Source organism: Ambystoma mexicanum, chromosome 5p (genome assembly GCF_040938575.1).
Source record: "Ambystoma mexicanum isolate Mex_15411 chromosome 5p, UKY_AmexF1_1, whole genome shotgun sequence".
Classification (NCBI taxonomy): domain Eukaryota; kingdom Metazoa; phylum Chordata; class Amphibia; order Caudata; family Ambystomatidae; genus Ambystoma; species Ambystoma mexicanum.
In genome coordinates, this window is record NC_090930.1 from 639,545,715 (window position 1) to 639,689,893 (window position 144,179).

The following is a 144,179-nucleotide window of genomic DNA, read 5'->3' on the forward strand; positions in this document are numbered from 1 at the left end:
ATGTACTGGGGCAGCTGGGAAATGTACTTACTGCTCGACTCTGCTAGCCTTATGCAGCGCGATAGTAATGAAGGCTTCTTCAAAAGCAAGTACTAACATGCATGCAGCACGAAATAAAATTAGTCTTGTTCACATCCAACAAACAACATTAATGGCAACACAGCGTATTAGCCACAATAAATAAAGCAAGCAAACTCCACTCTGCATACTCAGATTAATAAATCAATGAAATAGCAAGAACAGCCGTATATCTACCGGCAAAGACTGGGCTTGTCCCAGGTGCGCCAGTGCGCCTGGTAACCTGATATGTGGTGTGATGGGGCAGCTGGGAAATGTAGTTCCCATTTGACGCTGCTAGCCTAATGCCTAGCCTAATGCAGCGCGATAGTAATGAAAGCTGCTTCAAAAGCATGTACTAACTTGCATGCAGCATGAAAGAAATGCAGTATTGTTCAGATTCAACAGCAATAATGGCAAAACAGCATATTAGCTGCAATGAGTAATTGATGCAAGTACACTTCACTCTGCACATCAGATCAATCAATAAATGATAAGTGCTTATATTGTAGCAACTTCCATGCAATCTATTTCTCTTTACTTGTTCTTTTGTCCTCTTTTTAACCTTAACTGCAGAGCTATTATACATTCCTATGCAAAAGGACAAACATACTCACCCTAAGCACTTAACGGGTTAATGATACCAGGAATGAATGGTTACAGGCACCCCTGAAAACAGCACAGGTAAGGCCCTTAAAGGAGTCTTTGCTGATTTTCAAGCAAACATTTCCAATTTCTGTAACCTTTGCAATTTCCAGTTATTTGCACAAGGCATTGATGATAAGGGAAACATTTTAAATATTATCATTTGAGTTTACTTGTTATTACAGATATTAGGCCTTTTCTTTGATGAACATGTTTCAAAACAATTGTAGTAGATGTCCTTTAATGTTTTTAGCTTATGGAAAGGAATTGCATTTGCATTTATAATATTTTTTAATTATTAATGAACTTTCATTATTAGGAAATGACGCTGTGTACTGAAATGATTGACAACGTGTATATCAAGACATAAGGCCTCATTACGGGTCCAGCAGTAACCGTGATGGTAAAACCGGCAGGTAGCCGGCAAACCCGTAAACAGTTACCAGTGCCTGACTTGCCGATAACACAGGGGTATTACAACTCCAGCGGCCTGAAAGTCAGGTGCCGGTAAAATGTTGTTCCCCATTCCCATAGAGTCTGGTAGGACTCTATGGGAATGGGCACCATGGAAACACCGGCACCGGTAATAACGCTGCCAGTGCTTCTGTGAACCTCTGTGGGCGGGTGCTGGTCCGCCCGCAAGGTCAGACCAGCTGGGCAGGAGAGCACCCGCCCAGCAGAGTTGTACTTTGCCAGTCTGGAAAAAATGGTGCCGGTAAGCTTACCAGCACTGTTGTTTCCAGACCGACAAGGTTATAATGAGGCCCATAGTGTTTGGTTTTATATCTTGTGATGTAAGAAGTTGTTTCATAAAATATCTATAGTGTTCTTCACATTTAGTCTCCTGCATCTAAATTGACATGCACAGTTCCAGACCCTGTCATTGATCTAGGATACTTCTTTGGATCATAATCTACATCCGCTTAAATTAATATTCAAAGTTCTGAAGACTTTGCCTGTGGTCAAGAGACATATGAGGTCTGAAGAATTGCGGATATATGTTTCCCAGATTCAAACTCTGCCTCAGCAGATCTACTGGTTAACAGCAATTTCTCTTTCCTGTCTAGTTATAAGGTGATCGCTAGGTGATCAGGTTACAGGAGTGTGTGCCATCACTTCTGAAGTCCCCATGGAGTCTAGTCAGAGGCGTTTCAGTTAAGGGCGGAAAAGTGAACAGTGAAGAACAGCCATTAACCAGACTCTTTGCATCTTGACCTATGAGCCTTTGCTTTTACCTTCCTCTCTGATGCAACTTTGAGTCCCCCTAGCTTGTGAATTAGGGTACTGTCTCTCCTCTCTGTGGTAGACAGCTATTATGCATTCACTAATGCTGCTCTTCCTTTTCATCTCTCTCTACACTTTCTCCAATAATCTACATCATCCTCCTTTCCTATCCCAATCAGAAGGCTCACATCTCACCACTACTCCATCTTTCTTACACCTACAACTTCTGACAAACAAAATTTACGAGCTAACCATACCTTCCACAACACCTATCCACCTCATCTCTCTTCCCTTGGGACTCAACTTCTCTATTCTTCCTTGCTGCATTACTGGACATTGTACTCTAGAATTCCAAGTCTGTATGCAAAAAAACTTCCTTTATTACTGACTACTTTCACTCCAGCTCTCCTCCCCTAGACCTCCTTGTTATCACTGAAACCTGGCTATCTCCATCTACATGACTCCAAATTATCTTTCATACACTCTACTCGTCTGACTGGCAGAGGTGGAGGTGTTGGAAACCTACTCTCTTCCTACCTCAATGCATCACAAATCTCGAATGTTATGTCCTCTCTACCACTCTCTACTATTACTCTGCCCCATCTAGCTCACATCATCTCGAGCTATCACCTTCCTGGCCCCACTCGATCATTCTTTGATATTTTCTTACACTAAAAATCAGTGCATTCTCTTAGGTGACTTTAACATTCTCTCTCCAATCACTTCACAGAAATCTGAACTTCAGTTTTTTCTTAGTGATTAGGTTGTCCACTCAATCCATAACCTACCCACACCGGGAGTAAATCTTTTGATATCTTATTCATCTCCCCCCGTCTCTCAGCTAGTAATACTACTGTCACACCATCCCTATCTGACCACTCTATTGTTTCCACCACCATCTCCTTTCCACCCTTACCTCACCTGTTAAAGGAAATGTAAACCATCTGCCATTTCTCCCTTTCTCTCTGACCTACAGTTCTCACTCTCCTCCTTGAAACCTATTGTCCCGTTCACTATGACAGCCTTCTCTAGCTTGCAATCCCTTGGATATGACTCATTTCCCTCTCACTTTCCACTGCTAACTTTCCCCCATATGCCTCAACATCCTCAACCATGGATCATCTGATTCATGCGTTGTTCCTGCACAGACATGTGTCAGTTGCTGCACAAATAGAGGAATACCCACTTGCATAAGGACCTGCAACTATGCCTCTCTGTCCTGATCTCTCGAATGCCCTCTATTGATATGTCAGTTGCTGCACAAAGAGAGGAATACCCACTTGCATAAGGACCTGCAACTATGCCTCTCTGTCCTGAACTCTCGAAAGCCCTCTAGCATAAAAACTGAATTTTGCCTCACCCTCATTGACCTACATGCCAACTGGCTACAGGGCTCTAAACTCGCTCCTCCCTCTTCCTAAACCTATGACTATCAAATCCACTGTCAAAGCTAATGACCTAGCTGAAACTATACAGCAAACATTTCCAACATGAGAGACTCTCTCCTGACTCCTAACTGAAGGGGCCCCTAGGCAAACCCTCACATTTGGAAACAAGGCACAATCACCACACACAAACTGATACGCAGACACAAGGTTGTATCCCCAAAATCTAGGGTTTATTGCAAAGCAAATAGTCTCAGTTGGCCAACTGGGTCCCACGCCCCGCGACGTGTGCCTACCAGACCTCAGGGGACGGAAGAGAGACGTGAATCGTACAACAGTTACATATATACAAAGCAAGCATCTTACAATCAATAATGACACATCCAATACTGCCCCTAATACATTTCCTTTGAATTGGGCACTATGATTGACAATGGTGACGAGTATGACATCTTCAAGCATTCATTTAGCAACAGTTTGCAATTTCGCGAACCTACAGACATAAGTCTTTGTTTAAAGAACACAATGCTTCTGTTTCTACAAGCAAACTGTGCAAAAGGGAGAGACACATTCCAGGCCTTGCTATCTCCTGGTTTCTATTTATGTGCTGGCGGTCAACTTGCTCCCCAGAGTTCTATAGGGCTCAGGAAAGGTGGGGGGGGCGCAAAGAAGAGCAAAGAAGAGAATAATTCAAATCATTTAAGTTTCGCTTCTACCATTTCTACTGTGTTTCCAAGACTAGCTGGCACCTGCTGTACTGATTAGAATGCCTCGCTGCTTACTTCCCAAGGATATGTGAGGGAGCAGACTGGGCATTTCTGTCTGGGTTACTGCGTTATGTTTCAACATGTCTCTCGCGGCCTTGCGTTATGCACCAGTGGAGCAGAATACTATTTCAGCGAAGCAGTTTTGACATGAAGCAAAAGGCAAACGTTAGAGAAAACAAAATGGCGATTTCAGTCACCTCAAAAAGGCCACACTTCAGTGAAGCCTATGGCTACATTTTTCTAATACTAAACACATGAGGTGGTTGGCCTTCGGCCAACAAAGTACATTGCCTTCCGATCGAGGGGTGTCTATTTTTCTGGACTGACCTAACATTCATCACACTCTCTCCTCCTACATTCTACAATCTGCCTACTCGACCATGAGCCTCTGCCTCCACTGAGGAAGGCTATTCCCTCTTCTGCTCCATTAGACCCCCTTGCTCCTCAGGTAGTCATGACTATTGCAACTTAAGTGGCCTCTCACCTTGCTGAACTCTTCAACCTGTTCTTCGGCTCTCCTTGCTTTCGTCAATTTTCAAAATGCCCATGATCACTCCTCTCAAAAAAAAAAGCAAATGGCGAACCAGACATACCGGCTAACTTTCTGCCTGTGTCTCTACATCTGCATTACTCTAAAGTACTAAAGGGGTTGACTACAACCGTTTTACACATTTCTTAGACATCTACAACCTTCAAGGCCCCAAGCAAAAAGGTTTCTGCTCCTGTCACTCGATAGAAACTGCTCTCATGAATGTCTCAACCTTCATCACTCTTGCTAAGCACTCCAACATATCCTCTGTCCTAATTTTCATTGACCTGTCCCCTGCCTTTGATACTGTATATCACTCTGATCTCCTTAATACTCTCTCTTTTCTTGAGATTCTCGATCGATCCCTTGCCGGGATTGAATCCAGCCTAGCACCTTGCCAATTCTCTTTTCCCTGTAACAACAACACCTCTCAACTTACTCCCCTAACTGTTGGTGTTCCACAAGGATTTGTCTTGGGTACCCTCCTTTACACACTACACCCCTGTTCTTTGGCACTAACCTCCTCATTCAGGTTCTTGCACAAGCTCTTTGCAGATGAAACCCAAATCTCTTTTAATTTCCTGAACTTCCCTCTGATCTCTCTATACAAATGTAGAACTGTCTCTCTGACATTAAATATGTGATGGCTTCACACTCTCTGTTGTTAAATGCTACCTAAACAGATGAGCTCTTCTCTCCCTGCCTAATATTCTCTCTCTTCACTTCCATTGCCTATCCAGTTCCCACCTGACACTCTGCCCTACTTTTCTTAAGTTAGAAACCTCAGTGTCCTCTATGGCCCCTTTCACAAATTCTCTACTTTCATCTCCAAAACTACAAAGGTGGTTTGCCTCAACCTCTTAAATATTAGGAACATCAGGCACCTCCTTCCTTTCAACACTGCCAAGCATCTCTTAACCACTCTTGTCTTCTCTAAACTGGGCTTCTGTGCCAGCACCCTCTCTAGTCTCTCCAACAATGCTTTCTCTCTGCTCGACAAGATCATTATCTTCGCTTCTAGGGCTCTCTTTGAAATCCTTCACTTTACACTTACTTCCTGGTAACCATCACCAGGCTTGATGGCTGAGATTGCAAAACAGGGCCAGATTTAAATACCGTTTTGGTAACTCGCCCTACCAGTGCTGCCTTTCACTTCCACTCTTTCTCTCTTCTTGCTCCACTTGCATGGACCTCTCTTCCCACTGACATCTGAGAAAAAGTCCCCTCCGATTTGTTCAAAAGCACCTCCTCACTTCTGTATTACCTTCTTAACCTACCTGTCATATTCCCTCTAGAATACCTTTTTCCCTTGCTTTTTTTCTGTGACTCTAACCTGCTTCTGCCCCTCACTGTCTCTGTCTCCTCCACTCTAGCACTTCATTCACCATGGTCACATGCCTAACACAGCTGGTCCTCTGCCTATCTGCACTTAACATTTCTAATGCTCTTTTTCTTTAATCTTTGTAAGTCCACCCATGTTTTGCCCAGTGACTAATACATTTACTCCACTCCACAACCTGGTCAGAATGTCACTCGACTTCACCCCATTGTAAGAAGCTCATTGCTTCCCGTCAGATCTTATTTCTTATGCATTGTTTGTTCTTTGTGATGAAAAGAGCACTGTTTCTTCTTTATAGAAATAAATAAATGCATAAATAAATAGTTATTGTCATTACCATTGTCAATGTGCAGGAATTGTGTCCAGTGCAAGGTCTGCTTCAGGATTTATTAATACACAAAAATTGGTCAGGAAAAAGCACATTTCCCTGGAGAGTTAAGTTATAATAGCCACTGCTAATAATAGTGACGCTATGAGAATCACTTTATTCGAAAATAAGAAAAGTGATATTAAGGGCTTCATTCTGAAAGCATTTTTGTATGGAGTAAATATATTGAAAAACGCTTTGAGATTCAAGACCAAAACCTCCATGGGGCCTCATAAAAGAAACTTTGAATCAGTCCAAGTGCATTAGCACGAGGTAAACAATTGTCCTAGTGAAAACAATTATATATTTCTCTTACTTTTTGCTCAAGAGGAATTACTGCTTAGTGGCAGGAATAGGACAAATGCTATCGTGGTTGAACAATGTATTGAAATAATGTGTTTTTAGCACTAGGGAATTGTATACCTTAGTGGTAATTTCACATGCACGAATTCAAAGTTTCTGTAATATGGTCCCAGTACTGTACAATCGTAATATTAAGATGCCAATACAACTTTAACTTCCTTTGAAAAATTAATCGTATCACTATACATGGGCAATACATCCAAAATATTTGGAAGCATGCCTAACTATATACAGCTTGCACAATTTCACTACAAATAGAGGTAATATATGTATTGCAAGTTGTATTTTATGTTGGTTTCAAATTAGCAGATATATTTATGTTATTTTAGTTAGATTTGGCACTCTCATTCAAAATGTTTTTTCCTCAATGGCACTTCCTACGTCCTGCTCCCGCTTTCAGGACTGCAATTAAAAGCAACCTGGAGTTGACACCGGCGGACACGCCCATCAGGCGCGCCTAGAGATTGCTGAAGGCATGCGAAAGGCATGCTAGTCTGTGCTCTTCAGGGTGCAGGACGGGCCATGGACCCTCACCCTATGTCAAAATTTGGGACTACGAGGGACTCTGGCGATAACAGTGCAAGAAAAGATCCAGCTAAATTACACCTGTACCGAGGTGCTGGAACTGGCTCCACTCAGCACCTGCCGTCCTGCAGGAGCTCTGCGTGGAGACAAGGCTGGATCTAGGAAACATTGTTCAACGAAATTCAAGGAGACAATATGGCCAGCAGAGAAGAGAAGAAGGGACCGGGCGAAATTACTGGCCCTAAAAAAGATCTCAAGGGCTTACTGAATAATGCTAGATCAGCAGGGGCACACCAAAAAGAAATGTATAATATACTTAAGGAACTCTCCCCTGACATTCTGTGTCTAATTGAAACTTGGTTTCCTGCCAGCTCTGGGCCTGAGGTCTGTCAAATGTTGCCTGACAATTATGCTATTCTGCGTCAGGAGAGGCCCCCTCCTGGAAGGAGTGGGGGCCTGGCTGTAATACATCATACATCTCTAAACTGTCAAGCTATCTCTGTTGAGCACTCACTTCATTGTGAACTTCTTATTGCTAGAATACAGGCTTCACCCAATGTGGCAATTCACTTTTTAATAATTTACAGAGCTCAATCATTTAACCGTATCAATTTTGACTTGGAATTTGTGCAGTTGGTCACTGACTTATCCCTTAACAACTCCAATCTTGTGTTTCTGGGAGACTTCATTCTAAATCCCAATGACCCTAGTGACACTCATGCAAAAAATGTGGTTACCAGTTTAGCTGACCTCTCTTTCATCTTGTGTAACCCTCTGCCTACTCATCACACTGGCATACCCTTGACCTTATTTTTGAAGAAGCCAATCTTGCTATTACTTCTGGTCCCTCTTCCTGTACTTTGGTCTGATCACTTCCTGGTACCTTTTTGGGTCACCATACCTTATTATGTGCAAGGACCTCTCATGGCCAGCAGATTCACCGGTTCTGGAGTAGGATTGATCACATTAGGGTGGCAGATCTACTGACCCAGATACATTGTAAACTGTTGGCCAGGGGGCAATACCCATGTACCTCTCTTTTAAACTCCCTGACCGAGGTCACTGACCTGGTAGCACCAGTGGGGTCCCGGCTTGGACACCTAAAACCACCTGCACCATCTCAGGGCTCAAAAGCTAATTTTCCGGTGCATTGAATGAAAATGGCGGCTTACTTAATGTCAAATTGGTGAAAGAGTTCTCTTCCTTCACTAATGTAACCACCAGCTGCTCGTTCAATTTAAAACCTCAAACTCACTTTGATGCAATTGGTGCCTTTTTCTCAGAGTGTGGAAACAGAAAAATTGATATGAGGCCGGGAAGCCCAAAGGAAACACACCAACACAGGTTACAAAGGACATACAAAGCGCTTTATTCAAAGATACAACAATTACCAAAAGTCAATTGACATACGGATAGCTATTCGGCCCTCAGAGTAACAGAACAAACCATCAACGGTAGTTCGCCGTGTTAGTGTGAGAGAGCGAACATTGGGATACTCAGGTTTTTATACTTTTTTATCCAGCTCTGGCCAACCCCCTCGCAAGTTAACCATTCTCAGAACCAGACCTAGGGTTAGTTGCCATGTCAATCCCATAATGTATGCATTTTGATCAGTTCCGTTGATACAGTTGTTCATTTACACATAGGTCAGGGATAGGACAAGGTCTCAGTTCGCGACCCTAACAAGTGGCCTGCGGGCATATTACTTATTCATGTGTGCGGAGGTCAAAACGGCCAGAATCCCACTCGAAATGTCATTCGGCCTCCATTTTGTTGTTCAGGGTGACTTCCACACTGCAAGAGAACCTAAAATGGTGGCTAAATCCAAGATAGCGATTTGCACAATACATTAAGGTCAAGGCCTTGCCGCGGAATCTATGTACACAATATTTTTAGACAACTTGGCGTAGGCCAACATACATTCAAACAATGTGATAGGAGGTACAATATTATTTCGATTTCCACAGACCCTCCTTTTGGCCTATGCCAAGTGCTAAACATCATCCCTAATACTTTCGGAAATAACTCCATGTATTATCATCCATAGGTTCCGCATCATTGTCTGTAATGTCTATAGCCATAAGGTCATTCATAAGAACCTCTTGTAACATGAATTCTTTAGATGCTGTATCTGGGGTATATATTTTATGCCCTATTGCGCTCACTGCTTGAGCACAACACCCCCCTATCATTCCACACATACTTGGGAGGCATTGAAAACAACAACAAAGGAATAACAGAATCCTTAAAGTAACCAGAATAACGGAAAGCACCTTCCAACCCCAAGATCGCAAAGAATCCCAAAACCAAGTACTAAGGTTCCAGTCTCCTACAGGGATATGGACTTCAGAACTGAGAGTATGCAGGTTCTGAATTGCTTTAAAAATTGTTGGTGAGGAGTCTGGTACGAAAACACAACAAGCGGACCCCACTAATTTGCATACTCCACCTCGTTCCGCCAAGATGACATCTAATGCCATCCGATTTTGAAGTGCTACCAATCTTATCGCCTTTTGCTCTAAGGTCATATTGTAGAGTATGTCCGTGGTCCGGTTGATCGTTCTCTCCAATACCCTTGCTAATCCCCTAATGTTCTGTGAGTTTTCTATTTGTCCCCAAAAGGGCACAACCGATTTAGCTATGTCCCCCAATACTTGCCCAGGGGTATCTCCATTGTTGTCTCGCCGTGGGCGAGCCTTAGAAACCTCCAATTTACTAGCTACAAATACCCAGGGTAACAATATTCCTAGATAACAGGTTCCCTGCCAATCCCTGGGCAACCAGGGAAATGCGAAACTACCACAAACAAAATAAACAGGCCCTCCTACATACAGAGGCCTGTTTTCCCCAGTCAAATTTACAATATTTGTACAATTTTCAAAATCTCCCATTGGCCTAGTGCCATTTCTCTGTACACAGAAGGGAACTAGTCGGGACTATGATTTATAGAATAAGAAGGAGGTACAGCGTCCTTATTGCCTATAAGAGCCATTTTAAAGGAAATCAGAGTTTGAAAAGGAAGAGATAGTTTGTCAGACGGCCTAATAGAAGCGACGTTAGGTTTACTTCTATTTGCGAAAAGCGAGCATCTCAGGAGAGTCAATTCACGTTTCTCGAAATCATTTAAATTAGTTCCATCAAAGTTCCCTGAGATGCTATCATTCCATCGGCCAAAGAATAGTGCTCTAAGAGAGGCATAGCAAGAAGTCGTTAAAGGTAGAGGATGTATATACCATCCCAGTCCCTTGTTCCCATGTTGCGGTAAGTGAGTACAAATCCAACAATTACTCTTATTAAAAATGGCATGGGTAGCATTCATTACTATCATCAGAGTGTTATTATGATACTTCTCTCTATGTTAGGAGTCTCTAGGGGACAGAGTGTGAAGGTGTACAGAAGGAGTCAAAACAGTTGGTACGATCTTGGTCGGTAATAAAGGTTTCAAAGGATAGATTTCTTCGAAATACCAAAGTCCTACAGCAGCAGTTGCAAAAATAACAATAATCAAAATCAAAACACAACAGTACGTTTTCGGGGCCCAGGCACATTGTTCATTGTTCGATTTGGTCACCCCCTTATCTAAAAGTCCAGTGCGTGGAGCAGCGGTGAAGGTGGCAGGCATCGTAGTTTCTCGATCGACGGCCCCAATGTTCATTGCTGGCGACACTACGGTCGCGTGATTTCTTAGTCCTTCCCAACCCTAGCCAGCAGAATCCCTTTTTGTTCAACAAAACTTTCTCATAACAAGACAATTTTCCAAACACTTCCTTTTTTCCCAGATGCACGAAACTCGTGCCGTAGTTCTATTTCCTTGTACCTAATGGTACCCGAAATTGTCTGGTCCAGAAGCAAAGTATCGTCACTTCCTGAGGGAAGCGACGTGTCGGTGGCGACGGAAGTCGCGGAGCTCGAAACAGTGTTTTCCAGAAGTGATTTTTCAAGAGAGTGCAGAGACAAAATGGACTGTTCCCCAAGCTCCTCAGGCTCAGAGAACTTCTCCGACGCACTCACAGCGCTGTTTGCTACTCCAGGATCAGGGACTGTAGCATCAGCGAGGGGTTCTGCTTCTTCTGTAGTGTGTGGCGTCGGGTGAGGAAGTTTCTTGACGTGCTTCGCGTGAATCCAGTTCTTCTTTCCAGCCACCCGCACTGCTGTCCTGGTGACCAATAATACCTGATGGGGTCCCTGCCAGCGAGGCGCGAGACAGGAAGACCTCTCGTAGGCCTTCACGAGGACCCAACTTCCAGGCTGTATATCGTGTCCTGGGCTCGTGAACCGTACAGGTAAAGCAGAATTCACCGGGTGGTAAATGAAATACAGATTTTCAGTTAACTGTTTACAGTAGTCTACAAGCAATACATTCTCCACCTCCCTCAGAGCTTTAGGTTTCGGGAGACCCCAAATGTTAGCAGGTCTCCCCATTACTATTTGAAATGGAGAAAGCCCAGTTCTAGTCTGAGGTGTGGTACGCATAGCTAATAACACAATAGGCAAAGCATCTGGCCATTTCAGTTTGGTATCACCACATGTTTTTGCAAGTTTATTCTTTAAAATACCGTTGCGTCTTTCTACCAACCCAGCACTTTGAGGATGTCTAGCTGAATGAAATTGTTTCTCAATACATAGGGCTGCACATATTTGCAAAATTACTGCTGCGATAAAGTGAGGACCATTGTCCAACCAGATTATCCTCGGTAGCCCAAATCGAGGAAAGAATTCTTTTACCATAATCTTTGCGGTGGTCATGGCGGTAGCATCTTTGACGGGGAAAGCCTCGACCCACTTACTGAATGCACAAATAATGACAAGAACATATTTCAGATTATTACATCGTTCCATCTCAATAAAATCAAAGTGGATGACCTCAAAGGGGACAGAGGGGGGCCCGAAACTTCCCCTTGGAGTCACTGTCCCTTTTCCCACATTGTGCTGTAGGCAGATCATACAGTTCTGGACGTGCCTCTTTGCAGTTTCCAGAATTTTGTCATTTACCCAAACCTGCTCTAACATTCTCGTGATCTGCTGGCACACACATGCGTAGGACCGTGTGCCATTGTAACCATTGCCAATACATAAGAATCAGGAAGCAACCATTTCCCTTCGGATGTATCCACCCAACACCCTTCGTCATCCAGTTTCCCCATTCCTTCAGCCCACTTTCTAGATTCTTCCATCGTGGCATCAGTCTGAATATCTCGCACAGACCCAATACCTTCATCCATTATACAAGCATCTCTCATTTCCCTCGAAGCATACATGTCCGTGCTAAGGTCTGTGGCCGTTTGTCTGGCTATCAAATCCGCAAAGGCGTTCCCTTTTCGTACATCATCTATAACCTTGCCATGTGCTGCACATTTCATGATCGCTAACTGTTAGGGAGTGAGAGTGCCGAAAGTAGTTGCACTATCAAGGGGCCATGCTGAATCTTGGTCCCATGTGAGGTCAGGAACCCTCTTTCCGACCAAAGCTTTCCGAAGTTGTGAGCCACCCAAAGTGCGTACTGGCTATCAGTATATATATTCACTCTTCGCCCTTGGGAAAGTTCACAAGCTCCGGTCAACGCTATAATCTCGGCGGCCTGCGCGGCGTTATGCGAAATTCTCTTAGTTTCGACAATTTTGCTCAATGTAGTAACTGCATAAGCAGCTGTAGATGTACCATTCGAAAGTTTGAAGCAGGAGCCATCGCAAAACAGCTCCCCTTCTGCATTATCCAAAGGAGTATCTATGAGATCTATCCTGCCCTTCGTTTCTTGTTCGGTGGTATACAGGCAGTCATGTGATTCTTCGTCACCGCAAACAGTGTTTTGCGGGAAAGGTAAGAGTTTACCCGGATTAAGAACACAACACCTCTTAATTTGAATATGAGGGGCAAACAGAATTAGTTCATACCTTGTTAACCGTGCAGAGGTGAGGTGTTGCGTTTGGGTTTTTGTTCAATAAAATATCAACAGAGTGAGGTACCATCAAAATCAAATCATGGCCTAGGACCATTCCCTCACTCTGTTTTACAGACGCGGCAGCAGCAGCAACAGCCCGCAAACATCTTGGCAAAGCGCATGCGACAGGATCAAGGGCGGAGGAGTAGTAGCCGCACGGCCTATTCTTCCCTCCGTGTTCCTGGGTTAACACAGCCAAAGCACATCCATCACATTCATACACAAACAACACAAAGGCCTTGTCATAATTTGGAGTACCCAGAACCGGTGCCGAACATAGCGCAGTTTTGAGAAGCTCAAATGATCGTTGATGTTCCGATTCCCATGGCAGTGGCAGAGAAATGCCCTTCTTCGTCAAAGCCAACATCGGTTTTACCACTAGTGCGAAATTCGGGATCCACAAACTACAGTAGGAAGCCATCCCTATCAGGGCTCTGACTTCCTTCTGTGTATTTGGAACAGACATGCCAGAAATGTGTTTTATTCTTTCAGGTGTCAATCTTCTCCCCTCCTTTGACAGGAGGTAGCCTAGATAGGCAACCTCCTGACAACAATATTGACATTTTTTAAGCGAAGCTTTGTGACCATTTTTAGCTAGATGAACAAGCAACAGTATAGTGCCTTCTTTACAGGCATTCTCAGAATCTGCAGCCAAAAGCAAATCGTCAACATATTGAAGCAGCGTGCAAGTAGATGGCAATTCAAGGGTGTTGAGCTGCTCTTTCAAGGCTCTACTATAAATACTAGGACTTTCAGTATACTCTTGAGGTGCCCTTGTAAATGTAAATGAGCGTCCCCCCAAGGTGAACGCAAACAGATATATGCTTTCTTTATGTATCGGGATAATAAGGAAGGCGTTTTTCAGATCCACAACGCTGAAGTGCGTAGCCGTAGCAGGGATCATTGTTAATATCGTCGTCACATCAGGCACAATTGGAAATTGTGTGGCGACCACTCGGTTAACAGCACGAAGATCAATTATAAACCGGTATGGAATTGCATTGTCGCCTTTCTTATATTCGGGTAAGATCGGTAAGATCGGACTGTTAGACAAACTACCTGTAATCTCCTCGATCACCCCACGATGTACAAAATCGGAGACAATGCATTTCAAAGCACGTTCACCTTCGACTGATATTTTATACTGCGGGATGCGTGGCAGTTTCACCCCATGTTTCAGGACTATTTTAACGGGCTCAATCTGTAACACTCCGACATCATTGTCGTCTACCGCCTACAAGCATTCCGGGACGATGCTGAACTCGGGAGGTAAAGGTCGAATCAAGAACTGAGAATTAGGAAGTTGCTGTGGTGAAACCGTTAGCCGTACTCCATCCGAAGAACAATTAATTACTGCGTTCAATTTCTTTAACAAATTCAACCCCAGCAAATTCTCTCCACAATTTGAAGTGAGAAGAAAAGGGCAATGGTCCGTGAAGGGACCCAAAGAAACGGATACCGGCGCAGAAACCGGACAGACAGTTGGTACACCAGAAAACCCTATGGAAACATTTGCTTGCCCTGACAGTGGGATGTTTGGAACCCTAGAATGATCAATGGAGCACTTCTGTGCTCCAGTGTCAATCAAAAACTGGTGTTTCCTATTCCCCACTAATAATTCAACGTAGGGGCCTTTTTGATTAACGGGAATAGGCAAAGGTTCCAAACCCTGCTTCGGGCAATCCTAATAAAACGGAGCCTCATCAGAAGGAAGCTCTTCAGAAAGGTAAGCAGCAGAAGGGTGATCAAATATGTTTCTCGAGTCCATACTCGAGGTCTGATTTTCCCGTGAAAAAGGTTGCTGAGAATCTTGTAAAAGCTGACCTCTGTCAGGGCCCCCTACTCCAGGGCGGCCCCTAGGTCGTCTACCCATACCCCCAAACGCACTGCTTGACCTCTGGCGAAGGACAGGGCACTGTGCTCGCCAATGACCTTCCTGGCGGCAATAAGCACATTGATTAATATTTACAGGACCCAGAGGAGCATTCCCTTTTGGAACGTACTGACCTCTAGTTTGTGTCATACCTCCTCTGGGGTTTCTAACAATTTGCTGCAATAATACTTTGGTTTTCAAATCTCCCTTTCTCTTTTCAATTTTCTCCTTTTCATTATTAACACGGTTCTTATAATACTGAGCCATGTGCAAAACCTCAGATTGAGATTTTGCCTGCCAAGCGCTCTCTGAGGACATAATTTGTGACTGGATGTCTGGTAACAATACACGTACAAATTTGTCCACGAACAACCTCTTTCCCGACTCTGTACCTAAATCCTGTCCACTGAAGTCAGAAAATACCTGCTCGAATCTATTAAAAAATGTGGTGGCGCCTTCAGTTTTTCCTTGGACACAAGCCGTAAGTTTGTCCCAAATAATCCTTTTCTCTGGAATTATAGTTTTTAGTTTAGCGAGAATCCTATCAGGTAAAGTAAGTATTACCTGTGGCGGTTTCTCACCAGCTGGTCTTTCTCCATCAATTCTAATCATATTTGCCCACGTATCTCCCAACCCCGGCACATCATCTATTGTCCGAACCTGTTTCCATACATCTACGGGTAGGAGTACAGGAAATAACAAGTCAATGTCACTCAAGGTGAACACAGAGGACTGTAAAACGGACTCTATTTCTTTGTAAAACCCTGTCGGGTTTTTCCTAATATCGGAACTGATTGTCTAATTGTGTTCACTTCCTGTCGTGAAAACAGGACGTGAACAAATTGCGATACATAATGTGCAGGGATATCCACAGCGGGGGCACCAGTCGCCGCGTTGGCGGGGATCTCAACTTTTGGGACAAAGGTCGGAGGAACCTCTCTCATAGGCAACTGAGATATAGGTACCTCCGGCCGCTCACTAAGCAATAGAGCCAGGTCGAGCGCTAAGGCAGCTGTAGAAGTGTCGGGTGAAAAAGCCCTTTTACAAATCCCCAATAATTCTATGGGGCAACTAACCCTCTTCCTTACACATTCCTCTTGCAGGTGCTGTACCATCACCTGAATTGCCTTTCTTTGCATTTCTACTGAATACTGACTATACGTGTCATACACTTCGTCTGGCGGTATCGATGAATCCGAGATCCATCGAACCGCATCTTTGGTACAAATTCGTACTTCCTCAGGTACCGCTCTACGGCATGGAAGGAACCGTTTCTGTACATATATTCTATCGTCTTCATCATCCTCATCTCGTCATTTCAAAGTCTTTCCTAACCTCAAACAATCTTTCAACATGTCCATATACTTTCTGCTCTGTGTCCGTCAAAAGTGCCAAAGCATTCAGATCTCTCACCCCTTGTGGAAGATCCGAATTTTGTAATATACCCCACATCACACACAAATAAGTCCACAAACCTTCGATAAAAACATTTTTCTCGGGAAAACTATTCAAATTAGATAATGTAGAAAAAACATTAGCTTGATCACCTTTCTTCATGCAATGCTTAGCCCATGCAAACAATTCCTGTTTCCTATTGCAGAAACAGTACTACGAGTCACAATCTTTGACCCTGCACCTGGGTCGACTCCAATCAATATGGGGCCACTCGGGAGCGGAGGTATAGGTAAATTTGACAAAGGTGCAACTATCGGTGCAGGGGGAAGGAGTGGTGCAATAGGCGGAGGGACAATAACCAAAGGACTAGGAACAATAGGTTGTACAGGGGGAACAGGAATAGCAACAGGAACAACAGCAGGAACGGGCAGAGCGCCCAAAACAGGAGCATACGGAGGTGGCGCTGAGGCATCGGGCCTGCGTTCATTTAATAATTTCTCAATAAATTCCTCAGAAACATGGAAATCTTTAGAGCGATAGATTTTCTGGATCCCGAGTGAAAAGGCTCTAACCATATTTTTAACTGATTCTGACCGCTTTTCTTTATCATATAATAATGCTTTTTCAGCTTTTGTTTTATGACGACGTGCATGTTTATCCCTACTTTTAAGCTGCTGTAATGCTTCTTTCTTCCAATTCTGTAACACATCAAAGGCTGCTGGTCTAGCCTTTTTCTTTAACAAGATTGATTCTAAGTATTCAATACGGGGGATCTCAAAACTACCGTTGATTGGCCACTGAAATTCAGAGGCATGTTTGGTCTGTCTGTGCCAAATATCATTAAATACGATACTTCCAATGCCATACTTACAGTACATAGTACACGCCGGCGACCCCTCCTGTGGTGCCGGGTGGCTAAATTCCAAGGATTGTCAATCGCTGCGGAACAGAGCCCTAAAGCAGCTAGACAATTTCCCAGGCATTTCACAAAAAATTGGTGTTACCTGGTTCAATAATTGTGTCGGCAGATACAATACGCCAAATTCAAATTGTCAGGGTTAAATTAAGAGCTGGGTCACGACTGCACCTGACCAAACCTAAGGAGGACCGTACAGTTTACCAAAGAACTTACTTAAAGAATTTTACCTCGTGTTTGGTGGTTTCGGCAAATCTGCCCGCCTCAAAATTGGACCCTCGTCAAGATGCCGTGTAAAACCACACGACTATCGTCCAAGGATCGGATCGTGCAGCGCTGCTGAGGTATCGCGTCTCGATCGGTCGGGCCCGCAGAATCACACCGTCCGATCCCGGTTCGATAGTCTGCGTCAATCTTCAATGATCCGGCATCAATCTTGAGGGTCCCTATTCGGGCGCCAACTGTGGAAACAGAAAAATTGATATGAGGCCGGGAAGCCCAAAGGAAACACACCAACACAGGTTACAAAGGACATACAAAGCAGAGAAGAGAAGAAGGGACCGGGCGAAATTACTGGCCCTAAAAAAGATCTCAAGGGCTTACTGAATAATGCTAGATCAGCAGGGGCACACCAAAACGAAATGTATAATATACTTAAGGAACTCTCCCCTGACATTCTGTGTCTAATTGAAACTTGGTTTCCTGCCAGTTCTGGGCCTGAGGTCTGTCCAATGTTGCCTGACAATTATGCTATTCTGCGTCAGGAGAGGCCCCCTCCTGGAAGGAGTGGGGGTCTGGCTGTAATACATCATACATCTTTAAACTGTCAAGCTATCTCTGTTGAGCACTCACTTCATTGTGAACTTCTTCTTGCTAGAATACAGGCTTCAATCATTTAACTGTATCAATTTTGACTTGGATTTGGGCAGTTTGTCATTGACTTATCCCTTAACAACTCCAATCGTGTGTTTCTTTGAGACTTCATTCTAAATCCCAATGTCCCTAGTGACACTCATGCAAAAAATGTGGTTACCAGTTTAGCTGACCTCTCTTTCATCTTGTGTAACCCTCTGCCTACTCATCACACTGGCAATACCCTTGACCTTATTTTTGCAGAAGCCAATCTTGCTATTACTTCTGGTCCCTCTTCCTGTACTTTGGTCTGATCACTTCCTGGTACCTTTTTGGGTCACCACACCTTATTATGTGCAAGGACCTCTCATGGCCAGCAGATTCACCGGTTCTCGAGTAGGATTGATCACAATAGGGTGGCAGATCTACTGACCCAGATACATTGTAAACTGTTAGCCAGGGGGCAATACTCATGTACCTCTCTTTTAAACTCCCTGACCGAGGTCACTGACCTGGTAGCACCAGTGGGGTCCCGGCTTGGACACCTAAAACCACCTGCACCATGGTTTACCCCAATCTCAGGGCTCAAAAGCTAATTTTCCGGTGCATTGAATGAAAATGGCGGCTTACTTACTGTCAAATTGGTGAAAGAGTTCTCTTCCTTCACCAATGTAACCACCAGCTGCTCGTTAAATTTAAAACCTCAAACTCACTTTGATGCAATTGGTGCCTTTTTCTCAGAGTGTGGAAACAGAAAAATTGATATGAGGCCGGGAAGCCCAAAGGAAACACACCAACACAGGTTACAAAGGACATACAAAGCGCTTTATTCAAAGATACAACAATTACCAAAAGTCAATTGACATACGGATAGCTATTCGGCCCTCAGAGTAACAGAACGAACCATCAACGGTAGTTTGTCGTGTTAGTGTGAGAGAGCGAACATTGGGATACTCAGGTTTTTATACTTTTTTATCCAGCTCTGGCCAACCCCCTCGCAAGTTAACCATTCTCAGAACCAGACCTAGGGTTAGTTGCCAGGTCAATCCCATAATGTATGCATTTTGATCAGTTCCGCGGATACAGTTGTTCATTTACACATAGGTCAGGGATAGGACAAGGTCTCAGTTCGCGACCCTAACAAGTGGCCTGCGGGCATATTACTTATTCATGTGTGCGGAGGTCACAAGGGCCACAATCCCACTCGAAATGTCATTCGGCCTCCATTTTGTTTTTCAGGGTGACTTCCACACTGCAAGAGAACCTAAAATGGCGGCTAAATCCAAGATGGCGATTTGCACAATACATTAAGGTCAAGACCTTGCCGCGGTATCTATGTACACAATGTTTTTAGACAACTTGGCGTAGGCCAACATACATTCAAACAATGCGATAGGATGTACAATATTATTTCGATTTCCACAAGAGAAGATTGATGCGATTTGACTGGCAATTGAGGAAACAACCAAATTACTCAGAAATATATGCTACTGCTGAGTTACTTGAGAGAAGCCAGACCCTCTGCCCCTACGTGTGTATTTCAACTAGGATTGATTGATGATACAATCACAGCTAATGCTCTCAACTCCCTTAAATAAGCGCTGCCTGCTGACCCAATACCCCTTCATCTCTTGAAAGCACTTCCTCCTAATGCTAATATTCTGTTCTCGGAACATTTACAATAGTCTTTTTCTTCATGTGAAATCCCCGCTCAGTTGAAGCATGCCTTGGTCTCCCCACTTCTGAAAAAACCTAATCTCAACCCTAGTGTGGCGGAAAACTATTCCTGTAGACTAATAACTGCAATGGACACAGAATCTGTGATGGTCTCTCTCCTGGTTGGCCTGGCTCTTCTCCAGGATCACTGAGATGCCGAGGTGTTGATTCTCCTCGATCTCTCTGCAGAATTCAACACAATAGATCATGATGTTTCGATGTCTCGTCTGGAACAGAGTGGGGTCAGGGGTTCTCTACTGACATGGTTTAAGTCCTTTCTCACAGGTTGCACACAATCAGTGTCATTTCAGACCCCCCACACCCCTCCTCATACTGTCCCCTTTGGGGTCCCTCAGAGATTGGCTTTGTCACCCCTACTGTTCAATCTCTATGTGCGGCCTATGGAAGATATTATTGTGAAGTTTGGTGTTCTTTTCTACACCTATGCTGATGATACCCAGTTGGTGTTTCGGCTTGACTCTCCATCTACCAATACTCCTGCTAAGCTCAGAAACTGCTTCTCTGCCATTGGTAAATTGATGGCGGCAAATTGTCTTAAACTGAATGGGGAAAAAAGCAAAGTAATGGTAGTCGGTCCGCAGAATGAGGCGAGTGCCTGGGGCTCACACATTTGTCCTGACTCCTTTGGGCCCTGTCCTTCACCAAAATAATGGTAAGGGGTCTTACCTTTACTCGGTCCATTTGTGTCGACCTCTGCACATCTTTGAAAACAGTGACCTCCCCAACTTTGACAGCGAGAAACAGCAAACATGACAGAAGATAAGACACATGGGTATGGTGATGACTATGCAACAGCCCTCATGAACGTTATTTCAATAATCAATAATAGCGAATGAGGAACGAAAAAGATCCGAATACGAAATGGGACGAGATTATTCAGCTTAGAAAAAGATTAATCAGAACTGAACTACATGGGGCAATAATGCTAGAATATCTAAAAAACAAAGCGTTACACCAAGGCCTAACAGTCCACAACGAGCCTTGTCTTTTTTTAGACAATACTAAATTTAAGCTCCAATCAAGCTATGTAGCCAATTGCTGTGAACGCGACTGGCTTATCTTTATAATCGATACTGCGAAAGAAGTGTCAGAGAAAATTGAGATTGAGTTACAAACACTAGAGGAAGATATACAAAAAAAATATCTCTAGACAACGTGAAAAAATGCCTAGAAGAAATAGAAAAGGAAATGAAGGATTTCAAACAGACCAATACCCTGGAACACATCCAACGGCTCAAAAAAGACTTAGCACGATATAGCCATGACAAAGCATATCCCTATACCCAAGAAGGCTATAAAACCCCTACAATACGACCTAGCGGTCCACAAAACAGAAACAGAAGAGTTAGATTCCGAGCAACATCTTATAGCTCGAGTAACGATAGTAGCAACCCCAACAACACCCGTACGGGCAGCTCAACTCCAACTCCCACAAGAGGTAGAGGCCAGCAATACAATAAAAGAAGCTGAGGGAACCAGGGGAATGCATCAAGGATTTTGTTTTATTCCAAGGCCCGAACAGGGAAACTGCAACGCCAATCAATGCTATCTCAGGAGCGGCAATTGCTTCTAGTCAATCTCTAAATTTTAGACCATACTTATTGAAAAACAAGTGTTAAATAAAGGCATGGGCTATGTAATGTCCCAAAAACATGACACATTCCACAAAAATTTCAAAAATGAATGCGTAAGATCCATTTAAAAGAATCCTTCGCAGACAAAACACTACTAAGGGAAGATACATTGATTGCCAACTACACAGGTTTAAAATAAAACCTCTACATTTACTGCAACCACACATACTAACTCTCCTGAATCAGAGATCTTTGAAAAAAGAGTATTAGCAGAAGTTGAAAAACTAGAAAAGAAAAACATCTACATGTTCCAAAATCTTAGTAAAAACGAAATGGAAGCCTTAAATACACTGGCTAACAATGATTCCATTATCATAAAAAGAGCAAACAAAGGAGGAGGTATAGTGATATAAGCTAAAATCTCCTATATCAATGAATGCCTAAACCACCTTAATAATAGGTTGTACTACAAAAAACGTACTGAAGACCCTAGTAAGAGGCTCCTTAGTATGGTCGAACAAAAAGCACCCAAAGCCAAAGATAGAGGATGGCTAAGCAGACAAGAATGTCAGTTTCTTATTAACACTGAATCCTTGACTCCAACATTCTATTGTCTCCCAAAGATCCATAAATCACTCCTCAATTCCCCTGGAAGACCTATAGTAGCGGGGATAAACTCTATACTCGAACCCCTCTCTACGTTTGCTGATCATTACCTTAAAAATTACATAGTACGTATGAAATCATATCTTAAAGATACCAAAGATGCTATTAGACAATTCGAGAACCTCCCCTATGATAAGGAAACTCAATATCTGATCAGCTTTGATCAGTTTCCCTCTACACTAATATCCCACAGAGAGAAACCATTGACACCATCAAAGAGATCCTATTGACTCGCATTGATCAAGAGCCAGTGCCCACTTCGTTCATACTCTGGTGCATAGAGATCGCACTCACACAAAATTTCTTTGAATTTCAAGGTAGTTATTACCAACAAACAGAGGGTACTGCTATGGGGGCCACTATGGCCCTCAGTGTGGCCAATCTATATGTAGAATTCTTCAAAAAGCAATACATCTAACCTCACATCCATTTGAACAACCTCTCCTAAGTTGGTCACGTTATATTGATGATATTATTGCAATCTGGAAAGGGACCAAAGAACAATGAAATGTTTTTTTTTAATTTAAATCGCTTAATGAACAGAATCGCCATTTGCAATTGTATGACTATTGAACACGAAGCCTACCATAAAAGCACTGGCAGGGATAGTTTATTACATTATCACAGCCATCATGTAAGACATCTGAAAAATAATTTACCAAACGGCAGTTTTTACGGCTTAAACGGAAGACCAGCACCAAAGAAGCTTACGAAAGGGAAGCTCTATTTCTGAAAGAAATGCTAAAAGAACGTGAAAACCCTCGGCAACTTATTAAAAAGGCTGCTAAAAGTGCCTTTAACAATAATTGTGAGGTGCTCCAGGAAGACAAAATTAATAAACCTCCAGATGATAAGATAGTTTCAGTAAACACCTTTACCAACTTGAGCTTAACGATCTAAAACATAGTTAAAAAACAGTGGAACATTTTTGACCAAACATCCACCAAACTTCAATGCCCGATATTTGCCTACAAAAAGTCAACCACGATAGGGAACAAAGTGAGCAGTAGCAAACTTAAACAACCCAAGACAGTCACTGAAAGTCTCACTAAACTCGGGGGAATGGAAGAGATCTCAGGCTACTATCCTTGCCGCCTATGTTCAGTTTGTAAACTGACATGGATGTCCAATACGATAGAAATAGGTCTTACTAAACCTTGGAGTCAGAAATCTTTCATTAATTGCAATACCGATCATGCCATTTATATGATAACATGCCCATGTCATCTTAAATATATACGCATGACGACTCGGGAGATCAAAATGCGAATATCTGAACATAGAAGCTGTATAAAAAATAAAACATTACTGGCCCCTATGGTTAATCATTTCATAGAGAAAAAACATGGGCATGAATACTTCTAATGGACGATTTTACTGGCTATAAAAGGGAAAAAATAGCTCCCTCATGAAGAAAATTCATCATGAAAAAGAACAAAGGCTTTTCTTCCTAACACAAAGTGATAAAAAAGGCCTCAACGAGGCGGTTAAATGGTATAAAAATTAAATTACCTCCTTTATCCCTACTATAGTCCTCCAAGCACTATGATAATGACTCATCCTTAGGAGCTTTATATATATATATATAGTTAAATACCCAGAGATAGTAATGTATCCATTCTTTATATATATTAATAAACTGGACCCCAGCACTACAATAGATATACTAATAAGGTAAATCTCACGTGGAACACATGAACCTGATGCGTGTTTGCATTGGATCATCTTTGCAAAATATCATACCGAAATACGCCTTCAAATGCAGTTTATGCTACAGCAAATTAGCTTCTGCTTACAAATACCAGAATACATCAGAGCTCGAGAGAATACGATACTAAACATGAAGGTAGGACTTGCGACCTCGCTATTTCAGAAGAACTTCTATTACAAACATAGAAGCATTATTCATTAGAGCCCCCGTAAATGTAATACATAGTATGGATTGAATGTTCAACTATAGGGAACCCTATTGTAAGCCCCTTATATCGAGCCATGGTAAAAAGCAATCATACTAAAAATAAAGAAAGGACTAATTCCTTTAAAAGCAACCCCCAAGATGGCGTCCAACGCCATTTTTCACTAAGTAAAATAATTGGAGCGCTGTGGATGTGTTTGTTTTGGAACATCCAGGAATACTTACTATCCGTGAATATACAACTAAAGGTAGGCTTGCAGCACCATTTTTCGTTATGCATTACCGCCAGCAACTTAGAACGCCTGTGGAGAACTACTATATGGGTTTATTCAGTATAAGAGTCCTAAACGAGGCGTACTTTCTTTCTTCCCTTTCTTGATAACGCAACCAGGACTTTAATGCCCACTGCGTACTAAGGAAGCAGAACAGGCCCACCTGATTGAATTCCACTGAAAAAGAAAAACAAGTTACTTTATAAGAAGGTAAAATGTGTCCCTGTTTGAGGTGTAAAACTCAAATGAGGTTACATTACACTGCTGACCCAGAGAATTATAGACAGACTGACGGGGGCGATGACATCTATCCCCTTTTCTATATAGGTTATGTCAAGCCTCAAGAGGTACCACGGAAGACCCAGGATCTAGAGATTTATATCTCCCAGATTCAATCTCTCACCTGAAAGCCAAACACTAAACGGTAATACCAAGGTTATATATCACCTTTCGTGAGAGATAATACAAAAGTCTAACCTTCTAGACTGGACCTTCTTTAAATATCTTTTTATGTTTATTTCCTGACTCTTTTAGAGATCACAAACTAGACTAATCTTGACGTTCACAGACTAATATTATCTAACATCCCTGAATACACTCAAGGGATTCTACAAGACCACTAATTAACCAGGTATGCAAAGTTTCTATTAAATTGGTTATCAGATGCAAACAGTTCTAAAGAAGCGCACGAGTAAGAACAAGTGGAATCAAGTGAAATAAAGACTAGTCTCTGTTATTATTTTCCCTAGGTCGATATTCCGGCATAAAAGGCTGCCTTTGACCATAGATGAATAGTTCCAATATATAAAAGGACAGCATCCCCCAGAGACTAACCTTACGCTCAAACAGGTAATTTGCAAACCTTTCTGAGCCTCATTATAATGATAATAATTTAGACACGAAAACTAGCATCTAAAGCTTTTCTCTTTGTCTCCTTTTGTCTGTTTTTCAACAGTTACAGCATATAAAGAAAACCACCCAACTTTCGCCATTTGTCAAGTGTGTAAAATAGGCAAGTTGTTTGTTTTTAAAGTCATCACAACTAATGTGACTATCCTCCTGACAAATGTGTATATACCACCCTATGAGAATAGAAACATGTTGAGTCCAAATCTTTAGTATATTCAATAGCTAGACCAAGAAATGACTCATCTTTAGAGTATGTCACCAGGAAATTAACAAAGCTGTTGAATGTTGTCTAAATATTTGCTGTGTTTATTAATTCAACACTTGTCTCAATTTAAGAAGACACATTGGGCCTCATTACACGGACGGCGGTGGACCAAGGTGCTATAAGCACCTTGGTCCATGCCGGTAAAATACCGGCACCGCCTTGGTGGAAAGGTGAATTACCGCCCTATTCCAAGGTTGGTGGTGGGGTAATTCCCCCTTCCCCCACTGCCCATCCCCATTCCCATTTTTGCCCCATAGGCATAATGGGAATGGGGAAGGTGCTAATTACGGCACCGCAAATTGCGGTACCATAATTAGCTCCCTGGTCCCTTTGCGGGTTGGTTTTTAACGCCTGCAAAAAGCAGGCGTTAAATTCTCCAACCCGCAAAAGGACCTCGTAGTAAGGAAGTAAGGGTTTACTGGTACCGGTAAAAAACTGGTACCGGTAAACCCTTACCGCCTACCGTGTAATGAGGCCCATTGTCACTATTAGGATTGTGTTTTAGTATATTTGTATTATCATACTGACAATCGGATTTGTCTTTTAAGCCAATTAACTGTTTTTCAAATAAATGAATATTTTGTATTTTGATCTAAATTAGACTAATTGAATGATTTCGTCTAACTGTTGCAAAATTAGCTAACTACCTTTGGTTATATATAGTCTTATTCCCCCAGAATAAGGTAGAGCACTCACTGATAGTGAGTAAATTTGGGGTTCCCCATTATAAACAAAGGTTCTCTGTTTCTCCCCTCGTTCCCCATTAACTCCTACTGGAGTTTAGCGCCTAGATGCCCTTGGGCCTTAGTACACGCTCCATAAGTCCTGCTACAATACAATACAATACAATGTTTAACCCTAGGCTTAGTTGAAAGAAATGTTTTGAGGTGCTTCTGAAGGTCAGAACATTAGGCGATTGGACTCCCTATGCAACACAAGAGGAATCATGTTCTACAGTTTTGCTGTTTGGACTGTAAATGAATTCCCCCCACACGCTGTGTATTTCGGTACAACTGTCCTTCTGTCTTGGTTGGATCTCAGGGAGTGGGTTGATGCACAGAGTTTCCATTTCTTGAAATGAGGATTCAGATTTTAATGTTGTAGACTTTTGAAGACCAAACAATCTTAAATCTAATTTGTTAATCTACCGGGAACCAATGGAAAGAGGCAGTGAAGGTGTGATATGATTGTATTTATTTTCTTTCAATAGCATTCTGGGTGCCACATCTTTGACTCTGCAGCCGTAGGATAAGAGGTTGTGGAAGACGTAGGAAGATACTGTTTTTGAAGACCAAATGGGAGGATAGAAGTCAATTCATCACTAGCACCTGATGTCAGAATGACAAACAGAATGGGCCTCATTATGAGGCTGGCGGCCGCGAAATGAACTGTCCTGGTAAGGTACCGGCACCGTTCATTCCGGGCCGCCACATTAGGAGTTTGCTTGCGGGTTGCAGAATGCACATCCCTCAATGTCCTGTATAGCAGTGTGGGTGGTGGTTGGTGGGTTACGTGGTGATACTTCAGGCAATATGGGGCTGTGCAATGTCAGAGACCACTCTCCATGGCTGCCCTGTTCTGATGAATCCGGGTGAGGGGTGTCCTGTGGGGTGACCTATGGGCTTGGGGTTTGACCTACTGGCTCTGAGTGGAGAAGTCCTTTATTGGCGTAATCATCAGGGCCAGCTTCCTCGTCGCCACTATGCTGTGCCAATGCAGCCATCGCCCAAATTGCGCTTGCAGCAGCAGACTGTGTGCCACCATTGTCCATGCCAGATGCGTCCTCGGCCTGTGTACATTATCTGTGCAGGGGCAGGTGTCTGCTGGTACTGTGTGGGTGGTAGTGTGGCTGGTTGGGCACTTGTTGGTGTCTTGCATGCCACTTGGCCCATCCTTGGTCCCCTCGAAGTAGATGGCCCACTGCCATCAGCTTGGCCCCTTGCCCTTTTGGCTGGCATTGTGCATTGTCCACTTCCCTCTCCTTCTTCTATGTCTGCATCCGTACCTGTGGTGGACAGAGAGTGGCAGGGCATCAGTGATGGTGGTGCTTGCATCATGCATGTTTTTGTCTTTGTGCAGTTGGCGCCATGTGATCAGTTGCATGCCTGGCTTTGCAGCTGACTGGGTACATGCGAGGTTGGGGGGTGCTGTTTGCAATCATGCAGGTGTTCACATGTACACCATGGTGGCTGCTGTGGGTCCTTGATGTGTGTTGTGACTTGCGTGCTGTGTGGCACGTGCAGGTCATCTGTGTGACAGGTGTGTATTCGTGTATGGGCGCAGCATGCATTGGGATGTGATAGTGGTGGGCCCAGCATGTGTATATGGATATGTGTGCGTGTGTATGATGCACCATGTATTGGCTGTCGTTGCTATCGCATTTGTAGGTCATCGGTGATGATTGGTTGTCGTATGTTTGTAGGGACACTCACCTTCAACTGCCGATGTTGGCATGCCAAACTCAGCCCCACCGAGTCCTTCAATGGACTCCACATCTATCACTGAGCTGCAAGTCTCCTCCCATCTGGCCGATTTGATTGGTGAGTGGGGTCCTCCACCTGTTGCCAGCCCCGGGCTCCTATGGGCCAACAAGATGTTCCGCACTCTCAGCCTGAGGTCGTCCCAGCACTTTTTACAATCACGCACTGTGCGTGCGGTGGTGCAGACTGCACTTACTTTCCCAGCAACTTCTTCCAAGATTGCCTTCTTCCTTGGCTGGGCTTGACACCTGAGGTCGGTGCAGAACACCACATCAGCATTCTCCACTAGGGTGTCGGTTAACATGTTCAGCTCCTCATCCTTAAATTGTGATTTACGCAGGCAGGCAGTGCCTTTCTGGGTAGCCTTTGACATTTTGTCCGTTGTGTAGATGGAGTTCTGGTGGTGAAGGTCCAGTATGTGGAGGATGGCAATGGATTGTGTTTTTGAAGACGGCTGCCAAAGCATTTCCCGTTCCGGCATGATGACGTTACTTCCGGGTCCGGTATTAACAGACCCGTTCTTAGCACTATGTTAATACCAGTCCCCCTATTTAGGGGTTGCCTAGGGCAGAATTGTTATGTGCGCATTTGTTGATGCCGCTATCTGGGGGTTTGAGGGTAATTACCGGCATGCCAGTACGGCTGTTACCAGTGTGCAGGGGTGCGCATGCTCACGCACTCGTAATCACCCGCTGTTTGTGGAATCAAGCCAAGACGGACATGTTATTACCGGCATGCCGTTAAGGGCAGATTTTTAGCGCAAACCTCGTAATGAGGCCCATTGTGTTATATAATGTTATGTTGTATAATGCTATCATAGGGGTCTTGCCAGATGTTATGAACTATGACCACTATGACGTAACAGCATCTTTGGCTATGCTGGCTAGGGCTGATGAGAGCTATGCTCTGAAACATCTGGGAAATCATATGTTGTAGACCTCATGCTGTCTGATATTTTAATAAGTCCTAATTGTCATTATCATGGTCTTAATGAGGTTTGGGATGTCTAGGAGTTCAGCAGGCCAGGGTCTAAATAACCATGATAAACAGCAGCACAATTAAATGGTAATAAACAATACAGATTATTGACTCTTTTGGCTGAAGTCACTAGTACTTTATTAAAATACTTATTATTTGTATATGTTGGGCCTCATTACGACTCAGGCGGTAAGTTACCGCCTGGGCCGTGACTTTACCACCATGGCGTAAACTACGTTTACGCCATGGTGGTTGGCGGACTTACCGCCCCATTCCGACCTTGGCGGGGCGGTAAATCCCCAATCCCCATTTACCCTTCCCCATTCCCATTTTTGCCCCATAGGGCATAATGGGAGTGGGGAAGGCGTTAATTACGCCACCGTAAATTACGGTGGCGTAATTAACTCCATGATCCCTTAGCGCCATGGATTTTAACACAGGCGGTAAGGGTCGGCGTTGTTTACGCTGCCGTAAACCCCTTACCGCCTGGGTCGTAATGAGGCCCGTTGTGTGTTGGGGGGTGCCATGTGATGTTGTGTTTCAATGAATGTGTGTGCTTTATTTGGATGAATTTTGCCGAGGATAATCTTCCATAAATCAGGACTCATGACCTTGTGATGGTTAATTGATTAATTGTTATTTATTATGCACGTATACACAAGTGTTTCAAAGCGCAAAATGGGGCAGAAGTTACCTCAGGTCCTGCAAGTATGAGATCGATCCCCATTGGCAATCCAAGTGACCCCAGGGTGTAGATATGCCCTTCCTTACGCTGGAGGAGAGGCAGCGGGCTGTTCACTCAAATACTGTGAGCAATCAAAATTCACCATTGTATAGCACAGCGGACAGCGTCCTAAGGGCCAAGAGGGCCCTTGCACTGTTATGGACAATGGACACTGGGTGGTCGAAGACCGCCTACTGTTAAATTGAATGAATGTACCTTATTTACTTATAAGTCTTTAGTAGGCATACAATCCACTGTATTTAACAAGTTGAATTTTTTGATAATTTTGTGTTGGATCGGGTGGAGTTTCATTTTAAATCAAATTTAGTATGTCAACTACTTTAGGCTGAAGCGGAAAAATAATGACCTTTTGGTTATGAGTTATCAGAAGTGACCCCTGCCCTGTTGTTTAAGGAACAGTATACTGGGGAGAGGGGGATGCAAGTGGATACAAGGATGCAGGGGAAAAAGCCGGCTCTTACAATTACTTGTGCACCAGGAGGGTGTGCAGTAGTGATGTGAATACCATGATGGGGGTAGGTGTGGAAGATTGATTGTGGGTAGCAGGAGTGCTTGTTGTTGATAAGAAATAGCAAAACATAGCTAAAGAAGAGAACTGATTGAAGTTAGCTTCGTCAAATACTCCTGGGTTTGTACATGTTTTCCAAGAAGGGGATTTGGCACTTGATGGGTGTGATATGTTTTTTATTTCAGGAATCATGGTTGCTTTAAGGCCCTTTTTCAGATGGTTATTTAATCTACTTGAATCCAACTATTAAAGGCTTAAGGGGCCTCCCTTCTGTAGGGCTATTAGTCAGCTTACATAATAACATGGAGTTTACGGGGGTTGTTTGGAGTAACCCTGACACTTACATACAAGCCGTGGAACTAACATGGGACCAAATAATATATTGCTGCTTTTCTCACACCCATTCAGTGAATGTCTACTGGAATCCAGCAGGGATAAGCCAAAGTAAATTATTGGATGATAAGGAGGAACTGATGGATAAGTGGTCCTCCCATTGTAACATCTGTAGCATTTTGATCTGTGGGGATTTGAATATAGAGTGTATTAGAACAACTGAAAACTGATAGATATACCCTTCAGTTAAAAACCCCAAGATGTGCAGGGTCTCCAAAGACTAAATGGATGTATTGAAGGAGACCTGGGGACTAACTTTACCTGGAGTAGAGGGGACAGTAGAGCTATGTTAGATTATATTTGTGCCTCTGATGAGATATTTAAAAAATGCCTAAAAAGGCAAATACTAACTATTTTTTTTTTTATTTGATTACTAACTATTGAAAAAAGTGATCATGCAACCTGCTTGTTAACCTGGGGAATTGTCTCTAGAGTCCTGTCAGAAAATACCTATGTCGTGAACCTGGAGGTGAACAGGAGAGGCAATAGGATCTGCTGCAATGGTGTAACAGTCTCAAAACTGAATGGTCTCATGGCAGAGGCTATAAACCAAAAAGGTCTATTGAATTCCCTTTGACCGGAACAATTATGGTTCAGTGTTAGTGCAATTTTATGCCGAGCTAAGTATATGGGTGTATTATTGCATAGACAGTAAGATGTATTTGACAGGAATCACCAGTTTCAAAAGGGACTTCTAACAGCTATTTTAAGAAACCTAGGGAAAATGTATACAGATGAGAAATGGAAGGCTGTAAGAAAGTGTAAGCAAAAGCTTAAAAAAAACTGGTTGAGAGGTTATAGATGTAAATTGTATCAACAAGACTCTGAAAATATTCTAACATTTCTTGCCTCACAGTACAGTAAGCCTGCGGGCTTTTGTCCAGTTAAATCCAATTGCTGAAAAAATGGGTTGATCACTTTGCAAAGATCTATGAAAGGGCCCAATTAGTGGAGCATAGTGGGGAGTTCTACTATGTTGTACCATGGTCTCTGGAGGTAGATATCGAAAATATACACAAAATATGTAAGCTACGAAAGTCAGGGGCTCCAGGTCCCAATGGTCTAGCAAATGATATGTTGAAACCAGCCCCTATGTTTTTGTAAAATATGTTATGAGTGATTTATGATAAGATCATTTGGGACAGAAGATTGCCTGTTTCCGTGAAAACCTCTATTTTAGTTCCGTTGTTTAAAAAAAGTGGAGACACTTGATCCACTTGACACTTGATCCACTGAATTACAGGCCCATCATGTTATTGGATGTGCCCAGTAAAACTTTGCCAAAATAGTACAAGTGCAATTAGACTAATGGGTAGCTAAAAGTGGAAGGCTGTATATATTCCAAAATCGGTTTATTAAGGAAACGAGTACTGCAGTTAATGAGTAAATTTGCTGAAAAGTAAAGCCTTGGCGAAGGGTTTTACCATTGAGTTTGCATTTGGGGACTTCGCCCTCGCTTTTGATAGCGTGAACAGTTATGGTCGAGGCTGTTGTAGGGGGGATGTCCAGAGTTTTTAGTTGATATTTTAATGGCACTGCACTCCAACACTTTAGTACAGGTTAGATGATGTAAAACTATCAGAATGCATCTCTACTGAACCTGGCCTAAACAAGAGTGCATTTTGACCTCATCACTTTTATTAATTTCCGATAGTGGTGATTTTTTAAATAATACCACAGCCTTTCCTCCACATGTTGGATTCCTGAATTGTGTGAAGTTACTCTATGCAAATGATTTCATCCTAATTGTTCAGGTGCTTTAGGGCATCAAAGTCAAGTGGGGGGTCTACAAAGGTGTGAAACTATCAACGATTTGATGATTAATGAGGATGCAACTAAAATCATGATGATTGGTGCAGTTAAGAAAAAGAATTACAGTAATCTAAGCTGGTATTTGGGCACTAGTAAGCTTGAGCGTGCGCCCATGTTTACATCCACCCGCCCCCTGCACCACTGGTTGAGGCATTTCAATGTTACACTTTACCTACTTGCGCCTGCATACTAGATGTAGCCCCCTACACTATGAGGTGAGGCTTTCCCACATTGTGCGCTCGCTCCAATTGTTTCTTCATTTCCAGTTGTGTGCTGCGTTTGAACCTGTTCACTTTATATTTAATGTACCATTCTCCTCACTCCCTCCTTCGCATTGCTCCTTCCTCCCTGACCGGCACTTCCCCTCCTTCCTCTCTGCCCTGCATTTCATGTTACAGCACTTGCACGATTTAAATGTCTCAATGCCTAGTAGGAACGTTTTTGTTGTGTTTTTCTTCATCCCTGCCCCCCCCCCCCCTCTCCCTTTGTCTTGATGCTCCTTGTAACACCATCTGATTTACAGGTACATTATAAATATCCAATACATAAATAAAAATACATATCTAGGTGTTAGAATTTTGCTGGGTTCTAGCAATGTGCCTATAACTGGTATTCTAAAACAAAGCGTAGTGGTGCTAGTTACACAGGCCAAGGTTGATGACAGGAAATTTGGTAGATTTTCAGTCATTCCAATAATCAGATTTTATAAGTGCAAGGTTTTACCATGTTTAATATATGGTGCAGAGATTTCATTAAATCCCAATTTGATTCCCTGGAGGGTCTGTTCTGGAGAGGGGTCCTAGCCAATGGGAGTTCCCATTTCCGTAATTCTATATGAGCTGGGGCTCATGTCCTTAATTGCCATGGTGAATTGGAAAATCCTGTCCCCTTACAGAAAGATCCTGCTGGCGAAACCAAAGTCCTTGTATCAGCAGATTTATTATGAAATCACAAGCAATGAAATTAACAATGTAAAGATATGGTTCACGAGGTGTACAAACCTCCTGGCAAACATTAATGTGATCTTGGAACTTCTGATACATAACCCGCAGGGGGAGTGATCAAGCTTTGGAATTCTGACTGGAACAACACCATTGAGGAGTGCAAGAGTTATACATTACATCACCAGGTGTATTGCGATGTGAAACCATGGAATGCAATCCCAGCCTACATTTGTAAGTTCCCAAGTGCAGTGCTTTGAACCCAGTTTTTATGGTTTAGACTAAATTTGGTCTTGGCCAATTAGATTAATGGTACACGTATTTGGGTTCCTCGTAATTTCAGAACTTGCTGCTTCTGTAAGATGTGTAATCAAATTAAAACATGTGACAGTAGAATGTAGTGAATTAACTGTGCTTAGATAATTGATAAATGATTAAATGAATATATGGTAATGAACTGTGATGAATGGTGGAACAAATTACTGATGGTTAGTCATACTTCACTGATTCTAGCAGTATTGAAACATTTGGAGACTGGCTGGTTTTCTACAATTATGCAGATGGGGGCTACACTGTCCGATGAAGGCACCTAAGAGGGATTCATGGCTGTTTTATGGTTGTGGCATGTGCAACGTTTACTGAAATGGGATTATTAACTAAAATGGTCATTCTAGTTTGGCTTTAAAGTAATTATTTTGTAATTATTAGAATATAGGGGTTCTGAAATGTTATCCGTGATTTTTAAGAATTGTAACACTAAAACTGTAATGTTCATGTGCAATATTGTCTGAAATATGAACTGTATTAATGTTTTCATTTAACTGTTATTAGGACGAATAATCTTAATGGTGTTATAATTGTATGTGAACGGTTCTTGGAACCAAAGCACATTAATACAACATTTAAAAAAAAGGAAATGTGTCATGGGACTCAGTCTGCTAATGTGGGCTGCAAATGACGCCAGTAAAAGGTAAATCAACCACAATGTATATATTCTCAACTATCTATCCCTAAATCAATTGATTACAGTTTGTGGCTCTGCAACATCTTTCTTCATAACAGCTTTGTAGCTTCCATATTCTACAAACACCACTTTAGCTATCACAGGAAACTGGGAAAGTGGTCAACATTTCATTATATCCTCTTGCTTGAGACACAGTTCTCAAAAGAGGAGCACTCCATAGCCCTGCCAACAATGAAGACACTCCATTTTAGCACATCGTGGTGATAAATACCTGAGCATAGAAAAGCACCAGGAAAACCTTCAGTTTGTGTTAACCAGGCATCCTGAGTCACTGCCACAACAAAAGATGGCAAACAATGGCTACTGACAAGCAGCAACACATCATTCTTTTCTGCTGACAGACTGAAACTAACTATAGTCCTACTCCTGCCACAATTATATAAATCATCCCCCCATGAGCAATATTCTGAGGAGAAGTAAGTAATTGTGTCTTGAGGGAAAAATCTGCCATCAAAGTTTGTACCTGTCAGACATATGGAAATAGAACCACTTGTGCATTCTTGGTGTAGGAGGCTCTAAAGAGGCCTGTATGAAGGGGTAGGTGTGTCAGAGAGGTAAGGAGCTGTTACAAAGACTGGTGGGTGAGGATCATCAAAGAGCAAGCCGCATCTCGGAGGTGAGAAGCAGATCTACAACATACCTTGTTCAAACACATGCTTTCATACCAGATGCTTCAGACTACATCCGCATGCTGCAGGCCACTTTCAAATCCCAACCCCCCCCCTGAGCTCCCGCAATGCCTGGCTATGCTCACGCACCTTGCCGCCCTCTCCACTTGTGATCACGGCTAGACTCTTCCACCCAATTCCAAAGCCTACAGCTACCACAAATACGGACAATATAGTGACTAATAAAGTACTCTACCACACCCACAATTGTGCCACCCCCAAACAAAATGTGTTACCACTTGTGTTCACCACCACTGAAAATGAGCCCCCAGTGTAAAATCTGTGGTTTGCAATTCTTCTACCACCATCTTGAATGCTACTGTGCCACATGTGTTACCACTTGTGTCCACCACCACCGGAAATGAGCCCCCTAGTGTAAAATCTGTGGTTTGCAATTCTTCTACCACCATTTTGAATGCCACTGTGCCAAATATGTTACCACTTGTGTCCACCACCACCGAAAATGAGCCCCCAGTGTAAAATCTGTGGTTTGCAATTCTTCTACCACCATTTTGAATGCTACTGTGCCAAATGTGTTACCACTTGTGTCCACCACCACCGAAAATGAGCCCCACAGTGTAAAATCTGTGGTTTGCAATTCTCTACCACCATTTTGAATGCTACTGTGCCAAATGTGTTACCACTTGTGTCCACCACCACCGAAAATGAGCTCCCAGTGTAAAATCTGTGGTTTGCAATTCTTCTACCACCATTTTGAATGCTACTGTGCCAAATGTCTTACCACTTGTGTCCACCACCACTGAAAATGAGCCCCCCCAGTGTAGAATCTGTGGTTTGCAATTCTTCTACCACCATTTTGAATGCTACTGTGCCAAATGTGTTACCATTTGTGTCCACCACCACTGAAAATGAGCCCCCCTGTGTAAAAACTGTGGTTTGCGATTCCTCCAACTCCCATAGCACAACCATGCACAGCACCCCACCTACGCTCCCCACAACCCCCCCAGCCACTATTGAACCCCATCCTAAATGCGCCATGATTAACGCTAGGTCCATCAATGCCCACACTTTAGACATCCACGACCTCCTAACCACCCATGACCTCAATCTGCTCATGATCTCAGAAACATGGCTACACAATGCCTCCGGCCTGACGCTCGCCCTCGCAATTCCACCTGGATATTCCATCACTAGACAAGATCGTCTATCCAAAGGTGGAGGTGTAGCAATTATTGCCAAAGACTGCTTTTTTATCAGGAAAGTTGAGAAATCCTTGCACAACAACAGTGACTACCTTCAAGTCAAAATTAACCTATCTCCCCAATGTACCATTGCTGTCCACATTGCCTACCACCCCCCAGACCCAACAGGTGACTTCCAAGCCTCTCTCATCCACCTCCTCTCTGACAACCTCAAAAAATAATCAAAAGCCATTCTCCTTGGGATGTTAACCTAGGTCTCCTGAACAGTAAGGACCCAGCAGCCAAATCCCTTGACTCAGCCCTCAAGGCTCTGGGCTACAATAACACCATCTTTAGATCAACCCACACCCAGGGCAGAACTCTTGACTGGATCGCGCAACATAACTGCTCACTCATCATCACTGGAAACCCTCCCAGCCCATGGTCAGACCACCACATCATCACCTTCAGCATCCTCACCACCTGCTCCACCGCCCCCCACCCCAACCACTGCCACCCTGCCTCGCCAGAAGCTCCCGCTGCTACTGCCCTTCCTCCAAGGCCCAGCCTTCAGACCCCCTTTTTCCACAGACCCAGAAACACTTGCAACAGACTACGAAGTTGCCATCAAAGCAGCTATTAATTCCATTGCCCCCCTTAAGCCCCGTAAGTCCAAACCCACCACCCATTCCAACTCCTGGTTCACCCCGGACCTCCTCGCACTCCGCAACGAAAAAAACTTGGCTGCTCTTACTCAGTGGCAAATGTCTCACTGACAAAGACAAGATGACCTTTAAATCCTGCTCCACTATATGCAAAAAAGCAATCATCCAAGGTAAGGCCAAAGGGTTATAGTTATAATATCGAAAAAATAATGCTGAAATACAAAAATGTCCAAATTGTTTTTCGAAAACAAATAAATCAAAAACATATACATATAACAGAAAAAGTCAATTTAAAAATAAAAGTCGACCAACAATGTTAATATACCAATGTAAAGTGTCATCAATAGTACCATTTAAATGGGGGGGTTCTCCCCCCAACCCCCCCTCACCCGACACCCCGCAGTCACCCCCCCCTCGTACGCAACACATACCCATGACTAACGAAAACCCCACAGAAGGAAGGGTAGAAAGGGTTAAGCAAATAGGTGACAACCACGAGTAAAGAATCTTGACTAAGTACAGAGGAACAGATGACGGTTGTGAAAAACCGTCATTACCTGACAGAACGAAACATCGGAGCGGACTACAGGGAATTGAATACAGTTACTTCAGGCTAAAACAGGTGATATTAACATAACTAACATGTAACTAGATATTGAAATATCTCACTATATATAAATGTGTGACAGGAATAGTAAAACAGTTTCTTTTCTCCGTTGTTTTAGACTAAAAAATGGCAGACAAGGTGGAGTATATAACTTCACAAAAGGGAGGAAAACAGATGGTTTACAATGGATATATTTACTATAAAGAAGCAGAAAAAAAAAATGCGCATATTGGAAGTGCGCTGAATATGGCAAAACAAAATGTATCGCACAAGCAATAACTGAGGCTTCTAATATAAAGACAAAAAATGAGCACAACCATCTCCCGGATCAAACAAATATTATAAATTTAAAAACACTTCTCGAGCTCAAACGGAAGGCAGTGGAAAATCAAGGTGAAGCAAGTGGTTCAGTGATATCAAATGTATGTGATAAGTTACCGTTGCACATATCGGCACAAATGCCTGGTGAAAAACTAATGCAGCATACGGTAAACAGAAAAAAACAACAAAAAGAAAATCTGCCACCGGCACCAATGATATATACTGATTTGACAATACCAGAAGTTTTTAAATTAACCACAAAAGGAGACAATTTCCATCATGCAACCATAGAAATAAACAGCGAAAAAATAATAATATTTTCAACTGCTACAAACTTCCAGCAACTGAGTCAAAGTCAACAATGGCAAAGTGACGCCACATTTAAGGTGTGCCCCCAACCGTTTCAGCAATTTTTTACCATTCATGGAACAATAAATAACAGACTAATACTGCTTGTTTATGTTTTGATGCCAAATAAAAGCGAGGAAACTTATAAAATCGTCGCTGTACCAGATTCACAACCCACAAATATAATCATGGATTACGAAATAGCACAGATTAGAGCATTTTCTACAGTATATAAAGATACAAAGAAACAAGGGTGTTTTTTTCATTTTACTCAAAGCATTTGGAGAAAATTACAGAAACTGGGACTAAGCACAAAATATACAGTAGACAGTACTTATCAATATAACATAAAAAAACTTTTCACTTTGGCATTTGTTAGAGAGGATCAAGTTATACATTTTTAGCATTCCTCTCCACACCCATGCAGGCAACACTTAGGAACTCACGCCTAGGTTCATGCACTCGCGCTAAGACCTGCCACCCGCCATACACTATTACCCACAAGCACCTAAACAGGGCTCCGACGCTCGCTCCTCCCAGACATCACATGACTAATAAGCCTACTCACACTACCAAAAAGCTCATTCCAATTACCGACCTCAAGCCACCACAATCAAAAAAGCTCAAACACCTTAAATGTGCTCTATTAAATGTTCGCTCACTCAATGCCCACGCTATAGAAGTCAATGATATTATTACCAGCCAAGACATAGATATGTTAGCCATAACAGAAACATGGTTGCATTCTGCCTCTGGCCCTATTATCAGCCTAGCTGTACCGTCAGGTTACTCGATCTTAAGACAGGACAGATTAGCTAAAACGGGAGGTGGGGTCGCACTAATTTTTAAAGACACCCTAGCCTTAAAACAGACTCCCACCACCCGGGAAGACTGCACTGACATCCTTTCAGCCAAACTCACCCTCTCCCCTAAAGATACAGTAAACATTCATGTCATATATAAACCTCCAGGCCCTGTCAATAACTTCACAGGCATAGTCAACCATCTCCTTGGAAAAAATATCAAACAAACTTCCAAAACACTGCTTCTAGGAGACCTAAACCTTGGATACAATGATAAACTCGACAAAGCAGCTACCACCCTCACCAGACACCTCACAGATCTAGGATTCACTCAGATAGTTACTGCCCCGACCCATAATAAAGGCCGTATCTTAGATTGGGTGGCAGATCACAACTGTGGCTCCACCCTCAACTCCAACACAGCCCTTCCATGGTCTGATCACAACTGCCTTCAATTCTGCATCCCCATATCCTTATACACCAAACCACCTATACCCGCACCGGCCAAGCTAGCCAGAAGTGCCAAAAAACTTACAGCAGACAATATACGTCCCTTTCTCAACAACCCCTGCCTAGCACCTCCCTTCTCCTCTGACCCCAACATTCTAGCAGAGATCTTCAAAGACACCCTCACCCATGCCATCAATGCCGCAGCTCCTCTTGAAAACAAAAAAGAAAAAAAATCGTTTCACTCCAACTCATGGTTCACGGAGGACTTATTAAATCTACGCCAATACAAGCGCCAAGCCCTCAAAACATGGCAGGCCAATCCCTGTGATGCCACCAAAGTAGACTTTCTTTGTATTTCCAAAAAATACAAAAGTGCCATATTTAAGGCGAAGTCAGAAACCTACAATAAACGTATCTTGGAAGCCAACTCCCACTCAAAAGAGCTTTTCACCATCTTTAAAGAGCTCACCGTCCCCCCAATCTGTACAGATGAGATTGTTAAGGATGAAGCCTGGTGCAATAGCATCCAAACAGCGATGCTAAACAAAATAGACCTTCTTCAAAATAAAATAGCAGAACACTTCAAGGCTCTGCACCCCCAACAGACCCTCTCCGTCAATACCGCTAAAGATAAGCACACCTCCAAATTCAATTTTTCTCCAATCACCGAATCAGATGCTCTCCACATCCTCAAACAGCTCAAACCATCTCAATGTAAAGGCGATATATGCCCCCCCAACATCATTAAAGAGTGTGCGGCACCCCTCACACCGATCATCACAGCATTCATCAACGCCTCATTCAAGACGGGCAAAGTCCCTGACAGCCTTAAAGAGGCGTGGGTACGCCCGCTCTTAAAGAAACCAACCCTGGACCCCGCCCAACCCAACAACTACCATCCCATTAAAACGGTTCCATTTCTTCTAAAAATCTTAGATAAAGCTACACACATGCAGATACAGTCCTACCTGGAAAACAACGCTGTCCTGGGTAAAAGGCAGTCCGGATTCCGCAAAGGTCATGGCACTGAAACCGCTTTACTAGATCTGAAGAACCAAATTACCCTAATTTTAGATAAAGGCAAGCCGGCCCTTCTGCTCCTCCTAGACCTCTCGGCGGCATTTGATTTAGTCGATCATGCCATCCTCACGAACCATCTCACTCAGGCCGCACATTTCTCCAAACAAGCCACAAACTGGATCACCTCCTTCCTCGAAGGAAGAGTGATGAAAGTGTTTTCCAATATAGGTAACGCAGAGCCGACTACCATCAGGCATGGAGTCCCTCAGGGCTCATGTACAGCTCCTACCCTCTATAAGCTTTTTACCAAACCTCTCTTTGATAAACTGGACGCACTTGGGATCACATACACCAACTACGCTGATGATACCCAAGTACTCCTCCCGCTCACAGGACTCTACCACCAGGACGCAGCCACCCTCCAGAATATATACGCCACCATCCAAGCATGGATGGCCATGAACGGCCTATGTCTTAACAGAGATAAGACCGACATTCTCATCCTTGGTCAAAAATCCACTCTCATGAACCTCGACCCACTCTACACCAACTTCTGCATAGACAACTGTTTCATCCCAGTTCTACCTTCTGTTAAAACACTAGGAGTCCACATTGACGCCTCACTCTCCATGGACAAGCAAGTGAACTCCACTAAGCTCATTAATTCCATCAAACCTTTCCTAACCAAAGATAATTGCCTTTCTATTGCCAGAGCCACCATTGGAGCCAAACTAGATTATTGTAATGTGCTATTGGCTGGCACCTCCAACTCCAATCTCAATAAACTCCAAATAACACAGAATAATGCACTAAGAGCAGCTCTCAATATACCAAAAAGGGACCACATCGTGCAAGCCAGAAAGGCAGCACACTGGCTACCTGTCAAAGAGCGCATTACATTCAAAATACTTACCACCGCTCACAAATGTATCAACCTGTCTGCACCCTCATACCTGTCTGATACGCTAGCGAGATCTCACTCCACCAGACCAACTAGGCAATGCCGCACCAACCAACTTAGGGTCCCACGCATCAAACGAGCTAGAGCAGGTGGAATAAGCTTCCCCTACATTGCCCCTAAGCTATGGAACGCACTACCTAGCACGCTCAGAGCAGAAACCTCTCTCACTGCCTTCCGAAAAAAACTGAAAACCACCTTGTTTAACTAATTCCTTTTCCTTCGTGTCATTTACTCTCTCCTCCTCCTCTCCACTCTTCTCCTCCTCTCCTGTAACTACTATTCTTCTCTTGCAACTAAGTAATGACTTCACTGTATGTACAACAAGTCATTTTCATATCTGTAACTAGCGCCACGATGCCCTCTGGGCTGTCTGTCCGCTAAACAAATGTGAATAAATAAATAAATAAATACATACATTTTTACGAACATTTAATTTACAGTGAATATTATAACAATCATGGGGAGGAAAATTCAGACTTGTTAGATTATATGGAGAACACTTGGCTAGGACAATTAACAAGTAGTGGGACAAGACGCAGACCAAAATTTAATGTAAAATTGTGAAATTGCTACCAAACAACATTAGAGGGGAAACCAAGAACAAACAATACATTGGAAGGATGGCATAGCCGAATAAATAAACATTTCAATACAAAAAACCCAAACTTGTGGCATTTTTTAAAGAAGTTGCAAAATGAACAAACACACCAGGAATTTCGACTATCGCAAACAATTTCATTGGCAAACGCAGAAACAAAAAGAAAGAAATATAGAGACTACGAGCAAAAACTTGGACAACTGGTACACGATTTTGACAAACAAAATAAAGAAAACTACCTGGATTCTGTAGCATTTCATTTAAAATGTTCAAAAAATACTTACATTTTCGTAGAATCGACGTTCCAATGTGGCAAAACAGAAGCATATCCAAATACACCAACCTGAAAACTCCATAAATCCAAATCTGCAGTTAAAACATTTAAATCCAGCACAGATGAATAGGTGCAAATCCAAAAAAAAAACAAAACAAAAATCCACAATCCACCATGAAAAGTGCATAGAACCAAAAAAAACATAACATCCACGTAATCCGAAGGAAAAAAAAGCCATTGGGTCCAAAAAAAGTCCAAGAAAAAAAACAAAATCCACAAAATCCATGAAAGGAGAAACAGAGACCCGAACGCAACGGAAACGGTTTCGGAATGAACTTTAAAAATGGCACCCACGCATACGTACGCTCATGTAACGTACGTACAAAACAATAACAAATAACAAATACCAGCAATATGTACATTTCTTATGCAATAGCGCCATCTAATGGAAAATAATTATCATGAATGTTCAACATCAAGAAAGCTACCTATTTATTATTTCATATTTATTAATACAATTATAGTTAAAATAAAAAGAGTTTTTAAAATTAAATAATTATGAAAATTTTATATAGTACATTATATTGTAATATTAAATTAAACATGCTTAATAAAATATACATGAATGCTTACCTTGCACTAAACATGCTTAATGAAATATACATGAATGCTTACCTTGTACATTCTTTATACCTTGCATGTATTATTATTTTTTTTTAAAAAGTAGAAAAAAATTTGATATTTTGTATTTTCAACATTTATTTTTCGAATAAATATTTTCGACATTATGACTTTCGAAAATATTGCATTCGAAGAAATGACTGCACACCAAGGCCAAATCCTTTGAATCCAGAATCTCTAAAGCCCAATCCAGCACTAAAGAAATCTTTGTCATTATTAGGGAGTCAGAGACACCCCCGCCCCCCAGAACTTCACCAAAGACCTTGTGTGATGATATACAAACAGCCATGAAAAATAAATTGAGCCTGCTCCAAAATAAAATATTAGCCACTAAGCAAGCCCTACCCAACACGCACACCCCTGTCCTACCACCAGCCCCGGTCCCCCCCAACCTTTTTCATTCAAACCCATTCTAGAAAAAGACATCATCAACATAATGAGGAACATCAAACCCTCCAACTGCAAAGGTGATACATGCCCAGCCACCGTTATCAAAGACTGCTTTGAAGCGCTAGCTCCCATCCTTACAGCCTTTGTAAATGCCTCCTTTGCTACAGGGAAAGGCCCCACCTCCCTCAAGGAAGCCTGGGTCCGCCGTCTCTTAAAAAAAACAACTCTCGACCCCACCTCCCCCAACAACTATAGACCCATCACCACTGTCCCGTTCCTCCTCGAAATACTGGACAAAGCAGCCTACTTGCAGGTTCAACACTTCATTGAAGAGAACAAACTCCTAGGACTCTGCCAATCTGGCTTCCGCCCCAGACACAGGACTGAAACCACCCTACTTGACCTGAAAAACCAAATGGATGATGCCAGAGACATGGGCAAACCAAAACTTCTCTTACTTCTTGACCTATCCGCGGCTTTCGACCTCGTGGATCACGACGTCCTATGCCACCACCTCTCCTCTACTGCCAAATTCTCCCCTGAAGCCACAGCATGGATCACCTCCTTCCTACAAGACAGAACCATGCAAGCATTCTCGGACCTAGCATCCGCCTCACCAACTATCGTACTCTGTGGTGTGCCCCAAGGCTTCTGCCTCTCACCCACCCTCTACAACATCTTCACATGACCCCTTTTTCTCATCCTCGATGCCATGGGCATTTCATATACTAACTACACAGATGACACACAGATCCTCCTCACCCTCACTGGCAACTATGGCACTGACTATATGACCCTCAACAACCTCTACAACACCATCCAAGCCTGGATGGCAGACAATGGACTATGCCTCAACTCCGACAAGACTGAACTCCTCCTGGTAGGCTCACCCGACATGCTGAAAAATCTAGACTCCCAATTCAGTCATTTCACCATAGACTCCATCAAAATACCTGTCTCAGAATCACTCAAAACCCTTGGAGTCTGCTTGGATTCCAACCTATCCATGGATAGACAAGTCAACGCTATAGCCTCTGCAGCTGCATATCATGCCAAACTAATCAACGCAGTCCGGCCCTTTCTCTCCAAAGAGAACTGCACAAACATAGCCAGAGCCATCACTGGATCTAGGCTTGACTATTGTAATGTACACTTTCTATGCACCTCCAACAAAAATCTAGAGAGGTTACAAATCATACAGACTAGTGCTCTCCGGGCAGCCCAAGGCATTGCCAAAAGAGAACACACTTCGGAGGCCAGAAAACTAGCCCACTGGCTCCCAATAAAAGAAAGGATCATCTTCAAGGCTCTGACACTGACCCACAAGTGCATTCACCTTACTGGCCCTGACTACCTCGCCCAAAGGATCCACCCCGTCTCCTCTACGAGGCCTACCAGATCACCATATACTAACATGCTCTCTGTGCCATTAGTAAAAAAAAGCCAGAGCAGGCGGATCCAGCTTCCCATATCTCGCACCCACTCACTGGAACGCCCTACCTCCCACAATCCAAAGTGAGGCCTCCCTCATCGCCTTCCGCAAAACCATGAAAACCATCCTATTCACATACATGCGTCGCACCAGTTGAATACATAGCATATGTTCCGAATGCATAAGCTGTACTGTAATGACTAACTGTACCAACCAAAATATCAACTCTATGCCTTGTGGAATTCATAATGTACCACTGAATGCCACTATTCCTGTAACTAAGCTCTTGCAAGTAACAGCGCCTCAATGCCTATGGGCGGCTTGTGTGCTATATAAAATAAATAAATAAAGAAAGAAAGAAATGGTCTGATGATGGCCTTTAATTTGAATTGAGTCATTCAAACCGCTCCAGGCTAGACACTGGGCCTCATTAAGAGTATGTGGGTAAGGCAACACCGGCACCGGTATCGCTACCGGCACCGTAGCTACCGTACCACCATACTAGGACTTCTGCTCGCGGGTGCCCTAGCAGCCACCTGGTCTGACCAGGTGGCCATACCGGCACCCGCGAGCAGAACATGATGGTAGCAATGGTACCGTTATGAACGGTATTGCTGCTACCATCCTCCCCTTTCCCATTGACCCAATGGGGGCTCAAATGGCAATGGGGAGTTACCGGCTCCGACACCAGTGCAAGGGGAATTACCGGGTCCACTGAGGTCAGAATGGCCGGTGATTCCCCTTTCACGGGTGCCGGAGCTGAGTTTGGGGGTAGCCATGCCGTTAAAACCGGCAAGGCTATTTCCAACCTCGGAATGAGGCCCAATGTAACAAACAGCCTTAAATCACCAAGGCACACACATCTGAGCTTCACTATTCCAGTTATTTCATGTACAATCTCCAAATGAGATGAATAATTCAAGCTATTGTAACTTCCATTGTTTGTAAAGCTTGACATTTATTTTGAGCAGGTTCGTCCACTTATAATTTGCATTATTATTAGTCAGTAACTAACTAGTTAAAGTCCTTAATACGTTTCCATTAACAAGTTGCATGTCAAGAGATAGCAGTGACTAATTATAAACAGATTTGTAGTAGGAATTACTTTAAACAGCATGCAGGGCATTTCGTTAAAAAAAAAACTTGCATCTTTCAACATTACAGACGAAAAAAGGTATTTATAGTGCAATACATTTACAATGTCTTGCTTTGATAATGGAAACTATCCCTTAAGGCATACTTGGCACTGTTGTGTCACTATAGTCCATTTCTTTTACAGGCAGGGTTCTTTAATTAGTCATATTAATCAAATTACATTCGATTATTGAAAAAACATGTTATAAACATAATTGCTCTTTTCTTTAACAAGAGCAAACCAACGTAGGAGTCACTGGAGATGTGTTGCTTGCATTTGAGTTGCTGCTTTTTTCAATTAGTTTTCAGGCAATTAATTTCAGAGAAGTTTGTTTTTGTAAATAAGCAATGTTATTTTAAAAACAAATATGCTTTGTTTTTAAAGCAGTAACACTGACATTGAATATCATTTTTATGTGAATCAGCAGTAATCGCATCTTATAGACATTATTGGGCCTCATTACGAGTATGGAGGTAGCCATGCCCTTAATAAGGGCATGGCTGCCACCATACCGGGTTCCAGTACCGGGTTCCTCCAATGAGGACTTACTGGGCTATTCCAACCATGGAGGACCCGGTAAGTCCTCATTGGAAAAACCCATCCCCATTCCCATTTGAGCCCCTATAGGGCTCAATGGGAATGGGGAGGGAGCTAATAACGGGCCCGTTAATAACGGGCCCATTATTAGCTCGCTGGTCCCCTCGCGGGACCCACTAAGGATGCCTGGTTTTACCAAGCGTACTTACCGGGTCCCGCAAGGGAACCTCGTAATAGGGCGTCCCGTAATGAAGGGTGCCGGTCCCGTACCGGAACCCTTCATTACAGGAGCGCCGTGGCCGTAATGAGGCCCATTGTATTTGTCTTATTTTAAAGTCCTACCTGTCTCTTTCTGTACACTCTTTAGCACTCTAGGACCAATGGGGCTGGATCTAGGACCAACGGCACCGTAGCACTTTAAAAGAGACAATTAACATATCATAACATACCATGGCTCACATATTTCTGTTGGAATTTCTTTAATTGAATGGATAGCTATGCTTGCAAAATAAAACACAGAAAGGTTGAAAGTAATGTGGAAGCCGGGTCTGTGCTTCTCAGAATACGGTCAAAGCATTCTTCTAACTGGTTCTTCTGGCTGTTGGAAGCAGCTGCTAGCCCAGGCAGCATGGCATGACTGATTGACGTACTATGGACGACAGACTGCAGGACCTCTCCCCAAAGAGTGCCTACGCTTCCAGGAGTGGAGTTGCAAAATGGTGCCAGAGCGTACCATTTCTTTTGGGACCTTTCCTCTGCTCCACCTGTGTAGGTGGCAGATTACCTGTGGGAACCAGCACTGAGCAGTAGCAGCTATTCTGATAGATCATCCTCCCGCCTACCTGGCATGAATGTCTTTGTGCCTGGTAAGTCTGCCAAGCCTGTTGAGCTTGTAAAGCTTTGTAAAGAGTGTTTGCAAGAACTGTGGGTGCTGGTAATCAGATGTCTCCTTGTTGTGGCCCCACTCATTGCCCCTTGCCCCCTCCTAGCTGGCAACGTCCAGTGGAAAAGGGCAGAGTCCTGGGGGGAAGGGTGCCCCAGGGGTGATGTGATAGTGGCTGATGTTGGCTAGCAGCCTCTTCCTGCATAAAGGCATACCTCACATATTGTGCTTTGGTAGTTCTAGCTAGCTAGCTAGCTAGCTAGCCATCTAGCTGCCATCTGCCTGCCCACGAGCCTGTGCATCAGCCTGTGCTATTGCATCCTCTAACATCACGACATCACCCAGCATTCCCCGGTATTCGCAAGTATCCAACAATGGCCCAACGCTAAAATCAAAGAAAGTAGGGCCAGCAAAAGCAGTAGAGTGAAACCACCACCTTCTGTGGAGCTGACACACATGCTCATTCAACAATTAAATGTGCTCTGAGAAGCCAGAGATTGATGGAGCAAATCAGTAATCCACATGGAATTAACCTACATTTCACAAAGAGTCCAGAGAGCTCAGTCATCATTAAAGAGGCCACATCCGCAACATTAAAATCAGGCTCATCCGGGCCAGATGAGGTCACACAGCAGTTATCACAGTTTAACCCCATCACAGAAGTGAGCCCAAGCAAGATTATAACACACACTAAGGAAACAGAAACAGAGATGGAAATTAGGGATAGAGGAGAGATAGCTGAGAGCTCTCACCCACCTTTTGCAGGCAGACAGCGTGACAGCAGGGAAACCATTGGGAAGTGTAACCAGACATGCCACCACCATTCCATCTTAGAGGCATTGGAGCATTCAATTGATCGTCTATGTGCAGAATGCAGCTGATTCGGAATTTACTGAGTTTGTCAGTAATGATGCAGATATATCCACTGATAATAGAGGCCATAATCTCACGGTGAGCACCTGCTGTGCTCATACACAAATACTCAGAGATCCCAGCATATGACATAATAAATAGAGAGCATCACCAATCAAGGTTGTGTGAGGATCTCTTCACTCCAAGTGCTCATACAACAGGTCCCAGATGAAGGACAAGCCCCAACTTACTGGCCCCACTGAGCCCGATAGGTGACATCAGCTTTCTCCAACCACAACTGGAAGCAGGGATTATGCTACTCCTTCCCCTTGCCCAGTGAATGCTGATTCACCCCTAAGGAGCTTGGAATGGCTAGGAGGGCACAAAACATGGTAAGAAACAAAGATCTTGCACATTTGGACTAATGTATTGAAATCATCGAATGGCTTCTGAAAACCTCATGATATGCGGGAATCACCTCAATGGCCAAAATGGTGTAAGTAGAATGATGGATAAAGCCTCCCAGACTTCCTTTGAATTATCCAAAACATCTGCAGATGTAGCGGTTGTGGGTGTGATAACATCACGGAACCCAGCACGGACAGTAATGAAGAAACTTACCTTGGTCCAGGCTAAACTGTAAAGTGGTCACCAGCGCACAGCCATAGCATGGTTGCGACCAATTACTGCTGCCTCAAGGCCCTGTAACACACCTCACTTGCCCATGGCTGGACATTGTTATGGCCCATTGAAGCCACTTATAAGTGAAACGAAAGTTGTGGCAGCTTCACAGAGGGAAGTAATGTGGGAGAAAGATTTGGAAGAGAACCGATCCCACTAATAGCATTGAGTTAACCGTTGCCATATCTGCGGTAGGAAGATACAAACACATATATGAGGAATAAAAGGCAGAGAGCTTTGACACAAACAGACCCTCTAGAAGGCTGGTAATGCGGGAACTTGATCTGTACATTCAAAGGACGGACCCATGGAAATAAAAATAATCCTACAATCAAGCATTTCTGAAAGCCTTGTCAGAGCGCTAAATGACAACTCATGTAGAATATTGACCACGTGTCGAAGGTATCCGGTAATATTACCCCCACACAAATGGTCGCCATACATATAGTCGCCGGGAAAAAGCTGTGGCGGCATTATGTATGCTGACCATTTGTGAGTGGAGCAGGGCTGTCCCCTGCTTTTTGGGGGGGAAGTAAAACATTTAAAAACAGGGGTTGTGGGGGTGTTCCCCACAGGTTCACAGTCATAATGTCACCACAAAACACAGCCTTTTTGCAGTGACGTTATCACATGGAACCCTATCAATTTCTCCCTCTGCATGTTTTGTGGGGGCTGTTAAAGATGTTTTGTGATAGTAAAAACGTAAAGCAGGTGTTTTAGCGGCAAAAGGAATAAAAGTGTTCCCAGACTCAAATTTAAAAATCTGCCATTTACATGATTGAAAACAATCTCTGACACATCTCTCTCCCTCAGGTCACCTCCCGGCCCACTCTGCAAAACTACCAATTAATTCTCGACTGGCCCACTAGTGACCTGGAATGCACTTTAAGAGCAGCAACGTGCTAGTCACATGGGGCCTCATTACGAGTCAGGCGTTAAGGGGTTAACGGCGCCGTAAACTGTGCCGACCCTTTACGCCTGATTACAAGGTCCCTTTTTTCAGGCGTTAAAATCCATGGCGCTAAGGGACCATGGTGCTAATTACGCCACCGTAATTTACGGTGGCGTAATTAGCGCCTTCCCCACTCCCATTATGCCCTATGGGGCAAAAATGGGAATGGGGAAGGGTAAAATGGGAAATGGGGATTTACCGCCCCACTCACCTTGGAATGGGGCGGTAAATCCGCCATCCACCATGGTGTAAACGTAGTTTACACCATGGTGGTAAGGGTACGACCCAGACGGTAACTTACCGCCTGGGTCGTAATGAGGCCCATAGAGTCATCTCCAGTAGTGCAAAAGAGAGTGATTAGCACTGCATGTATTTTGCCCCTCCATTGAATGCAAAAGTGCAGCGGGATGGCGCCCACACAGGCAGTCAATGAAGGGCCCTTATTAGGAATTGTGAGTTGGAACATTGCAGGCATTAAAAACAAACAGTTTGATGAGGATTGGATTCAATGGCTTGACCTCTTCGACATAATCTGCTTGCAGTGCACGTGGCTAGCTGATGAGGCCTGCTAGTCTGACAGGTTCAAGAATTATAATATTTTCTTGGTAAAGGCACAGAGATCAAAAATGGGCCACTGGAGAAAGGGCCTTGCGACAATTTTGAGGAAGTCATACGCTGCACAGGTGATCGGGCGGAATCTCCATAATCCTGTAATCCTGTTGTTCTAACTGTCTAAAGGGGTGTTTCATCGGATCGCCGAGATTTACTCGAATCTGAAATGTTCGAAGTAGAAAAAATCAAAAGTTATTTTACCACAAATAATCGTTTTGTTTTGTTTTCACCCAGACATTTCGGACTACCCTTTTGCCCCCTACGCCCTTACTTACCTGTGGGTGCCACACCTCCTTTTGTGCCGCCGTCTCCTTTGCAATGCAGGTTCCCGTCACTTGCGTGGATAGGAACCGGCGCCACAGGGTTCCCTTTTCTTTTTTTCTAATTTTATTGCGACAGGTGCGTGGGAAACCCACGCAACCCCCGCTGACATTACAGTGAACAAAAGTGTGGCAGACAATCCTTTGGCCCCTTCTGCCCTTGTTCACTGTAATGCCACCAAATGGGGGACATGGTTTAAATTTTCGTCCGTACATAATTTTCATAAGGACGCAATGTGATCAAATCTCCCATTCAGTTTTGTTTTCATTCGTTGTTACGTACGGAGACTGTTTCCGCCAGCCCAAAAATTGGCGGTGGTAAACATCTAAATCCCACCCAAAATGAAGCAAGTCAACAGCATTAAGGAGGAGATGTTCCTTCCAGCGGAGATGCTTGGTGTCGGGGTTGAGAGCACTACATTTATTGGTGACATTAATGCAAAACTGGGGAGGACCTTGTGATGCTCTGAAGAGCAAACGTGGATGGAGAATCCTGCGGAATCCCTAAGAGGAATCTCACATAGGGCCACAGTGCTATGGGCCATTTAATGGATTCCTTTAGGTCCAAATATGTAATTGTTGCATTAAATGGAAGATGTATGGAGGATGTCCCACCATGCCTCACATTTAAGGCAGGTTAGGGGAAACCCTACATGGATTGCTGCCTAGTGGACTGTTTCTCCATTCACAAAGCCAAATGCTTTGAAGTCCAAAACCACAGGGAGAGTGAACACAATCCCATGGTGCTAGAGCTTAATGTGAGTATAAATAAGGATCAGTCCTCTCAGGACAAGGAATCCATGACTGTGGCCCACCCAATGAAAAGAGTTGACAGAGATGAGTTCTCAAGAATGCTCCAAGATGGCAACGTTCTGGGCAGACAGGACAACTATTTGGACCCCAGGGTTCACACAGGGTAGTGTGTCAGTTTGAACTCCTAATGAGTCTATTTTACAAAAATGCATCAGTTAAACCAAGAGCAATAGGGAGCGAAAAAACAGCATGAAGAAACAATGCCCCCGGGTTTGATGCTGAATGTAAGCTTGAAAAAAGAATCCCACACTTGGCCACACAGGTGAGATCTGTAAATGCAGGGCAACTATATGACATAAAACAAGTCTACAGAAATCACCTCAAAACAAAGAAGGGGCAATACATCGACTTACAATGGGATATGTTTGATAAGGCAGTCAGGAAAAAAAACTCAAGTCATTTTTGAATCTGATCACAAGGGGGTTTGATGAAGCAGAGAAGGGTTGATGTGGGTCAATCCACCTTGAACTCTGGTTAGCCCATTTTCATGGAGTGCTCTTTGATTTAGGGATTAACATCACCTAGCCCCTCAAAGTCCTTGAAGGCTTCAGTGGGGAGGAAATTGTTATCCAGCTGAAGAGCCTGAAAAGGGGCAAAGCCGCCGGCCTGGATGGCCTAAGACCCAAGGTGTTCATATGGTCACACGATTAGTGATTACCAGTTCTGAGCTAGGTTTTTTATTCAATTGTGCATGACTCAACCCCTCAGCCCTCCTGGAAAAGAAGCCTGCATATCCCACTGTTTAAAACAGGTGTTGTGGCTGATCCTCACTGCTGTCACCCAGTCGGTAGCCGAACACCATTGTCGAGAAATACACTAGAAGGAGAAACAACCATGTCTTTATCCCCTTCTTAGACCTGCCAAAAGCTCCCAATTCCGTAAATCGAAACATATTATGGTAAAAGCTTGATTGGATCGGGGTCCCAGTTGGTCTCCTTCAACTAATACAGCTGATGTATGAGGATACCGCAGCTGCGGTCAGTTGCTCAAGGGCACATGATTATTTAAGGGATTTTAGCACAAACAGGGGGGTAAAGCACGGGTGCCCCTTAGCCCCACTTTTATTTTCTTTCTTTCTATATGATTTTAATCCACATAATGCTACATGAAGGCTAATCGCCCCACTCCTAAATGGAACCAAATACAGAACACTGCTTTCCTGCTTTAAGCTGACAATACAGCAGAGTTTAAGATACACTTATTCATTTTGTAATGATCATGGCTGAAACTGAACCTGTCTGACACAAAGGTTCTTGGTTGGCATGGTAATTGTGAAAGCAAGCTAGTTTCCCATTAATGAAAAATAGAGGTGGTCAATGCTTACAAATGGCTAGCCTTGACCTTTTCCAAAAGAGAACGCTGGCAGAGGCATATACACATTGTGGCCGAACAAGCTGCCTTAGGTTTTACAGTGCTGCTTCACCTTTACTACTGATATGTTGGTAAAATGGTTGACAAATGTCTGGAGGCTAAAATCCAAGTTCCGGATTTACACAGTGGTGAGATCTGGGTGGCTACAGTCTGTGGGTGTCTGGATGTAATTTAGAATTCCTTCCTATGGAAGGTTACTGGGCTCCCACGCAGATCCCTGGGAAAAGGCATGAATTGTGAATTCTTATCATGACCTGCCAGGCCCAAAGAAGGTTTTGGGAGTTTTTTTCTAAGGGTTCAGCTTAACTCTTCAAGGAATCATAATCTAGGTAAAGATATGGCAGAGCTAACACAGATCCCTCTTAAGGATTCTTTAAACTGAGGAAAAGCTGGAGGCTGGGGGATGTAGATGCCATGAGGAAACCTTCGACAGTTCAGCTTAAGTCCCTTTTCAAGCAAAAGAGTTCTGCTCAGACAAGGACAGAATCTGGGTATCCAGTGATTATACCTTTGCATGAAAGCAGACTGGGGAGTAGAATTTGAACGATGACAGTTTGCAGATTCTGGCTACATGTGATTTTAACTAACACAAAGCAAAGAATGAATTTTTAATGAATAGAAAAAATACTGAATTAAAAATATATGTATATCTGGGATAAGGGGTTACATCTGGTGGGGAGGGGCTCATAGTGGGGTTTTAAAGATGTGTAAACGGGTGGCTGGGGAGGGTTGTTGATTTGGGTTTGGTAAAAAATAATTATGTATTCATTTCTTAGTTAAAATCCCATATAGCCAGAATCTGCACACTGTCATCGTGTACATTCTACTCCCCAGTCTGCTTGCATGCAAGGGTTCCAGTTTTCACAGATACAATCAAATCTCTGGAATGCCGTAGGACAATACTTATGGTCAGGCAAAATGTCCTCATCAAATTGAATGCATTCATGTGAAACCACAGGACAAAATGCACTGCCTACTCTAGAATGTGTTCACACCCACCTCCACCCTTTGTGAAAACTCTAGGCAGTTATAGGATGCATAGATGCAGTGGTGAAGAAATCTTGCAAAGTGAATTCAGCGTGCATCGTGTGTATGATGGATCTACAGGTCAACATTTGCTGTGCATCTCATTGTATCTACTACACTCAGACAGTTTGCAGGTGCCTCTGGATGTGCATGATTGTTGTTGTTGATATCATCTATTTGTTTACAACATACATCTAAGAAAATCTAGTATTACAGAACGATCATTTGTACGTACAACATTTTTAATGAGGAATTCAATACATTGTGGTGAGATTCTTTTGTTTGTAGCACCAGTAGGTACACTCCCATACTGCTCACATAAAGTGTTTACCATTGTTAGGATATTCTGCATGCTGCACAATGTGGCAATGACAAATTGGGTGCCCACACTACCACAGATGAATGTGATAATAAGACGATGATGTTGATGCCCATCATCCACTTGACCAGCCTGATAATCTTGATTTTAGACTAAGAATACCATAATTCAATGTCAATTTCATTTGAGTACATGCTTACCATTTTCCCCAAAACACTACAAGGCAGAATATCAACATATGGTGTATTTGCAAGTAAATCTAGCATTACAAACATGATACTTTATTGAACAGTTCAATTCCACCAATGACACACCAAACCATCCCCCAAGTACCTCACACCCATGATACCAACCTCTCAGTCTCCCCTAGTTCCATTCTAACCCAACACAAACCCTTCACCAACTCAGATAGTCATCTCTCCTACAACTACCCTATAAAACCACAACCACAATAACAAACCAGATACCAGTCTTTGAAAACCTCTTCCTAAGAATACACACCCCTTTGTGAACATATCCAACTATCCACCTCCCAAAGTCATACCCTAAACCAACCCAGAAGAACAAACCAAATCCACATCACATTTGCCTGTACCCTATGCAAAGCACCAGAAGAATACTGATGATACCATCACTCCTATTCCAACCAGCCCATCATCTGTGCACCTACCTTAACCAAGGACACCCTCCAAACACATCTCAGATACCCATCTTATAACACTCAACCTAAAATAGTAAATCTCCCTTGTGCAGTTTTATGGTCTTCCTGGGTCTTAGACTTCATGGTTATGCCTTATGATAGAACATTTGTCCCGGGAGGATAGCTCAGTGGCAACGTGCTTGCCTTGGAAGCAAGACGACACGGAGCGACACAGGTTTGATCCCCGGGTCCGCGCTTAGAAACCTCTGGGTATTAAGCGTGTTATAAATAACCTATCATCTCATCTCATATCATATCATATGTCTCCTATTACATGGTTGCTTTTTAAATACCTCATTTTGGTCCCCTGGTGCTTCTACCACTCTACAAGTGTGTTGTGAAGAAGGCTGGTGGCCACTGTTATTTTGTTTATGATTCCAGGGGTGCCATTATTTTGACCCCATTGGCAGCCCAATATCCAGTATGTTAGCCAATGGGAGACTAATGCACTTTTTGAGCCATACTCCAAGACCTTTGTGTTTTGGGCCTTCTTTTTCTGCAGGAACCATTAAGCTGGTTCAAAAAGGTCATTGTGCGGGTGTTGGCTAACTTTGAGCCCAGGACAGCCCACTCTACAATGGCGTAAACTGGTCTAGCCTTGTTTTCTGCCCAGGAAAACCCCAATGAGTCTCCTGAGTGGTAAGACCTAAGTGGTTGACAGTTTTGTTAGGCTTGCCTGATTGGTTGGATACCAAAATCCATTGTGTGTCTGCATGGTGTTTGGTTGGAAGGCTGGCTTAGCTCAGACCCTGAGTGAGTGTGCATACCCTTGCGAGTCATTGCTGATGTTTCAGAGTTTTTGGAGGATTGACATTAAGGTGGGATGTTCATTACTACAGAACAGGTTTTGCCATACTGGCTTGGCCCTGCTTCCATTGACTTAGCCCTGGTTACTTTGAAACACTGTCATCCTCCCTGATCTTTTAATCTTCCAACTTCGGTCCTCCTTGCTGGCTGGAATGGTTGTTTCATGTTGTGGTAAATTCTGGGTTGTTGCAGTGGGTTTGCCACATGATCCTCTTGAAATCTAGCCTCAATTTTGGAATGCCTTTGACATATAAACCATGGGCTTTCCAGGTGAGGGAAGGAATTAGGTGATCCTAAAAATTGCCTATTCCCAGGAAATTGTACACATAACATTTGATTTGAAATGAACAAGCTACCATAAAGAGCTTAAACATCAACTTAAAGTAAAAGAATAATGTAAAAAGTACAAAATAAATAAATCAAGGTTGTTGCTGTTGTTTTGCAATTTCTGTCAATTCCTGAAGATGTTTTTCCTTGAGCACCGAAGTCCAGACAGCATACCATGTGTACATATGTGCATTCTTTAATTCCACATTTGAAGGCTGTCTTTCTTTGTGTTTCCCTCTGATATTGGATTCCAACATAGTCTTCTTTCTTTCTCTATGTAGAAGTCCAGTCCACTTGGTCCTTTTGGCCTTTCCTCTCCATAACAGGTGGGCGCGGTTTCCATGGCAGATTGCTATGGCACGCACTTGAATAGACATGTGGGAGAAAGCACTTATGTGAACGGTTGTGCCACTGATGTTGCAATGTGCTGAGCGTCAGTGGCCTGCTTGACTCGCTACCTCTAGCCCATGTCTCTACAGTCCATAACACGTGGTGAATGAGTGAGGGCAAACTGAGCCAGCAGGTGAGCTCAGGGTAAGATCTTCACTACAAATGTGGAACACCAAGCTTCAGTAAATTCCAATATTTGTAATGGGAAACACCACAGCACTACTATTGTTTCATTTTCAAGAAGGGTACATTTAGAATAAGTTCACCGTCAGGGTAGAAATAATACTAGTCTGCCGCAGAGCATTCACCGCTGAGATGTGCACATGGGCAGCAATTTTACTAGACAATTACGTATATTCTCAAAGAAAGTGAATGTGGTAAGGCATGGGTAGTCATCTGAAGTGGGCATGAGAGACTCACCAACTCATGATATGTTGTATATTGCCTCCCCAGTTATGTAGTGCTCACCTTAAGGATCAAGCCGGAGCTAGAGTCTCCACACGGAATGTTTATTTTAGATGGCCATAGAAATTCACACAGTTCAATCGGACCCAAGCACAGCTTGCATCCTCCTCCACCATTCAATCCAAGGGCTTACCCTGGAATCTTCAGTGGAGACTTGCAATTACTGCACCTAAGTGTTCTAGGATCGCCTGGTGATAACAAGCAGGGTGGAAAAAGAAGGCAATAGGTTAACCACATAATACCCTTGTTTACTTACCTTGTGTAGGTCATCGTGACTACTGGATAGCTGACTACTACCTTTGTAAAGACAGAAGCATTTACCAGTGAGGCCCTGAACAATGCAGACAGATTGAAACCTAACCAGAAAAGCTAATCTGAAAATGCTGCTTCTTAGTTTGGAGGGAGAATCTCTTTTCCTCCCAATAATGTACCTGTTTCTGTAGAACCCATGGCCCTCACAGACTCTAAGATGGACTCCCATTGTTTAAGTGCTAGGCAACTGGATTTGGAAAAGAGCAAATGGTATCCAGTAATATTAATGTTTATAAAATAACGAATAACTTTTTTAACAAATAGAAAATACAGAATAACAACTGAATTTCTATTTAGAATCTATATGGGGTGTGGGGAGGGGTTTTGGGTGGGGTATAATCATCGAGAAACAGGAGGATTGGGGGAATTTTCTATTCGTTAAAAAGGTTTTAATTATTACATTTTTTATTAATAACACATAGATCCGGCCAAATTAGCTAAAGGGAACTACAGGTTCAACTTTGAACTTAGGCAGTAAAATCTGTAGCAGAAAATGGTTTAGGCAGACAGAGAAAAAGAGAGGAACGGGGTCTATCAATTACAACATAAAAAGCTGGATTTCACGATTGTCAGAGGATCAATACTATAAGTTTTAGGTATGATAATGAGGTTGGTCCTGGGTCTAACTCTCCCCCCGTGCTCACTATGAATTGTGACTGTAGACTCTCAAGAACAGTAGCCATGCAGAAGCCAACAACAGTTGTTTAGCGGGCAGGCGCCCAAAAGAACGACTGTGTCATATTTTGGAAGTCAAGTCTTCCAAGGGAAGTACAATGGTACCACACCACTTGGGTAAAGACTTATAGTATCTGGTGAATTGTCTACATGGTGAAAATGCCCTAATCCTTCATGGCTTGCATCTTTACCTGGAGAGGTCTGTTTTGGATTGCCACCCATGGGTGTCCAATGTACTTTATGGTATCTGGCACTTGGAGACTTGGGCTGGATAGTCAAGTTATCTTTCTGCATGGCTCTAAGCATCTTTATTAACAGCAATAGATGGTCTTCCCAGTTAAGGCTGAAGCCAGCAACATCATTCAAGTAGGCAATGCTGAACTTTTCTAATCCAGACAGAAACTGATTCATTGTCTTCTGAAAAGTGTCAGGGTCATTATATTTAACACAGAAGTATGACAGTAAACTGGAAGTGCCTCTTTGGCAATTAAAATGCTGACCTCTCCTTTGCTCTGATGTTTGGGCCAACCTGATAGTAGCCTGCAGTTAGGTCAAAGGTATTTGGCAGCATCTAACACCAATCAGTTCATCTGAATGAGACATAGAGTGAGCATCTATCTTGAGATATGTTTCAGTGTTCCCATTGCTGGACCATTGTAGCTGCCCAATGGACTTTAATTAAGCAATGTGTCCTGAGCGCCGGGGGCATTACCGAGTCAGGTAATGCCCTGGGGCCCATAGTTATAGGCCCAAGTGACGCATATAGGGACATATTGCTATTAGTACCCCGGGCCACACGATCTGCAAGACCGGAGTACTAAAAGCAGTTTTTTCTGTCCTGAAACGCTGCAGTGTTTAGGAACAGAAAAAAAAAAGTCTGAGGAAATGGCCCCTCTGCTAATGAGGAGGTTCGAAGCGGGGCCATCCCCGCTCCGAGCCTCCACGCGGCTGGAGGCTGCCATCGTTCCCCTCTGGGGATTCAGGTACATTTTCTTTTTTGTTTGTTGCTTTTACCTGCCTCCCTCCCTCCCTCCATCCCTCCATCCCTCCTTCCATCCCTCCTTCCCTCCATCCCTCCTTCCTCCCCTACAACCCCACTTTCCTTCTTTTTCTGTCATCTTTTGGGAGCGAACACGCTGGCCACCATGGAAAGGGAAAACAGACTCCGTTTTCCCTTCCCGGTGGCCATTTTCTGAGTCATTTTCTTTTTTTAAAAGTCCTGAAATGCTGCAGTGTTTCGGGACAGAAAAACAGCTTTCAGTACCCGAGTCTTGGGCCGGGGTACTAATAGAAATATGCTCCTCATGGTGGGGATATTACCAAGTCTGGTAATGCCCCGGGCTTTCGTTAACTATGGGCACACGGCGGGCATATTGCAAATCTTTTCTAGAACCACATGAGACCCAGTCCACATATCACAAGGGTTCCTGGTCTTGACAGGTTCTATAATAGAAATAATCTGTGTGGAATGTACTCTGTCATTGTGGCTTTCTGGTCAAGCCAGTGCTTTGCCACTGTCTATCTAAATGTAAGGTTTTGGATTCTCTGTTCATTGTACTTGGTTACTTTTTATATTTTTGCCGAAGGATGTATCCAACTATGCCCTGAGGGATTGTCTTTTGGGGTTGCCCACCCATCCTTCTCGTGCCAGACTGAGGGGAACCCTAAAAGGATGACTAGACAGAAACTGAAAATGGCTGGGCCCTACTCTGCTCTCTAGCACATCCCAGTAGGCAAACAAGAGACATGGCAGGAGAACATTCAATTTTTTTTCCCAAGGGGCTCTTCCGATTCACCCATTATGTCATTCATGGTTGTGTTAAATCTTTCACTAGCCCATTGGATGGGGCTGGTATGAAGAATTGACTCCTGCCCTGCAGAATTGAAAGGAGGATTATAGGCTAAAACACCCACTCAGACCTCACATGCCTACAAATCAAGAGCAAACACAATCCTAAAGGTAAAATAGGCATAGTTAAGAGATATATCTCCTTGGCCTTGTGTGGTAACATGCGCCGAGGGAAGGCTGTATACTTGAGAGGGGTATGAATGTGGTTCAATAGCAACCCAAATAGCAAAGTATAACAGTCCAACATAAAGGAATGTCCAATCAAGGATCTATTAAAATATATAGTTAAATCAAACACACAATGTATCATAATAACTAACTAGGAAATACTGTAAACACCCACCCCCATAGAAGGACACAGGATATGAAAAGATATCATAGGTACACCAATCTGCGTAATGAGACAGGGGGTAAAGGCCATAAACTATCACAATGTTAAAAGGATATGTTCTCGAGATTACAACAATGTCTATCCAGTCACTAGAGCTGAAAGATATACCAAGGGGCAGTTCACAGTAAATTGTACCCGTTTGCACTTCTTGGTGGTCCCACAGCACCAAATCAGACTTCTTGGCGCTTATGCAAAGATGGGACAGTACAGAAGGCAGCAACAGAGGGCACTTGCGGTTCAAATGTATTGATCAGTTCTACACGGCTCCAAGCAGTTCAATGGTGAAAAACACTAGGATTATGACTGTTTCAGCTTGCAGGGTGCTGTGAGTCCAAAATCCAGAAGTGCAGGGACAAGATGAATCATTTTCTTGTGCTCCCTAACATGGGTGAGACTTGCACAGAATTGTAGGGATCCTTCAACACAGTGAGGTCCTGGGTACTGCTGTAGCTGGCAAAGGGACATGTCTTGCTTCAGCAGGAGGTCACTTCTCAGGCTGCTGTGAGTCCCAGTCCAGGGATTCACGGAAGAGATGTTTCCTTGCACTATAGCTCCCAAACACGGGGGAGGGTGGCAAACAACCGCAGGGCTCCTCCACATGATGAGGTCCTGATTACCGCTGTGGTTGGCAGAGAGGCAGGTCTTGATTGTCAGCAGCAGGTTCTCCCTCAAGGGTCACTGAGGATGTTTGGTGGACAGAGCTTGCCTCTGCCTCTGCCTTGGAACACCTAACTTCACCTCAAAACTAGAGTACTCTGGAAAGGACTGCTCTCCCAGCAGGGTCAAATTAAATATTTTTTCAGGATTGGAGTCCAAGGATGATTCAAAAAGTGGTGTGAGACCTCTTCTTTTAGAGGTAAAACTATGCAGGTGATTGTACTAAAGCAAGTCTGCTTTAGGGTTCCAATCCCTGCTTGTTAGGGAGAATTCTCTGTTTAGGCTGAATTTCCTAACCTAGTGAGTCCCCCAGCAGCTTTGCTGGATTTTTGGGGTTTATTTTTTTCTCCTGCCAAGAGTGAGACTCTTTTACCCTCACTCTTGGGCATGATTTGAGTGTGTTTCTTTGAATCTAGATGTGGTTAATGGGTTATGGGGTCTTTTACTCCATAGGGCTTCATGTGTTTTTGTGATGTGTGTTACACAGCACCCTCCGTGCAGTAACACAGGGGTGTCATAGTGACCCCCAGTATAGACTCCATACCCTGGGACTGACTACTGTCTCCCAGGGCATGTAAAGTAACCATTGAATTTACTAGTCTTAAATTCTGAACAGAACCAGTACAAAACATCATATTGTGGACGTACTGGCTGGGGCAATTCAATTGCCCCGGGGTCTGTTAGTCGAGGGGGCACGTCTCCGTCCCCCCTGATCGAGTTTTGGCTGGTGGCAGTGGATACTACTTTTTATATTCAACCGCGAATATTTTCCTATGGGATTTCCCATTGTTTTAGGCTACTAACTTTATTTAATTATTTACGGTAGCCTCTAACATACCGCCGGTTATTTAATTAATATTAATTCTCCGGTTGGTATTTTTTGCCAAAACTTGATTCTAAAATGGCGTTTGTGTTCTCTTCTGTGACTCCAACCCAAGTCGAGCCCTTTGTTCCACTTTTTGGCGGGCTTCTCCACAGAAGCCCTCCAAAGTGGTGCCACTATGTCTGGGGTACTTAGGAGGGGTGGAGGGGAATTTAGGCACCCTGAACTGAGTTGCCTAGGCAACTCAAGTCGCACTCCGTCCTGATTGGCCCAAGTGGTGAGCCGGCCGGCTCACCACTTAGCATGTTTGAGTGACAGCTAGGCTGAGTGAATGGGGGTTTGCTGCATAAAAGCAGGGCTTTGGGGACTGGAACTTCAGAAGTCGCCACAGGACCTAAGAATCCGACGAGGGAGAAGCTGAGCCGACCTGCCACGACACCACTAACGGTGGAGCCCTGCTGGACCGTCTCACCACTTTTTCCCAACGACAGAGGAGATCTCCCGCCGGAGAGTCTTCTTCCTTTAACTGGTGGGGATAACCAGTTTCACCGTCTTTTTGCTTTCCCGACATATCTCGTGGCCGCCTTGCCCGTAGCAAGCACCCCGGCAACCGGGATACCACGTTTTACCACGACCGCGAGACAAAGGTACCACCTTTAACCGGAAAACTCCGCAGCTGGTTTCTGCCCTGGTAGTGCAACGACCTTCATCTTTCCTCCAAGTCTAGATGCTCTCTTCCCCTGGACGACAACGCAACTTGCACCCACTACCAGGAACAACTGCCACCACTGGAGGATCCTTCCCACTTAAGGTACCGTGTCCTGCCTGGCTTCCCTTGCTACTGACTGTACGGGGTAGATTTAGCCCCCGGCTTTCGAACCTGGGTTAGCCTGGGACACCTTGGCTAAACTTTTCTAAGCCTCTCTAAATGCTTTTCTGAACCCTCTGCAAGACTTTCTAAGCCTACTGTAACTGTGTGATCGTGGGCGCTTTTGTGCTCTGCTCTCTATAAGAGTGGGCCCATCCTTTGGACTTTGGCTCACCAGTGACTTTTTGCTCTCTGCCTTGCTAACAGTGTTCTGGAATCGTAGAGTGGTGTACCTTTTCATATTCTGTCTTTTCCCCCCCCTTTTACACAAACTTATTAGAGTGCAATCTAGTTAAGCGCTCACCTCTGTATGAAAATAAGTGGTGTTTTACTGTGATTTTCTAATAGGGAAAAAGGGGTGTATATATCATAATAGTAACTGTGTTTAGAATATTTTACAATAAGAGTGCTGGAGTGTTTCAACTGTGTGTTTTTAAATACATAATTATATACTTTGATACCAAAGCTCTGGTCAGTGTTTGCTTGTATTATTGTATCTGAGTGCCTATTGAGTATACTTTGCATACTGCCTAACTCTTCTTGAGGGAAGTCTGACTGCTCAGCCACAGCTACCAGGTAAATCTGGGTGGTACAGACTGCTACCAAGTGGGTTTACTGCCAACACCTGTAGTCTTAAATCTTTTGCAGTGGCACCGGTTTCTGCCTACACTGCTCTTGAAATGAGTTAACATTGCCCTTCTGACATGACATCCAAAGTGCTTTGTGCTAGAGGAAGTGGAGGGGACAGGAAAGAGAAAGAAGGGCATAGAGAAACAAGATGCAGGAGCTTTGCAAATATGTACAGATTTCCCTATGTCTACCATAATCCCACCCCCTTTCCTTCTCCAGGGCCTTTAGCTATCCAGCATCCTGATGTGAGGCTACTCCCTTTGAATGGTTGTGCTCCTTTGATGCCTTGGCCCGGGGCATCTGCCTGCTGTGCAGATGTCCCCAGCAGAGGGTGTTACCTGCCCTCACAAAGAAATCAAAGGGTCCTGGACTGTAAACCTGTCTGGACAGAATGCACAACACATTCCACAGCCTTTCTTGGTTCACATGAACTGATATATGTGTGATATGAAATTGGATGTGGCAGCAATGAGCATAAGTAGTTCCATGTACTATACCTTAACTCAGGCAGAATTGTAATATTATAGTTTATCCTGCCACCATCATCCTCTATTTGTGAACTTTATAGTTTTGGTACATGGGTGTATTTCTTAAATGCAGTCACTGCAGCTGTCAAATGGGCAACTGTGACCTTGGAACTGGTGCTGTGCCACTGGCAGAACAGGCACTGTCAATCAGGATACTGATGCAGCAGGAGACAGATACATGGTATGCTTTTGGCATGGAGTTTATGGAAGGGGAATCGGATCAGCAGATTACCGTTTCAGTGATGTAATTAGCCACATTATTGTACTATTTAATTCTATCGTATAACAATCCCACACATGAGAATATTCTTATCAGAGCCTTTGCTGCAGGGGCTTTGATACTTCTCAAGGGTACTACTTCAAGGTAAAGTGTAGTGTGATATGCCATGACCAGGTTGCACCCGTTCCTTGAGTTGTTTTGTTGATTGAAAGGATACACAATTTCGATGCAAATCCTTTCAAATGGCCACCTAATCACAGATAGTGGATGTAATGGAGCCTTTAACAACCCACCTGACTTAATGGATGCTTGGCAAGAGTGGCAGAAATGAGCAAATTCCTTAATTTATACTCAAATTGGAGGCCAGTAAAAATGGTTAGACAGCTTTTCAGCTGTCTTTATCACTCCTAAGAATGTACTTAGCTAAGACCTGTTTGAACCTCCTGTGTCATTGGGGCACCAGCAACCTCAGACTGGCCCATGCCTCAGAATTCTTGGACAAAATGTACAGGAGCCTCCCAGTGCACCTTGAACATCCCTAACGTTGCTTGCTTGCCTGCTCTAGTAGATCTGCGAGATTTGTAGAGTCTTTCTGCGCCTAGCATACCACAGCTTGACTTGTAAATCTTACTATTGATAATTTGTTCAGTTGGGGTTGGACACTGAGGTTTCAAGCTACCTTGGCCTCCACATGCGCTTTTTGTTCTACACCAGTAGGTTAGCCTGACATAACTGAATTCTTTGCCATTGCAGTGGGTTCATCAGTGGCCAACATACTCTCTCTGGCAGGTGTCTCTGTGGATTGAGGATCTGAAAAAGGAGATATCTAGGTCCCTGGTCTCTCATACTATGAAGCAGAAAGTACTCTGGGCCAGTGGTTGGAACAAATTCCTCACTAGCTGCTCCCTGTGATCTGGTCTGAGTGACCACCACACAAATACATCAGGAAACCGTCTATGGGATTGAAGTCTTAAACTGCTATGCAGCGCTGGGAGGTCTTCCACCTCCAACTAACCTCTACCACTGCCAATGGGCATCTGATGAGGCTATCAAACCCCCTGACAAGCTGGTCAGGCCCCTTGAAAATCTACTCTTCGTGCACCAACTGCTGTTCAAAAGCAGGGCAACTATCTGAAGTGTTGTATAAAAACTTTAAGCCCAAAAAGGATCTGTGTTCTCAGGGATTAAGGCATCCACTCAGGACCAGGTACACTTTCTTATCCAATTAACAAATGAATATTCAGCCACTCCCTGGTGGGACTGCCTCTGCTGAGAGACCAATACTGAAGATGGACTCCTGCATGAGGGCATCATTTACTATTGTCTGTGTGGGTCTCACCATCCAGACGGGATAACCTCTACTATGCAACATCTCTCCACACAGAAACAAACATTTGAATGCTGAGGATGCGGTGTGCCCCAGTGTTAGGGTTACCACCATCCTTTTTACTGTGGGAGCTGATGTACCATGTGGCTGGGATTATCCAACATGCTTTTTTGGGTCTTTCTTGTAGAATGTTGAGAATCGCTCATTTTAACAACCTTTGGTTTACTTTTATCAGTGGCATGTTCTTCTGATTTGGGCGTGTGTGCCTCACGATTGTTCTGTCAGCAGATTTTGCAAGCTCTCTATGGTCTGCGATATTGCTGTCCCATAGATGCTAGTGTCAATCTCCCTCACAATGTTTGAGAACATGATCACATGGAATCAATTTCTATATAATCTGTGTTACCAGTCACCTATCCACTCAGATACTTCAAGGACTGGTGTGTAAAAGGTTTGATTCAGTCATTTCGTGAGTCCTTCAAAACTCCCGAGGTATTGTTCTGGAGTATTACAGATCTTCCTGAAGACTTGAGCATTAATGATGGAATAAATGGGCTTCTCCTCATGAGCCAACTTAATGATTATATCAGATCCAGCCGTCAGTAAATGGCTTGTAAGAGCTGCACCTGAATGTTCCTCTTCCACCTTCTGGAGATGAAAGGCTAGTTCCATTGCTTCAATAAGTCAAATATGTCCTTCTCCACCTCATATGATTGGAATAAGCCCTCTCCCCACCACAAGATTAATTGTGTGGCTCTCTCTTGTCCTGGAGTTCTAGTTTATGCAACTTCAGCATTAACCATTTCTACCTTTTCTTTTTTTCTAAAACCACCTTCCATTCTTCTAAAAGTGTTTTCCTTTCAGAGATGTTCAGCACAGACCCACAACTCTGGGACCTGGCTGAGACTCATGACCTAACAGAAATCTGAAGTCTAGCTGAAATGTCATTGTTGTGGTCCCCATCAACATCCATTCCCCCACTGGAATCATCACCTGGGCTGGTGGTGGGAGGGGGGGTGTTTACATGAGATAAATTTGCCAGGAAACTGCTACCAGTAAGGCAATTATATTTCCTGCACTCTAAAATGTCTTCCTCAACACTGACCACAAGACTGGTGTAATTTACTATTTTAAACTCCAGCCCTAGAATATTTGAGGAAAATGCTTGCTGTTATCAGAGTGTACATTAAGGTAAATATGGCCCACTAGTGGGATTTTCCATATCACTACTGACCACCTATTCTTCAGAATTTCAGCTTTACTAAACTTACTGCCATGAGGAGTCCCTTTTTCTGGCATAAATCAGAGGGCCCTGGCCTTCAGGCTCTTTACCGAGCTTCTGCCCAGTTCTATTGTATAACAATCACAAAATACTGGTTAATGTTTCTGGCATTCTAAACATAGTATTGTATTCTGATGACTGAGTTGCAGGTACTGCTGGTATCAAATTACACTGTTGCCCACCAGCGGGAAGAATTACTATTGCTCTTTAGGAGTGCAGGGATAAGTAGAGGCTGAGCTGCCTACTCAACCACACGCTAATAATAAGCCTACAGTGATCCGAATCAGAAATGCAAAAACAGGCATAGCCTGAAAGGCCTCCTTTCCATTGTTTGTTAGCAAAGGAAGAGTGCAGGCTATACCTTCATGAGGTGATGATAGTACCAACCCAATCAATTTAAGTAAACAGATTACAAAATATTATAATGACTAATTGCAGTTCTATACAAATATATATGGGCATCGTTATGAGTTGGGAGGTATTTCAGAGGTAAATCTGCTGGAATACTGCCCAATGAAATTACAGTTGCTGCCACTTGGTCTGGTGGATTTACCGCTGGATTACAGATTTGAAGAGGTGGTGGCGGTGTTAGTCCCCATTAATTTTGTGTCCATAGGACTCTATGGAGGATTTAGGCAGAATTTCCACCAGCAGAATTACCGCTGCAGCAATTCCTTCGATTTGGCACATTTTTCACTGGAAAGTGAGATGATTTACCTCCAGCATTATACCAGAATCAAATCACCCACTCTAGGTCCAAACTCGTAGTCTGGCGGAGTGGGAAAAGTGGCTGCAATTCCAGTACCGCAACTTTATTCCCACACTGCCATACTGGTAATGAGCCCTTAGATTTTTAACCAAACAATCAAATGCACAAAATCAAGTAGAAAACAAGAAAAAGAACACAGATAATGTGAAACATCACTCTGGGTAGATCTCCAGGTGTGTTTGTGCACTAGATTGAACAATAATGTGAATATTCAAGGTTATGTTCTTGACGGAAAAAGTATAGAAAAGGGCATTAAAAGTCTCTAGCTCCCCAGGTCGAGGGGGAGAGGGACTCTTCACAATACTTGCATACTTGTCTTTGCAGTTTAACATCATTTAGCAAGGCGTTTTGGCATCAAACCTGGAGTCTGGGTCATTTTGGTGCAAGGCCAGTGTCGAGTCATTGAGTGATGGCAACAGGTTGCAACAATGCGGTTCTTTTCAGAAGATTCAAAGAATTGATGTTAATGTGGGTTTCAGATGTAGAGATGGCAGAGATTGAGTGTTGGCCTCGAGCAAACTCTGAAATGTCAAGGTTTTTGAGTGTCAAATTTAAGGATGACGCCAGCGACTGCCTTGAAATAGCTTTGTCCCTTTGCAGGTGTCTGGGAATGAAAGCAGTGCTGAGAGGCAGGCAGAGCCAGGAATCAATTGCTTGGTTCTGTGGTTGCTGGGACACGAGTCCAGGGTCCCTAGGGACAAGGTGAGTCCTTCTCTTCTGCACTGCCGCTCAATTGAGCTTGGATGGGTGTCACCTGTAGGGGATCCTTTACCTCCATCGAACAGAAGCCTGGTTCCAGTGCAGCTAGTACAGAAGCCTTGATCCCAACTGCAGCTCACCCCAAATGTTCCCTGGGGCTGGTTAGAGGACAGGCACTCCTTTAACTTGGATGCTTTCTGTCTTCACCTCACTGAAAGAAGACTTGTGAAATACAGTATCACCGAAAGAGGTCTTTATGAATTCTTGTTCGTCTTGAAAGCCTAGAGACAAGTCAAAGAAGAAGAGGAATTCCTCACCTTATAAAAACAAAATGTCACATTGGATTACACCAAATCAAGTATTTTGTAAGGGATACAATCCATGATTCTGTAACAAGTGCCTTTTTTGTTATGACATCACACCCAGAGTGCCACACCTGCAGGAAATAGGGGGACTGGAAGAGATAGAGTGCCCTAACAAAATTCAATAATTTGGAATCCCTCTCTCAGCCCACCTTGCCCTCCTGGCTCCTCTAAATCTGCCCCCTTCATATGTTTGCTGGCTTCAAATGGACTAAATAGAACTCAGACCATGGTAGATGTGAGGTTGGTTAGTCTTAAGTATTATGTTCCTCGGCTGTATAATCCTGTAACTTTATCAATACCCAGATTCTGTTTTCTAAAGTAGGGAATCTGTCGTCCATCGTCTTGTGGTGCACCACATTTTGGGCAACCACTTGCACACCTCTGGGAGTGTGATACTGGCCTTGAGTGCTACAACCACTTTTCATTGATCCATGCAATTCGTCCCTTTCCCCAAAGAGAGAGCTTCTCCCTTTGATATTAGGGAGGTGATGCACAAAACACTCCCTAGTTGACCGGTTATGTGGAAACACACTGGGATGACGCACACCTGTAGGGGACAAGGAATACCCAGGTGAAGTGTTTATAACATCATCCCATTAACCTATAAATCCTGATTGTTTGTTGGATACATGGGGCTGAACACAATGATAATGTACATGAGCCTTTAAATGTCCTTAGTTTGGTTTCTGATCCTACGTTACTGACAGAATCATAGACCAAATGGGGTTGTGCCTCTTGTTGCAGAAACAATCGTACATTTACAGAGACCCTTGCCTGAGATGAGAGAGGCAGACATTATGAGGGAACCAGCCACTGCCGTAGGCTCAACCTGAGCAAGACCAGGCACAGTGAAAGCCTGCAATGTAGCACTAAGCCAATCCATCCTGGAGGTGGGACCACATTTTTATATGTGGTGGGTGGAGGAATCCCAGTTTCCAGAGAACGCTGCTGTGTCCAGGAAGGCAGAAAGACCAATCCAACCTCGTCTCTGGATGAGAGAAACCAAACCACTGAGGCTGTGGTGCACTGGCATGCATGAATGGCAATGCCCAAATGTAGCAATGCTGTGAGAGAACCGATGATCTCAGAAGCACAGTTCCGAAGTTTCCGGAGAAGCACCCTCTAAGGAAGAATGCCACTGAGTTGCAGGTACATTCTTAGCACACAGGATGGGGATGAGGATGTCAGTACTCAGTCACACTCCACAAGAGGGTGAGGACAATTCAAGACAGGTTAAAGATTCCAAGGGCCCATATGGGGATATCAGAGACCTGAGAGACACGGAAACACTATGATGGGATGAGTCTGAAACAAAGACCTCACAAGGGGGTACCAGAGACCAGAGACACATAGAAACTTCCAGGAGGGGTGAACCTGGAACAAAGATCCTGTGAGGCGGTACCAGAAACATAAGTGAACTAGAAACACCCAGGTGGGTGAGACTGAAACAAAGGCACCACAAGAGGGAACCTTAAAATAGAAACATCCAGGAGTGGTGAACCTGATCTAAGACCCTGCGTCGGGGCAAGAGTCACCAAAGAACCAATAGATCTGAAGGACTCGCAAGGCCATTCTGGGCTGAAAACCCAAACCAATCAGATAATGTGGGAAACAATGACCAATTAAAATGACCAGTTAAGTCAGATGGTCCATGCTGGACCAAGAAAATCCATTGCTTCAAAGGAGTTGAAATGCCATGGAGTGGTGAAGAAGAGACACTAGCTACAACAGTGAAGGTTCTAGAGGTTCACTGGCAATTTCTCTGCTAAACTAGACTGTTTTGAGGGGATAGGATGCCCCTTTTTGTATGGAAACCCTTGGGAACTTGTTTGATCTTCATGAGCAGGTAAAGGACTGAAATACCACAAGGAGAATTTGAGAGATATTTTGAAAGGGGGTGATGCAGCAGCCAGCACAAGCCAATAGAAAAGTGGGAGTAAGAACACTTTTCTAGGCTAAGTTATTTGTTTTTATCATTGGCAGTTTTGGTTCACAGGGTAGCATAGATTTGGACAGAGGACAAGGTTTATTTGTGTAAAACGTCCTGACCAGAACCCTGTTATTTTCTAGGATAGGCAACCTCCATCAACAGGGAAGCAGGCATAGTAGAGGAATTTTCTCTACTTTAATAAATTTGAGACCGTAAGAGCATGTCTTCTTTTGCAATTCCTATGTATGACTTACCACACACTTATAAGAGAGCATGAGCTAGAACAAGAGGTACCCGCTTTTGAACTGGAGCGCCTATCAGAAATGCTGTATTGCAGTTTGCAGATCAAATTCAGGTAGCTTTTAACGGGGAAATGCCAATATTAATGTCTTTCTGACCCAATCCTCGATCCAGAACAAATGGGAGATCTCTAATCTCTTTAAAGTGTCTGGGTAGTAAGGGTACCTGATTATTAAGGCCGAGGATCAATGAACAAAGAACACATGCAGACCTATATTCCTGAATGCACTTTCCTGTATGGATGCCATATGAACCTAATTTCGATTATTTAACTACGTCGCACATCAGCTGAATTTTCCTTGGTACAGCTTGTTGAATATTTGTGGCCGAAAGTTAACAAGAATAAGGGAAACCGGAGAGAGCATGTCTCTTGAAGACAGTGAAGGCACATGGGCTATTCACCTTGTGTTCCTTTTGGGTGGAGTGGTGTGAGGAGGAAAGAATCCCTGGTGGAAGCTTGTGATGGATAATTTCTCATGTGATATTTGTGGAAGAAAGTAGCTGAAATTCAGGGGGCAGTTGATACCATTCAATATCCATTCCTGGAAGAGAGTGAATGACCAATGGGCAATTAGATGACTCTTTTGTGGGGAAGGAACAGGTAATCTCTTGGGGAAGACTGCACAAGGCGCACACTCAAAAACTATTTAAGTAGCTGAGAATCAGCAAGGTTGGATACACCATCCAGTTTTGTTTTCTGCAAGAGAGTGAATGACACACGTGCCATTGGCCAACTCTTGGGTGGCAGAAGAGCAGAGAATACCTGGGGCAATTTTATGCAAGGCAGATTCACACGTGGTAATTGTGAGAATAAATAACTAAGATTCAGGGTGGTAGAAGAGACAATCCAGTGGGTGAATGAAACATTTGCACTACATGTCAGCAGCACTCAAATGATCCTCAAAATTAGAACTAAATAATAGGGACTCAATGAGACACCAAGCCATTAAAGAGAATATACAGTGGTCACCTACCAAAAGAGCTCTGGAAAGCCTAGAACTTTTCACTCGAAAGCTGAGCCACAAGCACCTCTATCATCTGTCCTTTGGCTCTTAGAGAAGTGCTCTTCGAAGACTTTTTATCTGGCAGTGTTTTTTTTAGAACATTCTATATTCTGAGTGCCTGAAATTACTTTCATTTATAGCCCAAACCTCACACGAGAGCAGCAGATCACTTTACAACATATTTAAACTACCTTTGGTCATGGTATTTTTGGACAGTATGGTGGAACAACGTCAATTTGGTTGTGTTTGAGGTATAGCTGGAATGGAATTGCCAAATCAAAAACGAGAATAGCTTGAATTGCTGAAAAGACCTTCAGCACAAACCAAAGTAAGATTTAATCACTGCAAAATGACAATCCACATGTTTCTATTAATGCTGTCTGAAGCTTTGACAGAGGTCTGCAGTATATGTAATCCTATTTTTATAGCCATCCTGATGGGACCCCTGTGTGGATCAAGGTATGTTCTCTGCTGCTTCACCTTCAGATGTGTGTTAAATATATGTCATTCTTTAACACAGCCTGCTCCTCTGAGTACAATGAATGCACTGACTTGAGGCATACCCATAGACACTACCCATGGCTATTTTACTTAACAGTGACATTCAAGGATATTGTTCTATTTTTTTATAATCCAAATTGGGCATCTCACATAAACATTTCACCATTCACTTGGCCTACATATCTCTCTGGCACACGATGGCCACTGCTTTCTGAGAGGTTATCATTCCACCAGTTGGTGGCTCATTGCCATTCATTGATTGCTAAATCAACAGCACCTGCACGTTCTCAGTAACAAAATAAAACAGGAGGAGAGTGTGACATAGGGCCTCATTACAAGTCTGCTGGTCAGGAATTAAGGGTGCCGGTAGAAATGTACTGGCACCCATTCTGGACAAGCAGACCACAACTGTGCCTCTGGGGCCTCTGCACATGTCAGGTCTGACCTGCCTGGCACAGTGGCCCCGGTAGGCACATTTGTCACTGAAGCACTGGCACCATTGCCAATGGGAATGGGAAACAACAATTTCCGCCGCCTGGGATCCTGGACCGCCGGAAATTTCTCTTGTAAAGGAGACAGTGTTACGGGGTTGGCAGTAACACGCCAGTGGCACCGGTGGTTTACCACCAACCTCGTAATGAGGCCCATAGTCTTCTGGAATTAACTGAGCATTAAGAAGAGTACTAGAAATCAAATTTCTGGCCAATCCATTCAAGAACATGCAGAAACCCAATCCAGCTTGAATTTGAAGCTAATTCCTGTTCAGATGTGGCACAAAGGGAGTCATTCACTACAAGCTAGGATGAACAGTCATAGAGCTTCATATCAGACAGAGTTCATCCATCTTTCTAAAATGAAGTTCTAGGCTTCTGCTATGAGATATGAGACTAATATGAAGCCTTCATTAAGTTAAACATCAAGAAGGTGTCAGTTGAGAAAGACATCTTCTTATGCAGTTGATATTGCCTCCCAGACAAGCAACTTGATCACTTGGTTTAGATGACCCCAGGTTTACTCTAGAGCCTTCCTTTAAACCAATTATCTCAGTGTTTGCTTACAAATCCTGTATGTTATAAGTGTTCGAGAGCAGTTTTTGTCATTGTGAATGAATGGCTGTCTGTTTCCCCGAACTATTGAAGCACTATAGAGCGCCAGAGAGGCAAGACATAATCAGACTCAAAGGCAGGCGAGTCTGCTCCAATTTGAATGGTTTTGTTTGGCATTCTTTGTGATTCATTTAAATATCTGTCTAGAAACAAAAGAACAATAATGGGAATTTGGACACTTACATATCCAACATGAGATCTTGGGCTTCATTACAGGGTTGCCAGTAAAACCTGTAGGTAGGCTGCAGGTTACCAGCAACCCCGTAACAGTAACACTGTCACCACCGCCTAATATGTTAGTGCCTATGGGATATCACGAGCTGCGGCTGTAGCAGTAAATCCCCATTGCCTTTGAGTCCCATGGAAACAGGGTCACTGAAGCACCGGCACCGTTGCTAATGGTACCGGTGCTTCAGTGATGACCACGCCAGTAGGAGCCTGAAAATCTGGCAGGTCAGACCTGCCGGGGGATCCGTGGGCCCTACCGGCATTGTTGTACTACAGCAGTCGGGTTGGTACCGGCACAGTTATTTTGAAACCGCCATACTTATAACGAGGACCCATGTGGCAATTGTCATACCAAACTACAAGAAACAAAAGAAAAATAAAATTAATGCATCTGAGTTACACTTAGAAATACTTAATGACAGTTATAGTATTAAGAAACATACGATAACAGTAAGAAAGTAGCGCTATACGTTAAGAACAATAGAAGTAAGGAAGTACAAATATTGAAGTGGAGGAGTCAAGTAACACTTTCATTTTAATGTTGGTCATGACGCTTACTGTTAGGAAAGGAATTTGGGGGTCAAGTGTTTCATTTTGATCTTCCACTCTATGCCACATGTAATGGATCTCCGATAGAAAAGAGGGGACACTTGCGGACAAATAGATACACTTGAATTAATTCATTCTGAAATATTATTCCCTCTTTTTTAACCTCTTATCCTGGCTTTATTTTAGCTGACTTTTAAAGCTAAAAGACACAGGGACCCTGATTCACAGAGCGTTTTCCAATGAGGTTTTTGTCATTATAAAACGCTTCTGTGAATTAGGCCCAAGGTGTTTCTGTGGCTCCAGTGAAAGAATTGTAAGAAACACATCTATCAGATGACTATCAAAGATGTGTCCGGTAATTCCATGAAAGGAGAAGTTCTTCTCTTCTAAGACAGATTTAATAGGGGATGGCACAAATGGCATTAACACTATTTGTCTCAAGGATGGTTCAAGGGTCTTTATTCAATTTCTATTGTTGGCCATAGGGCCATCCCTGTGTATCATGTATCCTTTGGGGTGCCCTCCCTAGCCCATGTGTCCATACCCTCAAGTTAATGATGCAGACCCCTGTTTAGTATCCGTATTGATCTAGACAGGACTCCCAGCAGGATGGTCTAGCTTTCCCTGCTCTAGGCAATTGTTAGTATTCTAAGGGAATGTGGAAGTGCTTTGCGCTTACTCAGTTGAACTCAGGTTGGTTCATTCACAGCCATGCTCACTTTGTCCTCTCCCCTGATGTTTCACTCCTTCTAGTTCTCATATCCACCCTTTGATATCACTTCTCCTTCCACCATCCCATGACTACCACCTCCACACTAATACTACTCCCTACCCCACACTAATATCCTCAAACCACTACACCTTCCACCAAATCACTACTCAAACCTCCAAACCACTACTCCTTCCAAATATCTAGTCTTCTCTCCAAACCATTCCTCATTCTTCTAAATCATTATTCCTACTCAAGCACCCTCCTTTCACCCTGTAACCATATGCTTAACACACACTCATTATAATAGCCTGTCTATAAATGCACTGCACAAAAGCACACTCACTCACACTACATTGCACCTGAACTCGCAAAACCAATACTTTACCTTCTGAAAGAATAGTCCCAACACTCTGTCACTCTCTCCTCCCTCCTGTTGGTCTCTTGGTCTGCTTCCTTCTACTCCACTGATCCTACAACCCAGATGTCCTGCTTTCTGTGGTCAATTTATATCCCTTTCCCTCTCTGAGGATTGGTTTTCTGTCCCTAACTAATAGAGCCTAATGTTCCCCTCCTGGGAGATCCACCAAGTGCCGTAGGTTTTAAAAGGTGGTTTAAACACAGCCCTTTTTAATTCACTCTACCACAATGCAACAACAATATTAGCCTGCGCTGTTCACCGTGCCGGTCCATGTCAATGGGTACTATACCGACTTCAATTATAGTATACAAAAGTTAATTTGGGGTTTAATTTCCCCATTTACATATCTGATGGTTCAACAGGCTTCTGGGGAACCCCCCTTATGGTGCTATAGAGCTGGTGTGCACTGAGTGATGGATCGCTGGACTGCCTGTGTCCTCTAATTCTGGTCTCGACACCTCCTGTGCAGTTGGTAGCTGGGTTCATGTAGTAGCTTTAGGCCCCATTACAGTAATAGTAATACGATTATGGTTAGACAAGTGCATGGATGTCATTTGAGGGTCACTTGGGGCGCAGCTGTGATCCATGGTGACGCCCCTGCGATCCCTGCCACTGCCTATGCGACCCCTGCTGAAAGAGTGCAGAGGCAGGGCTCCTGCGCGCATGTGCAGCAACCAGAAAGCAATCTGTGCACCCTGGTTTCTGTTCTTGTGAACGGGAGCCAGGAGGAGCTCATAAGCAGGATCAAGACAAGCGCTGTCTTGGAGGGAAGTGGAAGAAAAATGTAATGTAGTATATGTATTTATGTATGCATTTGTGAATGAGCGAGTATTTGATGTATGTGTGTTTGGAAGTGTGTGAATGAGCGAGTCAATGCTGTATGAATGTTGTTTCAATGTGTGACTATGCTTTTGAATGTGACAGTGAATGCTGTGTAAATGCTGTTTGAATGTGTAAATGTGTGTTTAAATGAGCAATTAAATACGCGCCTATACACAAGTGTTTCAAGGTGCGACGAGGCAGGGAGGGGGGACAAGGGAAGACAGACAACGATCCTACTAGGCCAGGTGTCATTCAGATCGCGCAAGTGCATGGGTAGAGGGGAAGGGAGAAGTGCAAGAGGAAAGGGAGAGGGGAAAGTGCAGTACAGGGGTAGTAGAAAAACAAGATAAATAATAAGGGCCAGCTGGTGGCAAGTGCAAGGTAAGTGCAGACAAGTGCTGGGAAGGGGGGCTGTAGGGATACAGAGACAGTCCTGCAGTGCAGGGGTTGCCAGGGAGGCAGTGCAAGGGGAGAGTGGCTGGGCCAAGGACCGAGATCGGTAGAGTGGCCCAGTTGCAGACTCAGTGCAGTTTCAGTCAGGAATTTAGCAGGGGAGAGGGGGAGAGAAAGCAGAAGCAAAGAGGAAGGTTTTGAGGTGCTTCTGGAACCAGAGATGGTTCTCCTCAAGTTTCAGGGAGGCAGGAAGGCTGTTCCAGAGGGAGGCCCCTGTTGCGGAGAGAGATCTACCACCAACTCGTTGCTTGGAGAAGCGGCTGACCCTGAGGAAGTTGGAGGCAGATGAGCGAAGAGCTCAAGAAGGAAGATATTTAGGAAGAGAAAGTTGAAGGTATTTTGGCCCCAGGCCCCAGAAGGCCTTGTGGACAATGCAGAGGGTTTTGAACTTAATCCTCGCAGCCACTGGGAGCCAGTTTAGGGATTTCAGTCCTGGAGAGATACAGACCCTGGGCTTAAGGCCAAGGACAAGTCTCGCAGTCCTGTTCTGGATGAGTTGCAGAGGGCGGAGAGTGGAGGCAGGCAGATTTAGATAGAGGCTGTTACAGTAGTCCAGTAGTCCAGTTTAGAGAGAGTAATGTTTAACTCTGTTTGAATGAGCAAGTCAATGCTGTGTGAATGCTGTTTGAATGAGTGAAAGTGTGTTTGAATGAGCAAATAAATACTGTATGAATGCTGTTTCAATCCATCAATGTGTGTCTGAATGAACAAGTAAATGCTCTGTGTATGTTATTTAAATGTGTGAATGTGTTTGAATGAGCAAGTAAATGTTGTGTGAATGCTTTTTTAGATGAATTCTCTGTGAGTGCTGCATGAATGTGCGTTTGAATGAATGAATGCAAATGGTTGAGCTTCTGTTAGGTTTGTGCCAGCCTGGGAGGCTTATGTGGGTGGAAGGGGAGGAGGAGAGATTATTTTACTGGGCATCTATGGTACTGTATCATAGATGGAAAACACTGGAGAGTGGGCATCACTCATGTCTACAAGGTTAATTATTTCTCTGTGATTTAAAGTAGCGTACGTGGTCCTATTGCAAAAAGTGCCCCCTTTGCAGAAAGGGGAAAAGTACTAGATTTGTAGGTTCCTTGATTTGGTGATCAAGGAGATTGGAATTACCTTATGTGCAAATGCACAAAAACTTTCTACGTAAAATATGGTTCTTTAGAAAATGTCCTCCAATGGTGAATTCAAATCACAAGTAAAATATCAAATAGTCCATTCATGTCTATTAAAGACTAGTTTATTTTAGAGACAAAAAGGCAATTGTAGAGGTCTGATGCCTTTCGGACTTGAGTCCTTCTTCGGGGACCACAAAGTGTCTATCCTTGGATTTATTGAATCTATAGAAATGCTGCGTGTAAGATATGTCTGATAGACCACCATAGCATGTTGAGTGTAGACCCAGTAAGCGTTCCAATCTGTGTATAATGGATCATAGATGCACAGTAAACAATGTCATAACACAGTAAGAAATGGCTAGACTGATTGCATGAAAAAGCATTCTAGCCACATAGTTACACTTATCATACTTGCATTAATAGCATGTTATAGCAAGCATGATTAGTGTTATTACATTCCTAGACTGGTATTTTAATACAATCTGTCAAGACAGTTCTTATTATAACATGACATCTTGTACAGGCCATCTATGATACAGTATCATAGATGCCCAATAAAAAAAATGTCATGCCACAATAAGAAATGGATAGTCTTATTACACCAAAATGCCAGTTTTGCCATGTAATGACACTTATCCTTATCATGCTTCCTTTAAAAGCATGACAAAGAGAGCATGACAAATGTTATTACGTGGCTAGAATGCATTTTTATGAAATCAGTCCAGCCATTTCTTACTGTGTCATGACATTTTTTACTGGGCATATATGACCAGTACAAATGTGATGCCACAGTAAGAAATGGCTAGACTTAGCACATCAAAAGGACAGCCTTGCCATATAATAACACTTATCATGCTTCCTTTAAAGGCATGAGAAAGCAAGCATGAAAAGTGTTATTACATGGCAACACTGGAATTTTGATGCAATCAGTTTTGCCAGCCATTTCTTATTGTTGCATGACATGTTGTACTGGGCCTATATGATAAAGCAGGCATGATAAGTATTATTTGAAAAAACAAGGGTCAGCCCCTAATTTCTGTTGCCGGCGGCAGGCTTATACTCGTAAGCCGGGGATCAAAACAGAAAAACAAAGATGGAGTACAAAGCTACCCCTCCCTTGTGTCACCTTTAAGGTTAGTGCATATGTGGAATAAATGCTGCACTGAGCCTCGCTTAGTTGTATGTGTTAAAAATCTTCACATTTATTAATCAATGATCTAATACAAAATTAAACACAATACATAACTATGGAAAACAAATTGTCATATATAGCACATTTGACATAATATTTTCATTATAAAAGGTGCACTGTTCATAAATCTTTCAAGTGCACACCGGCGATGTGGGGTTAGTAAAGACATGTGCTTTGTATGCAAAGGACATAGCCTGACAAATTTCACATAGTAGTTCTATGTGGCTATGCCGTTATAACCACTTTCAGTACATCCAAAGGGTATTCATGCATTCAAGTGAGTTCACATGTCTGGATAGTGGTTGTTCAGGGCATTGCCCAACAGATAAAAACAAATTAGCTTTATTCTCCATCTTGTTATCTCACAACTGGATGTTTTGTATGGAATATAGTTGACACAGGGTGTTTCGGCCCTTGTTATGATGATTCGCACACCCAGGCGATCATCTGTTTGATCGTTCTATTGGGCCTTCATCAGGAAATACAGTTGTTTAATCATGGAACATAAATTGTTCATCTAACCTTTTTATTTATTAAATCTGTAAAAAAACAAGAATAAAAAGGTGTAAGTGAGGACTTTTATGGCCTAGTTATGGTTGTAATTAATATTCAACTGAGTTAAAGATACTGCTGACCTGAATCTTGTTAAAACACTTGGGGAAAATACAACTGATTTATTCTGATGGATGTTTCTTTCCATTCAGATGGGCTTTGCTCCCAGTTGGTTATCTTTCTAGATTCATCAGGTGAAACCTGTAATAATGGCATGTGTGTCTTGTTATGGCACCTTAAGTGTGCTAGTGCAATGTAATTAGTCAAGGCTCCTTCAAACTAGCTGTTGACCATTCAGTGCTGATTCTCTGATGCTCTTTAGGTATCCTGTGTGCTTGTTTCTATTTTCCTCTTACGCTCTTCTCTTCAAGGCCCCTGCTAGAAAAGTGCATGTCAGTGTGCACTGAACATGCAGTGAAACTAGTCCTATTACTTAGTATTGCTAAATCTCCCATTGGTGTGGGAAATAAATGCAGTCACGACTGGATAATCCTAGTCATTGCAACTGCAGAAGAAGAAATGAAACAGCATGGTGCACACCAAGAAGCTCTAGAAAAGAAGATCAATAAAGAATCAACAATTTAAGATGCCAAACTCAAGCTAGGGAAAATAGAGGAAGACATTTAAACAGTTTAAACTGGAGAAAAGAATGTGGAAACTGAAAATGGACACAGAAGCATATGGCTCTAGATCTCAGAGTCAGAATGGCACACCTTTAAGGAAGACATTTGTGACCTTTTCTGAAACTTCCAACACCACCAGCGGGAGTGAATCGAGCAACAGAGACAAAGTACCATCCACCTCGACCATCATAACACAGAGTTTGGAAGCCGAAAGTTTTTTTGGGGACTAGGCCAGCAAAGGAAGAGTCAGAAGACGCTACCTCAAGGGGAGCACAGGATGAGAACCCGCCAATGGAATATCAGGATGGACCAGGAATAGAATCTCCCATGTTCAATCTCACAGAATATCAGCTATCACCACAAGAAGTAAATGTGTTGACCAAAAGTCTTAGTTACATTCCCCTTACGAGAGCTGACCATTTCACAACCAAAGCTGAACTAAGATGATTTTTCAGAGTATAGAGAAGAGGTGCTTAAACTGCTGAACAACAAAGACCATTACAAGCATCTCGAGGTGTACCCAACTGATAGACTACAAGAGGAGTTTGTGAGCTTAATGCAACATACACTCCTAGAAGTATGGATCGATGATGATGAGAAACAATTCCTTAATAAATCTTACCCTGTGACCGCAGCTTTTTACATATTACCAAAGGTCCACAAAAAACACATCGGGACTACTGTGGAGACTGATTGTTTCAGCAATTGGGTCAGTTCTATACCAAAACTCGTCATGAAAATTAAATCTTTCGTCCACGATTCCACACTAATCATCAATGTATTATCAGCCATGAACATTGAGAGAGACGATATTTTAGTACATTTTGACAAAGAACCACTTTACACCAGCATGCCTCAAGCTGCAAGTATAGAAGTCATGTATACCTACCTGGATCAACGTATTGAGACCAAATAAAAAGTTCCAACAAACTTAATTTTGGAATGCATTATACTGGCCTTCACGGAAAAACTTTTCCTCTTTGAAGACACACTATTCAAACAGATACATGGAACCAGTATGTGACCTACTTTTGCTCCAGATATAGCAAATCTATATGTGGCCAATTTTTAAAACCAGTTCCTGTAGCAAGACACCAACCCTATGTTGACACATGTGAAAATCTGGAGGCGTTACATCAACAATGTCATGATGATCTGGAATGGTACTTTGACAGACATGAAAAATTTCCTATATTGGCTCAGCGGATGTGACACTATCCTACAATTCTCTATGACTACTCTATGATCTACTGGTTAGGAATACTGAACAAGGAGCAATTGAGACAACCTTGTTTCCTTAAGACAATGGATAAGATCACCTTACTACATTACACAAGCTACTATCCCTTATGTCTTAAAACCAACTTAACCTAGAGACAATTCCTCAGAATAAGAAGAAATTGCTCTCAGAGAGGAGAATTTGCAAAACATGCAGATATTTTGGAAAAAAGATTAAAGAAACAAGGCTACACCAGCACAACAATAAGGTCGGCAAGAAAAAGAGAAAGACACACGGCGAGAGAATATTGCCAAGTTTTATCGAAATAATGTTTTTACTTTTCTAAGAAGATATTAGTGTTGCATTTTTAGAAATATGATCTAATGTTTCTATATTCTTTTGTAAAGGTTCTGTTATATTGTAATTGAACCAAGAACAAATAAAAAAAATAAAACAAAAAATATTGCCTGACAGCATGACCGAGAGAAGAAGCAGAACGGATCACATGTGTTTCTACCTATAGTCCGATCAGCAATGCACTCAAAAAAGTGATTCTGAAACATTTGAATATTATACACACCTCTGACTTTGCCCCACCAAATCATGTTTTGCATTCAAAAATCCCCAGAACTTAAAACTGCTTGTGCATAAATATATATATGAGCAAAAAACATCCAAGACCTACAACAGTCCTGAATGCATGATGGGTTACCACCAATTGTAGACCACAGTAAATATGGGAACTTCTCAGTGTGTCCCCTAAAAAGGAACATGAAAAGCGTAGTCCCGTGTGGATTAGCATAGGAATATAAATATTTCACCAATTGCAAAACCACGTGGGCTGTGTATGCCATCAGATGACCCTGCAACCTTTGATATATCAGAAAAACAAAAAGGGAAATACGCCGAAGGAGATGCAAACACAGATCATGCTTGAAAAACAAGGTCCGGGAGAAACCGATGATAGAACACTTCCAGGCAAAAAAAGCACAAATATAATGGGCCTCCAAACTCGGGTCCGGGTCCTGCAAAAGGGGACTTACCGGGCCATTCAGACCATGGAGGTCCCGGTAATTCCCTTTCACGGGACCCGGACCCGATACATCCCCATTCCCATTTGAGCCCCCATAGGGCTCACTGGGAATGGGGAGGATGCTAACAATGGGCCCACCAATGATGGGCCCGTTGTTAGCATCCTGGTCTGCTAGCGGGTCCCGCTAAGGATGCCTGGTCTGACCAGACGTCCTGAGCGGGACCCGCTGCAGACCTCGTAATGAGGCGGCCCAGAATGAATGGTCCCGGTCCCTTACCGGCACTGTTCATTCTGCGGCCGCCTGCCTCGTAATGAAGCCCAATTACTTAATTCGGTTTGTGATCCGAATAATACCCTCACTATCATTAGGAGGTGACAGAGACATACGCTTGAGGAAGCTTGAACAACGCTGGATCTCATGTTCGAAAAAGACTTAAATACAAGTATAGAATGGAATCTGTTCATCCAACAGTAACCCAATCTGGAATCCCGCAATTAGTAGAATAGACTAATACTTGTGGAATTTGGACGCAATTCATTTTTACATACATCAGCAATATACCAAACCACCACTAAAACAAGGAGACTGACTGGTGTTAAAGAAAGGGGTGGCCCTACCCCTGTGTTTAATTTACAATATGTGACCCTCTGTGAACTGCAAACATAAATATACAGAATCATGACCATTTACCAACAACATCCTATGGCAAACTAACGTTGATAATTAGCCCTACGTAATGTTGAGCCAGCCAGATGCATTTGCACACTAGTGAAGAACATATAACTCTAGCAATATTATAATGTGATGATTTTGTTTGAAGAGCAGAGTCACCATACACTATTCATAGTCCCTATTGATGACAGTGGGGGTCTCCGGATACACAACGTGCATCAGGTCAGTTTGCCAGCAACACCCTGTGACTGTGTTTGCCATGCACCAAGCTATCAATAAAAGATACATACATCTGACTCTTGAATATGTGAACTCATACATGATCAAAAATAAGTATTTTGTTTATTGGTTTATTCACGATATGAAGTGACACACCAAAACATAATGGATGATAGATAATAAATGTGTCTGGCCTAACTGTGAGTGTTGGTACAACAATATGCATAGCTTTCACTTTTTTGAACACATGACAAGATGGCTGCCGGGTGATTGCTGTGTATTCTAAGCCTTGCCAGATGCATCAACATTGAAAATGGCCTAGACTCATAACCATAGAGTCAAACACAGACCCATAGCTCTTGGTGGTCCATGGTGCTGTTACATCTCTTCTGTGAGAGGCATTAAAGTATGTTTTCAATAAATTAATGAGCTGTTATGGGAATGTGTGAGTGAGCCGGCAGCATTATTATAGAAAGCACTGAGCCTGCACTGTGATCGGCATACATGAGGGATTCAAAAAACTTTATGCACTTTATGCACTTTATGCACTGACCCTGGCGCATATCATGTATTATATTATATTACTGGGCCACAATAGTTACGTGTGCACTAACTTACAGTGTGATCAGGTAAGGAAAAGTATCATGGGCATACGCTATTAATGTGCTAATCATACATTAGTTACATAGAGTTACCATGGTAACACGCTGATGAGCGTGGAATGTGAACAAGCATTAGTACCCAGCATGCCCTGCGCACCGGGAATACAATGTGTGGATTGGCTCTTTTCCGAGCCATACCACACAGTATTCCTGTGTACTCTGTTCCTGCCGAGGGGCGTTGCAGCCCCTTAGCCAATGAGGAGGCTCAAAATGGGGCAATCCCCCCTCCGAGCCTCGCTCCGAGCCTCCCCATGGCTGGAGGCTGCCTTCGTCGCCCGCCGGGGACTCAGGTACATTTTTTTTTTCCTCCACCTCCTCCCCCAAAAACAATCCCATCCCCACCCTCCCAAACTGACTTACCTTCTTTTTTCTTCTTTTCTAGGGAGTGAACACACTGGAAACACTCCTGTTCCCAGCGCGTCCGCTCCCGAAGGCCGCCATGGAAAAAACGCCATTAGTACCCTGGTCTAATGGGCCGGGGTACTATTTGCTATAAGATCCTCAGTGGTGGGCCAATACCACCCACAGTAATGCCCCTGGGGATTTGTTAAAGCCCTCGCGCCTGTAACTATGGCCCCGGGGCATTACCTGAGGCGGTATTGGGCCACCGCCTCGGGTCTTATTGCCACATTAGTACCTGGCACGCGCTGCGCACCGGGCACACAATGTGTGGATTGGCTCTTTTCCGAGCCATATCACACGGTATTCCTGTGTACGTTAGTGCATGCTGGGTACTCTGTTCCCGGCGGGGGGCGTGGCAGCCCCTCAGCCAACCAGGAGGCCCCAAATGGGGCAATCCCCGCTCCGAGCCTCCCCCTGGCTGGAGTCTGCCTTCGTCCCCCGCCAGGGACTCAGGTACGTTTTTTTTTCCTTCACCCTCCTCCCCCACAAACTATCCCATCCCCACACCTCCAACCCCACTTACCTTCTTTTTTCATCTTTTCTGTTCCCAGCGCGTCCGCTCCCAATAGCTGCCATGGAAAGGGAAAATGGACTACGTTTTCCATTTCCCGGCGGGCATTTTTTCCAACTTTTTTTGTTTTTTTTGTTTCTGTTTTGAAACAGAACAAAATGCCATTAGTACACCGGTCTAACAGACCGGTGTACTAATGGCTATAGGACCCTTGGCGGCAGGCCAATACCGCCCCCGGTAATGCCCCCGGGGCTTGGTTAAGGTCCTTGCTATGCTTGGGCCTGTAACTACGGCCCCAGGGGCATTACCTGGGGCGGTATTGGTCTGCCACCTCGGGTCTTATTGGCACAATATGACTAGTTCCACTCCATGTTCTGTGTACACTGACATGCACTTTACTTTGCAGGGGCCTTGAGGAGAGGAGGGTAAGAGAAGAATTGAAACAAGCACAGAGGATATGTAAAGAGTATCAGAGAATCAGCACTGAAAGATCAGTAGCCAGTTTGAAAGTGCCTTGACTATTTGCATTGCACAAGCACACTTAGGGTGCCATAACACGACACACATACTATATTCACAGGTTTCATCTGACCAATCCAGGACAACAACCAACTGGGAGCAAAACCCATCTGAATGGAAAGAAACATCAATCCGCAAGGGTTTGACCAAGATTCAGGTAAGTAGTCACCTTTAACTCAGTTAGTTATTGGTTACAACTCACATGGACACCATAAGAATCCTCACTTACACCTTTTTATTCTTGTTTTATTACAGATTTAGTAAATAAAAGGGTTAGACGAACGGTTTATGTTCCGTGATTAAACAACTTTATGTCACGGTGAAGGCCCAATAGAAGACTCAAACAGATGATTGCCGGGATGTGCGAACCATTATGACAGGGACCAAAACACCCTATGTCAACAATATTGCATAGAAAGCATCCAGTTGTGAGATAAAAAGGTGGAGAAATAAACTAATTTATTTTATTGGTTGGGTAATGCCCTGGACAACCACTATAGAACAGAAGCCCTCCATCCAGAAGGGTGACCTCACTTGAATACGAGAATACCCTTTGGATTTACTGAAAGTGGTTGTCCCGGCATACCCACATAGAACTGCTATGTGAAATGTGTTAGAATACATCCTTTGCAAACAATGCACATGCCTTAACTACCCACATATGGCATGTGTGCACTTCAAAGGTTAATGAACAGTGCACCTTTTATAATGAAAATGTAATGTCAAGTGTGATATATATGTGAATTTGTTTTCTGTTATGTTTTGTGTTTAATTTTGTATAAGATCATTGCTTAATGCATTTGAAGTGTTTTAACAAATAAGGATAAGCGAGGCTCAGTGCAGCATTTATTCCACTTCTGCACTAATACTAGAGGTGACATAAGGTCTGTACACAAGAGGTAAGGGTAGCTTTATACATGATAAGGTTTTATTACATGACTAGGCTGGCATTTTGGAGCAGCCAATCTAGCTATAATATCTTACTATGGCATGGCATTTTTCACTGATCATCTATGATGAAGCGAGCATAATTAGTGTTATTATGTGTCTGGACTGGCCTGCATTGGAGCAGCCAGTTGAAATATGTTTTCTTTCTTATTGTGCAGGTAATGCCATATATTGACAGAGCCACCAATAAAAGACACACCAGACACTACTGGCAGTGTGAAAACAAACAAAGTGGGTTTTTAAAATCCCACTTTATTTTTGGAAATGAAGCTGTTAAATCGGCTCAGGAAAGTCCCAGATAACCCAGAGGATCTGGAGTCAGGCCAAGCTAGATTCAGTGATGGAAGTAGACAAAGTGTAAGGCATAATCCTGCGTTATTATCTGAATAAAGCAGAGACAGCATACAAGCATTAACATCTCAGAGCTCTCATTTAATTCAATACAAAATAATGAATTAAATATTCGAAACTCATCATTGCTGATGTTATTGTGCTACAAAAACTACAGGGACTGGGGGTTGGATAAAGGGATTGGCTACATGTAGACTCAATGATTACAAAACATTTCCTTGTGTTATAACAATCTGATGGCTCCCTCGGGGACCAGCTCTAAATTATTAAAAATAAATATATGTCAATGTCAACCCTACACCAAATTATTGATTGGCACATAATTTGTAGGGTGGCCTAGCACCAGGGATTCTAATTAGTTGGTGTTCTGCTAACCAACCTTGGACAATTGACAGGTCGTCAAGACATGAGCCAGACAGACGTAATAGAAGAGAGGTCCACAGGCTTCTTTTAAAAAATATACCATTCCTTATTCCTAAGCCACGAGCAAGGGTGATTTCTTTTCACTTGGTCTTGTGCAATGTCTCGTGTCTGGGTGTATGTGTAGGAAATACAGAATGTCTCCTATCTTTGTTGGTTTGTAATGAATAGACTGTGCTCGCCAAATATTTGTGACATGTGATGGGACTGTGGTTGGAATTATTTAACCTGTATTTATTAGGATTTTAGCTAAAATTAATGTGAGTGTTATGGTTTATTTTACCATTGGGGACACTATTGAGTTTTTCTGCATGGACTTCTCTTGGCTTATAGTTTGCGTGCACCTGGCTAACAATGGTCGGATGCACTCTTCTAAACTTTAATTTATCTGGGAGCATACTTGGCATCCTAAGAATGGTAATAACCAATTTGATTGAATTTAATTGATCGAACAGTACATCTGGCCAACTTTGGCCAGTACAATTAGATTGATTTGTTTAAATCAAATTGGGTAATCAATACTGAACATAGGGAGCAGGGGTTGCAGGGGTCTCCTGCTCCCCATGTTCACTATTAATGGCCTTGGATGATTAAGGGGTGTGCCCCGCTTCCTGAAGAGTGCAGGTGGGAGGTGGAAACAAAAGAAAGGGGGACTATGCAGCATCATATCTGACCCACTTTACAGTGGCAAAACTGACTAGCACAGCGTCAGGAGAGGCAGTAGACTAGGAAAAGGTAAGAGTGGGGAGTGGGGAGATGTATTAGGGGTAGGTGGAGATAGATTTGCAGAGTTTGGCTGTGGTAAAATTGCATTCGCAACAAAATTGACTACGGTCAATTCTGACACAAACAATTCTGCCATGGCCAAACCACACAGATCATTATTACCCTCCATTGTTTAGTGGTGACCGTGGCTCTGGTTGCTGGTTACTGCCTGAGCTCTGCATGGAGGTATCTCTGTGATTTCAGCATCTTGAGTTCTCGTGAAGCCTTGAGACCTTGATATTTTTATAAGCATGCTGTGACTTCCATTTTGGAAAAGATGTCTGCCCATTACACTTGCATTTCTATGTTAGTGAGCTATATGTGCGTGTAGTTCATGTTTCATTTAAGCTTATAAATTGCTTATGGTAGTATTCTTCATGTTTTACGGATGCTATGTTAATATTCTTCATGTATAAAAGCATCTTTAACCTAGTGAATGTGTTCTTCATGTTGAGTGCACATTTGCTTTGTCTCTAATGCATGCACATGTATTGGTACATTGTTAGTTTATTTACACTTGCCATCTTCAACTCAGATTGTGTCGATCTCCTGCTGTACCTGTCTGGGATATGGATGGTATGGTTGTCTTAGTGAGTAACGTTTCTCACCTGTGCAGTATTCGGCTGAGGGAGGGGCAGAAGCTATAGATGATGCATTTTTCTGCCTCTCAACATTCACCCCTCAGGTTGAGTCCTCAACTACACTCTCCTTTCTGTCCTCCCTCATATGGGGTTCTTTGGGAATCCATATCTTGTCACCCCCTCAAGCTGCCTAAATGGCGTACATGTTCATCCACACTCCGGGTCATATAGCAGCATTTCCCATTGGAATCACAATATACCCAGTGCTTGGTGTAATTTTGAGGGACCTGAGGACAAATACTTTTTGACCCTGCAGGGGTGATAAGGCTGTTTGAGTACAGGGGAGTCATACGTTTTGGTATACTTGTGTACATGTGTATCCAGGTTCATTATTATTTTCATTCCTACTGCCTTTTTGGCAGTCTTTTTGCCTTGGTTTATTGTAATTCTTAGAACACAAAAAACAAATAGTTCTAGTACTAATATGGCTACCAAAGCTTTAAATAAATTATCCAACCAGGAGGGGATCCATGAGAACAGGTTAGTAAACCAATCATCATCTGTACTCTCCTCCACCGCTTACACCATTCTTGTGTGTAGTTCTGTCAGGGTGGCTATGGCTTCTGTGAGGTTGCATTCTCCTCATTGTTGGTGGGTCAGAATGTGCAGCAAGAAAGCCCAATTTCTGCGCACACGACCCACACCATAGCTATTATCACATTGAGAAAGTACTTGTTCTGGAGGGTCACGAGTCTCATTGCCTTCAGCTCTTCCTTTATGGCATTAAAGCCTTTCTCCAATCTTGTTCACTGTTTGCAGAGCTTCAGCAGTTTATTTGCAACACTTGGCATTGGTATTGACTTGAAGCCCAGCAGTAAATGAGTGATGCAAAGAATATTTCTGTTCTACTGAACAGTTTATGCTCATCTGTTATGCCGTCATATGCCTGCTTGATCTTTGTCGAATCATAGTTACCACTTTTAATATGCTTAAGAGTAAGAGACCTCTTGTTTCTTAGGTGTGTGTTCATTTCGGGGAAATCACGAAGATGCACCCCACTCTGGGGTACCACCAAGGATGGTGCACTTAGTACTACCAGAGAGCAAAGACCTCCCCAATTGGGAGCTGCGTGTATGCTCTGGACCTACAGGTCCAATAGTGGGCCATTAATACTGCCATGCCTACTTTCATTTCAGGGAGATCAAACATGTTCTTGCATCCTTTGATTTTCCCTACCTTTACTGTGACCATATTTCTTGTGCAAATTGTGACATTTTTCAAGGGTAGTATGTATAGTGGTCCTGCTGCATCATCCGCCCATGTCAACAATTTGGTTTATTTGGCCCATACTGTGCAGCATTCCTTATTTACTTTCTGCACAACCACCTGTGGCATTTCTACATGCACCTCTGCCTTACTACTGATCAGCCCTCCGGCCCACCCTTCTATTTCTAACTGGTCTCTCTCCCAACATTCAGGAATTTCTCCCCCCTTTCGTTGGTGCATTGCAGAAATGTATGGTTTTCCATTATTATTTCTCCTCTTCTTAGACCTAATAATATGTAATGCATTACCTCATGTTGTTATTCAACATCCTTCATCAAGGACACCTCCTTTATAAAATTATTCTCACATGGAAAATCTTCCTTAGTTGCCCAATGCATGGTGGCCCTCCAGCCCTGGAACTGCCTTCTGGTCATGCATGCTGCAAGGTGTGTCAGGCAGTGTGATACAGGTGTGGGTACTTCAGTAAGTATGACTATTATGGAGGCACTCATAGCATAGGGTATGAGGGAATAAACAAAACAGCACTCATCAGACGTTTCTCTCCCCACTCGGCTCATGTTGTGGTACCACATGTTACTTGAGACAACAGCAATATTATCAAAATTCCATCCCATAAATTGGTCATCCTCAATTGCACTTCTTTTTGTCCCTCCCCTGGAGTGCTATGTTTGGGGTAATTCTCAGGGACGTTTTCACTTGCCATTACTATACGTAGTGTACTGGTGTTGGCGTCAGGGAGTATGGAAAATACAAACACACAAAAGAGGAAAAAGCTGCTCCTATCATCATGTCTATAGAGTTTTCCCTTTGCAAATGTGTATGGGCATTATACCTTCCAGGCGCTAAAAGAGGATGTCTCATTTTCAAGGGTTGCATCTTCCTGTCAGGGGAAATATTTCTCTTGCTTGTTGTTAGGGGACAAGTGTTTACAAGAACAACCTGGTTAAACGTGAGAATAAATGTCTTTCTAGAACAATTTAGGCTTTCAAATTAAAGAACAGAATGGCCAGACAAACGTTCCAGGCTCCGAGAACAAGGTATGTGTTCATAAAAAAGGACAAGTGCAGGAAGAATAGGAGATCTATGGTGAACATGTGTTGTTTCTCCCTTGCTATAAAGGTGTCACAAGTTATTTTGAGTTATCCTCTTCAAAGGAGGCTGGGTTGACTGTTCCTGTATTTATGGAAGGCTGTGTCTTTTATTCTTCTTGCAGCTGATTGGCCCTCATCATCAATCTTGTTTGGGGTCTTCTCACGTCTTCTTCACTGTTGGGCTCAATGCTGGTGGGCAAAGGAGTTTCTCCTCTATAGAGTTTGATGTCACTGAGCTGGATCCAGGAGCACCTTCCTTGAACCTTTTCTGCAGACTGAGTGACAGCCTCCACTACGAACAGTCCCTGGAAGCGTTATGTGTGCGACTTCCAAGTAAAGTTTCCGCACAGTATCTTGTTCCCCGGAAACAATGCTAATGGTCTCAACATTAAGATTGGATTAGTTTGCTCATGGGCTTCATCGGTCTTTGTTGAACCCCACTGTCTTTTCTATAACTGTATAGACATACATTTAAGAGATTCAGTCATAGCTTTCGAACAATTGTGCAATTATTTTCCTAACACAGTAGAAGCATTCTCTGCTTCAGTCTGAGCTTGAGTGGGAGGAGCAAGGGGAATATGCATTGGGCATCCATCACCAGCTCATTTGGAGACAGGTGATGGTCTGAGCTGGGCTGATTGCTTAATAAAGATTGTGCTAAAGGAAGGCAATGTAGCATCTGGATTGTGCATGGACTGGCTTCAATCCATTTGGAAATGGCATATACGACTACTAGCATATACTTGTAGCCATTACAAATTTTGAGCATATTCATGAAGTCAATATGCAAATGCTGAAATGGTCCAGTAGGACGGGGTATTGCTCCTCTCACTGTCCACAGAGTATGCCCAGCGATGCATTTCTGGCATGTTAAACATTTATGACAAATTTAGAAATGTATTCTGCCAAATTAGGGACAAACCAGTCCTTTGAAATCAGTACTGCAAGACACTATCTTGATGTGTGTGCCGGGTAGTGCAGCTGCTCTAAAGCTACTGTAAGCAATCCTAGGGACATTGCAGATTTCCTGGTGCTGTCCTGCCCCCACATTGCATCTGAGGGGAACAATGAGCACCCACTTCTTTTCCATAACTCCTGCTGTTCTGGTGGCACCCTCCCCTGCAATTTGTTACTTTGTGCTATAAGTGATGTATTAAATCTCTCCTTCATCACCATGTTGCCTGCACATGCATACTTGTGTGGTGTAGTCGCAATATCAGATACCTCTGGAAAATATTGTGCTCTTTTTGCTTCTAGGTCATTGGCCTTGTTGCAGTGAGAAATCATATCTGCACCTTTGGTCTGTACTGCACACTGCAGTACAGCAATGGCCAATGGGAGTTGGAGTGTGTCTATGAGCCTGCCTAATAATAGCAAATGTTGCACTGAAAAGCCCCTACTTTTTAAATGTGACAGTCCTGAGTATACTGTTACCACCTCATCATCATGAGTTTCAAGTGCTAAAATCGGTGCTACCATCTATCTGTCTCGGGAGGATAGCTCAGCAGCAACGTGCTCGCTTGAAAGCAAGACGACATGGAGCAAGACAGGTTTGATGCCCTATGAACGTAGATGTGATTGCTAGTCGCACCTGGCAATCTTAATCAATGGGTATGATTTAATTCGTTTATAACCAGAGGCTCTCTTTGTAGTCAATGTACCTTTAGGCTTTTCAATGATGGCAGATCAAGCATGCTCAATGTATAATGTAACTGTGCAGCCCATAGTTATGCTGGCAGACTTTTCAATTGCAAAGAATCCTGCCACCAATGCTTGCTCACATGGATAGTGACCACTCATCACTGGATCTTGTATCCCACTGTAAAAGGATAATGGTTTAGGTAGCTTTTTGTGTGAGGACACCTGTCATCACTGTCATCACTAGTGTATTCAAATGTGAACATGCAAAGAATGCTTCATTATAATCAGGCATTCCTAACACTTGTGGTGGACTGATTGCTAACTTAAATTCATCAAAGACATCCATCACCTTGCCTGTCCAGTCTATTGGCCTGATCAGGAGTTGGGTGGTATCTCTGGGATACTGCCCAACATTAATTGTGTTAGCACCACCTGGTCCAGCACTATTAGTGCTGGAAAAAAGGGTTGGGCGATAGTGGGAAATCCCCATTCCCCATTTGGATAAGACCCAATGGGGCATTTTGGGCACAATGACTGTGTGCTGATACGACCAGTGGTAATTGCGCTGTGGGGAAATGCACCGATAATGGTGCACCAAATGAGATTTTCACCTGCAGCAGAAAGCTGAAGGTAACACAGCCCATTTAGTGCCCAACTCGTGATCAGGCCAGCCCTTAAATTCAGCAGTACACACTAAGATGTAATATACATATTGTATTGCCGTGCTGTAAATTTGTACATTTCCCAAGTCTATCTGTCTCGGGAGGATAGCTCAGCAGCAACGTGCTCGCTTGAAAGCAAGACGACATGGAGCAAGACAGGTTTGATGCCCGTGTCCATGCTTAGAAACCTCTGGGTATTAAGCACGTTATAAATAATCTATCATATCATATCATATCTTCAGCACTCGGTTGAAAACGGAGGGTGATTCACAGTACCCCTTAGGTAAAGGAGTATGTTTCAACTTGATTCTGCGAAAAGTAAACACGGTCAAATTTTGTGACTCTTCATGCAGGGGATTGAAAAGAAGGCCTTCTTTAAATCGATCACTGTAAAATATTTAGCTTTGGATGGGATGTTACATAATATTGTGGCTGGATTCCGAACCAATGGGAATCCTGCCTCAACAATATTACTCAGGGGACGTAAGTCCTGGATGAATCTTCATTGCCTTTTTAATAAGGTACACAGCTGTGTTGCAGGGGGATTCTGAAGACACTAACACCTCTTGTTGAATCAAGGTGGCAATATTTTCATAGATACCCTCATCAGCATCCTTTGACATGCAAAACTGTGCAGGTTAATCAGGAATGGTCACTGTGGTTGGGGCATGGCCTCAGGTAATTCCTTGGCTTTGTGCTCATGCCTGGCCACAGTGAACCTGCCCTGCATTGTCTGGTGGGCATTGTCAGTGGCTTGCACACATCCCAATCAGAGTGATACACCCTCCAATGTCTTTTGGGAATCTACTGTGGTAAGTCCCAGTACATGACCTGCAGCCATTCATTGGCATAGTGATATTCCAACAATGTCTGAACAGACACTGTGCTATGGGTATTACATTTGACTGTGCTCAATGTAGAGCAACCATTCATTTGTATTTTAAGTTATTTCATGCTTATTGTTTAAGTTATTTGTATAGTTTGGAATGTTATACAGTAACACAGCACTGTTGGTGGAGGGACAGAGGGGTTTGTGTCCATCCGGCAGGTATTGTTGCAAGAGCCCATTATTTTGTGTTTTACAGAACTGGAGGATGGTAGGGGCATTTCGGCCCTCCACCGGGATTAGGTTCCAGGTGGTCGGGGTGTGGCAGGAGAAGGACTGCCTGAGAGTCTTCTCTTTTCAGGCTAGATTTGACTCTAACCTTTTCATAGTTTTGCTACTTGGGGTGCAAAAGCCTTCATGATATGGAGTTTAGCCACCAAGTGTGTTGGTGTTCCATTTGAGACTGCTTTGTAGGTGATTCATGCATTTTAGAATAAGATCCTGGTTTTGAGAGTGAGCCAGTGAAGCATGCACATTGTTGGAGAGATACAGTTGCATTTGCGAGTACTTGTAATTAGGCTGAGGGACACCTTAATGATTGGGAGTTGGATGTGAATTAACTCATTTAAATCATCTGGTTCCTACCGCAAAAGTAGGATGCACACCATTTTAGGACAGTTCCATAGGAGCCTATTCTGTCAGCGAGGCGGGAGAGGAGTATTTGATGATCAACTGTGTAGAAAGCAGATGAGAGGTCTAATAGGGCTAGGAGACAAGATGCATCGTCCACCACTTGGTTGGCTGCAGTCTCGGTGCAGCATTTGGGGTGGAATCCAGACAGGTAATTGTGAAGGAGGTCAATATTGTCAATTTTGGCAAGTAGTTGGCTTGCAACTCATTTCTCTGCAAGCTTCTCGATGAGCAGGAAGTTTGTGATGGGTCTGTAGTTGGCTAGGTACTCTGGTCCAAGCAAGGGACTTTTCAGAAGGGACTGTATGAGACCTGTTTTCAACATGTCTAGGAATGTACCTTTACTAACGGAGGCATTCACATTACCAAAGAGTGTGTTAAATGCTGTGCCAGTGAGGTATATAATGAGAGGGCCTGGAAGGAAGTCATCTATCTAAGTACTGTATTTGAGTGAAGCAAGTGTGACTGAGAGATGCTTAGGAGAGAGAAGGGTAAAGTCTTTCTATGAGGGCAGTGCCTGGGAGTGGATAGATAGTAGGGCTGTGTCTGGTTTTGAGGCATCAATGTGACTCTGATTTTATAAATTTTTGTAATGAATAATCTGTTTATTCCTTTGCATTTCTCTTGTGAAGCCGATACCTTGGGGACAGATGTGGGCTTGGAGCAGTGCTTCACTACTTCTAATAAGGCCTTGAACCTGTTAGAGGCTGCCTCAATGGTGGATGTGTAGTAACTGATTTAACTTAATTTCAGAGATCATATGCCTGCTCTGTGTGTGTAGGTATTTGAGCGATGAGAGATCCTCTAGTCTGCGTTCCTTGCAACACTGCTTTTCAAGGTAGTTAATAATTTTTCTGTTTACAGGGATCTTGTGTGAATAGGTGCATTGCCTGTCATGCATAGCAAGCAGCCATACACATCCATACAATGGCTATTCATCCATCACAGGGACCTTCACTATACTTCCCTGTGCATCTTGAATGTGCCCATGCTCAGTGATCATCACTCCTGAGACCTGACCAACAATCATTCTTTCCCCCGTGGAAACATCAGTACTGTCCTTAATAATAAATCAAGGTTTGGCAGGGCATGCATATTGTGCAAATGTATCCCTGCACCCAGATCTGCATTTCTGGGCAAATGCCCACTTCCACCACAAACACATCTGAATTATTTTTCTCTAAAAAAGGGGCATGCTCCTTCTGTACGTAGCATGCAATTTGGCCTCCTCGGGTCAAACGTTGATCAACAAGTGCTTTTCAGTTTCACCCCTGTGTAAGAGTCAGATAGAGAGTCTTGCATAAATACAATGATCAGACAACTGTAACTATGCCTTTTAGGTGCACATCCAGGGTTCATCATGCTACCACCTGTAATGTAAGCAAGTAACTTCAATACATGGCGAGGGGCATGTAGGGATGGGGTAGCAGGGCAGGGGATTCAACAGCGACACTACAAATCAGTGGTCCTGTAAATCAAATCCCACTCTCACTTTGGCCTTATGCATGTACACAGACGAATCAACAGCTTTAATACACATCTATAGTTATCAGCATCTGAGATCTACAGCACTGATTTCCTGTGCTCCCCCTTGCACGAGTTAAAGATGTTGGGCGACACGCATCCAACCTTAAATAAGCATACGTCCACCCAATATCAATGTCTTTCCTTTCTCCAAGTCCATGTCAGCCCATCGCTCAACGTCCCACCACAGACTAGGGTGCAGACATTAGCACAACATGAAATATTTACACAAACAAGATTTAATTAAATTGTTGAACATAGTTTCTATAGTGTCCTTCAGTGTCAGCGGGAACTGTTGTGTTTTGGAACAATTGAGCTATGTTTGTCCTCATTAGTTCAAGGATCCAAAACAGGATCCAAGAGTTATGGGTCCCCCCGTAAAATGTTGTTGTATGCAAATTCTGGGAATGCCAACATTATTGTACAAACATCCTGTTGAAAGGTAAAACTAATGTCAACTACTTGCAAAATACAAACATAGTTCATCACACTACGTTTGTGAAGTAGAAGTGAAGTTGAGTTAAGGGTTAAATTGTTGTAGTGTGAAACTCTATATTAGCGAAATCATACAATTGGGTTAAGTTTGTGTAACTTAACTTTGAAATGCCAGCGTTTGTAGAAATTACTTTTTTCTATTTAGACTGAATGTATGTTCCTTGATATAACCAATAGCATTTCCATAGGTAACAACATTAACTCTTCATAAACAATGTTTCATTTTCTACTGATGTCTGCTTTATTGCATGTGTGTTTGTGTTACTTGTTTGTGCGGGTGTGTTCCTGAACGTGTTTGCATGTGTATTTGTTTTATGTATTTGTTGCGCTCATCGTGTGAGTTTCCCAATATTGTTCCGATATGGGGGGGGGGGGGATTGTGTGTGCGTGGCGTGCGTGTGCGCGCGCGCATCAGCACTACAGGGTTATGAAAATGGCATAGTCGTATTACGCAGGTCCCACTTAGACAGAATGTGCCATTTCTTCCATACACTGGTAAAGCTGGTGTGTTACAACCGATTCCTGACAAATCATTCAAAACATAAGATTATAAGAGGCAAGTGCTCCTGCAGTAGGAGCGAGTTTCTTTTAATTCGATAAGAGATACACCAACTGAAAACTTTTGTTGAATAAACTTGGAGTTTAAGCAGTAGGAGGTAAGCCTGTAAATTGAAATGGATTTACACCTGTTAAATTATGCAAGGAGATAAATCATGTGAATGGGATTAGGCATACATTTGCATATGTTCCTAAAATACACAATGGAAATTCAAAACAACATTCTCTCACCTTCTGATGGATATATTCTAACGTAAAGCCACACATTCCTGCAAAAACGACCACTTAACACATTTAACTGTGCTTCATGTTTATTGATGACAAAGCTATGCCCATGAGTTATATGAAGCAGTTGCTTGAATACTAGTAAAAAGGAAGACTCCCCATCAAAATTCCTGTATGGTGAACCATTTGGGGTAAAAAGCTCATGTGCAACCAACAGTCCAGGGGATGATCAGTAGTTGTCATTGTTCCACTCAAAGGCTTTGCGCTGACTCTGGACATTGCTTTCTTTTCCTTCTGACAAACTGTGGCTTGCTTTTAGATCATATGGCATGTTTGTCTTTAATGTGTTCCACATATAAGCTATACAGTTATTTGGGCCTCCTTTAACATTTCCCAAAAATCACGTAAATGCCATCTTTGTCAGAAATACCCACAACTGGTGCTATCATAATAATGTTACAAATTCATAACAAGACAACTCCTACTTCTAAGCTCTCGAATATCACCCTAACGAAGTAGATTTTTCTAAATGCATCAACAGTGGAAAGTTGACAGTCCGAGTCAGCTCTATGGTTAACACTTAGTAGTGCAGTCACTTTGGTTGCAAGGGAATACTATAACACCAAACCCAGACATTTCACTTCATTTGAAATCCTTTAGCAAAATAGGGATCCATTTAATCTGTGTGTGCTGCTAAGACTTTTAAGTGAACTGGAGCACTCCTGCAGCACTATCATTCCTTTTTAAAGGTGCAAGGGATGTAGACACAACGTTTCCCTTTCTGAAGGAGAGTCAGCAGTATTAGATGCAGAGAGGACTGTGATCCACCACATGGAATGGGACAGGTGCCCTTTTACATGTCTAAAAGTATTTTTGGATCTAGTGTTAACCATTATCTGCTCTAGCTTTGGTGTCAAATAGTTATGCAATTAATTTAAATCCCCACTTGAAATACAGCATGTTGTGTGTGTGTCTGTGTGTTTTTTCTTAGAACACTGAAGGGGAGTACACATTAACTACTTAACTGCTGTATTGGGCGGAGGAACAATGATTACCTATTTGAATTTGGCAGGAACATAAACTGATGGAGTGGGTGGAGCCTACAATGATTCCTTTTGGGAATTCAGGACGAAAATAGACACTCGTAGCACTTAAGGGGGTACCAACACAAGCGCTGATGGTTGATGTCTTGGTAATGCAGTGTGAAAGGCAGAGCTTTACAGATGACTGCAGTGCCACTATTTGTTCTGAGGTTTAACCCTGCACTGCAACATATGGGATTGTAGAGGTATTTATTACTTAGGAATATTTGTCACTGCATGGTCCTCAGTACACTGTTACACTAAGAATTAATATTCATAGGCAATAAAGTGATTTATTTTGCCTTGACATGCATTGCTAGCAATAGACAAGTGTCAAAATGCCATATTGGTATGCTAGGCAGTGTTTACTTTTAATTGTGAATGCTGCTTGCCATGTGCTTATGGTAAGCAGTGTTGACAGTTACAATTATGCACTTAATTGTAATTGTACACATTGCCTGTCATGAGAACATGGAATCCAGTTAGTACAATAGATCCTTATGGGGTCCACCTGCTTTATCCACCCCAGAGGGTTCTCCAGCATTTGAGCCAGCATGATAAATCCATGCCGGCGCATATTCATTTTTTATTTTTTATTTTATTTTGCATTTGTAAAGCGCTCACACAGCCCGTGGGCATCAAGGCGCTGTTACAGGAATTGTTTGTTTTTTCAGTTGCGTAATTGTTTTTTTTGTCTTAGTTGCGTATTTATAACGCGCTTAAACACCCAGAGATTTCTAAGCGTGGACCCGGCGATCAAACCTGTGTTGCTTCGTGTCATCTTGCTTTCAAGGCGCACACGTTGCCGTTAAGCTATCCTCCCGGCATATGCTAGAGCATTTGTATGGAGGAGAGGTAGGAATTGACATGGGGCACAGCATACATCGAAAAGCTAACACCTCCTTCAATGAATCTATGTTACATTTTTGATGATTCATGGTTAGTTATTTTCAGTCTCATTAGCTTATAGAATGTGAGTAGTTTCCATCAGTTTAGGGATTGCGTGACAGCCCTGCATCTGAAGAAATGTTTTTCAGAGTTTTGAAATGGCAGCCAAAAGATATTCTGTCAAATCTGAGTTTAACTGTTGCTCATATTTGTTAAGCATGATGCTGCAGATTTTTCACAGTAAGATAAATATGACAGAATGTGATGTGTGCGGGTAGGCAACCCAGAGCTTTCTTTGATTTTTGTTACACAAAATAATGCTAGCAATTCTGACGCAGAAAATGAAAGAAACTCTGCTATTAAGGCTCATCTTCATAATGCTTAAGGTTGCAATGTATAGTGCAAACCTGTATCTCTGCTACGACTGTCTACTTATACACCCAGCAACTAACCAGTAGTTTGGCAACATGGCAGTTACAAAGTAACATGTACCTTCCTGAAAATAGCTTGCTAGAGCACAATGTTCCAACAGTCAGGGGCTGCCCTTAGCCATGGGCAACCCTGACCCAATTAATATGTTACTGTATATCCTCAAGGCCTGGTGGCATATTAATTAATACAAATAAGTCATATCTAGTTTATATGGTGGTTTATGGGATTATTCAGTTATAGCCGTCAAAACCCATTTGATATCATCGTTTCTAGTGATTCAGACTGCATAGGTGTTTTGTACCACTGTCTGGGGGTGAGCTCCACCCAAAACAGACCATTTGGTCCAGCCCTGGAAGCTCTCTGTGTTCTTTGCTGGGAAAGCTTTCCACTTTCCTAAGAGGTTAGGGTGTTCCCCAAGAGAGTAAGGAGGGGGATTTTGTGTCAAGGTAAACCCTGCCAGCACAATAGAGATGTAAAACCAGGGTAGTAATGAGGGGAGCATCTTTAATATAAGGCAATTAGCGGCATGGAAAACTTAGAGCAGCCCAGGAGAAAAGTTACATCCAGCAAATGGTTTCAATAGCCTTCATGTGTCTTATGACATTCCCACTTTTGGTGCCAACATCCCACTTCCTACATTCAAAGCACTCTGAGACTGGCTTCAGCAGGCAAATACTCTTGTCACAGGAGCAAGGATTGTGCCCTCACAGAAGGCTTGAAATTGACCAATCCTCTATGGAAAAATGAATATAGAAATTGGTCATACTCTTCACTTAATTATGCAACTTTGGGAGAAGAGAAGAAAAAGTTTTCACCTGGAGCTTTATTGGGGTACATCCTGCTGAAGGTCCTCTGCCATAGAGGAGAAGCTAAATACTTTCAAATCTGGAGCAAGACCTTGCCTCACTCACTTCAGAGGATAATTTGTAGTGACCTGCTCTTTAACAAGGCCTGGTTCTGTCAAGGCTCTTGTACCCAAGATCCTGCTTGTAGGTGTTGTCATCCATGGAAGTCCCCTGTGACAAACCTCTTGGCTGGGAAAGGCACAAAAAAGGGCATACCTTATCCTTGGGTCCCCCAGCAAATGAGGATCAAAGATACAGTCTTGGGCTCTGGTTACTGCTTCAAACCACTTTTTTAGCTGCTTTTAAGACAGTCCATGACCTTTCAGGACCCACACAACTGCTGTTGACCATTTACACCATTCAAACAGCGTCAAACAATCTCAACAAAAACTGAACCTGCTGGGAGCATCCAACTAAACCCATCTCTATACTGACTCAGAACAATGGGAGCATCAGACTTGACTAGTCCCGATGCAGGTTTGAACCACTGGTTTCATCAGACTTGACACGTCCTGACCCTGACATGACCCGGAGGGAGCATACAACTGGAACAGTCTAAACACCACTGGATGAACCTGTCTCAACACTACTTAAGACTTACAAGAAATATTGGGCGCATCCAACTAGACCCATCTTAAATCTGACACAAAGTGCTGGGAGCATCCAAATCAATCCATCTCAATGCCCACTTGAACCGCTGTGAGCATCTGACTCAAACCATCTCAGTGCCAACTCAACCCATTGGGAATGACTGACTCAACTGGATTCATGCTCTAGAAAGTGCCTAGAAGCCTTACTTGCTGCTGGTTCTGTCCTGGCTTGGTATTAAAGTCCCTAAAGACATTTAAGACCACATACCTTACCTTTTCAAAACATATTCATAGTACTTGAACTTTTCTGTAGAGACTATTGCCTGTCTACCCATGTCTCCCGACCCATAGTACCTTTTTCATGTCAACGTCTGCATATTCTGTGTTGTCCTTCAAAACAGTGGATTAGTCATGTTTTTATTAGAAACTTAACTGCACATTTTCCTTATTTTGGTATTATAGTACTACTGCTGTTTAGATGCTTCCTGAAGAGTGTAGTCTGCCCTTGGCTACATTACCATAAGAGGTGAAGGCAGTGTTAGGGAGAATTCTCAAGAATATGCTAATTTCCCTTACCTTTTGAGACCCCCAGCACATTTGCTGGATTTCTAGGATTTTAATTTTTACCTGGAAAGAGTGCGAGCCTTTTTTTCCCACTCTTTCATGTATTTTGATGGGTGTTTTACTTTTGTGTTCTTTGGATATGGAGTTTTTAGACAAACTCCATAGGCATCATCTTTTTCTTGTGTGTCACACAGCACCTGGTGAGCTGCAGTGGCACAGGGGTGTATTTCAGATTACGAATGTTTAAATACCTTCTCTGGGACTGACTACCATCTCCCAGAGCATGTGAAGCTAAATTGACTTTACTAGTCCTTTTAAATTCATAGACCCAGCACACACTATCTTCCTATAGAGTGCTGGAGGGGTTGCCTAGCATTCCCTGTGTCTAGACACTCTTGTAATAGTCAAATGTGACCCTTTCCTCTTGAAATGGCTGGTGGCAGTGTTTTAGAACAAACTAGCATGATTTTTCCCAACCGCGAACACTGGTAGCTAAAAATCGGGTCAGCCATCTTTTTTTAATATGGTGCCCATGACCCCTCTGTATAAACAGACTCTGGTCTTCTTTTTTCACTGTTTCTTTTAGGAAAGGTCCTTCTTGTGTTTATTCTGTGCACCAACCTGCTGGGTGAGTGACAGTTAGGCTGTAATGAAAGGGAGAAAACTGTTTAAAAGCAGGTCTTTGGTTCTTGGAAGGCAGAGTCGACCACTGGATAGAAAGAACCGAAGAGGAGCTGAAGGAATATGACTGCTGCAACTCCTGAACCATTGGTTTGCCTAGTGAAGACCTGCTGCAGGTCCGAATTGCCTGAAACTCCATCGACAGAGAAGCTCCTTCAAGGACGACTTCTTCCCTTGAGCTGGTGGGAACAACCAACTCGTGAGCCACTGTCTCCATACTGGTCGGATTTTCATCAGAGTGCTATTGAAAACCGGATAGCCAGTGAGAAGGATACCAGTTTGTGGACTTTAAGGCACTCACACCTTAAACTGACGCTTAGCCAATCTTGTGGCCTCTTCCCTGGGCAGTGCAGGAAACTCCTGACGTCCTTCTTCTTGTCCGCACAACTGAAGCTCAGGAACAGCAAGATCTGCAGGAACTGCCAGGAACAAGTGCCTTAGTTATAGCGTTTCTTCATCCATAAGGTGCTGTGCAAACGCAGTGTGGAAATAATATCTGCCTCTGTGAAAGTTTGTGAAGCTTTCCCAACTTTGGAGTCTTGTTCGCTTCTAAACCGACATATAACTCTTTTTCTGGCAAATTACTTCCTCAAACATTGGCAAAGACTTAACCATTTATTACCAGAACTGTGCTATCCTATCCAAGACTCTGAAACATTGACTTTGGCCTAGGCCTATTGAATTGAATTTCCAGTTGTAGTGAACTGAAACTATTTGCCCTACCTATGAACGTAATTGTGCTTGCATTCTTTTAACCTGTGTCTTTCTACCCCTTTTGAAAGTTACTGAAGTGCCATTTTTCTCCGCCTTCAGAGGAGCCTGACTTGTTCAGAAACATATTGGTTGTGTACTGTAGTGTATTAAGATTGTGATGTTGAGCTGCTTCTTTCTAGTGCAATGTTTTACAACTGACTGTGTAAATAAATGTATATTCTTTTACCAAGAAACCTTGAATAGTGTTTGTTTGAACTACTGTGATTGCAAGTCCTTTGTGTAACCTCTTGTGATGCTCACATTACTCTTGAGGTACGTCTGGCTGCTCAGCCACTTCTACCACATAACTGTGTAATACAGGCTTGTAACAAAGCTGAGATTGTGTTTACACCTGTAGTCCTAATTGTGTGTAGTGTTCCCAAAGGGTACCACATGTAATTCTAACAATTCTGATGGGTTGTGCCCCTTTTACCATTGTGATTGTGATTGCTTTAGTCGTGTGGGCATGAGTAGGAGTTAAGAATTCACTATTCAACAGAGTACTCCTGCAGAATAGTAGTACATTATTCAAAATAAATATATACAAGTCCTAGAATAGAAAGAGGCCAATTCACAAAGAAACATATTGGCACACAGGAGGTGCAGTATCCGCAGGTTGCATTTGTGCTAACATGCAAACGGATGCACACGCCGAATAAAAAAACAAAAAAAAAAACCAAACAGATAGGTTTGTGCAGATTACGAGCATAAATGATGCTGATTCAAAATAAAAGAAAACATCAACAAGAACACGTTGCTGCATGTTAACTTTAACATTGGACTATGAAAACTGAAAAAATAGGTTTTCCTGTGTTCGTCTAAAAATCGTTTCAGACTTTGGGGATGCACTATTACAAATAATGTTAAATGTGTTTCTCCTGGTCCTGGGTCCCAAATCAGACATCAACAAGGAGTGCGGATTATCCATTAGGCCAAGTAGGGACTGGCCTATGGGCCCCACTCCTTTTGGGAGCCCTGCGACAACGGATCGATATAAAGCGGTGCAGAACATGAAAAAAGTATTAGGAGATAATTAGCCTGGAAGAGGAGGGGGGCATGACATTTCGACTTCCTAGGGGCCTCCGTAGGGTTTAATCCGGCACTGATCACATTGCTACAGGAGCAAGTGACGTGCATCTAGAAGGAGCAGGTAACTGTACACAATGCGGAGGAACTGCTGTCCAGACAAGGCTCGTGTGTTTCCCTTGGCCCATTCGGTTCATTACACTTCCCACGACCTAAACTGAGCATGCCCCCGTAGTGTGAATAATAATGATGGTAATATGTAACACTGGTTACCACGTGCTCTGAAGCTGGCATTTCTAGTATGCAGGTAAGTACAAAACAGCTAATATTACAATAACTCTGCGAATCAGGATGCGCCTCTGCATGTGTAGGTCAGTACCTCTTTTGCATCGACTGGCTATTGACACTGCTCAAGGCACACCTGTTCTACATGTATCAAGTGATGTCAATGTAGTTTTTTCCCCACCCCCAGTGCATCATCATTGCATCACATTTCTGGTTTGAATTATTGTGAATCTGCCCCAAATCGCACTGATAACATTTGCATCACGAAACCCACTTGCAGGTGAACACAAGCTTTTGAATCAGACCTAATGAGAGTTGGTCAGGAAAGTAAAACTGGGCAAGTTGACCATTTCCTACATGACCTCAAATAGTCAATATGCCCGAGGCAATCCTATAGCCAACACAGCAAAAAGAACGTGATCGTGATAAACAATCATGCCCACAGGCATTTGCAATACAGATCAATGATAGATATTTGGCATGGGAACAGGGTGCAGTCGATGGATCAGTCTCATGGCTGTGTGTCAGATAATGTAGAACAGTCACGCACTGCACAAAACAACATATGCAAAGTTTGGCCCATAAGGACGCTACATACACTGGTGGTGGAGCAGTTTCTTTTGCAGGTACAGGGCGCACACGAGAGGTGGGATGCATAGATTAATTTCGGGCAAGGCCCTCTGAGAGAATGTGCCTTTTCTGCATGGACAACCTTACATCCGGACTCCAAAACGTGCACCTGGTAGTGTGGAGTGAATACAAGGGAGAAAGAATGTAGGCCATTCGAATCAAACTAAGCACAAGGACAGCAACCCAATAAAATCCTAAAGGCAACTGATTACAATAAAGCAAATAGATTTCACAGCTGCATGTTCATTAATGCAAAATCCTCATGGTGGTGTTGGCACCCAAAAACCTTTTCTTTCAAAGAATCATGAACATCTCAGACAAGCATTATCGCCCCGAAAGGAACATCATTGGGCCTCATTACAAGGTAGGCGATGAGGGTTAACGGTCATTGGTAAGGGCACCGGTGACGTTAACCCTTAGCGCCTTATTACGAGGTCCTTTTGGGGGTTGGTACTTTAATGCCTGCTTTTAGCAGGCGTTTAGCAGGCGTTAAAAAACGCACCTGCAAAGGGACCTTGGTGCTAATTACGGTACCGCAATTTGGGGTACCGTAATGAGCGCCTTCCCCATTCCCATTATGCCCTATGGGGGCAAAAATGGGAATGGGGAAGGGCCTTGGTGAATGGGGAATTACCGCCCCCGCTCACCTTGGAGTAGGGCGGTAATTCCGCCATCCAGCAAGGCGGACACGTTAAAATACTGGCGGCAACCATGGCGCTAATAGCGCCATGGTTACCGCCTACCGTGTAATGAGGCCCATTGTCTCTGGGCCTCAGTAACCGGATGCGCAGATATTAGACAGGGAATGATGCTGACAGGATGTAATCTGTACTAGTTAAAATAGAACCTTTAAGAATCGGCTGATGACCCAAATAAAACACAATACCCTACATGTGTTTTACAAATACAATGTAAGGTTTTGTGTGCAGGTGCTGTGTACTATCTCTTAAAGAGAAACTGAGAAGAAAATCAGGTTGATTCTCGCTACATAATCTTTCCACGTGAAATAGATTCTTAAATTGCTGATGTTTAAACAGATCATCATATAAAATATACGTTTAATGTAGTTATTCTACAAAAATTGGAGTGTAAGAAATCAAATCTATCCAATGCCTTGAGATTTAGGGGCTGATTCATGGAACAAATGTGTACCGAAATCCATGGCGCAAGTGTGAAAAAGCAAGCGCACGCGTGCGATTCATGGAAGGGCCTGCGTGTGTTTTCCCTGTTATGTGCGTGAAATCTGTGCGTGGTGTAACACAGGCACGCACGTCACTGCAACATCCTGAACGCCGTGCGTGATGTGCACACACCAAAAAGTGGGCGGAACACGCGGAATGGGGAACAACGTGTGAAAAAGAAGGCGTAACTGGGAAAGGACTGCTGGGAAATACACAGAACGCCCACACGCACGCGAACAACACGTATTCATGGAATCGAATAGGGGAAACCCGCACACGCCAAAAGACATGCACAGGCGTAAACACATCTGCCACACGAAGGCAGGCGGAAGCGTCCCTGTGCAGTATAAAACTGCGTGCAAACAACAAACATGTATATACAGCTACGATGAATGTACCATTTCTCCCAGCACTGATCGTGGGACACCGCAGGAGGAGGAGAATAGCCAGGGCCCGCATTTTTTTGCCCAGGACCAGCCTTTTTGGGATGCCTGATGACCAGGTCCATGGCAGGTACAGGTTTCCACCCCATATCATCCTAGACCTGGTCAGGGAATGGGAGGATGACCTTACATCACCCACCCTGTGCTCAAAAACACTGAGCCCCTTGGAAAAGGTGCTCAATGTCCTACATTTTGTGGCCACTGGGTCATTTCAGTGGACAACTGCCATAGTTGGGGGTGTCTCACAGGCCACCCAGTCACACTGTCTACACCAAGTGTTGGCAATCATGACTGCGTGCCCCTCAGTCCGCAGGCACATATACATGCCCAGAACACCCGCAGAAAGGCAGGCCGTGGTCCAGGACCTTTACAGGGTGGCACACCTCCCCAAAGTGCTTGGTGCCATAGATTGCATCCATGTGACCCTACGTCCACCTAGGGCCACTGAGCACATCTATCGAAACCGCAAGCACTGGCATTGCATCAACAAACAGGTTGTATGTGAGGCCCATGGAATCATCAACTCTGTCTATGCAAACTATCCTGGGTGTACCCATGACAGTTTCATATACAGAATGACCGCCCTGAGCCGGGACCTGGAAGCTGGGAAGAATGGTGACACATGGCTCATTGGTGAGTACTAATGTCTGTGCACATGCATGCATGTCACACACAGACAAATACACAAACCCAACTAATCACAACCATTATGACCGCCCCAGTGCCTACCCTCTGAGCAATCACATGATGACGCCAATGCGGAACCACACCACACCACCCCAGGTAAGATACAACGCTGGCCATATTGCAACCAGGGGCATAGTGGAGCGCACATTCGGAGTGCTCAAGTGACGCTTTCACTCCCTTGACCGCTCTGGCAGCCAGCTACTATATGCACCCCCAGTAGTGTGCAGTATCATTGTGGCAGCATGTGTCCGGCACAATGTTGCAACACAGCGGGACGTACCGGTAGACATGGTGGTGCCCCCACATCCACAACCACAGTCACAGGCGCTGCTCATGGGAGGGGAAAGGGCACATGGCAAGGCAGCCCGGACCCAGCTTGTGGCCACATTTTTCAGCTAAACTCCCACCCCTGCAGAGTGCACACAGGCCTGGCACATACCAGCTGACAATCGATGATGACAAAGAGACAGTCAACTGTCACAACCTTACCACCCTGAGAATGTTGCCACGGAAGTGCTACATTGTGTGCATCCCTAGCTACTTAAACATAACCAAACCTGTGTGACCAAACGGAGCACATGCAAGGTGTAAATCGCACCACCCCCCCTGCAAAACAGACCATCGCAATCACTGGTATGTCACCCAAACCCTCCCAACCCACATCACCCTTGTTGGCCATACCATGACATGGCATGCAACAGCAAAAGAGGAAACCAAAAGCACACATGACCAATTACATACAAAGTGACACGTGATAAATGGAAATAGGCCTGAGACAATCACACCTGACATGGAATCAGATGAAATGACTGACCAACAATCTCCCACACATACAAAGTCACAAACAAATGCATTCCACCAGCGGTACCATCAACAAAAGACAGAATGCCTGTTGGCATGCACATTGGCCAATCCAAATCCACAAATCCCTAACCCGTGTGCTGTGTGTGTCTCCTGCAACACACCACTCAGCACACAGCACAGTGAGCAGCCATTGCGTTGGGGATACACCTTGAGCATCATATTAAAAGGATACGCAACAAAAATAACCTACTGATGCATGTACACAATCCCCAAATGGTAAGTGATCATGTGCTGCAGGCACACAGCATGCCAGAGAAGACAATCTGTGTGCACGTGTGGGCATGGAAGGGTGGTTGAATTTGTGGTGGAGCATTGTGTAAGTTTGTTTGTCAGTAGGGACATGCACTCAATACATGCATGTGAAATCACGTGAACCTCAGTGCCCTGTACACATCACATGTGAACATTGGCCATGTGCACACCCCAGTATGTCAAACCACAACAATCCCCTGACACCTGAAAAGTAAACCCAACAAAGGAACAGCCATTGACCAGCGGAACAAATCATGTACATAGTGCCCCACAATGACAATGTCAGAGAGTGCCCAAACACTGTAACCCAAGCGTACTGTTCGACAACAAAAGGACTCCCTCAGTTACTCATCACCATCACCTTCAGAAGAACTGTGCATGGGGACCGTTGGCTTCTTCCTTCTAATCTACCTTGCTTCACGATTCCCCCTAACCCTTGGTTTCCTTGTTCTTGTTCTTGTCCTTGGTGGCCCCCTCAGAGGCCCCCTTGACTGGTAAAAAAAGCAAATTGCAAAGAACTCCAAGGAGACAGACCCCCAAACCAGGGCTAAAGCCTCTAGGCACAAGAAAACCCTAGAAGATTCTCCAGAAGATGACTTGAAGTCGCAGAATATGGCCAAGCACATGTTGAAGCAGAATGATAGAATAACTACCAATTTAGCATAGTAGAACAACAGTTCAACAGGATGGGTAGCAATTTCAGTGCACAATAATCAATGAGGATGCAACAACTGATGGGTATTGTCACAGCTCCATTCTCCAGGCTCAGGAGTGGCACAAACCAACCACCCCCTCTGTGGTCTGGGTGTCTGCAAGGTAAAACTTACACAGGCCTCCGAGACCCTGGCAGGGAAAAAGGGTTAGGGTTCCGTTAGTTGGATAGGCATCGGTATTTAGGATAACCGGACAGAGGCTCAGGAGAGGGGAGGTGGATGGGCAAGGGAAAGTAGTTAAAATACAAAAGACAACTATTGACAATTACACATACTCAATAAGAGAAACCATGTACGTCATGCACATTGTACAATATGGCTCAAAGGCAAACAAAAGAGAGATTTATCTCTGGGGTGAGTGCTGGCCTCCTGCCTGCGTACTCTCAGGTCCGGTAACAGGAGCAGTTCAATGCTGCAAAGAGAGTGTGAGTTACTATTCTGTGTGTGTTTTTCCCACACACACATAACACCATTCATGTCTCGAACTTAGTGACTCCTCCCCAAACAAGCATTCTTGTCTACTGCTTTGTCCGTATAGTTTTGCTGGCTCCGTGAAGATTAATACACTGTTAATGCGGTAACATAGCTGCACGTGGCCCTTCGTTAAATGGAAGATCATGTGTTAAGTATCACACATGATAGAATGTGCTTGGATGTGCTGCTAGATGCATGTGGTGAGGTGCGACTTCATTACAAGTAGCGGTCTGCCACCTGCGGCTTTCTATAGGCAGCGCACGTGGCTAATTGCATATGCTAATGAGATGCACTGCACTCGAATTTGTGCGACGCTGGGTGCCCCCCCTTGTGCTGTATTCTTTTGTGGCTAGGAATGCTACTGAACTAATAACTTAGCTTCTATGGATCAGGGTGGACTCGACGATATGGCTGACGCCCCCTGCGTGTGCCCCTGACAACTGTGAAAGCTTCCTGGCATTTGCTCCTCAGCACGTCTTAGCTGTACTGTGCGCATCTCCCCCAATGCCTGGCTAAGTTCACCAGCACTGGCGCTACTCAGCTTGCATGTGCAAGGTGCCTGGATGATGGTCGGCTGGGGCGTGGCCCCCTGTGCTGCTCACCTTGCTTGGAGCTCCTGGAAACACATCTGCTTCTGTCGGATGTCTGAGCACAAGCCCTGTGCTTCTGCTTGCACCCCTGCGCATGTGTGCACCACCCAACATGGCCAGGTTTTTGTAGTTCTCGGCCTGGTGTCTGCTGGGAAAGGTAGTCTTGAAGCTCATTTTCGTGTAGAAAGGGCATAAAAGCTTTCAATAATGCTGTAAAGTTTCCTTTGTGTGTGTCTTCATGCTGGTTGTCACTGGGCCATGTCTGAAACCTACATTGGACCTCCTCCCACACAACCCAAGGTTCTGTACCCTGATAGGTAGAGTTGAAACCTGAGTCGAAAATAACCAAGGAGACTGGCACAACAGGATGGTTGAGCTGATAGCGTGAACAAAGAAAGGCAGAGACAGCAGAAGTCTTGAAAGGCACAGAGAATTTAAGATATCCGGAAACAGCTGAAAGCAAGTTAAGAGCCACAACATTTAAATAGCATTGGCAAAAGCCAACAGCCAACATAAAGACATGGGAGGTCATTACGACCTTGGTGCTAAGTGCACCAACTTTACCACCATGGTGTAAACTCTGTTTACACCATGGTGGATGGCGGATTTACCGCCCCATTCCAAGGTGAGTGGGGCGGTAAATCCCCATTTCCCATTTTCCCTTCCCCATTCCCATTTTTGCCCCATAGGGCATAATGGGAGTGGGGAAGGCGCTAATTAATTAGCACCATGGCGGGTTAGCGCCATGGATTTTAATGCCTGCTAAAAGCAGGCGTTAAAATCAGAATCAGGCGTTAAGGCTTAACGGTGGCGTTAACCCTTAACGCCTGAGTTGTAATGAGGGCCATGGATGTAATAGATGAAAGGCAGGAGGAGCGACAGAAAGATGCTGTTGAACAGAATTGTACAGAGGCAAACCGAGGCAGTGTAAGAGTATGTGGAAATAAAAGCCAGAGAAACAGGTGGACAGATCTGCAACAAGGAGAGTTGCAGGAAGAATAACAGGGACTAAAAGCACCAGAGTGTGAACAACAAGTAAAACAGCAGTAGTCCAGTAGGAAGACTGCTCCCTCAGGCAGCATCAACGTCCAAGAGGGAAGACAGACACAACGTCCCGTACAAACGGAACGGAGCATAGTAGTAGTATATGCGGAGATCTCAGTTGAGGACTGGACCATGACTTTTGCCTCTTGGCTCACATTCCTAATGCTTCCTCCTTTGCCACAATCCCCGGGGGCTAAACTCAACAAGTACAAACTTGACTTTGTCAACATCTGGCCCCCTCCCAGCATCAGTGTGACTTTGACAGCCAAAGGGTGCATGAAGTGCATAAAGTAAATATACAGGCAAGAAAAGAACATACTTCACATTCAACATCAATAAATAGACATTTCATTAATGTACTCACCAAAATTGATAGCAGACATGCTGTGGAGAAAACATCCATAATCCCCACTAGGGGTGTTAACACAAGTAGTACAGCAGCAGACAGGCCACATATATGACAAAAGTCCAATGCCCTTGTGTAAATGGTTGTAACACCAAACCATCCTTGCGAGCCCATGGATAGGGGAAGAAGAGTGACATTTGTGAGTCAGGACCCCAAGCTGTAAACACATACACGAGACGATTTGAAGGGTCCAGCAGGAACAGACAGTGGATTCTTTCAAAAGCCACAAAGCACCACACCGTCACATGAATGCACAATAGACAAACAATTTTAAACTATATTAACTAATTAAACTAACTATAAAAATAAAAAAAATGGCCACATATGACCCGGGGGGGGCACCCAGGAGGGGGGAGGTACAGGGTGCACCCCAACACCCATATGCGATGATTTTAAGATAAAAAAAAAACTCCATGGACTCAACACCTGCACGGCCTGACCTGTGTGGGAGCTAAGTCGTCGTCCTCCTCACCCTCTGACTCAAAAGGTGGACATGGCACAGTACCCTGACCACGCCTATACATATCTTGACCCTCGTCGGCAGCAAGTCTGCGGGACTGGTGAGCCTGGTTCTCTGCGGAGATGACACATAGGTCAGCATGCAGAACCTCACGTGATACGGGTGTTTCCTCTTGCAAGCTAGCACGTGTAACACAGAGTTCTTCCTGCATGGCCTGACATGACGTCTGGAGCACCGGCCGGCATGCACGTAGCTCAGCCGAGATGGTATTCTCAAGCTGCTCCAACCTCTCCTTTGTCCGCTGCCTCTGGGACATCAAGAGCACACCCAGAGTAGATCTGAGAGATCAATGGTCATCCCTCCGGGCCTCCCTGTGTGCCTCTGCGTGAGCAGCAGGTGCTTGATGCAGAGACACCATTTCCTCCTGGCGTGCCCTCTCTGAGGCCGCCAGGCCCAGCCTGAGTGAGCAGGCTGTGGACTCTGCTGCCTGCTGCTGGAGCTCCACCTGCCTGGCAGGGGGGAGCACAGATTGGGCCACATGTTCCATTCTCTGAGCGATCTTATCAATTGCTGTTCCCTGTTGTTCTGAGTTGGCACATATAGATCGCTCCCACTCAGTATACCCCGGTGGCGCACGGCCACCGCATTGCCAGGCTTGACACAGGTCCTTGCTGGGTTGGCACCACCCGTGGCTGAAGGACTAAATCCTTCCATTGACGTGATGCCCCAGGTACATCATAAACTTGTGTGTAGTGTGACCGTGCGTCCCGATCCACCACAGGCAGAGGTTCCAACACCGTCTGGCCCCTCAGTGCAGGTGTCATGGACAGAAGATCATCCGCATCAGAATCACTCACCGCTGACAAATGGACATGACGCGCATCCAACTCAACATTGTTGTCAGAGTGATCATCCGGGCTAGACTCATTGCCAACCCTAGATACGATGGTCTGGAGCACAAGTGGGTTCTCGTGGCCTACCACCCCAAGACCCCCACTTGTGCCGGGTTGCTGATGTGATAGCAATCCTGTGTCTGGAATGCCATCACCATCCTCTGGCTCAATTGCATCATCATCTGCAATGTGGAAAAAAACAAACATGAATGCACATGTCAGAAGCACATAACCCACACACACATAGACATCACATCGACAGCCAACACATGAAGCAGACATGTCACACACAAATGAAAATCGGGCATGCATCCAGTGGCATTGATATGCAAACACATCCCAAAAGCAGAAATGGATGTGTCTAAATAGCAAAGCCTACACATGTACAGAATGCAGTATATCACCTCCACCACACACCACCTCTGTCAGGCACATGAGACAGGCAGAAAAGACAGATAGCAACAAAGAGATGGCACATACCATAAGCATGTCTAAACTGCAAAATGGCCAAAGCTGCAAGTGATTCCAAACACACCATGACATACGTAAAATACATGTACACTTGCATCACTAAACCATCATCACCAATATAGCTTTATCCATCTGCAGCTCGGCCTGTACTGGGCCTCATGGGCCATGTAGACATAGTGAATTTCACAAGCAAAGCAAGGGCCTGCAACCAGACATGAGAGACCATAACGCACAGTACGGTCCGAGCTGCCGGCCATGAAGCCTTCAGAACACCCCTCAGGGCCTGATTGAGCACATTGTGCATTGGTTGTGCCCTAAATCATTATTCAGTGTGTCAAATCACCACGGGCAGGCCCCAGCAGATTAGCTAAGTGTGCCTGGGCAACACACACTGCACCACAGTGCACCTTCTGGATTGTGCCAGTCGAACATAACGGGCGCAATGCTGAAATCACAGCAGCATGAAGGTTAATCAACTACATTTTAGTCATCCAACCAAAAAGCTGGAGAGAACATGTGTAAATGAACACCTTCACGCACACATGAGTGAGTAGCTGCAATGTTGCACTACACAACATTGAAGCTGCTTGCATATGTACATGTGAAAGTGTTCAAGATTACCTGTGTCCATATACACCAGTATGGTGATTATGAACAGCAATTTATACAGCAAAGCAAGCAGCTACAACGCTGCTTGCTTCGATGTATGTGAAAGTGTACACATACACACGTGAAGGCAGCTCCACATTGATTACAACCCGATTGGCAGGCTACAATCAATTAGTTGGTATAGCCCGCAGATTGAACAATCAACTTTGGTAAACACCCATTAGGGTGTTCCAATACTGAGTGCATGTGTCACAGGATGCACCTGTGCCCGTGGCTTTCATGACAGTGAAGGGATGACAATCTGACCATACATGCCAGGTCACTTTTACATGGCAGCAGTGAGTAGGCATGTAGAAAGGTGTAACATGGCTCAGAAGTGGGTTGGTGCAGTGCAGAACATGTGTACGTTACCGACTATCTACATGAACAAGTACATTATGATGTCAATCAATAAACATGAAGGTAGTGTAAGGGCAAGTTCAGCCATCACATACAATGTGCATGCAATGGGTTGCATGGCTACAGGCACCCCCCCTTAGTGAAAATGCACGGAGGCATTGCATGACAGCGAAAGGTTGACCAGAGAACTGTGTATTGGTAGACAGTGTTGATTAGCGTCAATTGCATTATCTGAGTCAACTGACAACACAGCAGATAAAAATGGGACAGTAAGCAGGACACATGATGAACCCTCAGTAGCACACCCATTTGTGCAGAAGGCACTACACCAGTTGAACAGAGTCAGAGGGCCAGAAACTGGGGGAGGCCTGTTCCCCACACAGACTATGACACCCTAAACATTTTGCGTGATGCAGGACTGAGCCAGAGTGGGCATGGAATGGATGATCAAATGTCATTAAATGTATGGCATCCTGGACACATACTATAATGTTCATCCTGCCAAGGACGCATAGGCGCATGCATGGAATGCACATGGAGCATGAATGGGCACTCCTGTCCCTGCATAGCATCTGCCATCTGCACAGTCCGAGTGAGACACCCTGCATCAAGGACAAAGGACGTACCCCACTGTATGTGTCTGGAGGGTTGGCAGGTTGGCAGGGGGAAGTGTGCATGTACACAGGCCATTGCAGTAGTCCAACATGATAACCACCAGTGCCATGGTGAAATTGGGGAACAGGGGGGTGGAGGGGCAAGGGAGCATGCCTATGCGGAGTACCCGCATTCAGGCAGAACACACATGCATGTCAGTAATGCGATGACATAGTCCCAGTGCTGAGTGGAAAGACACCCCAGGCTACATGCAGAAGGGCCAGTGAGATGGAACATGGACCAGAGGGGCAGCCGGGTGACTAGCATGTGAGTAGGATGCAAGTGTGGTGATGAGGATAGTCCCCGTCTGCTCTACATGTCCAGCATGCTGCACAGCAGGCATGCATCAGTGAAGCATTGCATGACTCGCACATGAGCACCATGTACACATAGCATGTAGTGGCAGTCAAGCACAACACATGAAACAAGCAAACCACACATGGTCTGGACAAAACATGCGACAACACTCACTGGACGGGGCATCAAAGTCCAGCATCTCTCCCACTCCTTCGTACAATTCTGCCGGTCAATCAACTCGTGCAAAGTGAAATCTTCCTCCTCAAGTGGTGACCCACCGCCAGTCACCTGAGTCGTGGCATAATTGGAGGCACGCTTTAGCTTAGCACAACGTCGGAGCTCATCCCAAAGCTTTTTGCACTCCTGAACTGTGCGCACCTCATGTCTAAATGCACTGACACCCTCTGCAACATGCTTCCAGTGGGACAAACGCTGGGCAGCTGTAGTGTGACATTTTGGGAAGTCCAGTTCCTGCTTGCAGAAAGAATTCTTCCTCGACGTGCTAGAGGATGGAGCCGTGTGTGGGGTCCCAGCCTCTTGTGCAGATGCAACCTTCCTCCTTTTGGGCAGTGATGTGGACCCTGACTGGCAAATGCCACCCTGATCAGTAGGGGCAGTGGCGCTGGTGGATTGAACCAAGGGAGTGGCAGGTGGAACATGGACGGAAGCCCTGACTTGCGTCAGTGGCTGCTGGGTGCCCTTGACTGGACCCTGCGCAGCAACATCTGCTGTGCCAATGTCATCCTTGGTGGTAGAATCACAGCCGGGGTGGTGTCGGCTGCATCTGCCCATGCACTTGCCAACACCCGACTGCTCAGGGCAGCAGATGACAATACTGCCCCAGGGACATGTGCCTCGGTCAGGGCAGACCTGTGTGCACTTACCGTGTGCCTCCTGAGCTCCTGGGACTCTTCAGATGCCAACATAGCATGCGCTGGCCAACCCTGAGCCTGGGTGGTGGTGTGCACAGCTGCACCTGCAGCTATCACTACCCAAGGGCCTGTGGCAGTCGATGAAACAGTCTGCCGGGTCACATGGGTGCCAGTGCCAGAAACAAGAGCTGCATCTCACAGAACCACAGGGGTGGTGGCATGACTGCACCAACACGTGGCACAACATCGTGCCAAAGTGGTGCACCCCTGCCTCTTCCCCCTCTGCAGCCACCTTGGACACCCTGGAGTCTCCCTACTCCCTTGTCACCCCGGCCACATCCCTGACCATGCCTGCCACGTGGAGTACGCCCAGCTGAGGCACCCCTCACCTTTCGTGGCATTCCAACCATGGCACAGATGTAGTAGTGCCGGTACAAATTTAGTAGTGCCAATGGGAGGTGTACACGACAATTGTCCTGGGCGATTGGGGTGAAGCGGGTGGGATACAAGATGTTAACAGCACCCCTGTGAACCTGCAAGGCTGTATGTGACCCCAGTGATAAAGTGACGGGTCAAGCAAAGCTCATGCACCCCAAAACTGCAGTAAAACTTTGCACGCAACCCCCGGTAGCCTGCGTGTGTGGAATTAACCTCCTGCAGTATTCGGTGGCACCCAGGGACACGAAAAACAGTGGGAAAAATAGCGTGCCCGACTCACCGTCTGACTTGCGGGGTAATGAAAAACACACGTAGCCAATACCCCGCCAAATGAAGAGATATGTCCTTGATCCGCTGTGAAGTTGTGATGGTGCGTGAAACAACCAGAAGTAGCAACACACGCGTCAGTCTCTACGAAAGTCATGTACAGCGAACAGCCCATACCCACTCACCTTTAACATGTGCTGAGGGAAACGCCTGTACGCGTCACGTCACTTAGGCCCTTTCCTCGAATTACACGTATTAACACATGGACGTGCTGTTTTTTCACATGCTGAATCACTTTGCACCGGTGATGAGGGAAACGCCTATGTATGTTACATCACATACACGATTACGCGCTAAGGGCCTTTCCTAGAATTACACACTGATGTGCTGTTTTTTCACGTGCCAAATCACTCCGGATCAGGCTGGCCACGCGACAATACACAGAAGACCACGCTCTGCCCAGAAGGCCATTTTCCTGCCCCCCAGAGCCCCGAGCAGACTCCCACCTGCCATCTGCTTCTGCCTGCCTGCCTGCTGGCCACATGCCCTGCCATTTGGTGCCTGCATGTCAGACATCTGCAGGGGTCCAGTTGCTGTGACCACCCCTGCTGGAACAGAAGACTCCCGAATGAAGTTCCATCGCACCACAGTCCAGCACCAGGACCCAGTGTCCCACCCACACCTGCCTCAGGATTTTCCATGTCATGGGAAACACCATCAGACACCACTGGCAACCCCCAGCCAGAGAGGTAGAGGGCTGCCAGCTTCTCAGCAGGAGAGGTTGGCATCCTGGTGGAGCAAGTCCTGGTGCATTATGATGCCCTCTACGGAAGAAGATGTGCTGACAAGGATGGACAGGTGAGGATCTGGCTGGACATCGTGGTTACCATCAACGCGGAGGGGGTGGCAACCCGCGACATACAACACATCCGTAAGCGCTGGGAGGACTTCAGATCCAGGACCCTCAGGAAGGCCCGGCGCCTCCTTGAAGCAGCGGATGCAATGAGGCGTCGAGTCCACCTTACCACCGACGACATGAGGGTCCTGGAACACATTAACCCAGCGCTTCACCGCCAGGTCCTCGAGAGGGAGATTGGACCAGAGTCGAGCGGTAAGTGTCCATGCGTACCTATTGGACGCAGTGCATGTTGAGGTGTGCCAGGAGTGTGCAGCTTGGGGATATGTCTGAAAATGTCCATGTATGGATGTGTATGTGCAGGGACATGACCCTGCTGCATGTGAGTCCAGTCATGTGTGATGCAGATCAATGGTGTATGTGTTCCAAAGCATGATGCACAACTGCATGTGGAGATGCACACATGTTAGTATTTCCGGGAGCGTACTATGGCATGGTTGGGGTGTGACACATGGATGCTGGTTCCACCTTCATGTATGTGCATGGCATACATGTGCGTGTGTCTGTTTGACATGTGTGCAACAGTGATACACCATGGATGCATGTGACACAGACATGTAGGAACCTGTTTGACAGATGTGACATAGTTGCGGATGATTGCACTGTGACAGGTGGTGGAGATGGCATGTGTGCATGTGTTTGGCACTCCCCATGTTGCTTGTGATGTCATGCCAAGCTTCAGATGTTCATGCTGGTGTGTATGTATGGATGCTGCTGCCTGCTGCACGATTCCTGTCCTTTTGTGCATGTGTGTGGGTTCAAATGATATGAGTGTCGGGGAGTGTGGTGCCATCTTTGAAGTTTGACACTGCCACTCATGGGCAACTGTCACGTGTGTATCCGGCCATTGTACAGTGCCGTGATGGCTGTGTTCTGTCTCTCCCTGTCTGCAGCATCGACTGATGAAGAGGGCAGAGACGGTGCTGTGGAGCACAGAGGCAGGGATCCCACCGCCATCTGGAGACGCAAGGCCCAGCTCTCCTCCCACGTTGTCATCTCTTCCGGGAGTGAGGAGTCTGGTGCCGTTTCCATAGCCACAGCTGCCGAGTGAAGGTCCAGGAGGCGGAGGTTGGAGGTGGACTCTTCAGCAGCAGTAGGGGCAGCTGAGCCCCCACAGGGGCCTATGGAGGAAGATGGAACAGAGTCATCCAGGTTGGTGGGGGTTTGGTTGAGGAGGAGGCTGTGGAAGGCCCACACACGGTGCCTGGAGGGGGGATTCCACTGGTGCTAGTGGTGCAGTCCAGGGGCAGGGACAGGAGGCCGCACAGGCCACTGCGGAGGTACCTGTGTGTAATCCTGTCCCCGATCCTCTGACTGCATCATCCCGCATCAGCAGGGATGCCTTCGTCCAGACCCGTTTTAGGGAGGGGATGCGTGAACAACAACTGGCCTTCCTCTCTCTGTGGACGTGGCAATCTGTGACTGGATTGAGCCTGTCCTAGCTGGGGTGACGATGTGTCAACGTGGTAGTCGGGATGACGTGCAGAGTTCTTGTGTGGACAATACACGTCATTTTGAATACCTCATTGACTGCGTAAGCCTACTAGGACAGGTCACCAGCGCTGGGTTCCTCCGTCTGCTGGATCTTCTAGCGACCCCCTCCTCAACTGAACCCCCTATTCACCAGTCATCCTCCGTGCCATCTTCCTGCCCAAGTATCACCTGGGCACCCTGTGGAGCTGCCCCTGACCCAGCGGCCAGGCTGTGGTGGACACATCCCTGCCACAGTCGGGATTCGGAGGTCCAGTAGGGGTGGCCACCCCACCAACTGGACCCCAGCAAGAGGAGGATGTGCAGGCATCGACAAGCAGGGCACATGCATGGCAGCAGCAGGCTCATGGTGGGAGCGATGATGGCTTGAGGCCTACAACATCACAGTGGCAGGCATCGGCCGGAGGGCAGGAGGACCCTGGATTGGGAGTGTCTTCCGTGTGGCAGCAGTTGGGCCAACAAATAGATGCGGAGCGGCAGCGGGCGGAGGAGGCACAGCTCACTATGGTCAGGGTGGAGAACTCCATGCACAGGACATTGAGGCAGGCTAAGTGCCTCGTGGCAACTCACAGGGAGTTCGAGGAGGCCATGGATGCATCCCTGCAAGACCTCGAGGCCAGGGAAGAGGCCCGCCTCTGGGACATCGGCATGGAGTTCGATGATGTCCTGGCCTGGAACATCAACAAGTGAGACGTTGGACTTGCCCGTCGCCTCTGTACATAGTTCTTTAGGGTTAGGTTTCCTTTGTTTTTTGTTTTATTTTGGAGTTCATGGACTTTGGTCCACTTCATGTGTATAGTTTTATATTCATAGGACTTTTTTGTAGGTTTCATTTGGTTTGGGGATCATGGTCCCTTTGGACTTGTATTGTATATAGTTGAAGACTTGTACATACTTTCTTTTTTAACATTTCCCATGGATCAATGGTTTTCTTTTTTTTTTGATTATTTAATTCATGTTGACATTGGCGATGGACCACTTTTCTTTTTTCATGCCAGTGATTTTAGTTTTTCATTGGTTTTCTATTTTCTTGGGTAATAGCTTTCATTATTTATTAATTTGCAAGTTTGATTTTCTTTATGTTATTTTATTATGTTTTTAATACATTTATTCGAACTTCATGATTGGTGTTGTGTACTATCATTGGTTTTGTGCATTTCTCAATGTACATTGCCTCAGTCATGTGTTGCCACTGTGTGGCTCTGTTGTGGATTTATGCATGGGCATAGTGGTTCTTTTAAGACATTCATGGAATGGGTAATTTGGGAGTGGGTGCAGTGGATGGTTGCATTCTTTTACGGGGGCAAGGAGGATTTGGGTTGGCATTAGGGCCATGGGTCTGTTATGTCAGGAGATGTTGTTTGGTGGGCCATGTGTCGGGACTACTGGCACGTGCTCATCAATGCGGGGGTGGGGAGACATGAGTAGGGGCCTGCTGGCAGGTGGCCATCAATGTGGGGGAGGACATGAGACGGGGCCTGTTGGCAGGTGCCTGTCAATGGGGGTTGGTTGTGGGGCGTGGGGGGACATGAGTCGGGGCCTGCTGGTAGGTGCTTGCCAATGGGGGGTTGGAGGACATGAGTCGGGGCTTGCTGGCAGGTGCCCATAAACGGGGGTGGTTGGGGGCTGGGGGTACATGAGTTGGAGCCTGCTGGCAGGTGCCCGTCAATGGGGGTGGTTGGGGGGTTGAGGGGACATGAATCGGGGCCTGCTGGCAGGTGCCTGTCAATGGGGAGTTTGGGGGGACATGAGTCGGGGCCTTCTGGCTGGTACCCATCAATGGGGGTAGTTGGGGGGTGGGGGTACATGAGTCAGGGCCTTCTAGCGGTGCCCGTCAATGGGGGGTTGGAGGACATGAGTCTGGGCCTGCTGGCAGGTGCCCGTCAATGGGGGCCCCTGCCAGCATGCCCAGACTCATGTCCCCCCAAACTTAAAATGGTTATGGATGTAAGTATCCATGAATACGCTGTGCGCTAAAATGGGTTTTGGCGCACACAGCTGGTGCAGACTGCCACACACGCACTCTGTGCGCCAGCCACGTGCACCACTTGTGTGCTAAATTTGATGAATTACCCCTTAATCTCCACGCTCACGTACAAAATAATCACAATGGTTGTCTCCTATACAGAGTGAGGCACTATTGCATAATAAGTACGGCAGGTGGAATCTACCCGCTTGATGAAGCTTAATTTAGTAATGTCACGGAGGGAAAAAAGGTCCATATTTGGATCATCAACTGTTTCCTTCTGCTACTTATTTTGGTTAAAGATAAGGGGCACTTAATCACAAATTGGCATTGCGTATTGGTGCTCTTATTTCATTTGGGAAATCTCCACTTGAAAGCCCTGCCACTGACTTTCAAGAGAAAGATGAGGACGAACAGTAAGAAATAGTTCAGATTGAGAACAGCACAGTTGCAGACCTGTTGTGAAGGGAAGGAAACATTAAAAACCTGAAGTGAGCATGCTGTCCAACATAATCTTTCCATTTATGGTGAATGACCATTCTACTAAAACACCCAATGGTGCAGTTTCTACCCTCTGCCCCCGAAATTCGATACATTCCTACGAGCTTTACTGCCAAATTGTAATAAGGCAGTTATACCTATTTGCAAGGGATCCCTAAATGTGGGAATTTAAGACCCTCATGTACTGCTAATAAGGAAAGAAATACACAGATATGAATTTGAAGTGAAATGGAAGTGAGAAAGTGTCGTTCATCATGAAATGTGTAACATTGAAAGATTTGTGTGATACCCACACACTGCATCTCATATTCATGATGGGCCCAATAATGGCAATATCGCCACTGTGAGCACACTCTAATTTTGGATATGCTCAATAGCACCATACTCCTATTGTAAGAAAACACTCATGTATGATGTGCCCGATGACACCAGTATTGTCATTGGATGAGCAAACACATGTTTCTGTGCCCAATAACAATAGCATTGCCACTGTAAAAATACCTTCACATTAATGGGCCCAACAATGTTATTTTGACACTGGAACTGGCATTTGCATTGTTCCTGTGCCAATATGTTTGGCCAACCTAAAACAACAACACTTATGTTGGCTGTGTCTAATAACAGCAGTATTTATATTGTAATAAAACATGAATGTTTCAGATGGCAATTAATGCCAGTGTTGTCATTGTTATAATTCACTGAGGATTTCTGTGCCCAACAATACCAGTATTGGCACAATAAGTAAGAACAGCCCAATTTTATGTGTGCCAAATAATGCCACTGAAGCCATTATACAAATACAATCAATAATATCATATTTCAAATGTACCTAGACATGTTCATGTTTGCAGCATAATCGCATAATAAATTGTCTTTCAGACAATTTGCATCCATGGTCACGTCCGACCTCCAAAAATCCCCACAACTCTCATTCCGCTATGGAATAAAGTCGTTATCACCTCAGATCGAGCCAACTCCCTCCTCACCTCTCTACCAACACTATCCCTCCAGGAAGGGCCACACCCCATTAAACTCTTCGGTTTCTGGTTCTTGAATGCCCTTACATCGCTCACCCAAACAAAACGATCCTCTGAGATCAGGGCCCATACCCAGGTACACCACCAACCTCAAATCACTAAAATCCCTCAAGCACCTGCTGGAACGTACCTGGAACCCCATCCCTACAGTCCAGAACAAAACCACCCTAACAATACTAAACAGAGAATACCGACTTGAAATCTGAAAACTAAGAAAGCATTCTATGGGAACAGAATCTTAAACTCTCAGAACCATAGCATGGAACTGCATAGAATCGTCTCTGAGTTCAACTACTCGGCCTGCACCAACACCCCCCCCACACCTATCTCCCAATCCCAAGGTGTTACCTTATCAGAACACTTCCGGAATGTCGCTATTGACAGACACTCCGCCATCATCTCTAAATTGAAACATATGCCCCCACTCATCCACAGCCCAACCCCTGTTGAACCCCAACCTTGATACAAATATTCACCTCTTTCCCTCCAATCACACAGCATGAGTTTCTCTTGCTCCTAACACAAAGCTGCCCATCAGGCACCCTTGAGGAGAACTGTGAAACCCACCCTCCTCAAAAACATCCTAGCCTAAACCTGAGCAGGCAGCATTGCATGCTCAATCCTCAACCACTCTCTAAAATCATGAACTTTCCCGGAAGAACTAAAAACCTCCTACATCAAACCCCTCCTCAAAAAACCTACACTCAACCCACTCCTCCCCTAGAACTACCAGAACCTCTCCAACCCCCACTTCATGGCCAAACTCAAGTACCGCACAGTATACAAGCAGCCTGGCCTTTTCACTGAAGCCAATAACCTCCAGGGCCCTACGCAATCCTACTTCAGATGGCTCTCTGGAACAGAATCCTCCCTAGTGTACATCTGGGACAACCTAATGAGAACAGCTGTTGCAGAAGGCTGCACTGCACTCATCCTTCTTGACCTCTCTGCCGCCTTCGATTCCATTGATTGCACTATCCTCCTAGACAGGCTACACTCAAAGAAACACCCCTCCCTTGGATCTCCTCTTTCATCTCTAATCGTTCACAAATCATACTCCTCCACCTGTTCACCTCCACCTAATGAGCAGTAACAAAAGGGATCCCACAAGCAGCATCCCTTTCTCCCCTGCTCTTCAACATCTATCTAAATCATCTGCCTGTACTCATCTGCTCCCACAATCTTACCTGCTACACCTATGCAGAAAATACAGATCATCCTTAAAATCCCCAAATTGCCATGCCCCAACCATCCAGATCTGTCATCATGCCTCTCTGATATTCACTACTGGATGAAAACGAACCGCCTCATCCTCAATCCTGAGAAAACAGAAATCCTAGTCTGCTGGAAAACAGTGCTCCTCCCACAACCAATTCCCTGGCCACAATCTCTAGGCCCCCCACAGGCAACCTCCACCTCAGTGAAAAAACTTGGATGCACACTGGACACAGATGTATACCTCCTTCAACAAGTGAACTCTGTTTCCAGGGCTTGTTCCTTCCACCTACGCATCCTAAGGCGTTTCTTCCCTTACCTCACCTATCCTCACTGTTTCTCCACCATCATCTCCAGCATCCTCTCTGTTAGGCAGAATCATGTGCAGTACCCTTTGGGACCACTACACACAATTAAGACTACAAGTGTAAGTACAATTTCACCTCTGGTACAAGCCTGTACTACACAGTAAAGTGGTAGCGATGGATGAGCAGCCAGACTTATCTCAAGAGTAAAGTGCAGTACAAGAGGTTACACAAAGGACAGCAATGGCTATGGTTCAAACAGACACTGATTCAAGGTTTCTGAGTAAAAGAATATAAATTTATTTACACCATCATGTATAAAACAGTTCACTATTATAAAGCAGCAGACAATCACAGTCCTAATATTCTACAATAACACCCAATCAATTCTGGGCAAGTTAAGCTCAAAATAAAGTGTGAGCAAAATGGCACTCCAGCAATTTAAAAGGGAGAAAAGACATTGTCATTCAAAATCAACAACACCAACAAGTTATAGGCAGGGCAATCTAGAAAAGGCTACTATAACTAGGATTCAAGTCAATAGGCCTGGGACAATGTTAATGGTTCAGAGTCTTTGCAAAGGATCACACACTTCAGAGTAGTATGCGGTTAAGTCTTTGCCAATAGTTCAAAATGAAGTTGATCGGAAGAAAAGTTATTTAAAAGAGAAGAGAAGGACAAGCCTTCGGAGAGGCGTAAGATTTCAAGCACTTTCACCACGGTCGGACGGAAAGAACGACCGGATTTGCACAGTATCATAAAAGAAGAAGAATGCTGTAGCTGAGGCAGTTGTTCCTGGCAGTTCCTGCAGGCTTGCGATTCCTGAAGCTTCAGGCATGGTGACAAGAAGGAGGATGGCTGGAGAGTCCTGCACTGTCCATGGAAGAAGCCAGCAGCAGAGCAAAACATCAAATAAAAGGTGCGCTCCTTAAAACCCAAACTGGTTCTCTTCCCACAGGCTATCCGATCTAGTGTAGCGATGCACAGCAAAGTTGACCAGGATGAGGACCGGTGTCTGGCGATTGGCGAGCTGGTTTTTCCCACCAAGCTCAAGGGAAGAAGAGTCCTTGCAGATCTCCTCTGTCGTTGAAGTTTCAGGCAATTCGGACCTGCAGCAGGACTTCACCGGGTGTCCCGTAGTTGCAGCAGTTGCCTTCCTTCAGCTCCTCGTTGGTTCTCTCGTTCCAGCGGCGCCTCTGCCTTCCAGTCCCAGAGACTGGCTTTTTATGCACCAAATCCCCATTCACACAGCCTGGCTGTCAATCACACAGCAGGGTGGCTGTCCTGCCAGGATAGCCACTTAGCCAATCAAACAAGAGTGTGATTTGGGTCTCCAAGGAGACCCTGTGCAGGGGGCCTCAAACCCCTCCCTCACAGGCGCCTAAGGAGGGCTTCTATGCTGAAGCCCACCAAAGGACAGCGAACAAAGGAACCAAACCTGGTTTGGCGCGCAGAGTAAAACACTAGAAAGAGCTTCACTAAAAAATATTGCTAAAGAACTCGACCGGAACCAAGTTAGAATAAACGTGGATTACCAGGTTTCGTTTGAGACTACCACCATAGCCTCTAACGGTACTGAGCCTATTTTCATAGTCTGTGGTAGAATAAAAATAGTAGATACCACTGCCACCAGCAAAATCTTAGAGAAAGGGGGACACAATAATGTTCCATGAGAATCAGACAAAAGGGGGTAGCTATTAACCCCTCCAGTACTCTATTGGAAGATAGGGTGTATTGGGTCTGTACATTTAAAAAGACTAGTAAAGTCAAAGGTAACTTTACATGTTCTGGGAGACAGTAGTCAGTACCCGAAAAATGCGATTTAAAGTGGGAAGTCCAAAAAGACATCCCTGTGTCACTGGACTAAAGGTGCAGGGTGATACACAGTAAAAAGATGATGCCTATGGAATAAGTGAGACTCCATAGTCCATGAGCATACAAATGTACAACACACAACAAAGCACATGTAAGAGTGGGAAAAAAGCTCACACTCTTAGCAGGTAAAAAATGAAACCCTAGAAATCCAGCAAAGCTGCTGACAGACTCAAAAGGTAAGGGAAATTAGCCATTCTGGAGAATTCTCCCTAACACTCTCCTGCTTAGACTATGCGAATTGCCTTTACCTAGGTGCACCAGAGTTTCAGCTAAGGAAACTGCAAAGAATTCAAAACTTGGCAGCCCTCCTCCTCATTAACCTACCTCCCAGAGAACTCATTGGGCCTCATTACTAGGTGGGCGGTAAGATATTACCGGCACCGGTAAGGGCACCGGTGCCGGTAATCCCTTACCGCCCTACTACGAGTTCCCTTTGAGGGTCCTTCCTTAATGCCTGTTTTTTTCAGGCGTTAAGGACGGGACCCGCAAAGGGACTCTAGAGCTAATAACGGTACCACAATTTGCGGTACCGTTATTAGCACCTTCCCCATTCCCATTGAGCCCTATGGGGGCTCATATGGGATGGGGGAATGGCTCTGGTGAATGGGGAATTACCGGTCCCGCCAACCTTGGAATGGACCAGTAATTGCTCCATTCACCAGGGCGGAGTCGGAACGAGTTTGGAGGCAGCCATGGCGCTAATAGCGCCATGGCTACCTCCAACCTCGTAATGAGGCCCATTGTTAGGGATAATTCTAATTTTTCTGCTAATTTCCTTCACCTAGTGAGTCCCCCAGCAGCTTTGCTGAATTTCTGGAGTTTATTCTTTTCACTTGGTAAGAGGGTGAGCTTTTCCCCCACTCTTACCCATGTTTTGCCATGTGTCTTTTACCTGTTTTTGTGATTGTGGACTCTGGAGTACACCACTTCACTAGCCCCCCTCTTTTGTGTGTTACACAGGACCTTCAGTACAGTGACACAGGGTTGTCTTTTACACTTCCCACCAACTCCATTTCCAGGGCTGACTACAGTCCCCCACAAAAGGGTAAAGTTGCCATTAACTTTACTTAGTCATTTAACCACAGATCCAGTACACCCGATCTTACATGGAGTACTGGAAAGGGTTACTCTGTATCCCTTTTTATCTGTACCTCCTAGAGCATTGTTTTGCTCTTTCAACATTTAGAATTGGCTGGTGGCAGTGGTAGCTACCCTAACTTTTCTACCACGATTATATTATGTAAACGTGGTATTGTTTTAGGCTATTATATTAGCCTCGAACTTAAACCCGCTTGACCAAATACTTTTTCTTTTGGCTCTGGTCGGGTTTATTCACCATTTCTTTGTGTTAAAGTCCATCTTGTGTTTTACTTTGTGCGGCAAACCAGGTTCGCCTCCTTTGTTTGTTCACCGTCGCTGCTGCCAGCTTCATCCCTGTGTGGTGCAGACCCCTCCAGACATCCTCCGTCGCACCGAAGCACCAGGAACCGTGGGTCTGCAGGAAACCAACAGGAACAACTGCCGTGGTGCTAGCCTCTTCATTGAATAAAGTACTGTGTTCTGCTTGAGGAATTAGGGTGAATCCCTTTTCTTCGCGTCCAAGTCTTGCCCTTGTTTTCCCTCCTTCTTATAACTTTTGCTTCACCTGTTGACAATATCTAAGTACTCCTGGCAACGTTGAATCTTGAACTGTCCGACTGTGTGATCCTCGACAACAGGAACCCGGTTCCACTTGACACTGGCACCGGCCTATTGACTCTTGAATTCCGTCAAATAGTGTTCTGTGATTCTGTCTGCCTTGACAAAAGTATTCCCTATGATTTTTGCCCCCAACTCTCTCTGGTTAACTGAGATGCTAAGTGTGCTTTTGCCCCGGTAACATTTCTTGCCGCGGATACGCGTTTCTTTAGAACTGTATTACTGTCAAAAAGTGATTAGAAGTGATTTCCCGGTAACGTCTTTTGTTTCACAACACCGGTCCTTTAAAACATAGGGTACTTACCTTGAGTTAGAGTGTAGCAAAGTGAATTGGTTGGTTATAGTGTATTTTACGTGTCGTTTTGAATTAATAGAAGTGTTGCGTTTGTAACAGATGGTTTAAAAATAAATGGACTTATATTTTTTTACCTGAAACCTTGAGTCAGTGTTTGCTTGAGTCACAGTAATTGTGGTCCCTTTGTGTAATCTCTGCTACTGCTCATATACTCTTGAGATAAGCCTGGCTGCTCCGCTACTGCTACCACTTTAACATAGTAGTACATGCTTGTACCAAAGGTAAAACTTGTATTGCCACCTGTAGTCTTAATTGTGTGTAGTGGTCCCAAAGGGCACTGCACAGGATTTTGCCTAACACACATCACGCCTACTCTGATAGTCCTCCATTGGCTTCCTATTGGCCGAGGCACTACCTTTAAAGCCATGTGCATCAACTACAGGGCCATCCACATTTTAGGGCCGGAATTCCTTCCAGACAGAGTCACCCGCTACCGCCCATCAAGGACTCTCAGATCTGGCACAGCATCTCTCCTAGTAGGCCCACAGTACAACTCCTCCAGACTTGGTGGATCCTCTTTCTCCATCCAAGTGCTGATCATCTGGAACCCCCTACCCCTGCACATTTGCAATATTGACAACCACCTGGCATGCATAAAGGCCCTCAAAACCTGGCTTTTCCCTCCCCCCTCTTGAATCCCTCCCCCACTTTACTTTCTCGATAGGCACAGAGAAAATCTCACCCAAACACAACAACACTCCAATCCGCCAACACCCCGTGGATGCCAGCAGTGTTCGGCACACTGTGACAAACTCTTCCTTCCCAAACATAACAACACTCCTACCATCCATGTCCCCACAGATGTCGGCAGCAATCCCAGAGGCACTCCGTAGCAAACTATCATCCTCCTCAAACAAAAAACATTCCTACCCACCAATAGCCAGGGATGCCGGCAGCAGTCACAGAGGCACGTCGTAACAAACTATTGTCCTCCCTTCAGCCCCCACACTATCATCCCTCCGGGCCCCTATCCCACTGCTCCGACTTTTGTCCCTGGCAGACGGCAAATAGCGAGACCATGGCAAATATTGCAGTTAGTAGTCCATAGGAGGCTATTATACAAATCACAGACAACCATGAGGTTGGGGTCAGTGAGATGCTTGGTGCAGTGGAGGGAACGCTCAGCATCCACTGTTGCACTGGCATGTTACCGCAAAACCACATATTTTTCATAATCGAAGTCCACTTTTTTTGTGCACCACAAGAAATAAAAATGAATTTAACATTGCACTTGAATGAAGTAAATACTGCTGGAAACATAAAACTCAGGCCTAGAATTGTCTGGTTAAAAATAATGTATTTCATAACGAATTATGCCAAGGCTTAAGCATAGACTCAGTGTAAGAGTGAGAGATCACTGAAGAAATCAATCATGAGAGGTTCCTGCTGTATTAAGGAGCAAAGTTCAATGGCCTGTTCCAATCTTCCCTTGTGGTCATGCACCTGTTGGTCAAATGAAAGTCATTCACAGACGGTGGGGTTTCATGTGTCCCCTGATCTTCTCTTCTATCTTTTATTATTAGGGTATTATTATTAGGTTATTTATTGAGCATGGACCCACGCATAGGGGGAAGAATAAAGTCAGGGAGCATAGAAACAAGGGGTAGGGGATCTAACGAAAGGGGAGGTGGGGCAATCGTTTGCAATGGATCTACACATATGTATTTCTTTATTTCTTCATTTATTTATTCATATACAGGAGGGACACTGCTCTTTTTATCCCAAAAGAATGTACAATAGGTAAGAAATCAGATTTATCAGGAAGCAGTGAGCTTCTTACATTGGGGTGAGTTTGAGGAACAATCGGACCAAGTTGTGGATGGGAGTAAATGGAAAAGTCACCGGAGACAATAAATAGGTGGACATACAAAGATTAAAGGGATGGTCTAGTAAAAATTTTTATTTAGAAAATAGATAGGCCACATAAAAAAAAATACTAGCATCCTCCGTTTTAAAACTTCCTATGTAAAATTTTGAGCTATTCAAGCTCAAAATTCGAAAAAGCAAGCACAGGGGCGCAGCCATTTTGTGAAATGGAGGCCCTCCTGTGCTGGCTTTTGCTTTTGCGGCACTAATGAAGGAAAAGCCAGCCAGCTGTAGTAAACAAAGTCTACCGCTGGGTGGCTTTCCCTTCATTAGTGCCGGGACTCGGAGGACGCGGACTGGAGACCAGAGCAGGAAAGCTGCAACTGAATCTCGGTAAGTGCTATTTATTTTTTTTACAAAAATTAAGCACTAGCTACGGTTTTTTTTCTAAGTTTTCCAAGCGGGAGGAGCCCGGAAAACTTAGAAATAAAACCGCAGCTTTAAAAACGTTGTATTTATGTTTGCGGTGGCTTTTGAAGCGACCACAAACATAAATACAACGTTATTGTGTTGGAAAATGCTGCGGTTTTTCTTTCCAGGTTTCTCAGGCTCCTCCGGCTCGGAGGAGCCTGAGAAACTCGGAAAGAAAAACTGCAGCGTTTTCCAACACAACCGTGTGGGGAGCCCGAGAGCCCCAAATGGAAAAGCAGATTCAGGCAGACACAACGCGGCATTGCGGAAAAACAACCGCGTTGTGTCTGCGTTGTGTCTCCCCTGGGAGCACCGGAGACCCAAAGTGATAGCCACAGCAGGCAGAAACACACGCGGTTGTTTTGGAAAACGCTGCGGTTTTTCTTTCCAAGTTTCTCAGGCTCCTCCGAGCCAGAGGAGCCTGAGAAACTTGGAAAGAAAAAACGCAGCGTTTTCCGACACAATAACGTTGTATTTATGTTTGCGGTCGCTTCCAAAGCGACCGCAACTATAAATACAACGTTTTTAAAGCTGCGGTTTTATTTCTAAGTTTTCCGGGCTCCTCCAGCAGCTAGTGCTTATTTTTTGTAAAAAAAATAAATAGCACTTACCGAGATTCAGCTGCAGCTTTCCTGCTCTGGTCTACGGTCCGCGTCCTCCGAGTCCCGGCACTAATGAAGGAAAAGCCACCCAGCGGTAGACTTTGTTTACTACAGCTGGCTGGCTTTTCCTTCATTAGTGCCGCAAAAGCAAAAGCCAGCACAGGAAGGCCTCCATTTCACAAAATGGCTGCGCCCCTGTGCTTGCTTTTTCGAATTTTGAGCTTGAATAGCTCAAAATTTTACATAGGAAGTTTTAAAACAGAGGATGCTAGTATTTCTTTTTTTATGTGGCCTATCTATTTTTTAAATAAAATTTTTTACTAGACCATCCCTTTAAGGACAACCAAAATTGGACATTTTTAAGTGCATGTAGGCAGTAGGGGCAGCTGTGCTTTGGATGTCACCATAGTGGGTGAAGTGCTAGAGTGGAGGTAGAGGAAGTGAGGGACATAGGCAGGTTGTAGACAAGGGAAAATGTTAGCTAGCATGCAGATGAGAGGTCGGTTACAAGGGTAACTCAGAGGCAAGGAAGTAGGCTTTTTGTTTGGTTTTGAACAAATCTATGTGGACTGTTTCTCTGATGTCCAAGGGAAGAGAATTCTATGAAGAAAGAAAGACCAGAAAGAGAGGAAGCACATGGTGGGCGACGAAACACAAGGGTAGTGAAGGAAGCAGAGCAGAGATTATGAGAAGGTTTGTAGAGTTGGATAGAGGAGGATAGATACAGTGGTGCCTTACCCTGGAAAGATTTGTGAACCAGAAAAAGAAATTTAAATCTGCCCCTGTTTTACATCATTTGCCAGCCAGCTTGGTGACGTTATGAGGAAGTAGGTGTGAAGTGAGGGAGTTCAAAGAGAGTCCTGATGGTGAAGTTAATGTTCTTGTCCAGAGGACAGAAAGCATACTGGAGGAGAACAAAGAGGATTGTAGAGCTAGGGATGCTCCCAACTCATATCCAAAAGCAGGAAAAAATCAGTCCACAAAAACTCAGAAAGGAGTGCACCACATGCAGGACCAACACAAAAAGTATTTGTATCACAGTAAATATGTAACAAAAACATCATCCTAAACTTCTTATCACCAGCCACCAAAACAACTGCATACATTGTTGAAAAGCTATTGGCAGTTACCATTTTGTCACAAGAAATAACACCCACCCAACATGGTTGCACCCCCTTGTTCAGCCCAACAAAGGCACCAATCCAATCTTGGGAAAACAGTTTGATAAAGGGCTTAATTTCAATTGGACCATGCCACCTTAGACGATTAGGGCAGCAACGTCCGAGAGATATGGACCAAAAGACAATGAATCACCAAGGCACCCACCTCCTCTATTAATTCCCCATTCCCACTGTCTACACCTGCTGACTATGTAGCTCCATATCTTGTTACATGTTGTCAGTTCTGGTACACTGCCTTCTAGTACCTACCCTGCAATGAATGCAATGAATGGCCTTGTAGAAAAAACGTGTCCAGTCCACGGCTGATCACCGCTCCTGCACCATCATTTCTGCTAATTTCTCCATATTATTCACCACATTTCATATTGTGGCTGCCTGAGAACTTTCACTGCGGCCTTCAAAACTATTACAATTTGATTAGGGCACACTTGTTGTCTGGGACCAGGCAATTATCCCTTGAAAAATGCTCCCATTGAAATAAAGTTGGCAACTACCTCACACCCTTCCTCACCTGGACTGGAGCTCTCAGGCTGTTTGCAGGACAAGATGAATTTCAATCAAATGTTTTCAGCTAACAACAATGGCCTAATACACTATTATGTCAGCTAAGTGCCTCAACCTGAGGCCTATTCAAAATGACACAGCTCTTGCTCATAGCTTTTAGGATGCCGACAGGCAGAAGACCCAGTAATGCCATGGTATGTGCTTCACACTATGTGTTCTAAAACTACCAATAAAAAAAATTTCCCATTATGGGAGAAAATATAACATGGTGAGCCGTGTGTGTGTGTCTTGCACCACATGATGAGAGTGTTCTTGTGTGCTGTGCAGCTTCAGTTGAGCTGTCATGTAACTCGAAGATTTGGTGTCATGAGCTTGGCTGTGGGCAGGTTTGTCCCACAATGTGCTGTATATTTTCAATGAAGTTTGATCCGTGTGGGAATGCAGCACCATGCACCAGGTGTTTCTGCAATCATATTGTGCAGACCAGGGGTGAAATATATAGTGTCATGCAGTGTGCTGTGGGTCGTACTCAGACAAGGGCAATGCACTACATGGAAAATGATGTGCTGCACCCTCTCTATGAAGGACAGTGCATGCAATCAATGCAGTGCTATGTGCCACAACATTGGCAAAAGCAACATTATAATTCACCCACTTCCTGTGTTATGGGAAAAGCAGTAATTGGCTACTATGTGCTATATTGTCATCTTTCGACTGCTAACCTAAACTTATCAGCCAAACTACTATCCTTGTGGCATGTGGTCATTACATAACTACCAAGGTCCTGATGCCCTGTTAGATAATCTTCTGTAGGCACTACCTGGGATCTGGTGGGCGGCAGTACTCCTGCATGTAAATACTCCCCCCTTTTGTTTCATCAGTAACAAACAACTTCTCCCCACCCCTCCTTTCTCATCCTTCTCCTTCAACCAAATCTTCTGTAGACTCTTGAAGCTGTAGCCCTCCTCCATACATTTGTCTAGGGACCGAGGAAGGATACCACTCTCCTCCTCACCAATGCAACTAACCAAGTGTGTTTCATAATTTTCCATAACCTGTGGTTCTGTAAATAGTACATCTGCACAATCAAATACTTTTGTCACCCGCACCAACATGGTCATCATTCCTTTTTCCCCACTCCCTCTCATCATTCCTTACTCCAAAATTAAACATCCTTCCACTTCTCACTCCTTCCTGCACACAACAACCCATTGCTACTTGGGTGGTGAAAAGAATGATGAGCATCACTACGGGGACAAGAACCAATACCTTCAGGACCTGTGCCAATCACGTGGGTAGCCATGAAAAAAGGGCATCATACCAATCTTCCTTGATGGCCCTTCTAGATTCTTCTTCCATCTTTGTATTTGACGTAAGCAAAGCATTAATGGCTGCTGTTAAACTACAATTTTGTTTTTTGTTAGCTGGTATTAGGGTGCAGCTTTCACCAATGTTTGCGCATACCACCCCCCCTTGCATCGATGTCAACAGTTCCAAGACGTACCTTTTTTGCAGGGTCATCAATCTCACTGCCTATCCTCATCTCGTAACAAGCTCAAACCCCTCTCTGTTGCATTTGCTAGCTGCAAAAGCTTCCACCTGGTGATCTGGAGCCATTTAGCATTTGCAGCTGCCTGAATACCCAATGTAGCAGACAAAGAAAATAATCTGAACTCTGTTGGTATCTCATGCAACAATTCTGAAGATTTTCGATGTGTATAATTCTTCTCCCTCCACCTCTTTCTTCTACTTCCATTGTGGGATACTCCCTCTTTCTGTACAATGCTAGCACCATTAGAGCTATCCTTCCAAATATTTGTGAAACTATCCATAGGATGCCAGTGTCCATACCTAGCATTCAACAGTCCTTCAATGGTATGCCTTGGTCACTGGTATCTGATATACTTCTGGATGGGCAAGCCATTAGTACTCAAATGTTTAGCAAATGAATGCTGGGTAAAAGTATGTGCATCAGTAGAAAGTTTGGCAACAGTGTGTACCTTGATATGAGCAACATCTGATTGAGGAATTAACAATGCTGGGGTGTGTAGTGCTGTGAGGGAGCATGAGACGGCCAAGCATGGTGGAAAATGGATGAAGACACTTGGACCACAGGTCCACAAAAGGTCCATGATGGTAGAGGTACCTTCTCACACAAAAGGTAGCTCCATCATCTTAGTTCAATCCTCATTCACTCCCATGGTGTATCATGCTCTGAAACACAAAGAAGGATGTGTGAGTGGTGCTATTGTTACTGGTGTTTTGTTGTTTGTTATCTAAGTGAGGGCATGCATATTCCCCTTCCATGTACTCAAACAGGATGTATTAAGGGCAGTTGCCACCTGAGGCCGAAATCCCACCAAGAACCTTTGAGCTGCAGTTCATCATACCCTCAACCCATTCACTTCTAAAAATGACCACCCCTTCTATATGCATCACTGGACGGTCCTTTACCAGAGTATGGAATGCCCTGACTCATTGAGGCATGCGTGCGTGTCGTGTGCTGTGAATGGGACCTCACCCATTTATGATCCCTCCCTCTTAAAGTGCAACACCATGTCCTTCATGTGAGGTTTGTTTTCTGCCGTCTTCTTCATCTTTATTTAGTTGTCATAATTAACTGTGTCTCCTTCCTCTACCCACTGGACCATGATCGTCCAAACTTGGACAAAACCTGTAACTTCACACAGCGCCACATGAAGTAAACACTGTGCCTTCTGCACCTGCACGTTTTTGGAATACATTGGTGTTCCTGTTGCCCCAGCTAGCTGGGAGCATACATAACATGTTCCAGTAACTCTCTCTCTCCCCAGATTTGGGCCACATGAAGTAAACACGGTGCCTTTTGCACATGTACCTTTTTGGAATACATTGGTGTTCCTGTTGTACGAGCTATCTGGGAGCACACATAACATGTTCCATTAACTCTCTCCCCAGATTTGCCGTTAGCATGGAGACCGCTAAGGTGAATCCTGACAGGAAACCACATGGACATTAGTGCCAGAATATATTGAAGTACAACAATCCTGCTAACGACCATATGACAGACCATTACTGCAGAATACCAAACAGGCACTAGAGCCAGAAACATTTTGGTTCCAGATAATCTCCAATTTGAAGCTATTGACCAGAATTTATATTCACAATTCAGGAGGATCTCGGCCATCCATTTATAGTACGAATGTACTGAAAGAATAGCATTGAGAAAGACATTTCTGTCGAAACACGTCTTGGATGTTCAACCAGGACTAATAGGGAATAAACAAATGATTGAAGAATCTTATGCATTTACTTGTGGATAGCGTTAATAACAATATCACAAATTTTGTTTAGAATGCATCAAGACATGTTTTCGGGATAGCGTGAATTGTTGGTTGTACAAAGATATCTAGTTGTGAGTAGTGGTTGTGCAGAATTAACCTCCACCCATTAAAGGTGCTGCCAGCAACAGCAAGAGTCTTCAAACACCTGCAGCATTGTAACACTGCATTCAAAGAGTTATTAGAAATTCTAGAGCTGCTCAGAGAGGAGGCTTTATTTTTTGTGGCATTGTGTTTTTAGAGTTGTCATTTTTTTTCCCCTCACCAGTTGGACATTTGAACGTGTCTAACCATGAGAACAGCAGCAGTAGTTCTGCTTTTTTACAGTAGATTATTTTGTGCAGATTATAGGCCATGCTTTAAAAGGGAGGCAGAGGATGTTCAGTGCACATTGTGCAAAGAAAACACAAAGACGTGGTCCTTCTAATGTTGCAGCAGACATATTGGGAATATGAATAATGATAAATCATCTGGTGCAAGTCTCCTGGGATGATGTGGATGATGCGTATTAGCACACAAATAAAAATGCTTGTGGCTCATGTGTTACGTGCGTGGAAATTGGCCACATGTCCATAGGTGATTCCATCAGTACAACGCCATACACAGTTAATGAACCCTCAAGCTTGGCAGCAGTATTAACTCCACATGTTACAGTTTTACTGTCTGCCATTGTCTAAGTTATGAGAGTTATCTGTAATCTAGGCCACCAATGGGTAGCTGTGGGAGGTGGTGTAACCAAGGTTTGGGACAAGTAAATACCTCAATACTGATTGTACTCAGTTTTTGTTTTTTTAGAGCTTTTTTGTCTTTAACTTCTCTGGAAGATGATAGTGTTTATGCCTTTTCTTTACTGGATTGCTCATGTCAGCTTTCTTTTTCCTCAACCAAGCTGGGTGAGGATATTTTGTATGATGTATATTCTTTTATACTTCATCTCAATGCTTTTCCTTTGCCACTTTTCTCTTTTTGCAGTGGAGTTGCAGGTGTGTGGCCATCATGTCCTCTATGGGCTTTCCTTTTCCTCCTTTTTCTCTTCTATGATCACCTGTATTTCTGATCTTGTCCATGACTTGGTAGAACTTTATCTAATTCCAGATGGTGGATGGATCCTCTGAACTGTGTCTCAAACTAGCACCTAAGGTCTACTGAATGGTCTGATCCTTGCTGGGTGGGAGACATATTTGGCTTGCATATGGTAATACCTGTTCATTGCAGCTGTGAGCAGTGTTTGTGCAGAATCCACATCCACCCATTAAAGTTTTTGCCAGCAAAGGCCATAGTCTTGAAACAGCTGTAGCACTGGGCAACTCCATTTGAAGGGTTATCAGAAATGATAGAGAGGTGGCTTAATTTTTTTGTGGAATTGTCTTTTTAGAGTTGTCATTTTTGTAATTGTGCATGTTCCTTTCCAGTTGGACATTTTAACATGTAAGAAAGCCACAGGAACAGGAATCAAAATATGTGTAGACTGTTGGAGATATTTAAGGTTAATGAAGAGTGCATTAAAAGGGAAGCAGAGGATGTTCAGTGCACCTTGTGCAAGAAAACACTAAATTGTTGCCCTTCTAATGTCCCGTCACAAAGCTTGGGAACATCAATCATGATAAAGTCAAATCTTGGTGTTTTTGCTTTGTGCTAAAAAGGCAAACCTTGCTGTTTTTGCTTTCTGCTAAAAAGTCAAATCTGCGAAATTCTCTTTATTTTGCTTGTATACTGTTTCTTCTCTGTAACTTGCCAGTCCAGTGACCTCACCACTCTCTTTTGTCTCACACCTACCTGCCTTAGCCCCCCCCAGTATCTCCATCCTCTCCTTATTTCCACCCCAATGGCGCTTTCTCTTTCTCCCATATTCTCCAACTGCTTCTCCTTTGACTATCCTTCCCTTCTCACTAAGTCTGGTAGGAAGACGTTTGAAAAGGATATCTTGGCCTCTAATCCTGGTCTTCCTATCGCCGACACCTACTCCAATGCTTCCGCCAGACAGACCCTTACTGATATCCTCTTTGTCGTTCCTTCTCCAGATCTATGGACTCCTCATATGGTCTCTGTGCTCTGCCCTATCTCCTCCTCTCCCATTAATGGTGGCACTCGCTGGGAAGTTCTCATGGCTTCCTTCGACTCCACTTAAGTCATCATTAAGGTCTACTTATATGGCACTGTCATGGTCCTCTTCTTTGATAGGCGCTTCCCTCGCCTCATCAATTTCCTCTCATCTCCTGCTGTCCCCTCCTCTCCCCCCCTGGCTACCTTGCCCTCGCTCTCCTCCTCCTCCTTTGCCTCTCCAAGGGCTCTTTCTCCTCTGCAGGGCATACCTCTGATCTGTACCCCTCCCCGGAAGGTCTTTAAGGCTGGCAACCTTCTTCATATTGCCACTCTCAACTCTCGCTCTGCCGTCAAACACTCCTCTGACATCCGCCACCTCCTTGAACTAGACCTTGATGTCCTTGGTCTTACTGAGACATGGTTCACGGCCAGCTCTGTCCCAAGCTTTGACACTCTCCTCCCTGATGGCTACAAGACCCTCTCAGCACCCAGATCCTCCCGGTCCGGTGGGGGGGTAGCTCTGATCTTTCCTGAGTGGATTCCTGCCTCTATCATTCCCACTCAGACCTACTTCTCTTTTGAATGCCTTGTCTGTAGGCTTTCTCTCTCGCCTACCCATTCTCTTACTGTGGTTACCATTTACCGGCCTCCTGGTCAAATCACCTCATTTCTCTCTGAGTGGGCAGACCTCTCCTCCTCCCTCCTGGCCTCTACCACTCAACTCCTCCTCCTCGGTGACCTAAATATACATTTACTCTCTTTGCTCCTCCTCTGTACTCTTCCGTGACCTCTGCGAATCACTCTCCCTGTCCATCCTCCCCTCCTGACTGACTCACTCTGCAGGGCACACACTCGATGTCTTGATCTCCTCTGACCTCTCCTCTCTCTGATCACTCCTCTCTCCTGGAGCGATCACTCCCTCTTCTCATCTCATATCTCCCTCTCTTCCCCCCAAGCCAAGCCTACCCCAACACTGCCACCTACCTTCTCGGACATCCGGCCCATGTAGCGTGTGTCAGTTGAGGCTTTTGCCACCACTTTCTCTCCCCTCTCCTCCTTTGGCTGTCTCTCATCCTGATACAGCCCTGTCTCCGCTCTACTCTTCAATTTCTGATAAGCTTGATGCTCTTGACCCTGTCATGAGGATCTGTTTGAAGTCCAAAGCCAAGTGCAATTCCTGGTATGACTCTGACCTAGCTACACTTAAACGTAAGTGTAGGGCAGCTGAGAGGAAATGGAGGACTTCCTGTTCATCCTCTGACAAACTGGCCTTTCGCCTGCTACAAAGGCAATACCGACTTTCTGTCCTCATCAAGAAGAGAGTCCACATTCAAGCTCGTGTCTCTGTGGCATCTAACAACTCGGCCAAACTCTGTAAAATCTGCAAGGAGCTGGCCAACCCTCCTGCAGTCTCTACCCCTCCTGTTGCCTCACAGGCTCTTTGCAATGCCCTTGCCTCTCACTTCATTTCAAAAACCCAGGACATCCTGTCCACCCTCTCCACCCAAACTCCTCCTTTTCCCTCTCCATCTGTGCTTGCTAACCCTCCTTCAGCCACCCTCCCACCATTCTTCTCGTCCTTTCCTCCTTTCACCCCTGACGAAGTTGCTAGACAAGTCCGATCTATGAAAGCCTCTTCAAAACAGGTTCATCCCTGTTCTCCTAAAACCATCAAGGACCAAATTGTCAGGATTCCATGGTACATTTCTAGGGTTTCAAAGGTTCACAACCTCAAAAGACATACTGTTATCATTCCAAGATAATTTTCATAGTTTTCAATTGCTCACACTTAAGTAAGAAAACATCATTTAGCCACAAACCTTTTGGGTGTAGTTTTACTTAATAGTGTGAAGTTTGGGTTATGTTTGAAATATAAATAGAACTTGTACAAAGATTCCTTAATGTACATTCAGGAATCGCTTATTTCCTCAAAGCAAGATGGAGAGTCTTTTCTGCAGCAGTGATTGGTGTAAATAGATTATGAGGTAGTTTGGAATGCTGCTCAAGGTTCTAAACTGCCTTTCATTTTTGCTATCTTAGTGGCAGGTCGCAGTCTACTTAGCTCTAAAGTATATGTTAAAATATTTATAGTTAACCTTTTCCAGAAGTACTTAAAAGATTTCCGAAGGTTTTTTTCAGAGGAAAATACATTAAATTCAAGACTTTCCAAAGAGCAGAGAAGATACAGATGAAGCAAGCTAAGTGATTCATTTTTTGAGACTTCTGAAATAGAGTGAGGTTTTCAATTGCCTATTATCTTTTAAGAGAGATATTTGTTAAAGCGAATCTGAAAAAAAACTGAACTTTTCATTTTTAGAACTGATTCCATTATCTATGCATGTTGCGAATATATTTTTTTTGTGTGTTCATACAGTTTTTACTCGCGTACGTTTATCTACTAACACGTGCGCGGAAATATATATAAATATATATTTTTTCCATTTACAAATACAGTTAAGCTCGGGTTGTATTTGTGTTTTTAAATTAGTTAGTAGTTCCGTGCGCGAGCGTATCTTGGTCTCGCATTCGCCGTTATTGTAAGGTTAGAGTAAAGAACCTAACTTTCATTACGTGCCGACGCGTACACATCTTTTCGTTTCCGGAAGCTGTGCGCGGCTCGTTGACATCTCAGCAAGCGTCGGATGGATGCGCGGTTCTTCAGTCAAGAAATCGAGCGGCGGTTGTAAGCGCGGTTCGTGAATTCTGAAGTGAAGCTTCAAAGGCATCTGCGGATTTCATTCAAAACAACAGTCTTCGTATTGTGTACACACAACTCAAAAGACGTACTATAAGTTTGGTTTTTAGTCAAAAGCAATTCAGCTAAGAGTATTACAAAGCAGCTGATAAAAAAAGGTTATTCAAGTTTTACAGAAGTTTCTGCTCGACATCTTTTGAAAAGAAAAGGAAGCCTATCAGCACTAAAGCATAGGCAATAGGTATTTCAGGAAAAAAAGAAAGCAAAAATATTTAAAGAAAAGGTATTCATATTTATCTTAGATTTCACAGGCACTGAGGCAAGCAATCAAGCAATCCAGTACCAGAGGGCATCAGTGCAGTTCCGTGAAGATCTGTCTTTGTTTTGTTCTCCAATTCCCCTTTCCCCTTGGGTTTGCCAGCTTGGTAGTTTTATCTGCTGAGAGACTGTTAGGCAGGCAGACTTAGGGGGTCTGGTGGGCCAGCATCACTCCTGCAGGAAAACTCAAGATTGGACCTGACAGAATGAAAGGCCCACGTTATTAAATCCTGCCTGAGTGATGATGGACCCAGAGTCAGAGTTTAATCTGGGGGCCATAGGAAAGATGTTGATGGAGGTAAAAGAGGAATTAAGGTTAGCCAAGAGTGAGACCTTAACTTTGGGAGTTAGGATGGAGGAATTAAGTAGATCTGTGCATAAATCAGAGATGCCAGGATCATCAAAGATTAGCAAAGTTAGTGATCTTGAACCTCCAATGTTGTATCCTGAATTAGGAGAAAAGATGCAAATAGTTGATAGAGAAGAGAGAAAAAATATACATTTGACTCCAGGAATTTCACTAGTCTCAACTCCTTTAGCAACCCCTGAAAGGTTTGGAGGAGACCATAGAAAACTGAAAACATTTTTAATGCAATGTGAGTTACACTTTTTGTGCAGGCCAGAAGCTTTTCCAACTGGAACACCTAAAGTGGCCTTTTTAATTTCTTATTTAACTGGGGAAGCTTCAGCTTGGTCCGTACCTTTAGTGGAGAAAGGAGCTAATGAAATAAGTGATTGGAAGATGTTTAAGGAGGAATTCAGTAAAATGTTTGATAGAAGAACCTCGTCTTTATGTGTAGATAGTGAGTTATTGGAGTTGCGACAGGGTAACAGAGAATTGGTGACTTATATAACTCAATTTAGATCACTTGTTCAGGAGAGTGAGTGGCCAGAAGAGAAGAGGGCTTCAATTTTTTATAGAGGACTAAGGGAGGAATTAAAGGATGTGTTGACTACAATAGTAGAGAGACCAAAGGTTTGTGAAGATTTAATTTCTTTAGTGATTCAACTCGACTTAAGGTTGTTTAAGAGAAGATCTGAAAGACGAAAAAAAAATTCTGAAGGTAGAAGGTCAGAGGTCCTTTAACTAAAGAAGAAAAAGAGAGACGACGTAGGGAGAAATTGTGTTTATATTGTGGAGATGGAACACATTTTGTGGGAAGATGTCCACGTGCTCCTAAAAAATGTTCACCCAACACAGGAAAAGGACAAGTTGTGGCAAATACCATCCAGGCAGCTGTACCACATATCACATTTAATTTATCCTTATTTTGGGAAAGTAAGCTAAAATGTGGTGGTCTGTGTGTGATTGATTGTGGGGCCACTGGAAATTTCATGGACTTGGCTTTAGCAAAAAGATTGGGGGTGCCTGTTGTTTCTAAAGGAATGCCTGAACAAGTGAGAGCAGTGGATGGTACTCAATTGACTTCTGGTTTGATTACACAAATGACAGATATTATAAAAATGAAAATTGGTGAGAACATGATGAGGACATTGTATTTGAATTAAATGATGCACCGCAGTTACAAATAATATTAGGTATGCCCTGGTTAACATTACACAATCCAGTTATTGATTGGGGAAGAAGAACAGTTGAATTCAAGTCAGAATTTTGCAGAGAGCAATGTTTGATATTTCAGGATCAGAGTCATGAGGAGTTATCAGTGATTCAAGGAGTTTGTTTAGCTGCGGGGGTAGTTCAGGCACATTTGATAGGTGCAGTGTCTGGAATTCTACCAGATTGCTATCAGGAATTCAAAGATGTGTTTGACGAACAAGTAGCTAGTGAGTTACCACCCCATCGTTCATTTGATTGTAAAATTGATCTAGAAGACGGTACACCATTTCCGTGTGGACGTGTTTATGCCTTGACTGAGAGAGAAAATGAATATTTGAAAGTATATTTGAATGAGAATTTAGCCAAAGGGTTTATTAGACATTCACAGTCTCCCGCTGCTTGACCATTATTTTTTGTCCCCAAAAAAGATAAAACCTTGAGGACATGCATTGATTATCGAGCTCTAAACAAGATCACCATTAAAAACAGATAGCCCTTACCATTGATCTCAGTAATGCTTGATAGAATTCAAGGAGCAAAAATGTTTACTAAATTAGATCTCAGAGGGGCGTATCATTTAGTAAGAATAAGAGAAGGGGACGAATGGAAAAACGCATTTAGAACCCGTTATGGTCTATTTGAGTATCAGGTCATGCCATTTGGTCTCTGTAACGCTCCTGCTGCATTTCAATTTTTTATCAATCAAGTTCTTCGAGAGTTTTTGGACGTTTTTGTTGTGGTATACATAGATGATATCTTAATATTTTCTAAAGAATTAAATGAACACAAAGAACTTGTTAGTAAGGTACTAATTAAGTTAAGAGAAAATAAATTGTTCGCAAAACTAGAGAAAAGTCAGTTTCACACTGAGAGAGTGGAATTTTTAGGATTTGTTTTATCTCCTGAAGGTTTGAACATGGATTCTGCTAAATTAAAAGCTGTTAGAGATTGGCCTCAACCTAATTCAGTAAAGGATTTACAAAGTTTTATAGGATTTGCGCATTTTTATCGTAGATTTATACAAGACTTTTCTCAAATTATTTCTCCTATAACTAAATTGTTAAAAAAAGGAGTAAAGTTTGAATGGACTAAGGAAGCTGAAGAGGCGTTTCAATTTTTAAAAGACAAGTTTGTGACTGGACCAATTTTATTACATCCTGATGTTGAACAACCATTTTTTCTGGAAGCAGATGCCTCATATTGTGCAATGGGGGCTGTGTTGTCACAACGTCATTGGATTACTGGAAAACTTCATCCAGTAGCGTTTTTTTCTAAAAGTTTTTCTTCTGCTGAAAGAAATTATACCATTTCTGATCGAGAATTATTGGCGATCAAGGCTGCATTTATGGAGTGGAGACACTATCTTTTGGGTGCCAGACATCGA